General features: G+C 32.9%; 2 protein-coding genes across 2 annotated transcripts; both read right to left on the bottom strand.

Moving 5' to 3' along the window:
* Positions 1-19,760: 19,760 nt before the first annotated feature.
* LOC145102171 (cyprosin-like) lies at positions 19,761-71,350 on the bottom strand. The gene is made up of 13 exons (XM_079039547.1): positions 70,973-71,350; positions 70,810-70,870; positions 39,289-39,383; positions 32,152-32,264; positions 25,186-25,354; positions 25,012-25,051; positions 24,869-24,933; positions 21,892-22,005; positions 21,745-21,809; positions 21,424-21,580; positions 21,221-21,340; positions 20,078-20,166; positions 19,761-19,980 (listed from the first exon to the last, which is right to left on the bottom strand). The coding sequence occupies exons 1-13, from the start codon at positions 71,348-71,350 to the stop codon at positions 19,896-19,898; spliced, it is 1,551 nt and encodes a 516-aa protein (XP_078895673.1). The 3' UTR covers positions 19,761-19,895.
* An 11,399-nt stretch (positions 71,351-82,749) lies between these two features.
* Positions 82,750-116,726, bottom strand: LOC145102170 (cyprosin-like). Its single transcript, XM_079039546.1, has 14 exons — positions 116,675-116,726; positions 115,805-116,158; positions 112,664-112,724; positions 99,685-99,779; positions 99,481-99,593; positions 86,572-86,740; positions 84,614-84,653; positions 84,462-84,526; positions 84,061-84,174; positions 83,907-83,974; positions 83,632-83,785; positions 83,361-83,477; positions 83,121-83,209; positions 82,750-83,014 (listed from the first exon to the last, which is right to left on the bottom strand). Exons 1-14 carry the CDS (start codon positions 116,711-116,713, stop codon positions 82,930-82,932), a joined length of 1,563 nt encoding a protein of 520 aa, XP_078895672.1. The 5' UTR covers positions 116,714-116,726; the 3' UTR covers positions 82,750-82,929.
* Positions 116,727-144,179: the final 27,453 nt, after the last annotated feature.

Raw genomic sequence — 144,179 nt, forward strand, 5'->3', positions numbered from 1 at the left:
ATTTAACAATCTCCACCTTGACTTGAGCATCCTATGAACTACACCTCGAACAAGAACTTCCCCTCCCTTCCTTCCATCAAGCCCCGAAGGGGCTTACCTCCTGCTAACATCCACCAAGTCCAAGAAAAGCTTGAACTCCTCTCTCGTCAACGACCTTGTCATAACTTTTTCCGGATTATCCTTAGCACTAAACCTTTGAATGCATAACCTGTTATAGAACATGATAGGTTTCTCCACCTTCAAAAGAAGACTCTAAACAAGACCAACCGCTAATGATCTTCTTATCTCCATATCACTTTCATGGTCCAAGTCTATCAATCCAATTAAGTTTGTATTTCGTGCATTAGCACCATACACCAGACAAACATCAAGCATTCCCTTTAAGTGTCGTAAGATCCACTTGACCACTTCTTACTGAGCTTTTCCCCGATTTCCTCGAACTGCCAAAGAAGTACCAATAAGATTGGACTGATCACAATAGAACGACCATAGAACTTTCTCAAAGTAATGAGAAATGTATAACCATCCTGCTCTTTTATAACTCCGAATCTCCATCCTTGTTATCTGATTTTCATCTCCTAAATCGTTCATCACAAAACGCGTTCTCCAAAACCTTCTTCAATTTTTCTTTCTCGGTATCAGCATCACCAAACACTTCTTATTTGGGTTGAACAAGGGATTACTCACTTCTATGTTGTTTCATGCCACCCTGTTGTTCTCCATTTATCACAAAACTATGTGGGGTTTCTATTTCAAACTCCACCTTCTTGCTAGCATCCTGATCGTTCCCCGCAACACTTGTACCGCCTCCTCTCTGGCTACACACAACAGATTCAAAGGTCAAATCTCTGGTAATAACAAATATTGGAGTTTGTTCTTCTGTACACCACAAATGATGGCCTTTCCCCTCCAAATGTATATCCTAGAAATATTCACTTCATTTCCTTCCACTCCAGTTTAGCATCATTCACACAAGCATTAGTAGAGCATCCAAATATTCATAAACCAGTGTTCTTAGAGGGTTTCTAAGACCACACCTCTTGAGGAGTCTTACGATCAGTTGCATTTGATGGAGATCTATTCTCCAGATAGTAAGCAGTGTTAACTACTTCCCCTAGAATTGCTCAGATAAAACAGGAGATAATCGCATGCACTGAGCATATGTATATGGAATTCTAGTGTAACCACTGTAATGTTAAGAATTTTTAGAGCAAATCACTACTCCATGGGAACGTTGATCATGGTTTATATCGGGTCCCAAACACCACCAATAAGTGCTCTTCCTCCATGGCTCTCTTGGGTGTTTGAACTTCTGTTCATGGCTGGCACCAAAGACTTACTCATGAATACAAGCTTCTCATGTGCAAACTTTTCTCTTCTTTTCATCTTCCTATCTCTTCAACTAAATTCTCCACTATTTGTGACACCTATCAAATGGGAAAGAGCTGTCGTTTACATCTACCTGTTTTTAACATAAAATCATTATCTCCCTTTGATTTAGTGTATTCAGATGTTTGAGGTCCTGGATCATTATCTTCACTTAATGGAAATCATTATTTCTTGCCTTTTGTTGATGATTACATAAAGTATTCTTGGATTTATTTCATGTCCTACAAATCATAGGTTTTGTCCATATTTTTCCAATTCAAACAAATGATTAAGACCCAGTTTAACTATGACATTAAAGCCTTAAATCCAACTGATGGGAGAATATTGTAATGCCTCCAACTTCCTACAAACTCATGGCATTGACCATCAAGTCTCTTATCCACATACCCAAGAACATAACAGTGCAGTCGAAAGATGAAATCACATAATTATTGAAAATAGCCTCACTCTTTTGGATGAATCCTCCCTACATCAACTCTTCTAGGAACGTACATTTAAAACTACTACATACGTCTATAATCACACCATCACCCCTTTCTCAATTTACATTCACCTTATCAAAAAATATACAACAAACCTCCCGACTATACCTTTCTTAAAACCTTCGGATGCCTATATTATCCTTTTTTACACCATACAATTCTCACAAGATTGAAATCTGCTCCCTCCCATGTATTTTTCTTGGGTATAGTACTACTAATAAAGGCTACCTCTGTTTTCAGCAACCATCATCTTGTCTTTACGTCTCTCGCCATGTTGTTTTTAATGAAAGTGTTTTTCCTTTTCTACCCTCAGTCTCTACTCCCACTTCCTCTTCTTCACCTTCTTCTCCTCATGCTACCTCTAATTTACTTACGTAAGCAACCTCCCTCTCACCTCAAACTCCATCTCCTAATTTGTCCCCATCCTTGTCTACTACTTCCACTTTTGATACTTCTCTGATCCCCACCCCACCTCCCTCTACTATATCTCCTATACACTCTACTATCACATCTCCTGCACCGCACAGTCAGCCTTCCATATCCTATTATCGACTTGCACCTACCAACACTCATCCAATGACCACTAGAGACCACCCCAACTCTTTAAAACCCAAAGTTTTCCACACATCTATTTCTGACTTATCTAATTATGAACCTCGTCTTTTCTCCCAAGCTATTAAACATCCTTGTTGACAGCAAGCTATGCAACATGAATATGATGCTCTCATGAGAAATAACACATGGTTTATTGTTTCTTGTCCTACTAATATCAATGTTATTGGTTGTAAGTGGATTTTTAGGATTAAATGAAGATGTGATGGCATAATTGAACGACACAAAACGCCTTTGGTGGTTTAAGGTTTCACTCAAGAGACTAATGTTGCTTACTTTGAAACTTTTATCCCTATCATTAAACCAAAAACCATTCGACTTGTCCTATCCATAACTCTCTCTGAAGGCTGGTCAATTCGACAACTTAACATCAACAATGTGTTCCTAAATGGTGATCTAAATGAAGTACTATACATGAAACAACCACGAGGATTTAAAGACCCAAATAGACCCCAACACGTGTATCGACTTAACAAAGCCCTCTATGGACTCAAACACGATTCAAGAGCCTGGTTCAACAAGCTCAAAACCTCTATTTTTGATTAAGGGTGTAAATCTTGTCAATCTAATACTTCACTCTTTGTCCACGTTAGTTCAACAACCATCATTTGCATCTTGGTCTATGTTGATGATGTGATTATCATAGGTACGGATGCAATCAAAATTCAACGCTTCATTCATCAACTTCATATGGTATTTACTCTCAAATATCTTGGCCAGTTACATCATTTCTTGGGTCTACAAATGACTTGTACTACTGGTCTTGATCTCTCACAACAATGTTATATCCAAGAAATCATTCGTCGTAGCAAATTGACTAATGCCTCACCACTTTCAACACCCAGTCGGGCTCTCGTTTATCCCCAAATGGTGAACCATTTCACGTTCCCATACTATTTCATCAATTTGTGGGTTCCCTTCTACATGCTACAATAACACGTCACAACATTGCATATGCCGTAAATCTAGTATGTCAATTCATGCGCTCTCTAACTATTCACCAATGGAATGCTACAAAATGCATCCTTCGTTACTTAAAAAGGCACATTGCATCATTGGCTCCATTTTCACCAACCAAAGTTGATTCTCTTATTGCCTACTTGGATGCCAATTGGATTTCAAGCCAAGAGGACAACCGATCTAAATAGTAATATGGATATGCAATCCTTCATGGTTCCTATATTATCAGTTGGACGTCCAGAAAACAACGAGTTGTAGCATGATCAAGCACATAACATACATAGCAACTGAGTTATTATGGCTCAAACAATTAATTACATAACTTCAAAATCCTATTCTAAAGCAACTATAGATCCTTTACGACAACGTTGGCGCTATATTCATGAGCAAAAATCTCGTCATTAGTACTTGATCCAAACATATTGCTATAGACTTTCACTTTATTCGGGAACAAATTGAAACCGGAGCTCTCAAAATTTGCTATATCTCATCCATTGATCAGTTGGCTATCATATTCCAAACCGTTGTTAAGGGATTGAAATATTAAACCATTAAACGAGTAAGAGATCCTGAAGGTGCACATGAATTTATGAACGATATTAATAGCTATAAGTTGGTGAAAATATAGATGATCATGTAAAATAGAGGTGTGAAAAAACGACGTTTGGTGCCCGAAAAATCGAAAATAAGAAAAATCTGTAGATAATCTTTAGCTAATTAGCTACGGATTTTTCTTATTTTCAAATTCTCAGGCACCAACCGTCGTTTTTTTCGGTTTGTTTTTTTTCACACCTCTATTTTACATGATCATATATATTCTAACCAACTTATAGCTATTAATATCGTTCATAAAGTCGTTTGCACCTTCGGAATCAAGTACTCGTTTCACAGTTTAATATTGTAATGTTTATACTTTTCACCAACTTGTGATGACTTTATCTTTGTATATGTATACTTATATACATGAATGAGTTGTGGTATATGTGTACGTGTATATGTATATGTATACGTGTTTGTGAGTATTTGTATGTAAATATATTAATAAGCATTATAGTGTTAAACCATTAAACGAGTAATGGATCCCGTATGTGCACATGACTTTATGAACGATATTAATAACTATAATTTGGTGAAAATATAAATAATCGTTTATAATAGAGGTGTGAAAAAAATTAAATGTAAAAAACGACGTTTGGTGCCCGAAAAATTAAAAAAAAAATATGTAGCTAATTAGCTACGGATTATTCGTATTTTCGATTTTTCGGGCACCAAACGTCGTATTTTGCGCTTCGTTTTTTTCACACCTCTATTATACATTATTATCTATATTTTCACTAACGTATAGCTATTAGTAACATTCATAAAGTCGTGTACACCTTCGGGATCAAGTACTCGTTTCACGGTTTAACATTGTAATGTCTATACTTTTCACCAACTTATGATGAGTTTATGTTTGTATATGTATATTTATAGACATGAATGATTTGTGGTACATGTGTACATGTATATGTGTATGTATACGTGTTTGTGAGTATTTGTATGTGAATGTATTAATAAATATTATATTGTTAAACCATTAAACGAGTAATGGATCCCGAAGGTGCACACGACTTTATGAACGATATTAATAGCTATAAGTTGGTGAAAATATTGACAATCATGTATAATAGAGGTGTGATAAAAACGAACCGTAAAAGACGACGTTTAGTGCCCGAAACATCGAAAATAAAAAATTTCGTAACTAATTAGCTACGGTTTAGCTGCAGATTTTTTTTATTTGTGATTTTTCGGCACCAAACATCGTTTTTTCAACTTCGTTTTTTTTCACACCTCTATTATACATGATCATCTATATCTTCACAAACTTATAGTTATTAATATCGATAATAAATCCGTGTGCACCTTCGGGATCAAGTACTCGTTTCACGGTTTAACATTGTACTGTTTATACTTTTCATCAACCTGTGATGAGTTTATGTTTGTATATGTATATTTATATACATGTATGAGTTGTGGTATATGTGTACGTTTATGTTTGTATGTATACGTGTTTGTGAGTATTTGTATGTGAATATATTAATAAGCATTATAGTGTTAAATCATTAAACGAGTAATGGATCTTGAAGGTGCACATGATTTTATGAACGATATTAATAGCTATAAGTTGGTGAAAGTATAGATAATGATGTATAACAGAGGTGTGAAAAAAACGAATCGAAAAAAACGACGTTTGGTGCCCAAAAAATCGAAAATAAGAAAAAATTGTAGCTAATTAGCTACGGATTAGCTACGTAATTTAAACGGAATACATATTTTGAAACTAATCCGTAGGTAATTACTTACAAATTAGCTAGTGGTGGTGGTGGTGAAATGAGTAATGGATCCCGAAGGAAATCCATAGGTATGAAAAATTCGTGTCATGTCGTAAATTGTCATCGTGATTCACATATAATAATAATAATAATAATAATAATAATAATAATAATAATAAAGAAGTGTATAAATTTTATAAGAGACCTGATAGACATGGATGTGGTATTCCTTGCCTATTGGTAACTCGTTTGGTCAATTTTGTTGGTGTTGTGAGATCGAATCCTGTTGACAACATTTTTTTGTCCATCATCCTCACGAAATCAGTTTTTGTGTGGATCCCAACGAAAAATTCCAATCCCCCTCCAATACACCTCACGAAAATGTTTAATCCCCCCCTCCCCCACGAGACCCTGATTTTACATTCTGAAATCCTTTTTTTATGGCTAAAGTCGATGACGAGACCCCCATCATCTGGCGCACACCTCCGACATCGTTCCCAGAGACTTTCCACCACCTTTCGCGCTCCGTTCGTCATCATCTCCAGCTTTCCTGTCTTCGACTGTCGCACGCAAAAGTAAGTTTAAAATATGAAATCGTTTATTCTAAAGGCTGGAGTCAACGAATGCTCTCAAACACTATGCCCTAATAGTTTAACTCACTCCATAGAAACCGCGCATCTACTCCACATCGTAGCACACCCATGACCTCCCATCTTTGGGGCTCCCGTTCGTCACCATCTCCGATTGTCATTGATGATGTTCATGCAATTTCAGGGTTGTGGAGGCTGGGAAAACATGAAGCAACGTCCCAATCATTCTGATTTTTTAGCATGTGGACACAAGATGTGAACGTAATTTCTATAAGTCCTGCTTGTTTTCCCAATTTGCACAAATAGAAACTGCATCAGTAAGTATTGCTTGTTTCCCAATTTGCACAAATATTTAACATGTTATGATACACTTCTCTCTTGTGTTTGTTGCTTCAGTTTTAAAAAGTTACACACCATTCAATTGATTACTCTTATCTGCACTGGCTGTTGATGATGGCCAACCATCTTACGAAAAATGATGTTGCTGGTCATAGACCTGTTACTCATTCTAGCCTGTTTAATTCACATCATGTAATCTAAATTTCTGAACAAAATTGTAGTTTTTTTTTGTGAAACTTTATGTATAAGCTAGATAAACCGTGGAAAAACATTATTTCACCATGCTTGCTGTAAAAGCAAGAAGAAGCAGGCCCAGGGAGCAGAAGCTTGCAGTTTCTGAGAATTATCCTATCCTAACACCAATAGATGAGATACACAAAGCTCAAAACAAAGCACATATCTTTGCAGAGCAAGACATTATGGTGAGAAAACAAAAGAAAAAAGAAACACACTCGAGTCTTTTATCTATGAGACTCGTAGCAAGGTAAATGTTTACACTTAATTTAGTAATTCATTAAAGTTAGTTATGTTGTTTAACTTTTGATTATATATATATATATATATATATATATATATATATATATATATATATATATATATATATTGCTTACAATTTGATAGAATATTTGTACTTTAGCGTTTTAGTTCCTATCGGAACATTTCAACAGATTCAGACGTAGAGATCATCTCTAAAAGTCTACAAAAATCCGAAGAGTGGCTATATGTAGATGGCGATGATGAATGTACACAAGTTTATATCGGAAAGCTTGAGCATCTTGAAAAGGTGTTAAAAGTATATGAAAATTTTAAACTAACATTTTCCTTCCGAAATAGCTTGCTTACATCTAATTATGTATTCTTGTGTAGTTTTTAGATCCAACCGAAAATAGATACATGGATGAAAAGGTTAGAAAAGAAGCAACGAGAGCTCTGCAAACTTGTATATAAAAAAGTCATTTGACTGCAGATTTACTACCTCCTAATAACAAAGAAGAGGTATTATGTTAGCTCTGTTGATCATACCCTACTACTTAGGCTTCATTTTGTAACACCCGTGTTTCTAGGCTAGTCATTAATATTGATATAATGGTCTAGGTTAACCTTTGTAAATCATTTAGAAGAAATGAAAAGGAATTATGTGAATTTTAAGTGAATTATCTGTCTTAATTATTAGGATTTAATTAGTTAAGAATAAAAATGAGCATCAAAAATAAATAATATATAAAGCCGATATCTTTACATAAAGTTGTAGTGGTTGAAACAAGGATTTCGGGGATATAAAGAATACCAAAATCCGAGTTATAACGAAGAAGTTATGACCTGTCGAAGTTTCACATTAAACCGGCACGATGCCGAATGTCGTAAAAAGTGAGTTTTTGATAAAAAAAAAAGTTTTTAGCCTTATTAATCTGAATAAAAGTCATACTATTCGTTAAACCGAGAAGTTCGATAAAAAGAACGCCCAAATCTGACTTCGTATGAGGAAGTTATGATTTTTCGAAGTTTCAGCTTAGCAGTAGACAGCTAATAACTCGAATTTTAGATCGAGCGATTTTTAGCCGACACAAACTAAACGAGAATCGAAGGTCTCGTCATTAGTAGCACAACGGTAAAAATTCTGACGAAAACGGACGTCAGATGAAGAAGTTATGAATTTTTAACGGATTTCCTGTCCCGGTCTGTTAAAAATAATAATAAAAAAATTGAAGTCAAAATTAGCCGACGAAATCTAAGCGGAAGTTGTAGAGCGTAATTTTAGCTACACGTGCATCTAAAGAACGTCAAAAACGTAACTCGAATGCGAAAGTTATTGATTTTAGAAGTTTTGGCGCGAAAATCGAGAAAATTCGCATACTCACGAGTTGTCACGTCACCCTCGCTGAAAAAAGTGCCACGTGTCCGAAATTTGGATGAGTCATCTGAGCTGCTGAGTCATCCGAAGGGGTCCAGTGAGGATCCGATGCGTGTTGCCTTCCCTCGCATGAACAGTAGCTACGTGGCGGATTCTGATTCGACCGAAGGGAGGTCCAATCCGAAGCTCGCAGCTGGACCGAGCCTCGCACCGCCTAGCCTCCGAACCTCGCTTGTGGACCAGTAGACTGTGGTCCAATCAGAGGCCGACACCGAGGCCTTCGCACGTGCAGCCACCTGCGGACCTTCGCCTGTGGACCCCACCACTGGAGCCGACTTCGGACCCCTATAAATACAAGGGGTATGCGAGTCTTCTCGGTTACTTTTGGATTTTTGCCATATTTAGCCCCTTTCTTCATATTTTCTTCATTTTAACATCCCTCGAAGCCCCGGTACTTATTCCAAAGCCCGGAATACTCCACGAAGTGCCCGAGAAGCCCGAAAAATTTATCTTTTCGGTTTCGAAGCCCGACCTTTGCAGAGCCTGGTTTCTCAATAAAACTCCTGGTTTTATTAGAAACAATCGTTTTAGGAAACGAATTGTTGCCCGGTTTTCATTAAATCAAGTGAGTGTGTAGTTACTTACACCTTACATATAGATATGAAGTATTTTACATAAAATACGTGTTGTGTTAATATATATTGTTTGTTTATTTGAGATGAGTGCTGAAGGAATGATTTATACATGTTTTTAAATAATTTAAAATATATATGTATTTTTATCTACGAAAAATGTTGGGTAAAACATGGGTAGATGTAATAGTGGGTATGATGAAAGGTGAGTTGGATAAAGGAGATGATCAATAATATGGGTGAGCATGGTGCGGTTTTCAGACCGAACTGAACCGCAAACCGCATGGTGTGGTTTTCGCATACTTAAAACCGTTGGGTGCAGTTTTGCAATGGTTCGGTTTTTCGGTTTTTAAATGCGGTTTCGGTAGGTATCGCTGCGGTTTCGGTTTTTAAACCGTGTTAAGAATTTGGTGCAGTTTTTTTTATGTTTTTTGGTACAGTTTTTTAAAACTGTAAGAACTGAAAACCATGTGCATATAAGCTTGTATTGTGCTGTTTTTTTTAATACATTCATTTTTAGCTCAAAACAAAATTACATAATCAAAAATTGTAAGTCACTTAACATACAACTTGTGACCACTCTCACAAACTAATTAATAATTGAAGGTTGGTTGATTTTGACTTAATTTGTTACAAGCTTATTACATGTAATCGATTAGTACGTTTGGCTAACAATAGAACATTTCTTTTGCACATTATATAGTCTTATACCAACACAAAATAAAAATATAATAAATATATTATCGTTTATAACTATTTTAAATAGCATGTATATAATATACATTGATTGATTTATTACTATACACGCTTGCGGTGCGGTTCGGTTTTGGTGGACCGGTTTTTAGGATATAAAACGCACCGCACCGTTGACCTTCGGTTTTTGCAAAAGTTAAATCCACACCATTGGTTTTTGCATCGGTTTCGGTTTTTCGGTTGCGGTTAATTGCGGTTTTGTCGGTTTTTCTTTAATCGGTTCGATTTTTGCTCACCCTTAATCAATAATATTGATCATGAGTTGAGGGTGAGTGGTGAAATTGGAGAGAATCACTTACCCAAAATGTTGGCCCCCGTCATTCAGCAGAGTATGGATGACAACCATGGATTATTCTAGACTGTCTATGGAACACTAGCAGGCCCGCAACCTGTAGGTGTAATGAACTATATGTTCATTTGTTGTACTCTAAAAACCCATTGACATGTATTGCAGGAGAGAATACCTGTAAATAATACTGTCGATAAATGAGAGCTATGGACTTAACACATGTTGAATAAACCTTGGCAGCTATGGAATTAGTGCCCGTTGTATAAACCCCGATCACGAGGTGACTTTGTGTCTATTCCTTAGGATGAATCCTTAGGAAGGAGTGATAGTTGATTCTTAGGGTAAACCCTTAAGAAATAAATAAAATAATGGGGTTCGGGGTAATTCGGTTGATTGATTGATGTTTAAACATAATAAATTTATGTAATGTGGGTTGAAAACCCTATATGCTCACCAGGCTTCCAAGCCTGACCCACTAAGCTATTTATATTACAGGTAAAGGACCCCGAGCATAGTCAGATGATGATGATGAGTGATTTTGGATTATAGGCCAGTAGTTACAAATAACTGTTGTAAGGCTTATAATGTCTTGTTTATGCTTTTGATATGTATCGGAACATGACATCCCGAGGTTTTGATATAAAAGGAAATGATATATTTCTTAAAGAAAGGTTTTGACAAACTTTTATCATATTTTGTTTTGGGGACCAATTCCGCAACATCTTTTATAAAGATTTCTCTGATTTGATTTTAAAAAGCATAAATTAAATCGGTCTTTTCTGGCCGAGAAATTAGGGGATGTCACAGTTGGTATTAGAGCATTAGTTTAAGCGAACTAAGAAATTGTAGGATTTCTAGATTTAAACTTAGAATGCTAAGTGATGATTGTGACATGAGCGTCTACCATAATCTAGACACGAGCACTAGTTTATTTTAGGAAGGATGCCTAAAATGCTTTGTGTTATAGCTATAATGATGCTATTATTTGTTCGGATCTATGGTCTGTTGCCGACCGGATCTGGAAACCTTATGTGTGTAGGATTCTAAACGTATGACTACGATATTGGAACTAACATATAAATGTTTCGAAGACTTAACGTCTAACGAAAATGAAGATCTAAATTCACCTATGATTGGTGTATAGATCATAATGGCGAGTACTCAAAGTGGGTTCGAAAGTGATAATCCACAGCCTGAGCCAATCACGATGACTGGAGTACAGGCAATGGTGCGTACGATGTTAGGTGAACAGATGGAAGAAAAAAAACGTCTACTTCAACAAAGTAAGGATAAACTTATTGTGCCAGTACGTCAAACATCTGTTCTTGAAGCAACTATTAGGGTTGCTAAGTCTATTGAAGAAATGATCAATGACAGAACTGCCAAAAAAGTTGAAGTTGGCAAGAAGAGGAAATTTGAGGGGTCTTCAACGCCCAACAAGAGCAACATATCCTCAAAGTCTATCAAAAGAGGAGGTAAAGGAAAATGGTGCGAAAAGTGCAAAAATAAACACTCTGGGAATTGTGACGGGAAGGTGAAGTGCTTTAAGTGTGGAGAAATAGGACATTACGCCAATAAGTGTACGATTCCCAAGGAGGTGTGCTACGGTTGTAAAGAAGAAGGCCATATTTCTAAGAATTGTCCGAAGAACAATGAAGTAACAAGGCCAAGTGCACCATCAACGCCAAAGGAATTTCAGGATATCCTTGACGAAGCGATTAATAACACTAGGAAGTAGAAGTAAAGACTTGATACCCGAAGATCAAGTTACGAAGTAGTATTGTGAATAGTAACAAATGGTTTAGCCTATGAGAGGCATAGTATATGGTAAACTTGAACCTTTGTGTAATCGTTTCAAGGAAATAAAATAAACCCTGGTTTTGTCGTCTGATGAATAGAATGGTTGGTGTAATTTTTGAAGTTGTCCCAATCATCTGGAATTTCCATCACCAACCAAGTTGAAGTAGAGTTGATCAATGAAGATACGCGTGAAAGAAGTCCTAGTAGAGTCTAGGAAAATTTTATGATTAATTGGACACATTTGTATGTGTTAAACTGTTTTGTGATTTTAGGACTTGGGGACTGCAAGACAGTACTTGGGACGAGTATAAGAAGGTGTGAATAGTAGTAGAGATCTATACTACTAGAAGCACAGGACTCACACTTGAATCAGGGAAAGTCACAAGGTTACCAAGAAGCTATTATCTGATTCCATCTTGTTCTAGTCTGTCGTTACAATCGTTTCGGTAATGACTAAGAAGATGATTATTATTCCAACCTTAGAGGTCATATCAAATTGAGTCCAACTACGATCAAGTTTGATTTAACATTTGACTTAAGCCAGAAGATTGAAGTGAAAGATGATCGAAGCAATTAATAGAAGTATCGCACTCATTGTTAAAGAAGTTGGTAGTTAGAAATGATACATGTTGAACTGTGATTGTATCACATTAGAACATGAAGGAAGGTATAATTTGTTCTGAAATTTGTCCCTAGGAGATCTGAGTCTAAGTAGTGCAGTATACAATGAGAGATCATTAGAACATGACCCATCGGTCTGTTACAATAAATGAAGGAAAATACTTATTCCAAGAAGAAGAAGGAGTCCTCAATAAGGATTTATTTTGTAACTCAAAGGTTACGATTGAAGGTCCTATGAAGATCTGAAGCTTTTTAGAATTAGCTGGATATTATCGTTGATTTATCCAAGGCTTTTCTTCAATCGCGACTCCATTGATAGCTTTGACCCACAAAAGAGCTGTCTATATTTGGAATGAGAAGCATAGGAAGCTTTGAGAAGTTAAAGAAGACGTTGTGTGAAGCACCGACTCTTTCGTCACCTGACAGAGTTGATGACTTCACAGTTTAAAGTGATGCCTCTGGAGTTGGGTTAGGTTGTGTTCTGACCCAAAGGGATAAAGTGATAGTGTGGGCATTGAGGAAATTGAAGGAGCATGAAAAGAACTACCCCACTCATGATCTGGAGTTGGCAGCGGTAGTATTCGCCCTAAAGATAGGGAGGCACTATCTTTATGGTACTAAATGAAAATTTTTTACAGATTATAAGAGTCTTCAATATCTCTTTAATCAGAAGGAATTGAACATGAGGCAACGACGTTGGCTAGAGTTACTCAAGAACTACGACCGTAAGATACGTTACCACCCTGGTAAAGCAAATGTTGTTGCCAATGCTCTCAGTCAGAAGGTAAGTCTTGAAAAGAAAAGAGCCAAGAGCGTTGAGAATTAAAGTTTTCTTGACAATTGTGAAAAGTATAAAGAAAGCTCAAGAGGAAGCTTTAGAGAAAAATGACCGAAAGAAAGAACGTTTGGGATAAAATGTTGGTGTTTGATACAAACGGTCAAGGGCTGAAGGTATTCAAAGATAGGATTTGGGTACCTAAGATGGGAGGAGTAAGAGGTCTTCTGATGGAAGAAGCTCACAAGACCATGTACTCGATTCATCCCGGAAATACGAAAATGTATAGGGATCTAAAACCCTATTACTGGTAGCTGACGATGAAGCTCGAAGTTGCTAAAGTATGTGGCTGAGTGTGGAACTTATGCTAGGGTTAAGGCACAACATCAGAAACCGTATGGGAGTTTAGAACATTTGCTTATACCCATGGGCAAATGAGAAGACATCACTATAGATTCTGTGACTAAACTGCCCAGAACAAGGAACGGTCACGACATGATTTGGGTGGTCGTTGATCGCTTCACTAAGAGTGCGCATTTCATAGAAGCCAACGAGAAATGGTCTATGGATAAACTTGCGAATTCTTATATGAAGGAAAGTGTGAGGCTTCACGGTGTTTCGGTAACGATTATATCCAATCGTGACAGCCATTTTACCTCAAGGTTTTGGAGGAGTCTATAAGAGGAATTGGGTACCAAGTTGTGTTTGAATACAGCTTACCATCCGCAAACCGATGGTCAGAGAGAATGAATGATTCAAACATTGGAGGATATGCTGAGAGCATGTACCCGAGAATTTCAAGGTAACTGGGATGAACACTTACCTCTAGCAGAATTCACCTATAATAATAGTTTCCACTCAAGCGTTAAGATGACACCTTATCACGCTTTGTATGGGGAGAAGTGTCGGATGCCATCATGCTGGCTGGAAGCTGAGGTAAAGCAGTTTGTGGGACTTGAAATAGTCCATTAGATTGCTGAAAAGTTGTAAGTGATTAGGGAAAAGGATGTTAGCTGCTCAAAAGAGCTATGCTGACAAGAAAAGACAACCGATATCATTCGAAGTTGGAGATTCGGTTTCACGTAAAGTCTCGTCATGGAAGGGACTTATAAGATTTGGTAGAAGGGGAAAGTTGAGTCCAAGGTTTACTGGACCATTTAAAGTTCTTTAAAGGATCGGGAATCAAGCTTACAAGCTAGAATTACCGGAAGAACTAGATAGTATTCATAACACCTTTCATGTGTGTTATTTGGGAAAGTTCACGGGAGATGTGCCCGGCATAATTCCAATTTCTGAGTTAAGGTTGGATGAAAACAAAAGGTTGATTGAAGAACCTGAGGCAATCGTTGAACGTAAGACTAAGAAGTTGTAACGTAAGATAGTCGATTTAGTGCTTGTACGTTGGAAACATATAAATGGGCCAAATCCCACCTGGGAAACGGAGAGTGACATAGTGAGTCGCTACCCGTAGTTGTTTGTCGTTGTGTGATTCCGGGGACGAAATCATCCTAAGGGGGAGAGAGTTGTAACGTCCGTGTTTCTAGGCTAGGCATTAATATTGATATAATGGTCTACGTTAACCTTTGTAACTCATTTAGAAGAAATGAAAATGAATTATGTGAATTTTAAGTGAATTATCTGTTTTAGGCTTAATTATTAGGATTTAATTAATTAAGAATAAAAATGAGCATCAAAAATAAATAATATATAAAGTCGATATCTTTACATAAAGTTGTAGTGGTTGAAACAAGGATTTCGGGGATATAAAGAATACCAAAATCCGAGTTATAATGAAGAAGTTATGACCTGTCGAAGTTTCACAATAAACCGGCACGATGCCGAATGTCGTAAAAAGTGAGTTTTTGATAAAAAAAAAAAACTTTTTAGCCTTAGTAATCTAAACGAAATTCGTAGTATTCGTTAAACCGAGAAGTTCGATAAAAAGAACGCCCAAATCTGACTTCGTATGAGGAAGTTATGATTTTTCGAAGTTTCAGCTTAGCAATAGACAGCTAATAACTCGAATTTTAGATTGAGCGATTTTTAGCCGACACAACCTAAACAAGAATCGAAGGTCTCGTCATTAGTAGCACAACGGTAAAAAGTCTGATGAAAACGGACGTCAGATGAAGAAGTTATGAATTTTTAACGGATTTCCTGTCACGGTCTGTTAAAAATAATAATAAAAAAACTGAATCAAAATTAGCCGACGAAGTCTAAGCGGAAGTTGTAGAGCGTAATTTTAGCTACGCGTGCATATAAATAACGTCAAAAACAGAACTCGTATGCGAAAGTTATGTATTTTAGAAGTTTTGGCACGAAAATCGAGAAAATTCGCATAGTCACGAGTTGCCACGTCACCCTCGCTTAAAAGGTGCCACGTGTCCGAAATTTGGATGAGTCATCCGAGCTGCTGAGTCATTCGAAGGGGTCCAGTGAGGATCCGACGCGTGTTTCCTTCCCTCGCATGAACAGTAGCTACGTGGCGGATTCTGATTCGACCGAAGGCAGGCCCAATATGAAGCTCGCAGGTGGACCGAGCCTCACACCGCCTAGCCTCCGAACCTCGCATGTGGACCAGTAGACCGCGGTCCAATCAGAGGCCGACACTGAGGCCTTCGCACGTGCAGCCACCTGCGGACCCCACCACCGGAGCCGACTTCGGACCCCCTATAAATACAAGGGGTATGCGAGCCTTCTCGGTTACTTTTGGAGTTTTGCCATATTTAGCCCCTTTCTTCATATTTTCTTCATTTTAACATCCCTCGAAGCCCCGGTACTTATTCCAAAGCCCGGAATACTCCACAAAGTGCCCGAGAAGCCCGGAAAATTTATCTTTTCGGTTTCGAAGCCCGACCTTTGCAGAGCCTGGTTTCTCAATAAAACTCCTGGTTTTATTAGAAACGATCGTTTTAGGAAACAAATTGCTACCCGGTTTTCATTAAATCAAGTGAGTGTGTAGTTACTTTCACCTTACACATAGATATGAAGTATTTTTCATACAATACGTGTTGTGTGAATATATATTGTTTGTTTATTTGAGATGGGTGCTGAAGGAATGATTTATACATGTTTTTAAATAATTTAAAATATATATGTATTTTTATTTACGAATAATGTTGGGTAAAACATGGGTAGATGTAATAGTGGGTATGATGAAAGGTGAGTTGGATAAAGGAGATGATCAATAATATTGATCATGAGTTGAGGGTGAGTGGTGAAATTGGAGAGAATCACTTACCCAAAATGTTGGCCCCCGTCATTCAGCAGAGTATGGATGACAACCATGGACTATTCTAGACAGTCTATGGAACACTAGCAGGCCCGCAACCTATAGGTGTAATGAACTATATGTTCATTTGTTGTACTCTAAAAACCCATTGACATGTATTGCAGGAGAGAATACCTATAAATAATATTGTCGACAAATGAGAGCTATGGACTTAGCACATGTTGAATAAACCTTGACAGCTATATTAGTGCCCGTTGTATAAACCCCGATCACGAGGTGACTTTGTGTCTATTCCTTAGGATGAATCCTTAGGAAGGAGTGATAGTTGATTCTTAGGGTAAACCCTTAAGAAATAAATAAAATAATGGGGTTCGGGGTAATTCGGTTGATTGATTGATGTTTAAACATAATAAATTTATGTAATGTGGGTTGAAAACCCTATATGCTCACCAGGCTTCCAAGCCTGACCCACTAAGCTATTTATATTACAGGTAAAGGACCCCGAGCATAGTCAGATGATGATGATGAGTGATTTTGGATTATAGGCCAGTAGTTACAAATAACTGTTGTAAGGCTTATAATGTCTTGTTTATGCTTTTGATATGTATCGGAACATGACATCCCGAGGTTTTGATATAAAAGGAAATGATATATTTCTTAAAGAAAGGTTTTGACAAACTTTTATCATATTTTGTTTTGGGGACCAATTCCGCAACATCTTTTATAAAGATTTCTCTGATTTGATTTTAAAAAGCATAAAATAAATCGGTCTTTTCTGGCCGAGAAATTAGGGGATGTCACACATTTGCTCTAATAAAAGATTGAGAGAATGTCTTAGGCCCACTCTATTTTGTTGAGTTTTAATTTCCTTGGGTATTATTATACTTATATATTTTTTTTTCTTTTCACAACATTGGTCCACAGATAAGTGGAGAAAGAATTCAAAAATTGCTCTACCCTATGCTCCCTTCGATAATCCACCTGAGGACAATTGATAAGTATTTTGGAACAATTAAATTGTAAACATTTAGTATTGTTTGTTTTGTTAATTAGTGTTTACTTTTGTATGATATTTTGGACAATGGAATAGAATGAGTCAAACTTGGTATTAGGGACGTTTTTTTGGTGTATTTTATATGGTATTTGGGACAAATGTGAACTGAATGTGATATTTGAAAAAAAAATTGAAAATTTTAATTTTTTTTAAATAAAACGAAGCTTGCTACGGAATAGCTACGGATTTCCGTAGCTATTTAGTTCCATAGATATTTATTTATGTATCTATCCACTTCTGTAGCTATTCTGTAGATGTTTAGTTCCGTAGCTATTCATTTTCATAGCTATTCTGTAGGAAATCCGTAACTGTTTATTTCAGTAGCTATGGTAGCTACGGAATATTTCGTAGTTGTAGCTAATCCGTAGCTATAATTTAGCCACGGGCCATTATGCTAGAGACATTTTTCCGTACCAATTCCGTAGCTATCCGCTTATAGCTACGGAATAACTACAGATTGTGCTGAAGCTAGTGCACCAGTTCTCTAGTAGTGATAATTTGTTTTCGGTTAAACTTGCTTACATCCTAAAAATTTGAGATTTTGCCTTTTGAATTTATGTCTGTAACACGTTATGGTGTAAAAAAGTTTCAAATTTAAGATTTTAGAGTTTTTTATTGTAGTTTTTAATCATCAACCATGCAAAATTGATCCACATTCAAAGGTTTTCAGTTAGGGTTTGGCTATTTGTGAATGAAGATGTCACCATTACATAGGCTGCATCTATTGAGCTTTTGGTTGGTTTTCATTATAGTTGAAGGGTTGAAAGAGAGATAAATGTGAAAGTTTTGTTTAATTACTCAAATTACAATGGATTCAAGAATTAACAACATACAAGTTAGGTTAAGTATTACTTATTGGGATAATGACTCTTGAGGGTAATTAACTTTTGCGTTTGTACTCATTTGGTCCTTTTCCTTTTTTGTATTCAATATACCATCGAACTTGTTGTTGATGTCCACCATAACCCTTTTGACCTGATTTTGACCTGTGATAGCCGGTCAAAGGGTTATGGTGAACACAAACAACAAGTTTGATGGTATATTAAGTACAAAAAAAAAGGAAAGGGACCAAATGAGAACAAACTCAACAGTTGGTTACCCTCCTGAGTCATTTTCCCTTTACTCATTTACATCAAATCTCACGTCATCTCCTATTGATATTAATGACTTTATGAGATTCATTCTTGCTTCTCTTCAAAACATAACCCATGAAATAACACTATTCATACATGTACAACTTTGTAATGCACTTGAATATTTATTAGGGGAATCTTGACTAAGCAGACGCATTTCATGAATACATTTACATTTCCAATTGAATTATCATGATATGATATGACAAGTCTACAAACGAGTGGAATTACAAGTGCTGTGATTTTTGAGTTTACTTAGCTTTAAGATCGAATTCATGTGATGAGATACAACATCAATATGTACAATATCATGCTGCTTTTACAGACACATCACCATAATATACCTTGAAGTAGACATTTATGCTGATAAATATACCTCTCATACACAATCATATCCTTTTGAAGGGAGGTGTTGACAGCTAACCACAGTAAGCATAGCATAGACCATGTTTTAACGAAGTTACCCCTCTGAAACGCTCTTCATATACGTTATAGCCAAAGAAGGTTGTAGTCTTTGATAATTTTGCAACTTTAATTTCATTTGACTTTTCGGGGAAAACGACTCAGGAGGGTAACCAACTGTTGAATTTGTTCTCATTTGGTCTCTTTCCTTTTTTGTACTCAATATACCACCGAACTTGTTGTTTATGTTCACCATAACCCTTTGATCGGCTATCACAGGTCAAAAGCCGGTCAAAAGGGTTATGGTGAACACAAACAACAAGTTCAATGGTATATTGAATACAAAAAAAAGGAAAGGGACCAAATGACTACAAACGCAAAAGTTAATTACCCTCAAGAGTCATTTTCCCTTACTTATTTGCATCATTGCTGAGTAATTGAAGGTAATAATTTTATAAACAATTTTGTTATTTTTGTGATTGCTGATTTTGTAATAGTTAAGTCTCTACTCATATTGTGATAACCTCGCCATTGGTTCATCTGATAAACATAATTGCCTAATGATCAATCTCTTGCTTCCATTTACATAATTCTTCCAAAAGAAGATCATTGATATATAGACTATTTTTAAAAGAAAAAAAACTGTCAGGCTCATGTAAATGTCTTCTTTATGCGGCTTCTGCAAATCCAACTCTGAGATTGCCATAATCAAATATAGTGTGGTAACGACGCATAAACAAATCTCCCAATATCCTGTATCACATGATACAAGAAAAGTCTGTCAAAATTAAGTGTGAAAAATATCACATAAATTGGACGTAACATCTAAAACCATAAATACAACACGTACCATAGTGGGCCACCGGAAGGAGGAATATCCAAAGCCACGAATCCACTAATGCACTGCTCCTTATCACCCTCGTCCGTTTTAATTATGTACTGCATGTAAAACAGAAATAAAAAAAAAGTTACTTTTTTTTAAGGAGATGATAAATATACATAAACATATACTCCCTCCGTCCCAAAATTATAGTCCATCTTTCCTTTTTGGTTTGTCCCAAAATAATAGTTCATGTCTAAAAATAAATAACATTTTTACCAAAATACCCCCTCATTATTACTTAACCAAATTTAATGGAACATTAAATGCAAAGTAAGGACAAAACTGTCATTTTATTAAATAAAGTTAATGGTAATTAATGCTTTTCTTAATCTGTGTGTTTTTTGTCTGTAGACAATAATATTGGGACGGAGAGAGTATAATATTAATACAAACGTATACATAAAAGTCCTTAACTTAATTTTTACACCTGTCTTTAGGAAAAGACCTAACATTTTTTTTGGTTGGTAATGGATCAGTTTCATATTACATAAGCATATATAACATGGTTAAATTTGTCATCTCACGTCGCCACAGTCACCTGCAACTTCAAAATCAACCCCCTAAAACGCCACTAAGCCACAAATTGAGGCCTCCACTGTGTTCGCCCCACCCTTGCAACCACAACCCAGTCAATCTTGCCATCTCTAGCTCCACCGAAGAGCTTTGCTGCCGAAAACCCAACCTCACTGGAAAACGGGTGTTACAGCCTCCACCACCCCTCCATTCTCCAAATCGCTATCACCATTTTACTAATCTCCCCATCGCAGACAAACCCATGCTCTCAATTACAACCTCTTATCGTTGAAAAAAGTCTCGCCGGAAAATCATATTCTCGCCCGAAAATCTCAAAATCAGTCCTAAACTACAATCCTTGTTGTGTAAGTTGAAAACTTTGTGGATATGTGGTGTAATTTTTTGCAAACTATAGAGACAAAATTTGGATTTTAAACCCAATTTTAAGACTGTTTTTGCAAAAAAGATAACATAGTTAACTATGAAACTGGTTAACTAAGCTAGAGTGTTAACTCGCATAAAAATTGTGGCTATAGCCAACCAAAAAAAATGTTAGGGTTTTTCCCAATTACATGAGTAAAACTTGACTATTAATACCTCATAAGGCGAAAGTTGGAATTCTTTTCCACCAATGGTAAACGAAATGGTAGGTAGAGATGAAAGTCTAGCACAGTCAATTGTAGACTCTCCTACTGGGTTTGGCACGAGGGCACATAGCTGCAAATTCAGACTCCTCATTTTAGACGCAACAACAAATTATGCGACGAATGATACTAAAAATCACGAGTAAAGACACTCACATTGCCAGCAAGCTTTATAATAGTTTCTTGCGTCAAGTTGCCCGCAATCGCTTTATGCATAAAGTTCACTATTGTTTTACAAATAACGCAATTTGGGGTGGTTGCGGATACAGCTGATACACCATCACTCCTATCTACGACACTCTTAATGCCAATACTTCACATGATCATATGAGATTGCGGCAACCAACATAAGGATATAAATACCATGTAAGACAAATTAGTTATGGTTTCCTTAAAGAGTGAAGATAAAGGTATGTAACAGCTCGATATTAAGTCTTGTAGATTCAAAATGACAAATGGATATACAAGAAGGCTAACCTAACATCGCGTTTTCCATCACTAAAACAGAATGCAATGATGGGGCATATTATCTTTGGATCAATCTGCTTAGAGGTATATTCATACTTACAATAAGAAACCGAAACTTCTAATAAAATTTGAATATGGGAACAGGAACTTGTTTACCGCTGCTGATAACAACCCAAATATATTGTGTCCAAATGTATTAACAAGCATGCTGCATTGCTCCTTAATCAATCCTTGAGCCCCGATGGCACTATTAATCTGCGCGATCACATTCTGAAATGCAACGAGAAAAAAGAACACTATAAAGAACTGGAAAACCCAATTAATGACAATAAGACTACCTTAGTTCGAAGCATTTTAAGTACAAAACTCATGAATAATAAACCAACATTTCAATCATAATTAAATTCTACGCTACGTTGTTATTGATAAATTCTAAAAATCACGCATTATATACCAGACATACAAAAGTTATACGAAAGATATAAATAATTACGTTGCTAAAACTAGACAATATTAAAATTTACACAAAAAATTACATACAACAACCAACAAAATAATTATTATCACATTTTTACAAAAAAGTATGTAATTTATAGTGGAATATGGATATTATCATTTAAATCTAAATTCTCTTATATATATATATATATATATATATATATATATATATATATATATATATATATATATATATATAGAGAGAGAGAGAGAGAGGGAGAGCTAGGTTCAAACGTGGATTAACATCTATTGTGCGAACGTGTGGACAGTACTATTCTGTGAGAATAACAAAGAAAATATGTTGTTTGATATTATGAATACGTTTAATCTTAAATAACTATTGTCATTATCACATATTCCCACTAATTAAATCGTCTATAAGATTATTATACACTTTATTATTATTCTCATTGTATCAGAATGTTGTCGGTATGTTTGTTGAGTCGTATTCTGTAAGAATGAAAATAAGTGAAAAACGATGTTTGAAAATAAATATGAATAAGAATTATTGAGAATTGATTCAAATGACGATATTTAACTGATGTTGAACGTATTCGTAGTAATAAACATCTTATTTTTCTTAGTGATTCTCATAGAATAGTATTGTCCACACGTCCACACAATAGTTGTCCATCCACAATATAACCTAGCCCTATATATATATATATATATATATATATATATATATATATATATATATATATATATATATATATATATATATATATAGGTTTAGGTTCTATAAAAAATAAAAAATCTAAAAGAATCTCCGATAATCATAAAATGCATAAAAAAAATATTTAGAGATCACAAATCTTTTTTTTTTTTTGACTTTATATTATTAAAAATCGCAATCTTTTATATAATTTTGTTTCAATTTTTTTGAAAAAAAAAACAAAAAAGAAAAGATTTTTTTCTTTTTGTGAATTTAGTAAAAAAAAAAGTTGTGATTTTTAATAATATAAAGTCAAATTAAAGATTTGTGATCTCTAATTATTATTTTTCTATATTTTTATAAATTTTAGGGTTTTTTTTTCACATAATATATATATATATATATATATATATATATATATATATATATATAAACCATAAACAAATAAAAAAGGAAATTTTGATAGGAAGGTGAAATAAGTTTTACAGACACGTTTTTATAACAAACAAATAAAATGAATCATAACATGATTCAAAAGTAAGATAATTAACAAGAAAAAATTTACAAAAAAAGACCTTCATGATTCATTTTTAAGTAAATAAGAAAAAAACATTCACTTTTGTTACAACTTTAATGAATATCAACAAAATCATCGTAAAAATTAATAATGAAATTGTGTTTTCGGGATTTTTTTTAATGAATCGTTTTATTATTGAATTATCTAGTGCTTCATTTGATTTGTTCGTAAAAAAATTATTCAGAAAAAAATCTAATAGGATTATATATATATATATATATATATATATATATATATATATATATATATATATATATATATATATATATATATATATATATAATCCTATTAGATTTTTTTTATGCATAATTTTTTTACGAACAAATCAAATGATTGATTGTGTATCAATCATTTTAGTTATTGTAAGAAAAGTAATTAATGTATATTAACTATTGAGGATATAATAAGTACTAATTAAATATTCAGTATTTATTATGTATTAATTATTTTCTTAAAATAGCTAAAATGATTGGTACAGAATGAAACCTACATGCATATAATAGATAGTAGAAAATTTGAACCAAGTTATATATATATATATATATATATATATATATATATATATATATATATATATATATATATATATATATATATATATTGTTGAAAATAAAAAAATTAATAAGATCATGAGAACTAAAATATATAATTTTAGACATCTAATAATTTTTTTTTACTTTACCAAATATTAAGTCGTATATTAAGCACTTAACTACTATAAAAATGTGAGTTTTTTGTGAGCATGTGTGCATATTTTTATATATTCATATTAGAAAATGTGTATACATGCGATAAATTTTTTTTTAGCTCTTTTTCTTATTTGTTTCGGCGAAGTAAGTCTTTAATATGCCACTCAATTGGAAGTAAAGCAATAAAAAATGGTTTAAGTTATTTTTGGTTATTTAACTTTTGATTTTGTGTTTATTTGCTAACTTAATTCTTTTTAAGTTTTAAAAGGTCGTCAAACTTTTAGCTTTGTGCTCATTTAATCATTTAACTTTTGGTTTGGTCACATTTAGTCACCTAACTTTTAAAATTGTGTGCTTATTTAGTCACTAAACTTTTAAATTTTTTCAAAAATTTAGTGACTAAATGAGTATAATTTTAAAAGTTAGGTGACTAAATGAGCACAAATCTAAAAGCTAAATGACCAAACCAAAAGTTAAGTGACTAAATGAGCACAAAGTCAAAAATTTTATGAACTTCTAAAATGACTTAAACCCTAAAAAAAATTCTAATGTCTTTAAATGATCTTTTATATATATATATATATATATATATATATATATATATATATATATATATATATATATATATATATATATATATATATATATATATATATATATATATATATATATGTGTGTGTGTATGTGTGTGTGAGCAAAAACAATAGTACGAACTCTTGGACCAGCTAGAAAGGATATTCCAGAATCAACAATAGCCGAACATCCGTCCTTACAAAACCCTGTAAAAAGAACATAATGCATCATGCATTATCCAATATCTACATACAAGTTAATAACAATCATTTTCATTTTCATACCAGTCGGTTTCCCTTTAATAAGGACATCTCCCATATCGATCTTGCAAAATGTTAAACAGTAATCAGATATATATATATATATATATATATATATATATATATATATATATATATATATATATATATATATGTGTGTGTGTTTTCTAACAAATGGTACAAAATAGACAAACAAACCTGCCAATACCCTTTTTGAGTAACTGGAACGTATGTATGCATACCCTGGTAGTGATTTGGATCAACCCCACCAAAGATAATTTCGCCTCCTTCACCCCCTTTATTGTGTTGGTTCAACCAAAATGAAAAGACGGGCTCCTTAAGTAGATGTTGATTGATCATGTTGTCCCTATATAACATATACGTATCTGGATGAAAAGAAAGAATATCGTTTGTATAGGTGATATATCTTTCTAATGAAGCGACTTTTATTTGGAGTTAACCACAACAAGTCAAAATCTAATGGCTCCTATTGTTTATAATATGGTTCGCATTATACACATAAAATATTAATGTTAACCAACCAAAGATTACTATGATATATATCTTATATTATATATATTATAAAGCATATTAGTTATACATCTTGAATTTTAAGAGGTATAAATTACAAAGCCGTTTGTACAAATATATTATGCATAAATAATTCATTAATAATTGCTAAAAGTTTCAAGACTTGAATTAAGGAAAATATGTAAGTTCAATTTGGAGCAAAATGAAAATTTTAAAATAGTAAATTCATGTATATAATTTTTTTGTATATTTCTTAAACTAGACATCAATATTAATTAATTTACATCAATAATATAAACAAACAATATAAATATAAGGTATAAACATAGATATTTTATTTAAAAGTGGTAATTTTTTATCACATAATGACAAATAATAAAATTTAATAATTATTTCCCCATAAAAAACTATTCGTCAAAAAAACTATCTATAGCCGCCGCTTTATATGGGCAAACATCTAGTGTGTGAATATATATATATATATATATATATATATATATATATATATATATATATATATATATATATATATATATATATATATATATATATATATATATATATGCCTTAGGTCTTGTTTTCATTTTAATTTTTTAGACCAACTTACACAAACAACCACCACTAGAGTTTTAAATCTACACATTTCGTCCCGAGACTTCAACCTTCAATCTTCAGCTCGGGACACATATTCATCTACTCTTGATACCGCTAGGCCAAAATGCATTTTGGTGTTTACGCCTTATTAAATAAATACTCCTTTTAATTTGATAATTAACTTTGAATTAAATTAAAAAAGGATATTGAAATTGTGCGCTGCAAATAAAGAATTTGGTAGTATTAAGCCAATTTATACAATTAAGGTATGTAAAAAAAAAATTAATTGCATTTGATATTTTTATTCTTTATTTGATATGTATTTTTGAAGGATTGTTTTGATTTCTTAATCTAAATATGAATAAACGTGCAAATAGCCGCTAGTTCTTATAGCAAATACGACATTAAAATATGTCATGGGCTATATTTGTCAGATTTTTCGAGCTAAGCCCTACTAAATATTTTTAGATCACATTTCTAATAAAAATAGAGTAGATTACATTAATGATCCTTATAGGTTAAGGTAATTTGTACGTTTGGTTCTTAACTTATTTTTTTAATTGATAAGGTCTCTACTATTTGTTTTTATTGTGTGCTTGGTCCATATCTTAGATAAAAATACCATTTTGCCCTTCATTTTTTAATTTATTGAAATAAACACACCAACCCCACTTCCACCTCAAATTACGTTACCTTACCTTATTTAAATAAATTAAAAAATTAAGGGCAAATTAGTTTTTTTAGGTAAGACAGGACCAAACGCACAACAAAAACAAACTATGAGGACCTCCAAGTTAAAAAAGTAAATTAAAAACCAAACATACAAATTACCCCAAACTATAAAGACCATTCGTGTACTTTACACATAAAAATATAACCCTTGAATTCTTGTAACTATAATGTAATAAGCATTCGAGAAAAATAATTAAAACTCTATCTCGTGTTTTCCCATAGAATTAGCCGATCACTTTGATCGTGTGGACCATACAAATCGATTGTGTTCTTAATTTTCGTTTTGCATTCTCATACTATATGAAATGGTAGATGGTTTGTGAAAGTGTCTAAACCCAAACAACAATCTTAATTGGACTAAATTCAATTTTCCACCGTAATAAATCAAGATACTTTCTGCCATATATCAATCCTTTATAAATTTTGACGCTTATCATTTTATAGTATTTTTGAAATAAAGAATATTCAAATCTCAATTTATGGTTTTTTCCATTTTTTTAAATTAAAAAGCCATTATATATATATATATATATATATATATATATATATATATATATACACACACACACACACACACACACACTAGTGTTGTAAAAATCCTGATTAGGTCCAGATTAATCTCCGATTAAGTCTTAGGCGCTACTCGACCAATTAGAGGGCACCTAACGATTAATCGTTGCATATACAATGAGTGAAACAGTACAAAATGATAAAATGTTAACACTTTGAAGAAGTTTTATTTTAATAGAAACTATCTGAGGAATGATTAGGGTTTTATTAATCATATTAACCTACTTTGTTATGTTATTAGTGGTATTTACGAACTTTGTTAAGATATTAGTCATACTTAATTATTTAAATTCAACAAATTAACAACTAATGGTCCCCGATTAATCTTCGTCTAGCCGTTTAATCCCTTAACCCTAGTCCACCGACTAGCTAACGTTTAGCGTTTTTTACAATCTTTATATATATATATATATATATATATATATATATATATATATATATATATATATCAAGGTTGTCAAGATCGAGATCTTACTTAAAATCGTTTTGCGTTTTATAAAATCGTGATCTTCAAATCGGATCAGGATCAAAAGATCTAGCAAAATGAACTCATATTCAAATTTTTCTCGCAAGATAGTGGGTGTGGAGTGTACATTATAACTTGATGTTCATTAAGATGTCGATAGTGGAGTCAAATTTAACATTTTAAGGATAAACCATAATATTTCTTGTTACAAACCGTAAAAATTAAGAACAAAATAACTTACCTAAAAAAATCATTTTGATCGTGTACAGCTAAAGACATAAGATCACAAATGGATAAGATCACAAATGGATTATTATAAGTATGCTCTTCTTATTTCAAGATGAATTGATTAAATGATGATGCTTTACTAGACTTCTTATAACTTGTAGTGCTCGATTTCAAATTGAATAGAAGAAATTTTGATACTCGACTATATCATAAAACTAAAGAGGTGAAATCGGGATCGTAGTGTGATGATAATCGTTTTTCACTTGTAGAATCTTAAAATCGTAAGACCTTTGTATCAATATATATATATATATATATATATATATATATATATATATATATATATATATATATATATTGATATAAAGATCTTATGATTTTAAGATTCTACAAGTGAAAAACGATTATCATCACACTACGATCCCGATTTCACCTCTTTAGTTTATATATATAGAAAACCACATGGTTCACTAATTTTTCTATATATTTTTTATGTACAAATTCAAAAAGATTTATTGCTAAGATAGGTCCTATATTTTTTTTAAAGAAGATCCCTAAAAATTTTATATAGTAATTTTAGATAAATTAAAAAAAATTAGATGGGTCTTAGGACCCACCTTCCTTATACCTAGCCTTGCTAGTATATATATATATATATATATATATATATATATATATATATATATATATATATATATATATATATATATATATATATATATATATATATATTATATTCTAGTAAATTTTCGAATTTGTCCTTCTAGTTTTAAAATCAACGTTTAGTTTATTTGAATATCAAGAACTAATTTCCATCCTTTTCTCCGAACTTCTTGCACTCTCTAAAGTTAGTATAATCGATAAAATTTCACACGCCATAGAGTTATTTATTACAATTTGTAGAATTTGTAGATGTTGAGTAGTTACGATGACCAAGAATATAACATTTGTTAGGTTTGATTTCTTGGTTTTTTCTCTTTGATTTTGTTTAGTTTTGTTTCTTATATTTATACTTTGTATTTTACAAGACTAATTTTTAGGTTTTTTTCTTTTATTTTTTTAATTCGTAACTATGGTTTGAATCCCATGTAATGCGATTTGATTCCTAGTTTTGTTGTTGATTTCTAAACCCCACATACCGCTTCGTTAGAGGTATGTTTATAAGGTTTACATGTTTTTAGTTCACCATTTTCTAATCATTTTTTGTAGGTATCGTGTTTATTGTTGTTAGGTTGTATACAATAGATGTTTTAAAAATAACTGCAACCCCTTCTGTTCGCTTCTTTGGTATGATTAGCATTTTCATCACTACACACCAAATGTTTGATAAAATGCCTCATTGAATCAATATCATGTCTTCCCTTTGTTTTTTTGTCTCTACAGTACGGAAACACACATACATACATGGCCATTTCTTTTTCTTTATTTCTAGAGCAAGGATTTCGTACTAACAGTGCATGAGCATGATTTATTGGAAGTTTTCATCAGGTCAGTATCAAGATGTTCACATTGATTAAAAGATTTATGCTTAGCTCCACCTCAACACTAGGTATGGTGTTTATGTTCTACAAGTTAGGTTTTGGAAAAATTCTTTCGTAGACTAACAACTCTAGGTTTTGACAGAATGCTTTCCTTATGATCTTAATTGAACAATGATTGACTTCAGGTTTTTACAATGTTGATGTTTTATTTAAAGGGAGGTCAAAATTACAAAGATAAGGGGGGGGGGGGGGGGACAAGTCTACAGTCCATAGCTCTTTCACACTTATCTCACTTAGCGTGTGTCCTGCAACATTTAGAAGACAAATGGAAATCCTCCAAATAAGGTTTTTGATTTTCTTTTACATCCACGTTTGTTACTTCTAACAAGTTGATTGACTAATCTATTTCAATCAAACCAGGGACTTTAGGACACTTATTTAACATGTTGTAGAAATCTGATGGTGGCAATTCAAAAGAATCTACAACAATTTTCAGAAGTTCTATTCCATCTTTTAGAAGGAATTCGATATAAGAATCCAAGGAAGCGTAACATTTAAGCATGAAAGAAGATGTTTTACTTTTTAGTCATACAAATTTTATGTATTGATCAGGTATGGAACTATTGAGGAATTGAAGGCTCCCAAGAATAAATTACATGAAGTTCGTATCAGAGATTTAGGTGATGTTATAAACCATCATTGTGCAAATTGATGATTTTTATTATGTTGTTGTCATTTTATATATATATATATATATATATATATATATATATATATATATATATATATATATATGTATGTATGTATAATATGAAGTACAAAAATTTTAAATCTTAATAATAATTTAAATGTCGTATAAATATTTTACCCATAGTTTCTACGAGTTATAACTTTATATATATATATATATATATATATATATATATATATATATATATATTATATGTATATATATTATATGTATGTATGTATGTATGTATGTATGTATGTATGTATGTATGTATGTATGTACGTATGTATGTATGTATGTGTGTAAGATATTAAATGTAATAAATGTGATATTAATTGTAATGGACATATTTCTTCTTTCCTTATTAAAAATCCTAATCTTAAAAAAAATTACTAAGACTGGAGGGAGTGGTGTCAAGTTTGCCTCCATCCACGTAGGCGCTATCTAGGATTTATCACACCGCTTCAAATTTTTTCTATTTATATGGTGTGGGTTGCCACACTTGCCATGCTAATTCTTTTTATATTGATTAATATAAAAAATAATCAGATACCAAGTTTTGTAGGTTTAACAAATGAAATAACAAAACAAAATTTATTATATAGATGTACAGGGGTTCAATTAATAATAATAATAATAATAATAATAATAACAATAATAAAAATAATAAAAAAAGTAGATTTATTTAATATAAATAGGTTTTATAAGTTCATGGAGGGTATTGTGTAATTTCCTGAAGTCAGTTTTGAAGATATATTTCATTTTTAGGGTATGATCTACACGAAACTGAAGGGACCGAATGTGCCAAATTTGTAAATTTAGTTGTCTTTTTCCTTCAGAAGCACACACAACGACTCGAATGGTTGATTTCACCGGTTTAACCTGGAAACTTGATTCCTGTAAAGAACAAGTGATCCTAACCCTAAATAATACCTAAACCCCATACTCTCTGTCATCAGCAATTTTCCACCGAGTTACAGAAGCTGAGCTCAGCATGCCGAGTCCTCGACCCGGTGTTTGTCGAGGTTACTAAGTAGGTTGTCGAGCCTACTCCCACTAGCCTAATATTTTCCAATTTTCAACTCATAACACACATTCATTGACTATGGAATAAGAAATTAACATCTACTCCTCTATCCTTCTAAAAACTCTTAGTGTTTTTTGCATCGATTTAAAATATGTCAATAATATTTTTTATTAGTAAAGATTGAGCTACTTACTTATTAATCATTTCGATTATATTTATTTACAAATTTTACTTTAAATAATGCTTAGTATTTACACATTCGTATTAATATTTTTAATTAACATATATAATACATAGGCCTCACACTTAGTATGTGTGTGTGCGTGTGTGTGTATACACACACACACACACACACATATATATATATATATATATATATATCCGGTAAGAAGAAAATTTTTGTTAGGAAAGCAAGAAATTTATAATTTGCATATTTCTAGTGAAAAAAAAACTTACATTAATACAAAAATAACATGATTCACAAAAAAATTCTTGAGAAAACATCTCGATGATTTATTTTTACGATGAGTTTTATATTATTTCACTAAAATTGTCTAAAAAGTAAATTTTTGTTTGAATTCCTAAAAAATGATTCACGAATGTGTTTCTTTTTGGGATTTTTTGTGAATCATGTATTTATTTATTAATCTAATGATTTGTTAAAAAATTTGCACATAAAAAAGTTCTTACCTTAATACCAAAAATTTCTTTTTTATTTGATCAAGATTATATATATATATATATATATATATATATATATATATATATATATATATATATATCAAATACTAGTAATATAACTTACCATACTGGGATAGAATTATCAATTGAGTTCTCTTTGAATCCAAGCCCAAGGATACCATCAAATTTTCCTCCTAAAAATGTAATTCCTGGCTCCCTTGTTACCTCAATGAACTCCTAGTTTGAACATAAATTTAAAATATTGTCAAATGTATATCTATATTTATAATCTATAATCTATAGTTTATACATATCTATCTATATATCTATATATCAATATCAATATCTATATCATATCATTATACTATATCACACTCATTTGAAACTCTAATGCACTTTTCCTTTTACCACATTCATTTGAAACTCCCATGACTTTTCAATTTCTTTCTAATAATGATTATAAGTTGGTTAATAAGATTAAATAAATATCAAACCTAAAGTGTAATCATATATAAACTAAATTTCAATATTAAAAGAATATATTTACTTCTACTTATAAATTTATGTTTTTTTTTAACTTATCACATATTATACTTAATTTATTAGTTTGAATATATTGTCGGATGTAAACCATTATCATTTTAAAGCTACAACTTTTGAACAATTTGTATAAAATATTTAAATTATAAATTTAAATATAACATTACAGGACCAACTTAAATATAAGTTTTAGTTTAACTTAAACAACCCAAATAATATTTTGTAAATAGTTAAAAGTGATAAATTGTAGTGTCTTTCTAATAATGATTATAATTTGGATAATATGGTTAAATAAATATTAAACCTAAAGTGTAATCATAAATAAACTAAATTTCAATATTAAAATAATATATTTACTTCTACTTATAAAGTTATGTCTTTAACTTTTAACATAATATACTTAATTTATTAGATTTAATATGTTGTTGTATGTAAACCATTATCAATTTAAAACTAAGACTTTTGAACAGTTTTGACAAAATACTCAAACTGTTAATTTAAATATAACATTATAGTGTCAACTTAAATATAAATTTCAGTTCCACTAAAAAACCTAGTGAATATTTTGTGAATAGCTAAAAGTGATAAATTGTAGTGCTAAATGCAAAAACTAAATTATAATATCAATTTAACAAAAATATTTCTTAAAGATATTTGTATAATCGTTAAAAGTTTTCAAATATGTAGCTTAAAATAACTTATAATAACAATAGTTAAAAATAACTCTATATAAATGATTATATTGTTAACTTTAAAATAAAAAAAAAACAATGTCTGATGTTTTAAATAACTATAATGATAGAAATTAAACGTTAAGAAAATAAATTTTAAAAAATTAATTAACAATAACAAAAACTATAACTAACATTGAACCATATATTATATTTAATTTTATTCACGAGTAACTCGCGGGTAGAAGTCATTCAAACGTTTGAGATTATACAATTATAATAGATGTATATATATTATCATATAATTCAAACTAATCAATAGATTATATCAATTTAGTATACGAATTATTATATCAAATTTAACAACAACGTTATTTTTATATTTAAAAAAATCATATATTTGTAAATATTTTAACTATATAGATGTTTCTGCACAACGCACGAGATTTCGCCTAATATATCTTCTAAAGCTATCATTTTTCCTTTCACTACATTTATTTGAAACTCTCATGCATTTTTCCTTTCACAACATTCATTTGAAACTCTCATGACTTTTCAATTTCTTCCTAAAAATGGTTATAATTTGGTTAATAAGATTAAATAAATATCAAACATAAAGTGTAATCATATACAAACTAAATTTCAATATGAAAAGAATATCTTTACTTCTACTTATAAAACTATGTTTTTTAACTTTTAACATATTATACTTAATTTATTAGTTTCATTATATTGTTGGGTGTAAACCATTATCATTTTAAAGTTATAACTTTTGAACAATTTGTATAAAACACTTAAATTATAAATTTAAATCTAACATTAGAGGATCAAATTAAATATAAATTTTAGTTTAACTTAAATAGCCCAAATAATATTTTGTAAATAGTTAAAAATGATAAATTGTAGTGTCTTTCTAATAATGATTATAAGTTGGTTAATAAGGTTAAATAAATATCAAACCTAAAATGTAATCATAAATAAACTAAATTTCAATATTAAAATACTATCTTTACATCTACATATAAAGTTATGTATTTAATTGTTAACAAATTATACTTAACTTATTAGATTCAGATGTTGTTGTATCTAAATCATTATCAATTTAAAGCTATAACTTTTAAACAGTTTGGACAAAATACTTAAATTGTTAATTTAAATATAACATTACAATATCAACTTAAATATAAATTTCAGTTCCACTTAAACACTCAATGAATATTTTGTGAATAGTTAAAAATGATAAATTGTAGTGTTAAATGCAAAAACTGAATTATAATCTCAATTCAACTAAAATACTTCGTAAACATATTTGTATAATGGTTAAAAGTTTTCAAACAAGTAGCTTAAAATAACTTACAATAACAATAGTTAAATGTAACTCTATATAAATGATTATATTGTTACCTTTAAAATAAAAAAAAACAAATTTTGATGTTTTAAATAATTATAATGATAGAAATGAAAATGTTAAACAAATAAGTTTAAAAACTATATTTAACAATAACAACAACTATAAATAACATTAAACCGTATATTATATTTAATTTTATTCATAAGTAACTCGTGAGTAGAAGTCATTCAAACAGTTAAGATTATACAATTATAATAGATGTATATATTATCATATAATTCAAAATAATCAATATATTATATTAATTTAGTATACAAATTATTATATCAAATTTAACAACAACGTTATTGTTATATTAAAAAAAACATATATTTGTAAAGATTTCAACTATATATGTGTTTCTGCGCAACGCGCGGGCATTCACCTACTATACTTATAAATGAAACATTTTTCCTTTCACCACATTCATTTGAAACTCCCATGACTTACCAATTTCTTTCTAATAATAATTATAAGTTGGATAATAAGCTTAAATAAATATCAAACATAAAGTGTAATCATATATAAACTAAATTTCAATATTAAAATAATATCTTTACTTCTACTTATAAAGTTATGTTTTTTTAAATTTTTTTAACATATTATACTTAATTTATTAGTTTTAATATATTGTTGGATGTAAACAATTATCATTTTCAAGATACAATTCTGGAAAAATTTGTATAAAATATTTAATTTATTAATTTAAATATAACATTACATGTTTAACTTAAATATAAATTTTAGTTTAACTTAAAAAACCCAAAAAATATTTTGTAAATATTTAAAAGTGAGAAATTCTAGTGTCTTTCTAATAATGATTATATGAAACCTAGAGTTTAATCATAAATAAACTAGTTTTCAGTTTTAAAATAATATCTTTAATTCTACTTATAAAGTTATGTCTTTAATTTTTAACATATTATACTTAATTTATTAGATTTAAAATGTAATTGTATATAAACCATTATCAGTTTAAAGCTATAATTTTTGAATAGTTTGGATAAAATACTTAAATTGTTAATTTAAATATAACATTACAATGTCAACTTAAATATAAATTTCAGTTCCACTTTAAAACTGCACAAATGGTCCATGTGGTTAGCTCAAATTTGTCCCTTTGGTCCAAAAAAGTTTGGACTAGCACCAAATGTCCAAACTTTTCATTTTGTTGCGAGTTTGATCAAATTTCTTTTGAAATTTTTTATAATGACCATTTTGCCCTTATTTTTATTTTTTATTTTTATTTATTTATTTAAATATTTTTATATGCTTAAAAGAAAAACAAATTACCCTTCTTTCTCTCTCTCTCTCTCTCGTCATCATCATCATCATCATCTTCCTTTGTGTACCTAGAACTAAAAAAACCACACATAATTTCCTTATAGACCTGCAACTAAAAAATAAACAAAAAAAACCACATATATTTCCCTGTGTTCCATCTACTTCTTTATTTTCTCTCATATTTTTTGAAGCTCTCTCACTAAAAGTATGATTTTTTGAATTTTTGGTGGAAATAAATGAAACTCATATTTCTTGAAGTGGAATCTGATATGAAGAAGTGAAATTTGATCTGAAGAAGGTACCCGTCGTGAAGCTCGAGGTCGCCGGAACCACATCAAACCCTAGGGTCACCGCCAAAAATCACCACCATTCTCCAATTAAGAAAAATGAATTTTAGAAGTGAGGAAAAAAACCCACCTTCCTTTACCTTCGAATTCCACCATGTTTTACTCAAACAAAACCATCTTCATCATCAATTCCCAAATCTAGAACACCCTTAATCTCAATTTTTTGTCGAATCTGTCCTTCCTCATAGACCAATTTCTCATTAGGGGTTTTCAGGTCACCAATAGTAGAACATGATGAATTTGGAGGTTGAATACGAAGTTTGAAAAGTACATTCATCCACTGAAGAATAGCCAATCTCTTTCTCGAACAGATCTGATGACGACCGGAGAAGATGAATGGTGGCTGCGACGTTCCAGATCGACAACAACACTCTAGATCGTTTTCTGAAAACCGAAGACAACGATGCCGATCTAGATCTGAAGCGGAGGAGCGTTTACAGATCACCAGAAAATTGAGAGTTCGTTTTTCTTTAACGGAAATCGATGCGTTTTGGTGGTGGCGTCCATTTTTTCCGGTGGTGGTGGCGACGTTCATCTTTTCCGGTGGAGGTGGCGGTGACGGCGTTCATCTTTTTTGACGGTGATGTTCAGATTTCTGGTGGTTATATTACGTGTGTGAGAGAGAGAGAGAAGGAGGGTGGGAAAGGGAGTAAGGGTGGGGTCTGGTTTCTATTTGTTTGTTTCTTTAATTAAAAAAATGTAACAGTAAAATAAAAATTGAAAAGATAAAATACAGAGGGTCAAATCGTCATTATAAAAAAAATTCAAAGGAAACTGGACCAAACTCGCAATAAAATAAAAAGTTTGGACCTGTGGTGCTAGTCCAAACTTTTTTGGACCAAAGTGACAATTTTGAGCTAACTACAGTGACCATTTGTGCAGTTTTGTCTGTTTTGTAAATAGTTAAAAGTGATAAATTGTAGTGTCTTTCTAATAATGATTATAAGTTGGTTAATAAGGTTAAATAAATATCAAATCTAAAGTGTAATCATAAATAAACTATATTTCAATATTAAAATAATATTTTTAGTTCTAGTTATAAATTTATGTCTTTAACTTTTAACATATTATACTTAATTTATTAGATTTACTATGTTATTGTATGTAGACCATTATAAGTTTAAAACTACAACTTTTGAACAGTTTGGACAAAATACTTAAATTGTTAATTTAAATATACCATTACAGGGTCAACTTCAATACAAATTTCAGCTCCACTTAAAAAACCCAAAGAATATTTTGTGAATAGTTAAAAGTGATGAATTGTAGTGCTAAATGCAAAAACTAAATTGTAATATCAATTTAACTAAAATATTTCCTAAAGATATTTTTATAATCGTTAAAAGTTTTCGAATAATTAGCTTAAAATAACTTACAATAACAATAGTTATAAAAAACTCTATATAAATGATTATATTGTTACCTTTAAAATCAAAAAAATTGTTTGATGTTTTAAATAATTATAATGATAGAAATTAAAACGTTAACCAAAAAATTTTAAAAAAATTAATTAACAATAACTACAACTATAAATAACATTAAACCATATATTATATTTAATTTTATTCATAAGTATCCGCGGGTAGAGGTCATTCAAACGATTGAGATTATGTAGTTTTAATAGATCTATATATTATGATATAATTTAAAATAGAGTAAATTTCATGAATGGTCCATAGTTTAAAGTAATTTGCGTGTTTGGTCATTGACTTATTTTTTTAACTTGGAAGGTCCCTACTATTTGTTTTTGTTACGCACTTGGTCCTTGTCTTACCTAAAAAGACTAGTTTTTCTTTTATTTTTTAATTTATTTAAATAAACACACTCCAACCTCACTCCTCACCTTACGTTACCTACTTCACCATTTTTCTCTATTTAAATAATAGTCTTTTTAGATAAGACATGGACCAAATGCGTAAAAAAACAAACAGTAGGGACCAAGCGCGTAACAAAAACAAATAGTAAGGATTTTTCGAGTTAAAAAAAATAAATTAGGGACCAAGCATGCAAATCACCCCAAACCATAGTGACCATTCGGGTAATTTACTCTTTAAAATAATCAATATATTATATCTCCTGAGTATACAAATTATTATATCAAATTTAACAACAATTTGTAAAAATTTCAGCTATATAGATGCTTCTGCGCAACGCACGTGCATTCGCCTAGTATACTATAAAAGAAATATTTTTTATTTTCACCACATCCATTTGAAACCTCCAAACTCTTCATATTTCATTCTAATATATACATACATACATATATATATATATATATATATATATATATATATATATATATATATAATTTACATGTGTTATTAAATGTGAAATATTGTCATATTAATGGTAGTTTTTTTTTTTTGAATTATCAAGATAAATATTTAATATATTAATTTAAATATAATGTTAAATCTAAAATATAAATCAAAATATCTAATAAACATAAAAGTGCTCAAAGATTATCTTTTTTAAAATACTTTAAAACAATTAAATATTTTATATATATAACTAAATCGACATGTCAAATTAACTAAAAATATCTAAAACTAATTTTTTATAATATTTGAATTTTGTTCAAATAAATGGTTTTTAAATCATAACCATTAACAATAACAGTAATTAAAAATAATATAACCTTATAAATTATAGTGCGTTACCTTACAAAAAATTATATCGATTAAGTAGTTTATAAATTAGTTAATTATAAGTTTAAAAGTAATAATATACCGATAACTATATGTAGTTTTATTGATACGTTAGCTGGGAGCAGCAACCATTAAATGATATGATTTTAATGTATGTTATAACATAGTTCAAAAGTAGTACAATTTTACATAATAAATTAGTGTAAGAAACTATTGTTTCATGATTAGTTTTAATAACATTATTACTTTTAATATTTATTTTACTAAATTTAACTATATAATTTTATTTTGTACAATACACGAATATTCGTTTAGTTTATAATTTAAACCAAACCAAGTCTAAATTCAAAATTTCATATAGGAAAAAGTTGTCATATTGACCTGATCCTCGATAACAATATTTCCGATTTTGATGTTGTCTTCACTAAAATATCCTGATATTGATTCACCTCCATATTCAATAATAGCATGTTTTCCTGTAATAATCGCTATTAGTATTTGAAGAAAACTCAAAGATGATAAAAACATGGTAAGTTAAATCATGATAACAAAAATATGAACAAATTTTTATTATCCTAGTTCATCTTTGTAGTACATGGGACTAAAACGAGAGAAATCTGAAAATGGTAGTTTGAAATGTAAGAAAATATGACGATATAAAATGCTTGTTATCACTTGACAATCTTATTTTTATTTACGCTCATATTAATTCGTAATAAGTTAATTTTAGATTAAATTACTGAAATCGTCCCTATGGTTTGGTCAAAATTGCATGTTTGGTCCCTATTTTTTTTTACACTCGGATCGTCTCTGTGGTTTGATTTTGTTGCGTTTTTAGTTCCTTACATACATAAAGGTAGGGACTAAACGTGCAATTTTGACCAAACCATAGGGACAAAAAATGCAACAAAATCAAACCATAAGGACGATCTGAGTACAAAAAAAATGTTAGAGACCAAACATACAATTTTGGCAAACCATAGGGACGATTTCAGTAATTTACTCTTAATTTTATACTATAAGATAAATCTTGCTTTAAGTTATCCACTTAGAAGTTTGACATTATAATTCAAGATATTTTTTTATGAAGATCTATTTAGACCATCTCCAATCCATCTCTATTTTTTTCCCCATAAATGATGTAAAAAATGGAGTAAATAGTGTTTTATCTCCAACTTTATTCCATTTTCTACCCCATTTTTTACCCCAAAAAGTTTATTTCTAGAATATTTCATTTTTATAACTTATATATATTGTCAAATACACCCCTCTACTAATTAAACTCTATATTTATGATTAATTAATATAAATTAGTATATAACATGATATTATAAATATTAAAATATTGCATTTAAATTATAATTAGTAGATAAAATAAACTAGAAATGTATAAAATAAAAATGAGAGAGACTAAAATTGACAACCAAACTTCACCTCTATTTTTGGAGATATGAATAGTATTCCCCCATATATGGGGGAATACTATTCATATCTCCAAAAATGGAGGTGAAAATGGGGTAGGGTTGGAGAAGAATGGGAAAAAAATGGGGGAAGAAATGGAGTTTGGGGGTGGGTTGGAGATGCTCTTAGAATATGCCTGAGAATGTGTGCTAAAGTCGCATGCGTGGATTTGGGTGCTGCATAGGTTAAAGAAGAATTCAAAAGAATCAACTTACTTGAGGGTGATCGTTAAATATACAAGTTTGATAATTTTTTTTAGTAAGCTGTTGATTTATTTTAATGGAGAACTATTCTAAAAATTACACAATTTAATATAAATACAAAATTAGAGAAATTGGAAATGTCATATGTAAATACCTTTTTAAAATAAAAATGATTGGTAAGAGTGTTCGGCAAAATTAGGAGCTAGCAGAGGTACCTAATATCGTTTTGTTAAATGCTATGTGAGATAACTTTTAAATTTGGAGCGATTTGTTTAAACAAAACGCTAAAAGTCTATAGTACGAAACAAAGTTTTTTGTTCAAAATGGAGTGTTTTGTCAAACACAAAGGAGTTAGAAGCTCTCAAATGCTTCATGCCAAATACGTCATAAAAGTCAATTTTAATTTCAATAATTCTTAGCACTATAATTGTGTTTCTAAGGAATTAATTTAACTAGCCACCATTAAAATATTTTTTATAGACCCAATGAAAACGTGGTGTTTGTAGGTCGAAATAGAGTGTTCCTTGAGAGATAACTTATATCTGAAGAAGTCAGTTATAGTCAAATTGACCTCGAAGAGATTCAAGAGTCAACCAACAATGAACCTATAATTAACACTAGATCTCAACCAATGGTTGAGAAACCTGTTGAGCCTAATGCAATATCATTACCTCTTCGCAGATCCGATAGAGTTAGCAATCCTCCCCAGTTTTATGGTTACCATAGAACCACGGAAGGAAATATGTTGATTAATGATAAAACATTAGTTAATCTGGATGAGCCAATTATCTATAAAGAAGCGATGAAAAACCCTAACATTGCCCAATGGAAGAAGAAATGGACAATGAAATTCAGTCCATGATAGATTACCAAGTTTGGAATTTGGTTGATCCAACACCTGCTCTTAAGACAGTAGATTGTCAATGGATCTTCAAGAAAAAAACTGACCCCTATGGAAAAGTACACACATTCAAATCTAGGTTGGTGGCAAAAAGGTTTCACACATACTTAGGGAATTGATTACGAGGAAACGTTCTCACCAATAGCTAAGATAAAGTCTATTAGGAGACTTCTTGTCATAGCTGCCTTTTATGACTATGAGGTATGACAATGGCTTTCCTTAACGGGAAACTTTGAGAGGATATGTACATGAAACAACTTGAAGGGTTTAAACATGCCAAATATTGAATAGAGTGTTTAAGCTTGAGAGGTCCATCTATGGACTTAAACAAGGATCGTGAAGCTAGAATCTATGCTTCCATGTGAAAGTCAAATGATAATAGTTTTTTGAGAAGTCCAAATGAGTCTTCCATGTATGTCAAAGCTAGTGGGAGTGTATTTTTCTTCGTAGTGTTCTATGTTGATGACATATTACTCATATGAAACATTGTTCCTGAGTTGCAAATTGTAAAGGATTAGCTCAAGAAGTGTTTTTCTGTGAAGTACTTTGGGGGAGCGGTATATATACTTAGTATAAGAATCTATAGGGATAGATCGAAGTGTTTATCGTATATGATATGTCATGTACTTTTCCTAATGTATCATATGCTTTAAGCATGGCGAGTCGATATCAGGAAAATTGGGGACTAAGTCATTGTACGACTGTCAAGAACATTCTGAAGTATTTGAGAAATACCAAAGGCATGTTGCTTGTGTATGGTGGTGAACAAGAACTTGTTGTGAAGAGATATAACATTGCAAGTTTCCAAACATATTGATATGATTCAAAGTCACAGTCTGGATAGGTTTTCGTTTTGAATGGTGGTGCGGTGACATGGAAAAGTCCAAAGCAGGAGTATGTGGCGGACTCTACATGTGAATGTTAATATATTTTTGGAAGTGAAGCGTCCAAGGAAGCTACTTGGATTAGAAAATTCATAGGCAACATTAGAGTTGTTCTGAGCCATTAAGATCTATTAGACATATTTTGTGATAAAGAATGTGCATGCGCTCTGGCTAAAGAGCCTAGGGATCACATAAGGTTAAGTCATATAATGAGGAAATACCATTACACTCGAGATAAAGTTGAAGATGGAGATCTAGTTGTGAAGAGAGTATCATTAGATAAAAATTCAGCTGACCCATTCACAAAAGGGATGACCAATGAAAGACATAGTGTGCATGCTAGGAGTATAGGCATGAGAGACGATGTAAAGTTTAGCAGTTAGTTGATTATTTTGAAACATTTAGAACAATGAATAAATTTTTTAATTGTTATAACGATTATATAATGGAGATTTATTTAAATTCAAGTATGATATCATTTACAGTTAATTTATTATTGTGTTTCGTTTTTTCATGTTTAGAGCTCCAATTCTCGAGTGTTAATTTAGTCAAACTCCATAATCGCTCATACTATTGAGAATGAGTGTTGAATTACGGTTATCGTGAAGTGTTCATATATTGTCTATAGTGATTACACATAGCCTGAAGATTGCTACTAATGTTCATGAGTGGTTAATAGAGATTTAAGTATTAGAGAAACCCGCACTCAGATATATCACTTCATGGATTCAATCACGAGTAATGCTGAGATAATAATATATTTTATTATTAAAATGGAGAGACATTGAGTTCTTTGCATGCAATTTGGTTATGTATTAGTCTTACTCTAACTTTATCCTTAATTGGTGGTCATAAATGGTAAGTCTATGCATGATTTGATGAGTAGACAAAAACAGTGTATTCGAAGTTTATTTGTTCCTTTTCGCCTCAACGGGAAAAGCTATATCGTGGGCTTCTCGTTGATTTGACGATGATATTCATGTGCTTGGATAAGCCCGAACTAAATTGATATGCTCAATTAGTAGTCTAATTTAATCATCATAAATCAGAAATCGAGAAATATCATGATGATCTGTTTGGTTAATTCATTATCCATAACTCATTTCAAAATGATATCTTGTAGAAACAAAGGAATAATTGATCACTTATATAAGAGATGATTATTAATAAGATTAGAGTTCGACAATTGCTAAGACACGCTTTGTTGGTTATTCGAAGATTATTCGACCAGTAGTAGTTTATGAATTGTCCAAGTGGGAGATTGTTGGAAATAGGTTTTGAATGTCATAACTAATTGGTATAACTATAGGAATGATAAAAAAGCCCTTTTTGTGTTGCCCTCGTGTTGGGTCAAAATATGGTTTATACTTTGCTTTTCTAGGCAAATGTATTTTTTTGTAATATTTTATGAATTTACGGTCGTGTTTATGGCCATAAACAGGTTTATGGCCGTAAAAATATGGTTTATACTTTGCTTTTCTGGGCAATTATGTTTTTATGTAATATTTTATGAGCTTACAGTCTAGTTTATGGCCAGATAGGGTTTACGGTTGAATTTACGGCCGTAAACCCATTTACCGCCCATGTCCACCAAGCCCATGTTCCCCTTCTTTAAATATAGGTGTTAGGGTGTGAGGAACTGATTGAAAAACGAGAGAAGAGAGAAACTAGAGAGCATTTTGTGTGTGTGAATCTTTTGTATCTGGAACTTTAATTCTAATAAATTCATATAGAGATTCATATTATTCTTCTTCTCCTTCACTTCTATTTGATCTGACATCATCTGTTTGATTGAGATTCCGCACCATCAAACGGATCTGATTGATACACAAGCAAATTAGGGATTTACAATTGGTATCAAAGCTTGGTTGTATCAGTCAATTTTGTCAGATTTGGAGCATTATTTGATCTTATTTTCGAAATTTTCTTGCGTTTTTGGATAGATCTCTGGAAAATAAGGGGGGTTTGTTCTTCGTGTTTTTCATAAAAAAGGGTTTTTGATCGAGTTTTGGAGCAAAAAAGGGCAAACATCACTATTTTTGGTCGTAACCTGCGAGGGGGTGGCGGCCAGCAGCTAGGGTTTCCGAGGAGTTCACGGCCCGAGGTTTGTGGCTTGGAGTTTGCGGACTCGGCTCGAAATATATGGCTCAGCAGTTTGCGGCTCGGTCTCGCACGTTTCCGGCTTCTGAGTTCTTGGCCTCGCAAGCAACAGCCTCGCAAGAACCAGCCTTGCTTCGCATTTAAAAAACACAGGACGCGACTTTGGAGGTGTTGGGGATCGAACCCGCGACCTCCAGCTCACATTCCTTCAGCACCTTACCAACTCCTCTAGGCCACAAGTTGATACATTCCTTCCCCATTTAATTCATAACCCGTCTTTTTCGCTTCAAGTTTCACATTTTTTACACTTTCAGCCCAAAATTTAATTCCTTTTAATTCTAAATTCTTTTTTCATCCAAAATAAAAAAATAAAAATAATAATAATAAACAAATAAAAAATAAATTAAATTAAAATTAATAAATAAAATTATATTTTAATTTTTGACTTTTATTTTTTAACTTTTGACCTTAAATTTTGACTTTGACTTTCAGGTTTGACCTTTGATTTTAAACTTTGACTTTTTCGTTTAACTTTAAACTTTCAAATTTAGCTTTTCGATTTGACTTTTAAGTTTGACTTTTGAGTTTAACCTTTTAAATTTGACTTTTGAGTTTAACTTTTTAAATTTGACTTTTAAGTTTGACTTTTCAATTTTGACTTTTGAGTTTAACTTTTTAAATTTGACTTTTAAGGTTGACTTTTATAATCAAAGGGTTTGACTTTTAAGTTTGATTTTGGCTTCTAGTTATGCTTTTTAATTGATTTTAAGGTCTATGAGGGAGTTGAAACATGAAAGAGAGTCGTCCGGATATGTTAAGACAAAATTTCAACATTTTCGATTATATCCCTGGAGAAACCCTCGAAACTCAGTTGCAGCGATTTACTACACTTACTAATGAGATGAATATAGCTGGGATCTTCTTGTCTAAGTTTTAGATAAACAAAAAATTACTGAATTCACTTCCGAAATCGTGGGATATGAACGTGGCTATCATCAAGAAGACAAAAGATCTCAACCATCTTAGTCTTGCTGATGTAATTGTAGAACTCGATGCTTTGAAGTGTAGAAAAACAATGAGTTCTGAAGACATTCCGGTCACTGAAGTTACATGTACTCCAGCTTGTGAAATTACGATCAAATTTCTTCAGGAACAAATTGATTTATTAAAAAGAGAAGTTGAGGACCTGATATATGAAGGATATCAACTCAGGAAAGGACAGAAACCCTGAAGGCTGAATTAGAAGCAAAAACCAAGGACTTTAGGAAACTTCAGGAAGAGTATAACAACAAGTGTGAAAATTATGACTATATTAAGAGACAACATGCTGCTGTAACTGAAGAACTTGACTCTTTGAAAATTAAGTGTGGAAAAACAGACGTTAGTTTCAAAAATTATACTGCGTTAAGTCAGACAGTCGAGTCATTATTTGAAACCCAATTAAAATTCAAAGACAATCAAATCAAGGGTCTAGGGTATGATAGTGTTCCTCCACCTTTCAATCATAACTACACATCCATCCCTATGACTCAGGAAGAAATTGACAGGAAGGCACATCTTCGATATGGCAAACCAGTTGGGTTTGTGTTAGGAGGTATTCAGGTAGAAAATACTAATGTTTCTACTTCATGTGTAGGTAAAGTAGCAGAAGATGAGAACAAGGAGAGCACTAGTGAACAAACCAATGATTCTTTGAACTCAGAATCTATTGCTTCAAATTCTGTTACTCCTAACAAACCTGCCGTTGAGAAATACAGGCCTCCAATTCCAGCGCAACAGAGTGCCTGTTGCAATTGTGCATGTGGGAACAACAAGAGACAAGGCAAGGATACGCCACCAGGGATAGGAAGAAACAACTTCACAGTGAATAAAAAGACTTGTTTTCATTGTGGAACACCTGGACACATTGCCAGAAGTTGTCCTAATCGCACATACGTTCCTTACTATGCACAAGGCTGGCAGAACGCGCCAAGAAGGAGATACTCCAAAAGAAACCCCTTTAGATCACGATCAGACATTGACGACTAAAATGCCAAGAAGGCCAAGAATTCAATTCCAAAGACTAAGAATCTGAATCCCAAGGTCAAGAAGGATATGCCGGCCAAGAAGCCAAATCCAAGAGATGCTCCAATGAAGTCAAAATCAAAGTCATCTCAATTGCCGACATCAAGATCAAAAGCAAGTACTGAGCCACCCATCAGATCGAAAAAGAAATAGGTTAAACCCAACTAAAAATGGGTTCCAAAGGCTCAATCTCCTAAATCTTCTAATGATTCTAATATTTCTACATCTTCTATTTGTGATAAACATGACATGTCATGGGAGAAAGTACCTTGCGTTGATGACAAAGGTCGACCCAGTTTCAAAATGGACTAGGTTCCAAAGACCAACTGATCCCGCTCTGTGCTGGAGCAGCTATGGAGGCATATCATCAGACTTCGGTTTGTTGGTAGTGGTTGCTCCTAGCATATGATTGGGGACATCTCTCAACTATACAACATTCAGACCTTTGTTGAGAGTATGTGTCCTTTTGCGGGAAAGGAAGAAAGGAAGAGATCACAAATGGGGTTAGTGCTTAATGATATGAAGAATTTTCGGATCTATTCTGAGATTATGCTTGTTGTTCTCAGACCTTCTGAATGCAGATTCAATCGGTGAATTACAGTTTGCGTTTTCTTCTCTATACTCTTGAGTTTTTCTTAAGCTGATTCGTTTTAAAACTAATTTTTGTTTTAGGATAGTTTAAATTTACACATTTACTTTCATTTCTCTCCTATGCACAAATTTAGGGGGAGAAATAAAAACAAAACAAAAATTAGAAAATCAAAAAAATCAAAAATATGGTGTTAATGGGATGTGCTTGCAAGAGATGTTTTGGGAAATGAAATTAGCAAGTGATAACGGGCAATCTGAAGTGGCGTAACGTACCTAAGTTGAATCGTCTACTCTTTGTTTTCGATGCGCTGGTAGGCACGAAAGATTTTAAATGGACTTGACTAGGGAAAGTTGAACCTAATGAATTTAAGGACTTGACAAACTTTGACCTAGTTAGATCTGTTTAACCTGACTTCACGACGCTCGGATAGGTTGAGCAGGGAGATATACATGGGAATCTACCGGTCACATTAAATAACCCATATCTAGAACTGTGGTTTCACTTTTCCTCGATGTGCGGATTCTGTCCTTAATTCCGGTTGGATGGGGCGACTGGTAAATTCCGATAAATTAGGTCTATTGAAAATCGTTTTCTTTCTTTCTGTCTGTTAGTCATATGTTGTCTCCTTTGCGTGACTTCCAATCCGACCTGGTACACGACATATGCAACTCTATTTCTCTGCAGGCTATATATATGAAATTCCTCTCATCTGTTAGCCATATGTTGTCTCCTTTGCGTGACTTCCAATCCGAACTGGTACACAACATATGCAACCTTCTACTTCTCAACCCCTCTGAAACAATAAGCAATAGAATTCTGAATCTATCCTCTCTCTGAATGATTGTCTGCTCACCCGGTGTAAGGAGTACTCTGGAAGTTCTTGATGGCTGGGGCATATCTGGAAGCAGGAAACACGTTCTAGTACACTTAAAATTGAACACATACAAATTGTCTGTAGATCTCGCTGCTCGATTTAGGTGGACAACAATATCCCTGGTTGTAGTCAGTTAAATGGTCATAAGAAAAATTTATTTAATAATTAGGGCCAATCATGATAATAAAGTTACAATTAGATATATGCATGTATCATGTCATTGGTAAAATTGTCCAAAATTGTCACAAATTTTTCGTGTTTAAGTGGACCACAATAGTGGCGATCGATCAGACAAAGATGTGAAGATAAGGGTACCGACAAGTGGAATAAGGCTGTCCAACAACTTTGATCCCAAATCACTCTTAAAGTTAGATATCATTTTTTTGTTAAGTTTGTTCATAGTGTTCTTCTAATTTAAATATTAGGGGAGAATTAAAAATTTTAAAAACCAAACAAAAATTAGAAAATTAAAAAAAGGTTTTATTTCTTGTTCAGAAAAATCAAAAAAAAAATCCAAAAATACTTTTGTTTCTGTTTTAATTTGTTCTAAGTTTTCGTTTAGTTTTGTTTTGTCTTGAAAAGTGATTTCAGGTGAAGATGACATTCATGGAGTTTGTGTCGAAGATTTCTGAGCCAAAAGCTTCGTCCGTGAGCATCGAAGAATTCTCATTCAAAGGAGCAAGAAATGAAGATTATTCTTTCAAATTCAATCTTTCAACCCCAGAAGCAAGGTGAAGCTGAAATTGAAGATTATGTGACGGATTGCATTGAAGCCTCCTCAATCAGTCTGCTGCTATCTTAAACCTGCTGAAGTGATCCAAAAGATTTGTTCTCTCTGATGTTCTCTCTGAAGATTTTCAAGCTGAAAGCGCTATCTTTCAAGAATCAGTACGTCAAGCCTCCTCACCCAATGTGCGTTCAGAGTCAAATCTTGAAGAAAAGTTCAAGTGCTCAAGATGAAGTTATTCATTGAAGATTCATCAAGTTCATCTTGAAGTTGTGAAGAATTTGAAGATAAATGTTGAAGCCAATCTCCCAATGAAGATTAACAAGAAGACCCAGCTACTTTTTAGGGAGAGCTTGTTGGGTCAATTAAGAAAAGAAAGCTATAAACCAAGGGGGAGATTGTTGGGTCAAAATATGGTTTATACTTTGCTTTTGTGGGCAATTATGTTTTTATGTAATATTTTATGAGCTTACAGTCTAGTTTACGGCCAGGTAGGGTTTACGGTTGAGTTTACGGCCGTAAACCCATTTATGGCCCATGTCCACCAAGCCCATGTTCCCATTGTATAAATATAGGTGTTAGGGTGTGAAGAACTGATTGAAAAACGAGAGAAGGGAGAAACTAGAGAACATTTTGTGTGTGTGAATCTTTTGTATCCGGAACTTTAATTATAATCAATTCATATAGAGATTCATATTATTCTTCTTCTCCTTCACTTCTATTTGATCTGACATTATCCGTTTGATTGAGATTCCGCACCATCAAACGGATCTGATTGATACACAGGCAAATTAGGGACTTTACACCTCGTAAGCTAGAATAGCTAGAAAAGGATTTAAGAGAGTGAGAAAACTAGTTTATTAATTTATTATAGATTAGTAAATTAATTAGAACCAGTTAAAATTAATTAGAATCAATTTTGAATTAATTAGAATTAAATTGGGTTTATTTTAAAGATACATGGACTTAATGTTAATTGTTAAATAGTTGAGAAGTAGGAACATTATCGATCCTTCATAAAGGTGGACAGTTTTGAGGGAGCTTTAGGAGCTTCCTAAATCAATCCTTGTAATAGATAAGGTAACGATTTGAATCATGACTAAATATGGTTATTAAAGTGATTCAAATCAAGGTTTATCTATAGTACCACAACTATATAAATACCCCTCTAGGCCTTCATAAATCCGATTTTACCTTTTGCATGGAGGTGATTTTCAGATCTCACAAGCCTCTCTCCTCTCTCATAAATGTTCTAGGCTTTTAGTCTTTTGGGTGTGAGCTATTAGAGACATTCCTACTTTGGGTGCTAGACCTTCCAAGAGCAACCAAGAGTTCTAGATCTAAAAAGCAATCACAAGTATATACTATTATATTTGAAAGGTTAGTAATAATATCCCTTTTGATAGTTCAAATTCTTAGTTTTGAAAGTATGTTGCAATAATAGTAAAACCTCAATTTAGGATGCATGTACACTTAGGATTATTATTAAATGATTTTCATGCCTAAATTTCTTGTATAAATTCATAGAAAACCCTTCACATACTTGTTGCTAAAGAATACTTGCAAAAATATGTTATAGATAATGAAGAGACCTTTGCCCCGGTGGCATATTTGACGAAAGATTGTCTTATGATAATAGTTTCATCCATTCGTTAGTGGAAGATCTTACAAAGAAATATCAATAACTCATTCTTTAATAATGATCTTCATGAGGAGGACTACATAAATTATTCCCCAAGTATTACTCACCGGCTGGGTAAAGTTTGTTGACATAAAAAGAAGTATATGGTCTTAAACAAGCTCCTTATACTTGGTTTGATAAGTTCTCTATGGTGATTTTTTTTCTTGGTTTCATCCTCAATACTCACGATTTAACATGAATATTTCTCTATATTGATTATTTCTCTTGGTTTTAAAACTTTTATTGGTTTGATAAATTTTCTATAATTATTAGAAATGGATGTTGAAAGTACTTTTCCCAAATAGTATTTGTTATAATCGAAGAAACTTATGCTTCACAGACTCTTGGCTTTAAACTTGTTGAAAACCCTTAACATATTTATCAATTAAGGAAAGCTATTTATGGTTTAAAGCAAGCATCATGCAAATAGCATGACATACTTAAAGTTTTCTTAATTTCTATCAATTCTTTTTATAAGTAAAAAAGATGATACTTTATTTTGTTAAGAATATTGATGTGAATATTAATATTGTTCAAAATCATGTTGATGATATAGTTTTTGAATTCCCATATGATTTTTTTTTTAAATTTTTTTCACGAGAAGGAAATGGGAAGATAGTGTTAGGTTACACTTTCCGAATACATGACCTTAGATATGAGAGAAAGAAATGGGAAGATAATGTCGGGTTAGACTTGAAAGAGTTAACGCTTAACAAAGACATGACATTTGAGAGTATGGAGACTTAGAATCAGAATATCATAGTAGTATTGGCGTAGTATAGGGTCTAGTTCCCTCTCGTTTTTGTACTGGTTGCAATGTGTTTACCACTTTCTCTTGCTTTCATATTGACTTTTAGCTTGTCTAGCATATATTTGCTAAAGATCTATTATGTCTTTTACTTATATGTAGGGATCTTTATGCTGGAAAACTTAGCATGGGCACGATAACAAATTTTTTATTATTTTATATAGTTATTTGTATTTGTTTATTTTGTTTTTGTCAAAGGTCTTCTACCAACACAGTTTTCCAAACCCCACAGTTAGGACTAACAACCATCTTACCTCCTCTAAACCCATTTCTATCCAACTAAGGTAATTTTGTTGTTATTGTTGTATGTGTGTCTTGAAAATGAAAAAAGAATTATAAATGAGCAAGGAAGACGAGGTCAAAACTTTTGCTTTCCTTACAAATAAAATAATAGATGACAAACGTTTTCCATTTTTTAATCAAAACATGTAAAATAGAAGTCGAAGATGTTTATGTTTGACGATGTTAAACCCCTAAATTGTTATATATAAGTAATATTAAATTTTATAATAATGACACATCGTAATGATTCTGTTAAATTTTATAATAATGACACATCGTAATGATTCTGGAGAAAAAATTTATAGGCCCATGATTGGTAGTCTTCTCCATTTTTTGGGATAACGCACTAAAAGTGTAACATAGTTTGGATTGTGTACACATTTATTCACTGTGACAACCCGTAATTTATTCCGTCATTGTAAACCGTTCCCACTAAATAAAACCGTTTGTATTTCAAAAATTTTCCGTTAACTTTTGGGTTAAGTTAATTAAACTGAGACCTTTATTATGATCTCGTGAGTGTCCAAACCCATTTAAAAACACGTTAAAACATCCCATTTTTTTTAATTGGAGAATTTTTAGTTTCGACCACGTCGGGTTACGACAACTAAGTCGAGTACGATCATAAGCCTCGTTTAACGTCAATATCGGGTAGATTTCCATCGGGCCACAAGCTCAAGCCTTATATAAAGGATGAGTGAACTTCAATTTAGCTTTTTACCACCACCTCATAACTTTCTCTCTCTACTCTCTCTCTAAAACTCGAGTTTAATCCAAAACACCCATTTCAAGCTTCAAATTGGTAAGTAATCTATCCTAGCTTGTTACTAAGCTTGTTTATAATGCAAATTCGTGTTTAAACCATCCAAATGCATCAAAAACTTGTGTTTACGGTCCAGGAACACCCCCAAACCGTGAACACCTATAAATGGGGTTTTGAAGCCCCAAAACCCTTCCAAGTCCCTTCTAGTGTTTAGATATGGCTTAAGGACTTGCATGTACGAGATTTGAACACCAAAATCTTACCATTTGAGGAGTAAACATGATTTTACGGCCCAAGAACATGCTTGGACCGTAAACCCTCATTCATGGACCATAAAGACCATTTAAGGGTGTAAAAGTGTCCCTAACACCTTGTATGGCTTAGATTCGGGTCTAGAACTTTGTATGCTTAACCTAGAACCACCAAAACACATGAATCATGGACAAACATGAGTTTACGGCCGTAAACTCATGTGTTTACGGTATTAAACTCACCAAGAACACCTTCATAAACCGTAAACTCCTTTCCAAGGTCAATTCAAGTCCCGATCACTTCCTAAGCCTTTGATTCAACCCTAGAACCTTCCCTTGTGCATTGTAAGACCATTTAGCATCCAAGAACACACCACCCATGATTTTACGGCCTTAAACTCATGGGGATATGGTCAATGGGCCGTAAACTTCTCAAAGAGTTTACTCTTGAAGAGCAAACTCCACATTTAGGCCCTACACGCCCTTAGATGCTACCCGGACCACTCCTAACGCTTGAATTGAAGTGTTTTCACGCCTCAGAGTGTATATTCTTATCTAATTAGTAGTTCAAGGTCTAATTAGATACAACTATGTATCTCTTCATATTACATAGGAACCTCACATGTATTCAAGCCCCGAACTGACACTGAGCTTCCTATCCGGCACATTTCTCGACTGGTGAGTTCATACCCCTACCTTTTTTTTCGTGTTTTTCAATGTTTTCAGGGGGGGGGTATACAAGCAAAAGTACAAGGAAATCTTGTACTCAAACTTATTATTTCGTATGAAATGTTTCATATTCTGTATGCTTTTAACACTGGAAATCGTATTAACCAACCGTTTAACTTGCAGAGTTAGTTGTCATACTAAATGTGAAACTCATTATAAAATGTTATATTTTATATTTCACAAATGATTTTCCACATTATTACTGTTAAAAGCATTAATCTTAGAACTTTGATAAGTCCTTGGTAACACTCTTCGAGATACGAGAGTGAAGGACCAATAACATTAATCTTAGAACTTTGATACGTCCTTGGTAACACTCCCCCTAGATACGAGAGTGAAGGACACGTCCTTGATAACACTCCCCTGGATACGAGAGTGAAGGACTAATAAACAGATATTTCCGTATTATTACTTTTAAAATGTCCTTAGTAACACTCCCCCTAGATACGAGAGTGAAGGACTACTTTTAAAATTCATTAATCTTAAGATTGGAGACACGTCCTTGGTAACACTCCCCCTAGATACGAGAGTGTAGGAATACCCCTATAACCAGAATCTCATGGAGGGAGAACGTGATTTGAGTGTATAGATCTATACGGGATTGATTACCCCGCACCTGACTGCTAGCTACAGTCGGACCGAAAGGTCCAAGGGTGACAAAAGTCATAAAACGATACTGGCCCCGTTCCGAGCCTCATCTAGTCTATTGTATGGTTATGGAACTCGCAATCTAGATTATGAAAAATTTTCTACTTACTTATTAGTTTTATATACGTCTTAAAACTAATGTACTTTTCTAGGATAACCAGGCTTTCAGGAAACTTCATACAAACACTTTAAGTATGGTAAATACTTGTACCCTGCATTCCGAATCGATAACCAATCACAAACTTTTAAGGAAAATAAGGGTTTTTATTGGGATAACTAAAATGCTCTTAACCAGATTGTGTAACAAACGGACAACTAAACTTTGCTTATAAGAAAATATGGGATTTTCTTGGATAATAACTTTTTCAGAGAACCAAAGGAAACTTGTTCATTTTCAGAAACAAACCACTTATGAACTCACCAGCTTTATGCTGATATTTTTCAAAACTGCTTGTATTCTCAGGTCCACATTAGACAGGTACCCCGCAATCTTTTGGAGAAGACGGAGCATTTTAGCAGTCTCGTCTTTACTTTTGTTCATTTTGGATGTATATAACTATAATTATGTATAACTTTACTTACAATCAAATGTAAATACTTCTATGTAATGTAATGGTTGTGTTTACTACGTTTACTATGTACATTGGTTTTGATACTTTACATGACGTCATCTCCGCCCCAGAACGTTTCTGCCTTCGGTTTCGGGGTGTGACAGATTGGTATCAGAGCCCTTGTTTATAGTGAACTAAGTATACCAAACCTTACATGGTATAAGACTATAAACATTAAGGGGCCGAAGTGCTCTGAACTAAAAGTATACTTTAAAATATAAGTATTTTTCAAATGTATACAAGTATATCTAACCGCCAAAAACCGTAACTATGAGTAGAACAAAACATAAGTAATTGGGTGTTGTACGCTACGGTTAAACCTGGGCAGCTATGTAGTCGTGTCTAGGGTCAATATAGCCTGATCAACTATATTCATTCGAGACACGGCCAACATGTGCTTGGGAGTGACTGTGGTATACAACATGCCTAAAACTTACCGAATACCCAAACAATGAGTCGTCGTCGTAGCGAAAACATAAAATACTATGGGAGTATTTTCTAGAGCCAACTTCGTTATAGAAATCCTCATTCAAGTGTTGCTACTCATTCATTCCTTTAGCGATAATTTCTTGCCTTGTTAACTTTCCTATATTATCGTATAGTAGAACACTTTATCTGTCATAATGAGATATCTCTTGTTTCATATCTCTTGATTCAATTCAGAGGACTTACCATCCTCTCTTCCTAATCATTTTAGATCAAGATGCCTCCAAGAAAGAGACCCAGTTCAAAGAACAACAACCCTCCGCCACCACCTCCTCCTCAATTTGATCCTGTGATGTTCCAGGTAGCTGTTACTGCCGCAGTGGTAGCCGCCATGTCTCAAATGAACCCCGGTGGCTTCGATGGTCCAGGAGGTGGTACCCAATCTCAAAACCAGGAAGGTAGTCAGGGACACTGGAAGGAGTGTTCCTACAAAGATTTTATGAATGCGAAACCTACATCTTTTGATGGCACTGGAGGTGTTATCACCCTGACTTGATGGTTCGAGAAAATCGAATCTATTTTCAAAATATGTGCTTGTTCTGAAGTTGACAAAGTGAAGTTCGCTGCCTGCACTTTCACCGATAAAGCCTTGACTTGGTGGAATGGCCGAGTCAAATCGATAACCCTACCTGTAGCCAATGCTATGGGTTGGGATGTCATGAAGGAGCTTCTACTTGCGGAGTACTGCCCTCGGGGCGAAATGCAAAAACTGGAGCATGAAATTTGGAACCTAAAGATGAAGGGTTCCGATATCGCCGCTTACACTTCCAGATTCGATGACTTGGCGCTACTCTGTCCGGGAATGGTTACCCCGGAGAGTAAAAAGATTGAGAGATTTATATGGGGGCTGACCCAGCCAACCAAGGGAAACGTTTTAGCTGCGAAGCCAGATACCTACGACAACACCAAATGCTTAGCGCAAACCTTGATTGACCATAGTGATGACCTTGAGGAAGCAGCTACCACTCCTCAACCGACAAAGAGGAGTGGTGAGAAAAGAAAATTTTAGAAGAAGAAGAAGAGTCGGCCTTCTCAGGAGTCCTCTAAGAAGCAGCAAACGGTGGCAATCCACGCTGCTACTATCCCTGCTGCTGTTTCTGCCGTCGGATCCACAGCTCAAACACCTACCAGTAGGTATGCTGGTACCTTCCCTATGTGAAACAAGTGCAACTATCATCACCTCACTTCCAACCCATTTCGGGAGATGCTTTGCAACAACTGTGGCAAAAAGGGCCACACTGCGAAAAACTACAAAACACCAACCCAATCAACAAATCAATCTTCCAGAGCGGGTGTCAGATAGGCCTGCTACGGTTGTGGTGAAGTCGGGCATTTCAAGAGGAACTGCCCCGAGGCGGAAACTGTTGGTAACACCGGGAGAGTCCTAGCTATGGGACGAGAGGAGGCAGTCGCTGATCCCACCGTTGTCTTGGGTACGTTCCTTCTTGACAACTCTTATGCTAGTATCCTTTTCGATTCTGGTGCTGAAAGAAGTTTTGTTAGCCATTCATTCAAACATCTCCTTAAGCATAATCCCCAACCATTAACCGAAACATTTACCGTCGAGATGGCTAACGGTGAGAAAGAAAGCGCTAGCGATATATTCATAGGCTGTACCCTTACCCTAAATGATCATTCTTTTCCCATCGACCTAATGCCAGTTTCCATTAAGAGCTTTGATGTTATCATTGGCATGGATTGGTTGAGTCCCAATCATGCAGATATCCTTTGTTATGAAAAAGCCATCCGTCTCAATCTCCCATCTGGCCAGACTCTCATGATCTACGACGATAAACTTAGTTCCAATCTTCGCATCATTTCCTGCATCAAAGCTCAAAAGCTTCTGCGAAAGGAGTGTTACGCATTCCTAGCTCATGTAATCAACGAGAAACAGGAGGTTAAAGACCTCGAGAGCATCCCCGAAGTCTGCAACTTTCCTGATGTCTTTCCTGAAGAGCTCCCGGGAATTCCTCCTGAACGTCAAGTCGAGTTTTGCATCGACCTAATTCCTGGAGCTAACCCCGTAGCCAAGTCTCCATATCGCTTAGCTCCAACAGAAATGCAGGAGTTATCCAGTTAGCTTAATGAGCTGCTCGACAAAGGGTTCATCAGACCGAGTTCCTCACCCTGGGGAGCCCCGATATTGTTTGTGAAGAAGAAAGATGGATCCTTTCGGATGTGTTTAGACTACCGTGAGTTAAACAAATTGACCGTCAAGAACCGATATCCTCTTCCACGAATAGACGACCTTTTCGATCAACTTCAGGGAGCCAGTTACTTCTCAAAGATAGACCTTAGATTAGGGTACCATCAGCTTCGAGTTCACGAGAATGATGTTTCCAAAACATCATTCAGGACTCGATATGGACACTACGAGTTCATAGTGATGCCCTTCGGTCTAACCAATGCATCGACTATGTTCATGGACCTGATGAACCGGGTCTATCGCCCCTTTTTAGACAAGTTCGTCATCGTGTTCATTGACGACATTCTTGTTTATTCTAAAAGAGAACAAGATCACAAACAACACTTGAGGTTAGTGTTGGAAACGCTGAGAACGGAGAAGCTATACGCGAAATTCTCTAAGTGCGAATTCTAGATTCGGAAGGTAGCTTTCCTTGGTCACGTGGTAAGCGAGGAGGGTATACATGTGCACCCGTCCAAAATCAAGACGATAGAGAATTGGTCAGCACCGAAGACACCCACAGAAATCTATCAATTCTTGGGTCTCGCTGGCTACTATTGCAGGTTCATCCAGAATTTTTCCAAAATCGCCAAACCCTTAACCACTCTGACACAGAAAGGTGTACCCTTTTGTTGGAGTGAAAAGCAAGACGCTGCCTTCCGAACATTGAAGCGAGCTCTATGCATCGCACCTATCCTGTCCCTGCCCGAAGGAACAGAGGATTTCGTTGTCTATTGCGATGCGTCCAATCAGGGTTTAGGCTGTGTGCTTATGCAGAGAGGAAAATTTATCGTTTATGCCTCGAGACAGCTAAAGGCACACGAAGTTAACTACACGACTCATGATCTAGAGCTAGGAGCAGTGGTCTTCGCACTGAAGATTTGGAGACATTATCTTTACAGAACCAGGTGCACGATCTTTGCTGACCATAAAAGCCTGCAACACATCTTCAATCAGAAAGACTTAAACATGACGCAACGCCGATGGGTAGAGCTACTCAGTGATTATGAATGCGAAATCCGCTACCATCCCGGTAAGGCCAATATGATAGCAGATGCCCTTAGCTGAAATAAGAGTTCAAGCCACAAAGTGAAGACGTTGACGATGACCATCCATTCCCACTTATCCGTACAGATCCGAGAAGCCCAGTTGGAAGCCCTAAAACCAGAGAACGTGTTGAATGAAGCTTTGAGGGGAATGGATAAGAAACTTGAGATCAGAGGTAATGGAGTTTACTGTTACATGGATCGAATCTGGACCCCAAAGTTTGGAGGTTTCAGGGAAGTTTTTATGAACGAAGCTTACAAGACCAAATACTCTATTCACCCAGGTTCGGACAAGATGTACCTGGATCTCAAGAAACAATACTGGTGGCCAAACATGAAAGCCGAAATCGCTACCTTTGTGGGCAAGTGTCTAACTTGCGCCAAAGTAAAGGTCGAGTATCAGAAGCCCTCAGGTCTGCTCCAGCAGCCCGAGATACCTGAATGGAAATGGGAGATGATTACTATGGATTTCATCACCAAATTACCCAGATCTCCGAGTGGGTACGATACCATTTGGGTAATTGTCGACCGTTTGACAAAATCCGCTCACTTCCTTCCGATCAAAGAATCATTCAAGATGGAAAGACTTACGCGAACCTACATCCAAGAGATAGTTCGACTGCACGGTGTGCTTGTGTCCATTATCTCCGATCGAGATAGAAGGTTTACCTCAAGGTTCTGGAAGTCCCTTCAGAAAGCTCTTGGAACCAAGATGGATATGAGTACAATGTATCATCCTCAGACAGACGGACAGAGTGACAGAACTATCCAGATTTTGGAAGACATGCTGAGAGCATGTGTCATCGATTTCGGAAAGTCATGGGACACCCATTTACCCTTGATCGAGTTCTCGTATAACAACAGCTACCATACCAGTATCAAGGCTTCCCCGTTCGAAGCCCTCTACGGTCGCAAGTGCAGACCCCCTCTATGTTGGGCCGAGGTAGGGGACACACAGCTAGCCAAGAGTCGAGTCCCCGACAGTGCTCTCACTGGTCCTGAAATCATCTGCGAAACCACCGAGAAAATTATCCAAATCCGAGATTGACCGAAAGCTTCACGAGACAGACAGAAGAGTTACACCGATAAACGACGGAAACCTTTGGAATTCCAGATTGGAGACTGTGTTCTGTTGAAGGTCTCGCCCTGGAAAGGCATGATACACTTTGGAAATCACGGAAAACTTAACCCGAGGTACATAGGACCTTTTGAGATCCTCGCTAGGATCGGTCCCCTAGCCTATAAACTCTGACTACCTCAAGAACATAGCAACATCCATCCTGTATTCCACGTCTCAAATCTTAAAAAGTGTCTATCCGATGAAACCCTCGTGATTCCTCTTGATGAGATCGAGATCAACGAAAACCTAAACTTTGTGGAAGAACCAATCGAAATCATGGACCGAGAGATCAAACGTATGAAACAAAGCCGTATCCCGATAGTGAAGGTTCGCTGGAATGCCAAGCGGGGACCCGAGTTCACTTGGGAGCGCGAAGACTCGATGAAGCAGAAATATCTGCATCTCTTTCCAAATCCATGATTTGTATCTTAATTTTAAATTTCGGGACGAAATTTTCTCTAACGGGGGGATAATGTGACAACCTGTAATTTATTCCGTCATTGTAAACCGTTCCCGTTAAATAAAACCGTTTGTATTTCAAAAATTTTCCGTTAACTTTTGGGTTAAGTTAATTAAATTGAGACCTTTATTATGATCTCGTGAGTGTCCAAACCCATTTAAAAACACGATAAAACATCCCAATTTTTTTTAATTGGAGAATTTTTAGTTTCGACCACGTCGGGTTACGACAACTAAGTCGAGTACGATCATAAGCCTCGTTTAACGTCAATATCGGGTAGATTTCCATCGGGCCACAAGCTCAAGCCTTATATAAAGGATGAGTGAACTTCAATTTAGCTTTTTACCACCACCTCATAAATTTCTCTCTCTACTCTCTCTCTAAAACTCGAGTTTAATCCAAAACACCCCTTTCAAGCTTCAAATTGGTAAGTAATCTATCCTAGCTTGTTACTAAGCTTGTTTATGATGCAAATTCGTGTTTAAACCATCCAAATGCATCAAAAACTAGTGTTTACGGTCCAGGAACATCCCCAAACCGTGAACACCTATAAATGGGGTTTTGAAGCCCCAAAACCCTTCCAAGTCCCTTCTAGTGCTTAGATATGGCTTAAGGACTTGCATGTACGAGATTTGAACACCAAAATCTTACCATTTGAGGAGTAAACATGAGTTTACGGCCCTAGAACATGCTTGGACCGTAAACCCTCATTCATGGACCATAAACACCATTTAAGGGTGTAAAAGTGTCCCTAACACCTTGTATGGCTTAGATTCGGGTCTAGAACTTTGTATGCTTAACCTAGAACCACCAAAACACATGAATCATGGACAAACATGAGTTTACGGCCGTAAAATCATGTGTTTATGGTAGTAAACTCACCAAGAACACCTTCATAAACCGTAAACTCCTTTCCAAGGTCAATTCAAGTCCCGATCACTTCCTAAGCCTTTGATTCAATCCTAGAACCTTCCCTAGTGCATTGTAAGACCATTTAGGCCCTACACGCCCTTAGATGCTACCCGAACCACTCCTAACGCTTGAATTGAAGTGTTTTCACGCCTCAGAGTGTATATTCTTATCTAATTAGTAGTTCAAGGTCTAATTAGATACAACTATGTATCTCTTCATATTACATAGGAACCTCACGTGTATTTAAGCCCCGAACTGACACTTAGCTTCCTATCCGACACATTTCTCGACTGGTAAGTTCATACCCCTACCCTTTTTCCGTGTTTTTCAATGTTTTCAGGGGGGAATACAAGCAAAAGTACATGGAAATCTTGTACTCAAACTTATTATTTCGTATGAAATGTTTCATATTCCGTATGCTTTTAACACTGGAAATCGTATTAACCAACCGTTTAACTTGCAGAGTTAGTTTTCATACTAATTGTGAAACTCATTATAAAATGTTATATTTTATATTTCACAAATGATTTTCCACATTATTACTGTTAAAAGCATTAATCTTAGAACTTTGATACGTCCTTGGTAACACTCCCCCGAGATACGAGAGTCGACACGTCCTTGATAACACTCCCCTGGATACGAGAGTAAAGGACTAATAAACAGAGTTTCCAGTATTATTACTTTTAAAATGTACTTGGTAACACTCCCCCTAGATACGAGAGTGAAGGACTACTTTTAAAATTCATTAATCTTAAGATTGGAGACACATCCTTGGTAACACTCCCCCTAGATACGAGAGTGTAGGACTACCCCTGTAACCAGAATCTCCTGGAGGGAGAACGTGACTTGAGTGTATAGATCTATACGGGATTGACTACCCCGCACATGGCTGTTAGCTACAGTCGGACCGAAAGGTCCAAGGGTGACAAAAGTCATAAAACGATACTGGCCCCGTTCCGAGCCTTATCTAGTCTATTGTATGGTTATGGAACTCGCAATCTAGATTATGAAAACTTTTCTAATTACTTATTAGTTTTATATACGTGTTAAAACTAATGTACTTTTCTAGGATAACTAGGCTTTCAAGAAACTTCACACAAACACTTTAAGTATGGTAGATACTTGTACCCTGCATTCCGAATCGATAACCAATCACAAACTTTTAAGGAAAATAAGGGTTTTTCTTGGGATAACTAAACTGCTCTTAACCAGATTGTGTAACAAACGGACAACTAAACTTTGCTTATAAGAAAATATGGGATTTTCTTGGATAATAACTTTTTCAGAGAACCAAAGGAAACTTGTTCATTTTCAGAAACAAACCGCTTATGAACTCACCAGCTTTATGATGATATTTTCAAAACTGCTTGTATTCTCAGGTCCGCATTAGACAGGTACCCCGCGATCTTTTGGAGAAGACGGAGCATTTTAGCAGTCTCGTCTTTACTTTTGTTCATTTTGGATGTATATAACTATAATTATGTATAACTTTACTTACAATCAAATGTAAATACTTCTATGTAATGTAATGGTTGTGTTTATTACGTTTACTATGTACATTGGTTGTGATACTTTACATGACGTCACCTCCGCCCCGGAACGTTTCCGCCTTCGGTTTCGGGGTGTGACACTCACTTATGTTTGTTTTTGTACACATTTAGTCATTGATTTTTTTTGTATATATTTATTCACTTATGTTTTTAATTTTGTACACATATGACCATCACGTTTGATGGCTATATGTGTACAAAGGCAAAAACATAAGTGGCTAAACGCATACAAAAAAATATAAATGACTAAATATGTACAAAAATAAACATAAGTGACTAAAATATGTTATCATTTTAGTGCATTATCCTTTTTTTGCAAGTTAGGACAATGTATACATATTATGTGCTTGTGCGCTTGCTTTCACTTAAAGCTTAAGAAAACACTAAGCGTATTCCCTGATCATATTCAATGGACACAAAATCTTGGTTTATATCCTAAGATGTCGGAGACTCGGGTCTAGGTATTTCTCATTATTTCAATTCCAAATGTGGTGGTTCCTTTGTTGATAACATGGAACCTCAAGATTTTTCTCCTTTTCATTGCTTCTCTTATTTCTTGGTGTTTAAAGATACAATAATCATCTCCCTGTCAACACTTATGGAATACATCAATTTTCTATGACAATATAAGTGATATAAGTTTAAGCAAAACTTGTACCTTGCATTCACGCACTAAGAAATTGCAAAACCACTTTCGTTATTTTATTGCTTCAAAGTTAAATATCGTTCTTGAAAAATTAAGTGTGGAAAAAGAAGTTGGTGATATATATTGTATAAGATAACTTCTAAGGAAGCATTTAAGAAATTAAAACCAGGATTGGGTATTATATAACACAATCCTAAAGTTTATGTACTTACATGCTTTTTTTGTTTTTAATTTGGATGTCTAAGAAAGCCTAATTCAACATTAAAAGTTTGTTTTCTTAAATAGTTGATTTTCTTCCACAATTGAAACATTATGATTTTATATGGGATGGTTGCACGTTTACTCATTATATGTGAAGTTGTGAACGTTTGCCAGTCATCAAAATCCATCATTCATTTTTTTCAGATTCTCTTTTTCACTATTCAAAATTATTTCGATATGCTTTTGAGAATACCAAATTACCAGTTTGGAAAAATTATTTTGAAATTGATTTTTTAATAAAACTTTAGAGCGAATTGCAAGAAAGTCACTATATTAACACAAAATTTCGATTTTGACACCAATTTGTTTTCTCAATTATGTCACTGTATTTATAATTTTTTTGCAATATCAACAAGATGACCAATTCTCATTTTTCTCCTAATAACCATTTTTCCTGAATTGCAATAAAGTCACCAAGTTAACCAAAATTTTGATTTTGACACCAAGTTTAAAATGGCAAAAAAGTCACTATATTACCACAAAATTCCGATTTTGACATCGAATTTTTTGCCCAATTACGTCATTAAATTTACAATTTTGTTGCAATATCAACCAATTAACCGATTCAGGAGATGTTATTTGGTTTAGAAGCTCGAGTTGTACAACAAATAAATAAATGACGGTCCAATGGTTCAAGCTCACTTACAAGTAAGCAAAAATGACATAGTACTCACCCTTTCAGGAGATGTTATTGTGGTTTAAAAGACTGATTTGTACAACAAATAAATGAATACCCCTACAAGGTTTATTTAGTGGTTCAAAATCACTAAGCATCTCCTAGATCAAACTTGTTGGGGTCTTTATTTACATGTTTGTACAAATTGAACTTCTAACCCACAATAACATCTCCTGAAAGGGTGAGTACGCTCTTTTCACTAACTTTTAAGTTAGTTTGAACAATTAATTGACATTCAGATGCCATTTATAGAGAAATATTCTAAAGAGAATTAAACATTAAACATTATCATAAAATTGTCTCGTAAAAAAGGTGAGTACGCCCTTTTTTACTAACTTTTAAGTGAGTTTGAACCACTAGATCGACCTAAAAAGATATGTGAAATTGGGTTCGATTCAAACCTTATATTTGAAACTCAATCCTATCACATAAGATCTTACGTGGCTTCCACATAACATTATTTTCATGCCATTTATTTGACGACCTGTTAAATTGATGGTAATCATTCATTTGGTTGACATTGCAACAATTTTGGTTGATATTGCAAATTTTTTTTGATATTATAATGATTTTTTTAGATATTTTAACAATTTTGTTGATATTGTAATGTCAATCAATTGACTGATTACCATCAATTAGCAGGTTACATAATAAATGGCGTGACACTATTGTGATGTGGAAGCCACATCAGATCTTATGTGGTAAGATTCAATTTCAATTATAGGGTTTGCATCGAACCTAATTTAACATATCTTTTTAGATCGATCCAGTGGTTCAAACTCACTTAAAAGTCAGCAAAAATGGCGTACTCACCCTTTTAGGTGACACTTTTTATTATAATGTTTAATATTTAATTTCCGGCAGAGTATTTCTTCACAAATGGAGTGTGAAAGTCAATCTGGTGGTCCAAAGTCACTTAGAAGTCAGTGGTAACACCCGATTTCCAGTTTGAATTTCACTTTTAATTTTGAGATTTATGGGTGGCAACGACATGGTAAAATTATCAGCATAATGTGGCATTGTTACATGAAATGTGTGTTTCATTTAAGACACCATGATGTGGTCATTCAATGGCTACGTTGTGGTTACGATATTATGGAAAACCCTAAATTTTCAGGCCTTGATCCCTATTTAAAGGAAGTGATGGCTAGAGTTTCCTCCAACCTCAGCCTCCATCACTTCCAAAGAGCCCTTGATCAACCCTAGACTCCTTTTGAAGTTCTTGACTCATTTTTGGTGATTTTGTGGTGCTCCAAGGAAAAAAAAGGAACTTTTTTGCATAGATGAAACAAGCAACTCATCTAAGTTTTGTAGCATATTTGTCTCATAAGTGAGGTTTGAATGGTTAGATAAGATAAAGTTTTCAACTTTATGGCTCATCTTAGTCCCTTGGTCACTATATCTTCGAGATCCAGAAGTTGAATGAGTTTTTGGAAGCCATACATGAGCTTTAAGTCATTTATACCCTTTTTGACCTAGTCGAGTGAAGGACGTGCATGGGTCATACATGTCCAGAAAGTTTGGATTTTTATAGACCATTAGGATCCCAAGAAGACTACTAGAAAGTATGAGTAAGGCGTTTCACAAATTAAGGAATCAATCTATTAAGTTTTCCAAGTGTAGTAGCCAGGACTGGGAAGATAGGTGCCACGACGTGGCGAAGGATGCATCATGATTGTTTTGTTTGGACTCTGCCACGACGTGGTGGCATGCTTGCTACAATGTGGTAGCAGATTTTTGTTGCGATTGAGATTGGATAACGTGATGTGCCCATGGGTTGGCCACGACATAGAGACCGCTGACCGTTAACTTTTTGACCTGGTTGGCTTTTGGTCAAATTGCGAGTTTTGGCATGTAGACTATGGTTTGCCCTTGGGTATTTTGATAGATAGGTTGTAGCACCGGTTCCTCGACTTTCAATCTATGGTTTTTTCATCTTTAAGTATGTGGTGAGTTTTGTCATTGTACCTTGTAGGATGCTAGATTATCTTTGTGACTCTTGCATGTATGTTAGGCGGGACCCGTCATTTGGGCAGGGGTCGTTATGTAAGTGGGACCCAGTACGAGGGCGAGGCCCATTGTGAGGGCAATGCCCGTTAGCTATGTGGGCGAGGCCCGATGCTATGTATGCTATGTGGTATTTCAGGGAACTCAGTAAGCTTTGTGCTTACGGTTTATGTTTAAATGTTTCAAGTACGTATAGTTCCAAAGGTAAGGGCCTTGCCTGATCATATTGCATCCCATGTAGTTGATTTCCGCATTATCTATTTTGTTTACTCTGATGATTGAGAAATACATTATACATTGGTTGGCTTTTGGACAAATTATTGTATGGTTTTTGGTGGTTTAAAATAAATTTATTACTATTGTTATTGGGACATTACAAGTCGGTGAAAAGGGCATACTCACCTTTCAGGAGATGCTATTGTGGTTTTAGAAGCTCGATCTATACAACAAGTAAATGAAGACCCCTACAAGGTCGGTCTAGGTGATGTTTAGTGACTTTGAACTACTAAATCAATCTTGTAGGGGTCTTCATTTATTTGTTGTACAAATCCAGCTTCTAAACTATCATAACACTCCCCTAAAAGGGTGACTATGCCCTTTTTCACTGACTTGTAAGTGAATTTGAACCATTGGACTAACCTTCATTTATTTGTTGTACAAGTTGAGAATTGGTAAATTGGTTGACATTGCAAAAAAACTTGTAAATGTAATGACGTAATTGTGAAGAAGAAAAACTTGGTGTGAAAATCAAATTTTGGTAATAATATAGCGACTTTTTGTAATTTGAAACTTGGTAAAATTTTGGTAAACTTAGTGGCAATACTTTCGTTTTCGTTAAAAAATGGTCGATTGCAGCAATCACACGCCTCAACGACAGTGTGCAGTAATCATCGATTCATCATTCATCGAATCATTGACTCGTCCATCCTCCGATACAACGGATTCTACTATTCTAGGTGAGGGTCGATCACTTATTTGATTTATCAAAGATTATTCTTCTTCATTCTTGATTCTACTAGGCTGCTAATGTAATAGATTATGAGAAATTAAGGAATCAGGAATAAGGAATTAGGGATTATGAGTTTGTAAATTATAATTGTCAATTTAATTGCATACTTGAATCAGTTGAATGTTTGAATGAATTATTGATTAAATAGATTATAGATTTTTCAGATTCATGGTATGTTTACTTGTGTAATTGTTTAATTGTTTATCTTTTAACTATTTAGTTTTTTAGATTCTTGAATGTTATTCATGAATGTTTAACTGTTTATCACTATGTTGTATTGTCATTATGTCATATTATCATATTGAAATCTGATTGAATGATTCACAATGTTGAAAGAAATCAATAATGATTTTGAAATAGATTATTAGAAACATAAATTAAATTATGAGATTATGTTTATTGTATTATTGTTTATCAGAAATTTGGAATTCAGAAACCATAGTGTTTAAAAAATCAATTATGTTTATTGTTTGTAAAATTGTAGAGATGAAGGCTAAACAACCATCCGATAGTCAAAAACGTAAAAAAGAAAACTAGATGAAGAAAAGAGAAAGATTGACGTCGGTGCTCTAGATAAGTTTATCCATAGACAACCTATTGAAGAGCATATTGAAGAGCACATTGAAGAGCACATTAAAGATCACATTAAAAAGCATGTTGAAGAGCAAGAGCATATAGAAGTAGAAGAGCAAGAGCCCGTTAAAGAGCTTGTTGATATATATGATCCAAGAAAGTGGAAAAAACTTAATTCTGAGGAAATTAAACTTTTGGTCCATAAAGGTCCTAAAAGAGATAATAGTATTATGTATGGTCCCCATAATAAATTTGGTAGACGGCTTTCTGCAGCTTTATATACAAGAACTTTACCAAATTTGGAGAAGTGTGATAGAGAATGACTAGTATATTCGAAAGAGCTAGACAGGGTATTTTGTTTCTGTTGTAAAGTGTTTAGAAAAGGGATTTCAAAAGGTAAATTGGATGGTAAAGGCTATTAAACTTCAACTTGTGGATGTACGGGAAGCTTTACTTCAAGTTGGAGAAAAAGATAATGATGCTACAATTGCAAGTGAAGCAACTTAACTAGCAGAAAAAGAACTTGACGACTTTGAATTTTTGGTATCAACTGTTATTTGGTATGAAGTACTAAACTATGTGAATATTGTGAGTAAAAAGTTACAATCAAAGGATATGCATCTTAATAATGCTATAACAGAAATAAACAATTTGATTGGGTACTTCAAGGAGTATAGAGAAACTAGTTTTTCAAAAGAGATTGTTGAAGCTAAGGAGATTGCTATTGAAATGGGTATTGATCCAATGTTTACACAAAAGCGTTTGATTGAAAGGAAAAAAAGTTTGATGAAAGTTCAACTACCAAAGTTTCACTTACACCTAAAGAGAATTTTAGAGTCAATTATTTCTTATTCATTGTTGATTAACCTATTTCTTCTCTTGAGACAAGATTTGAACAATTCAAAGAGTATGAAAAAGGTATTTGGTTTTTTATTTCCACATAATTTAAGGGGAATTGAAGATAAAGATCTTAAGTCGTATTGTCATCGTCTTGAAAAAGCACTCAAGTTTAAAGAAAGATCGGATATTGATGCCGAGAAACTTTATACGGAGTTGAAATTATTTGAGACAATGAAAACCGATGATTTTAGCAACCTTATAGATGTTTTGAAGTTTTTGAAAGAACTTGATTATTTCCCAAATGCAAGTATTGCATATAGAATATTGTTGACTATTCCAGTAACGGTTGCATCTGTAGAAAAGAGTTTTTCGAAATTGAAGTTTGTGAAATCTTACTTACGCTTCATAATGACACAAGAAAGACTTAACGGTTTGGCAATGATATCTATCGAGAAAGAAATCTTAGAGAGTATAGACTATGAATAGTTGATCAACCAATTTGCAATCAGGAATGCTAGGAGAGTTTCACAGATCGTCGGTTAGCTGTTAGGATATGTAATTACTTATTAAAATAGTACGGTTTTGCTTTGTTTATTGCTATAAAGTTTATCGTCATTTGAATAAAAAAATTAGTTTATATAATTTAATTCATTACACGTTACGGCCTAAGGGCCTTTTTTATCCATCTCGTCTTGCGCATTTGAATCCTCAGAACCGACCCTATTAACTGTATACATTCAGTCCTTATGACCGACTATTCCAAGTAAACCGGAAAAATTGACTTAATAGGGTAATATATTTCTCACTTTGTACACATTTAATCATTAATATTTTTTTGCACATTTAATCATTAATATATATTTTTTTGTTACAAAATAAATCTTTGTTATTTTGTACACATTCAATACTTATGACCGGTTTCTTAATGTTTTTCTCACGACATCCTACGCAGGACAATCATTAATGATGTGTTCGAGGTTGTTTATGTTTATGGTCACCGCGACCTCAGTTGCTTAGGTCATGTGTTTCGCTTAGGTCTTGTGTTCTGAACGTCATAACTTCTTCATACAATCTCATATTCTAACGACCATTTTATCCACGCGTTCGTATTTAAGTCTATTATATTTTTCGTTTAAATTACTCCTGTTAAAAGTAATATATATATATAGTTTTACTTATGATATTTATATACATGCGTTTTTTATGAATATATGTATGACCATTAATTTATAAAATCATAAGTAAAAATATATTATTTTTTAATGGGAGTAATCCAAACGAAATTGTATTACACTCAAATAAACACATGGATATAAAGATCGTTAAAATCCGAGATCGTATGAAAAATTTACAACGTTCAGAGCACAAAACTTAAGCACCAAGGAATAGAGGCAACGTTGACTATAAACATAAGCAACGACAGACACCTCATTAATGATTGTCCCATATATGATGAAATTAGAAAAACATAAATAAATCATTTATAAGTATTGAATGTGTACAATAACAACGATCACTTGTTTTTACAACAAAAAATTTAAGGACTAAATGAGCAAAAAAAAAACATTACTAAATGCGTATAAAGTAAGAAATATATTACCATATTAAGTATTTTTTTTTGTTTACTCGGTGATAATGACTGAATGTGTACAGATAAACAAGTTAAAAGACAAATATAAATGAAAAAAAGAACTCAATAACCAAATTTGGATAAATCGAAAAATATATGACTTTTTAAATCATTATTTTTTCATAATACAAAATTGCCTGTTTGAAAATTTATTTTGAAATTGATTGGAAAAGTTTGACATTTAATCTCGCATTTTAAAATATTTCTTACAGCCATAATCGTGCTTTTTAGGAACCGATTTCACCACCCACCATTGGGTTTCTCATATGGATATTTTAACTTCTAAAACCATTGATTAATGGTTTATTCGTTGACCTATCTATCAGTCATTCGGCCTGAGATACGAAATGAGGATTGTGCTTTCAATGGTTCTCAATAGTAACACGTGGCTAAAAGGTTGGATCCATCTCCCGATTTCTCTCAGTCGGTCACCCAGAATGTAAAAGGACAATTTTATATAAGTATATAACCACTTTTACTGTTCATATAAAAACAAAACTTTGGTAGAAATTTTTGTATCTTATCTTTTTATATTGTGAATAACCAAACCTAAACAAATTCTATGAGAAAATTCATATATAGTGACTTAAACCCACTTCTATATTTTAAAAGTTTATATTTGTTGGAATTTTTTCCAACACTATTTCTTTTTAAGTGTGAGAGTTGTACGAGTATAAGAGTATCAATTTAGAGTAGTTTTAGAGATCCACTATGAGTATGAACCTAGTACTGTTTAAGTTATACCGTAAAGATCCCGATTATAGAGTGTCACATCCAATAATTAATTTACTTCCTTTTGGCTTCTTATCGGCTTACAAAAGAATGGATGCTAACAATTACGTGGAATCTGGTTATTTACTCTATAGCCTCTAGGTATGTTCAAAATGTTTATAGTAGAACAAAATAAAAGTAACTCACTAACCATTCTTTATGTAGGTGCTTGACAGACTTGACTGGTATTTTGTGTGGAAATAGCAAGACACCTGTACATGTAGCATATATAATATATATAACCTTAGTGAACGTTAACTTTCTCTTCATCGTACTCATTGATGTTTTATTAAAATAATGTAAGACATGCTTACCGAATATGAACATTCAGACGATGGAACCCACAAGTTAGAACTACCCGTGTCAAATACGACTTTGAACTTCTGAGGTGGGGTACCAATGCCTATTTCACCAAAATATTGAGCATCCATATAGTTCTTTAATGCTACAATATCAGAGTCTTCGGAATCACCAAGATTTTTTGAACTTTGTCTATACTTCCTTATAAACGTCTTTAAGTTGAAATCACCATTATTCAAAGCAAGGAGGGAAGCTATATCATCTGTTCGTTCGGTTTTTACTTTTTTCAGTCCAATCCTAACAAGCCCATCAGTTGATGTGGAAAATACCGGAGTGTAGAAAAGGGTTGACAAGAGCATTGAAATTGCTAGGATTTCTAGTTTACTCCCCATGTTAACCTGCAATGCGTCCACCATTAAGATTATTTAGCACATGTCACCAAGTATATATACAACAAAAACTCAAAACTTAATTGATATATCAAAGATAAGTTTCTGTTTATAAACGATAAACCAAATAGGTTACCACTTTTTTTAATAATTCCACATTTGAGACAAACTACGAAGTAGTGATATATTAAGAAAACGAATAACATATAGATATCACCTACTGGTTAATATTTCTTCTTTCTTTCGGAAAAATAAAACCAAATGCAACCTCAAATCCCGTTAAACTTTAGTTGAAAAAACCACGAATATTAATAAAATACAGACTGAACTAATTCCGCTATTCCGCAAGGAATTTAGGGTTCATATAGAGTGAATGAATATATAGCTAACGCAACGCCGAATATCTCTCAGTTCTAACTGTCCAGTTACTCGGTTACGTGATCTCATTCGTATATTGTAGATACAACCGTGTCGCTCTAATAAGATGTGATTTTTGTGGTTTGACAAAACACACCTTATACTTTGGAGTTAAGATCATTTAGCTCCTAATGGTTTTGGCCTCAATTCTAGTTTGGTAGCTCATGCACTTTTGATCTTCAAACATTGATAAAGTTAAACAATTATGACGTGGGTAAAATCGTCTTGTAAACCTTACAAATGGTCTATGTAAGCATGTTATTTTCTTTCGATCAGGTCTCTTAATTAACTCTTTTTTTTTGGAAATACTTCAAAGAAAACCCAACTTATCATCCTTCAAAGCATGAAAAGAGAAATTAAATTGTCTCATATCTTTTATGCTTATAAATATTCCTACCTACTAAAATTATGATATTTGTCACCATTTCATATTTATTTAACCGTCTCATTAAGATTATATTAGAAATATATCAAATAAAATTAAATTGAATGATGAAATATATTTATATATCAAATAAAATTAAATTAAATGGTGAGATGACACATGTTATAATGTTAGTGGGTAGAAATATTTATAGGTATAAAAAGTAGGGGTGAGCAAAAGCCGAACCACAAACCAAAAAAACCGAAAAAACCGCATAAACCGAAACTGAAATCAAAACCGATGGTGCGGTTTTTAGTTTTGCAAAAACCGAAAATACTCGGTGCGGTGCGGTTTCTAGTCTTGCAAAAACCGCAAAAAACCGAACCGCACCGCATATATATATATATATATATATATATATATATATATATATATATATATATATATAATGTTGATATTCGTAAAAACCAAGAACTTATGACAATTAAAATTTCTATAAATATAAATATCTATCTTATCTATCAGAGGATGATTGTATATTTTTAAGCATACATTCAGTGGTATTTACAATAACAAATAATGTTTATGACATTTTTTAACATTTAAATATGAAAAGTACTAGTGATATAGTATCATTTTTATGAATACATTAACTGATATTCTTATATGTATTTGTGAAACAAATAATATATTAAATTCGTATTGTATTCAAACATTATAAACATGTTGGATGAGTGGTTATATAATTTAATTTCAAACCAAGAGGTGGTGGTATCGATTTATCTTCAATAAATGATTAGCACTCCTCATCTAAGTCAAAGTAACTCGCTGAGTTACTTGAGTTTTAGTAAAAAGGCAAAACAAAAACAAAAAAAAAACTAACAAAAAACCGCAAAAAAACCAAACCGCAATAAAAAAACCGCAAAAACCGAACCACATAAAACCGAACGGTGCGGTTTCTAAATTTCAAAAAACCGAAGTTGCGATTTTCGGTTCGGTTTTGGTCAAAAACTGCACCAAACCGCACCATGCTCACCCCTAATAAAAAGTAGGAGACAATTTAATTTTTCTTTCTACGATTGGAATACATTTAGCCTAACAAGTTAACTATAGGGTGCTGCTAATAAGACTCCTAACCAGTGGCGGACGCGGAACATTTTCGTAGGGGTGACACTAAAAAATATTTTCAAATAAATCTATGTTAGTAGTGTCACTCGTGTTTTAAGCCGGTGCACCCAATAGAAAAAACATTAAAAAAATAAATTTACACTACGTGCCAGCGTCGGAGCAATAAGCCGGGATCCCTGGGGCACCACTAAGGTCCGCCACTGCTCCTGACTATAATAGAGCTCTAATAATTAATAGCATTTGAAATTCACCCGGGGGAAGTCAAGAGTAAGGTTGCGCATTGGGGTTGGGCTTTCAGGCCGAACTTGGTTCAACCCGGTCCATGGGTCAGGAATGCGAGCTTTGTACAGTCTAATAACCAAGCTAAACAATGATACAAGGTCGAATGGGGCAAAAACCTAGAGATATAAGCGGGCCTATGTGAGGATATTATGCGTCCAAATTACAGAAGATTCGTAAACTCAAGAGAGTTATGTGAAGCAAAGCTAATAAGGAAATTTTGATTAGAGGTACAGTGATTGGATAAAAAGCAATCCAATAAGCAAATTTAAAATTTTCATATTTTTAAAAGACCTGTTATACTTTAAAGTTATATAAGATTTATCAAATCCTAAAATAAAAAGAATTTTAAAATACAAGCCAACATATAAAGTGAAATTTCACTCATTTAATTTACGACAAAAGGTTTGTTAATATATTTTTATAAGGCTAAAAGAAATGTGTTATTTTCTTACGTGTATGGTGACATGGAAGCTAAGGCCATAAGGTATACTTACCACGAGGTTGTTCGTGGTTGAGCTGGCCACGAACAACGGTCGTGCATACCGCCCCGTTGGTTCGTGGTAGCTCGTGTTCGTGGTCTTTCGTGTTCCACATAACGGACGTAAACGGCCAATGAAATCGAAGCCCCCATTTGACCATTTTTTGTACCTGTTCAACGGTTACTTTGGTTTAAAAAAAAATTACCCACTTTATTTACCTATAAATACAACACCTTAACTTCTTAATTTTTACAACATTCTTTTCTTTCTCTATACACAAACTACACACTACATCTTCACAACCAAAAACAGTGGATCCCAACCAAAACACCCCTCCAAACTATAGAAATCGCAAACCCGATAACTCTTTTGCGTTAGATACAACACCTTGCCAATTCCCGGCTATGGAGTCACCTCAAGACGGTTTTATCAATCTACTTCAAAGTGGTTCCCCTATCCAACAAACACCACTTTTCCAACAACAATATCAACCTTTTCCGGCTTTCCAACAACAACAAATGCAACAACAATTTCAACAATTCCAACAACTACAACAACTCCAACAACAATCGTCACAACAACAACAACCACCAATTTCACAACCACCAGCTCACAACCACCACTTTCACCGGATTTTGTTGCGGAAACTCAACCTTCACCACCACCTCAACCAAAAAAGAAAAAAGGAAAAAAAACCTCCCGACCCACTACTACCCAAGAAAGTGTCCCATGGACAAAAGAAGAAGAAGAAAAGTTAGCAGAGGCATGGGTGACGGCTTCCGAAGATCCAATTGTAGGAGATAGTCAGCCTTACGGAAGTTTTTGGGAAAAAGTCTGAGTCATTTTTTACGAGTTAATGGAAATTGAAACTCGAAATGCCGATCAAATTATGTCGAAATGGCAAGATATTCGACTAAAATGCACTGAGTTTGGAGGAATCTACAAAAACCTCCTAAACATACGCAAAAGCGGCTCGAACGATTTTGATGTTTTCAAGGCGGCCATGGACCAATTTGAAAAAACAACGCCAACACGCAAAGCTTTTCCGTATATGAAACCGTGGCTAAACTTGAAAGACGCCCCAAAATAGAAAGAGCAAACGGAAGGAACTTTCCAATCTTCCGGTTCAAAGCGTTCGAGTAACCCCAATGGAACTTCTCAACAATCGGACGGCCGAACACACATCGAAATCAACGACGATCCGATAGATCTTGAAAACGACCAACCTCTTCATCGACCCGTTGGAAGAAATAAAGCAAAAAAAGCGGCATCAACATCTTCGAATTCTAGTGTTATGGATATGTTTGGCAATAAATTTGATTGATATGTGCAACTTCAAGAAACGAAGTCCGAGGTGATGACTCGGATGGAACAAAAAAATGATCGAAGCACAATCATCATTTCAAGAGGCACAAGAGACACTCTAAACAAAAACCGATATGGAAATCTTGAAAATGAAAGCGGACGACCTTGAGGGCGAAGACTTGGAACTTTTCCAAGCGATGAAAGAGTCGGTTCGAGTCCGACGTAGGCGTAGGGGGTAGTTTATTTTATTTATGGTTGGAATTTTTAGTTTTTTTTAATGTTTTTTTAATTTCTTTTTTTTTTTAAATTTAACTAATGTAATTTTTTTATTGTTATTTTTATTTTTTAAAATTTCAATTAATGTAGTTTTTATTTAATGTAATTTGGTATTTTAATTTAATGGAAAAACTAGTATTAAAAAATAATTTTAATGTATTTTTGAATTAAATTTAAATAAAACAAATGAGATGGAGTGGTGTGTTTAGTGGTAAGTATCCCATAGTTAGTGGTAGAGAATGTGGTGCTAATGTGGCACCCGCCACATATGTGGTATGTGGTGGGTATAACGGATGGTCTAACTTACACGTGAGTTGGAGGGGAGGGGTTACACCACCACTTCGTTGTGACTTTTCTGATGTTATGTTTCTACACAAATCAGAGACACTTCTCTCTATTTCTCTTCTTCTCGCTCTTTTTCTCTTTACTCACTACAAACTTACTAGTGGAACAATATTTCCTAACCCTGCGAATAATGTGGAAAGGTATTTGGCTCTTGTAGTCATCTCCTTTGCGAAACAATATCCCCTTGCATTCCGTATAGCCTAAACAATATGTACATGATAAAAAAACAGATACTACCACCGAAGAGTGGCATAATTCACCAGCTTAATTATCGGCAGTGACGAGTTTATGTGCAATTTTGGTGGGTCACTTGACCCATCTTTTTTTTTTTTTGTATAACAAGTTATACAAAATAAAAAAATTATGACCCATCTAAAAAATGCAAATGAACCACCATAATATCTTTTACATTAAAAAAATGTATAAATTAGATTTTTGAAGTCCATAAATTTTAATAGTCTAATATCATTTAATGTATAATCCAATATGCATAGCCAAATACAATTTACAATAAAAAAATAAAAAAATTGAATCACAAATCAATCGTTTCACAATACGTTAACCTTCAATAATCTTCAGTTCTTCATAATCATCAATCTAATTTGCAACCACCGGTAAATACATTCTACTTTGTTAACTTTGTAAAAATTGATTAAACTATGAGAAAATTCTATTTCCATTTTGAGTATTCCATGAGCATTAAAAGGTCGAAAAAAGTTATTATTTTAATTCGTGAATTGAATATTCATAAATTAGTTGTAGGTTTAATTTTATTCATTAATGGGTTTCTATTCTTTTCCTTTTCTAATTCTTTCTTGTTAATATTTATTCCATCAGTTTTCCATTTTTTATTGTTCCATGAGTTCACACTAGGTTTTTTTTATTGTTTCAAAATTACAATGTGAATTGATTATTTGATTGTTGTCTATTTCAGAAATCAAAATCAAAAATGTCTTTCAAAATCAAGAATGTCTTTACTAGATGCGTAGCCCGTGCAAAGTGGTGCAATGAACAATTTTTTTAGCGAATAATTTTTTACGAAGAAATAATTATTATGTTTTATTATTAGTTATTATGTATAAAAAAACTATCACTTTTAAATAAAATATTTATGTTTAGACTTTATATTTATATTGTCTATTTATACATTAGATGTAAATTAATTAACATCGGTGTCTAGTTAAAGAAATATAAACTAATTTATATACAATAATTTAAAATTTTAAAATTATCATTTTGCTCAAAATTAAATTTCTTAATAACCTTCCTTAAAGCATCTTCAATGGTTAAGCTATGTTATGACTTAAAGTTATTGTCACCTCATCATACTATTAATTTTGACATATAAATAAATGATATCTCCAATGGTTAAAGTCATCTATCTAAAATGTTTTATAAAAGCTCTTATTTAATTGATCATTTTTTTAAGAACAAATTATATCTTAATATGAAAATATAAAATACAACTATAACATATTTTTATTTATATACAAAAAGTATGAAAATTGTTATATTTTACGTATAAAAATAAAATAAAAACATTGAAAATATTATATAATACTTAAAGTATATTGACTGCTCAATATATATTGAATAGTCAAAATAAAAAAACAAAAAGTTGTTTACTTCAATGGTGTTGAGTGGTTGATAATAAAAAGCTAATATTAAGCTTTAAAAAATATCCCATTGTAGATGTTCTTAATTCAAGGCTTCAAATTTTTGACAACTATTAATGATTTATTTATGTATAATTGATTTGTACAAAAAACTTTAATTTATACCTCTTAAAATTTAAGATATAACTAACATGCTTTGTAATATATATATATATATATATATATATATATATATATATATATATATATATATATATATATCGGTTTCATTTAAATAGTGAACCATGTGATTTTACGTTCTAGACTCGCCACTGATTATCGGCCCAAAAAAATGTATTCATCACTAAACCCTTAAAAGGAATTTGAGTTTTATCAATGGCATGTGAACAGTTAGAATTTGACTTATAATTTTTACGTATGATAATAAAACGACATCAATAAAGACCCAGTTGGTCTATCATGCACACACAATGATATAGACAATACAATGAGAAGACTCACTGTGCAAATAACAGACAAACACACATCTCTTAGACAGTGAAAAATGGCATTACGAGTCACATATCATTAATATAGGCATACCCTCTCAGTCTACACCTTAAAACCCTTAAGTTGACAAAAAGTTAACTTGTTGAAAAAGTCAACAGTTAGAGTCAGCTCCAACTGACTCCCACGTCGTGGCAGCTTCATGACATAAAAGTCGTGATGATGCCAGCCTCTATCTCGTGCCAAACAACTCTCCATGTCATCAGGACTGGATTTTTCAACTTACTAGATTAAGCTCTTAACCCTTAACCACTAGACCTCTAAAGCTTGGATCTGACCCTTCTTATGGCCTTAATGGATAAAATTTATCTATTAAGACATCATAATAAGCCATGATCAATAATCCTAAGTTCTTAATGGCTTTACCAATTGCATGGACACCTAACTAAGTCATAAAAGTCCTTTTCTAGCAACCATAATGGTCTAGTAACCAAGTAAGGCACTCAAAGGTTCTTAAGATCATCCAAACTTTGGAATGTCCCGAAAATTACAAATATATTTTTCTTTTTTAAAAGATATTAATCAATTAAAATCATTTACTTAAAAGCAATAAATGACATTCATTTGTGAAAAACCACAATATTATCAGGGTTGGGTTACAAAAATGAATAAATAAAATATTTGATGCGTGTGCATACTCTTGCCAAGCTCTTCTCACAAACAACATACAAAATATTTAATCCACAACTATAAGAATAAAGCTTAGTGAGTTCACTAGTGTACCACGTATTTCACCATACATATAATGCGTACAAGCAAAGACCTTGGCTCCAGCGCCTAACAGCCAAATCTCTAATCAACATACATATATCATACATAACAGACCCAACCCACGAGTGTAACGGACCTTGCCCAAACTAACATAACATGCCCCACCGAATCATACATAACATCCCCCGCCCACATATATAACAGGCTACGCCCATATAATAGGCCCCGCCTACATACGGGCCCCACCCAAAGAGTATTGAAAGATCAATATGCCCAAAAGTCATCGCAAAATGAAATTGTTAAATAATATATGACCCTCAAGGGTCACACTAACAACAACTTGATACCATTTATTATTTATTAGAAATTGATTTTAATAAATGTTTAATAAACTCATAATTTATTGGAAATTATTTATTTCTTGGAAATAATAATTTTCATTAGCAAGTAACATAATACATATATATATATATATATATATATATATATATATATATATATATATATATATATATATAGTATGATTATTAAGTCATGTTCATTATTTTGGACTAGAAAGACTTGTTTTTAGCCAAAAGACAAACTTTAATACTTATAAAAGAGATTCTGAGTTTTTATAAAAGTTTGACTTCTTTTCTATCTTGAAAACCGTAGGCATGCATGCCTTATGCATGGATGGCCTTTTGATTATTTTATGTAAAAGAAATAATAGATTAACGGGCATGGGAGAAAAGTAAGAGTAGGGGACATAATTTTCTTAAAGTGTTAAGGACTTACGATCCAATACTGTTTATGAGGCTTACACTCTTGCTTTGTGTGTTAGTGTGAAAAACGTAAGCCCTCTTTCATCATGCATTCTCTCTAGTTTTTTTTTTTTTTTTTTTTTTTTTTTTTTTTTTTTTTTTTTCCTTTAAGGACCTAAAAAACACTTAAATTTTACTTTCTTGAAGTTGATACTTTGGTTATGAACTTTAAGCTTAAGAGTGCAAGAGTTTAAGGACTAGCATCTTCTTTAAGTTGGCTTCTTGTTGGTGTCCACAAAGGAAAATATTTTATTCACACTCTTCTACAACTTCCAAGCCTCTCCTTGAGGATTTAAAGTCTAAAATGTTTTTCTTATTCTTCTTCCTTTTTTGTTGTTGTTTTCTTTCCAAACTTTGCAAGAAGATCTGTGGTGGGTATAAACTAGTTTTATGTTTAGTCAATTTTTAAAATCTTCCATTGCAAAAATCTTATGTTTCTTGAAACTATTTTTAAATAAAAACCCAACAGTCGGTATCGGATCCATCTGTGTAAGTTTGGTTAGATTTTATGATTTTTGGAAATTTTAGTTTTTCGTCAATATGGATAACTTGTTTTTGTAAGAAAATGAGTTCATACGTATTTTTTATGACAACTTTATAATTGTTATTTTATGTGACAAAAGCTTACATGCATATTTTGTCATTTAAACTTGTCTTAAAAAACAAAAGTTATTTTATGTATATGTGTATTTTGGAGCCTAAATGGAGTTGGAACTGAAGAAGGATGCTAAGGAGTAACTTAGAGTGATTAAACTAAAGAATCATGTCTGAATCGAGCCGAAAACCCAAATCTGCGATCGCATTTGTTGGTCAGAATTTTGCAAGGTCGAAAAAAGTCATCTGAAAGCCATCTTGAGAAAATTTTGAAAATCTGCAATCATATATATGCTTTTTGCAATTAGATTTTTGTGACGCAACTCCCGAAACTTCAGAAATAGCATCGTACTTCATTAAAGGGAAAATTAGAAAAAATAGCAATTTCTGCGATCGCATATATGCTTTTTGCGATCGCATTTTCTGATAACTTCTTCCAGAAGGTTCTTGCTGATCACATCTAAGTAAGACCCACCTGATTAGATTCAGAGTGAGATGATTCGAAACAACAAAAAACCCTTATGAAGGCGATTTCTGACACTTTTTTGTACTTTCTGAAGATCTGAAGGCTATGAATCATCTCATACACTTAGTGTAGAAGATTAATTAGTTAATGTTTATTTTTATTAGTTTAGACTTGTTTTTAGCCATGCCTGGCTAAAACGCTAGTTTCAGTTCTTCATTAGACTAGTACTTTTCATGTGATCCATTATCAAATTTGATTTTTTGATTTGTGTTTCAATCTAGATTTTTCAGTTTTGAGCTTATTGAATGTTTGATTTTTAATTCGTGTTAGTTTGATCACCTAGCTAGGATTTTTTTCATTCCATTTAATCAGGTAATAGAATCCGTAATTGTTTGGTCAACTGGTGATAAGTAACAAGTATCATATTGGTTCCATGTTATGGATTTTACTCTGATGCAAACTGAAATTTCATACCTTTACACTACTGAGCTGATAAGTAGTATTGGGTATTTGTGGGAATTTTACACACAACTTAATGCAACTTTTCTATCTTAATTAAGAGCTTATTCAATTAGACAGTAAAAAGTTAGGGTTAACTGAAGAGCTTGTTTTGATTAATTTCACTAGGTAAAAGAGATTATACTAGAGTTTGTTAATTTTTCTTAGTACCAACTCAGATAGAACACATTTTGGATAACCAGATCTGGGTCGATGCATGATTACGAAAGTCGCAACATAACCAAAATCGTTTTCATTATATATATATATATATATATATATATATATATATATATATATATATATATATATATATAACCGTGAGAATCACAGTTATAAAATTAATTAAACTTTCATATTAAAAAATTAAAATTATTAATCAATTATTTTAATAAATTATCATTTAAGAGATATTTTTTTAGTTATATAAAATTATAATCGTTGATTTAAATAAATACATGAAGTTATACCACATTATAATTTGTATTAGTTTTATTTTATTTGTTAATCTAATGTTATTAATTTAATACAATTAAAGTGAAAATTTTTAAATTTTGAAATTAAAATTTAATGTAATTAGGTTGGGGAAATTTAAAATTTGAAATGGATAATTAATATGTTGACAAGTGGCATTATATGAGACATATAATATTAATGAAGACTTCTAATATAACGATACTTTAAAGAAGAGAATAAACATATTTATTTATTATAATATATATATATATATATATATATATATATATATATATATATATATATATATATATATATATATATAAAATTGAGCTTTTAAGGTACACATATGTGATTCCTTTGAAAAGGATGAACCATTTTTTTCATATGAAAAAACATGTAAATTACTTTTGGTATTTGAATTTGTGTAGGTATATATGCAAGTAAAATATCTTACATAAATGCATATAACTAATTTATTGTATCTATTTTGAAGGAATGGAATTTCCGGGTGCTAAAAATCAATTTCTAATACTTGCAAAGTTTTATAAGAAACCATAAAAAGTGTTCCACTTATATGTTAAGGAACAAAAGAAAAAGTGTTGCATCTATAGGTAAAGTATTGTTTTATTTTGAGATTAAATGAAAACCATGTTGCAATTAATGTGAAAAGTTGAATTTTAAATGTTGTATGGAGGGAAGTGATTCTTAGAAAATACCTAAGCAAACCATTTGCTATTATTTCAACAAAGAAAACACATGCCATTTTCAATTTTTTTTATTTGTCTTGGTAGTTGGTCCCAATTCAACACTAAAGAAGTAAAAACTAACCGAATAAATTATCAATTTCAAAAGTGTTGTATAATTTAAATGTGGTGCTTAATTTAAACCAAAGGGAAGGATCGCGGAGACCTAAGGTTGCACTTGCTGAAGTGTCGCATTTGGCATGCTATAAACTTTCAAGACTTAATACTACAATTTACGACCAAACCTTATTTTTTGTATTGTCAAAAAGTGGAACCATTCGATAAGTACAAGATTTGATATATGTATTATAAACCATGATGCCAAATGAGGGCTTTACACAAAGCAAGACAAGTACGTTTATAGGCTCTATTTAAAATATTAAACATTACATTTTCCAACAATATGAAGAACAGTATATATTAATAAATCTTTTGCAAGCACATGAGGCATCATGTTACTAGTATTAAATGTAACACTTTATATTACTAGATACAAGCAAAGAAAATACGTTAACCAGATGTAATAGCACCTTTGGTTAATATCTCTTATTTATGCGGCTTCTGCAAATCCAATTCTGAGATTACCATGATCAAATATAGTGTGGTAACGACGCATAAATGCATCACCCAGTATCCTGCGTCACATGAATCAAGAAAAGACAGTCAAACTCGAGTTTGAATATCTATTATCAGAATTAAAGAACTCTAGTCCGATTATCTTTATTACGAGATAACACGTACCAAAGTGGGCCAACGTCAGGAGGATTATCCAGAGGAACGAAGGTACTTACGCACTGAGCACTAGCACCCTCGCCAATCTTAGTTATGTACTACAAAACAATTACAAAAAATTATATATATATATATATATATATATATATATATATATATATATATATATATATATATATATATATATATATATATATATATATATATATAATGCTTGACTAATAGTTCAAAAATGACTTAAAACAATACCTCATTAGGAGAAAGTTCAAATTCTTTGCCCCCAATGGTAAATGAAATAGTAGGCATAAAAGGAAGTCTTGCACAGTCTACAGTTGACTCTCCCGCTAAACCCGTCACAGCACATAGCTGCAATGGAGGAGGAGTCATACAAAATTAAACACCAATCTACTGTCTATGTATCACTTTTATGTTTTAATGAAATTATAAGAGATAGTTATATAATAAAATCGTATGTCAAAATCAAAAATAATAAATAAATAAACAAATAAAGAGAACTCACTTGGGTGCCTAATTTTAAGACGGCACCTCGTGACAGGTTGTTTGTGAGCACTTTATGCCAGAAGTCTACTACAATCTCACATGCTTTACATATTGGGACTTGTGGAGGTCCAGTTAAACCATCACTCATATCCACCACACTCCTAATGTCACTACTGTGCATCAAATTGTCACCACACAAAAGAAATTAATGATTCCATCTTTGTAGATAAATGCTTACAAAAAAGTAAGGAAAGAGGAAAGTTCGCTATTAGAATATAGTCAATATACACTAACCCGTCAGTAGCTTTATCACCAGGAACACAGATTGTGATACGGGAGCATAACTTCCCAGGTTCTTTAAACTGTTAAATAAAAGAAAATGATATAGGAACCCAGAACATGTATTTAAGTTCCAACGTTAGAAAAAACGAAGTGTTTATATTATTACCATTGCGGAAAACATATCAAAGACTAGGTTTCCCACATTCCCAATAGCTTTCTGACATTGGTCATTAATAATTCCCATAGCCCCGATGGCAAGATTTATCTCTGTGATGGCATTCTGAAAGCCACAAACCACAAAATACGAAGATCAAACCTACTTAATTACAAGAATTTGAAATTAAAAGGGCTTTACTTCTTTAGGTATCAGGAATTGGAATACTGCCATTTAACCAAAAGGTTGACGGTAGTTTAGAGTAGATTAAAGCATTTTAGAAGACAAAAAAAACTTACAAGCACTTAAAATACAAAATTATAAGCTTATGAAAAACACTGCAATAAAAAAAATAATAGGAAAAGAGGCGCTTATCAACACCACTAGATATCAAGAAGCAGAATGATACATACCGTTGGACCTGCTATCATTGAAGTTCCTGAATCTACAATTGCGGAACATCCATCCTTACAAAAGCCTGAAACAAACAAAAGACATCATGGCCAATCCAAGCTAGATCCAACATCCAACATAAATATAATAATAATCTTCCTCAATTGCATACCAGTAGGTTTCCCACCAATAAGGACATCACCCATTTCGAACTACAAAAAAAAAGTGCAAAACATTATATATATATATATATATATATATATATATATATATATATATATATATATATATATATATATATATAACATAATCGTTACGAATCAATATTTTCTCCCGAACTTTTTCATGTGATTTTTTTACTATAAAAAGTGACTTAATACATTATCTAATCGGTCTCAAACACACACACGAGTGCGCGCGCGCGCGCACACACACACACACACTATATATATATATATATATATATATATATATATATATATATATATATATATATATATATATATATATATATATATATATATATAACAACAACATCAACAAAATTATGATCTCGTTATAAACATATGAAATATCATTCAAAAAAATATTCTTTATACATGTGCACATGTGCATATGAACATATACATATATCCTGTAGAATATGATTCATTAATTTCTAAAATCAAAAACGCTTTTTCAAGTATTACAAAAATGGTATCATACATACTTATAAAGTTAGCATTTTTTCTTGAACCTCATGCATTTGAAACCCCCATTAAAATTTGCAAACACTTCATACATTTGAAACCTCCTATTTTAATGAATACCACTCAAAAATCTATTAATAATGATTAACAATTCATAGGTTTTATAAGTTATATAATATATTTAATAAACAATTAATGGGTACTCTACTATAAAAATGTCAATCTTTTTGAGTAGACACACAAATACAAATCACATACATACTTCACAAAGAAAACAAGTTTAAAGTTTTTTGTGTTGGTTTGAGGGCTTTGAACAATTTTTCGAACCATGTTATTATGTTGAAAATTTTAATTTGTAAGTTTGTTATATACTAATTCTTTTTTGTATTTTCTTGATTTAAGTATTTTTTTTAAGAATATCATTGTATGTTGTGGTTGGAATTTTAATGTAAATTAGATTAGATTCATGTTATCGATTATATGTTATGGAAGATGATATATATAATATTTAATTAATTATATTTAATTCTATTAATGAGTAATGTAGGTTGATGTCAATGAATGTTATTATTCTAAATAATATATATATATATATACACACACACACACACACACACACACACATATATATATATATATATATATATATATATATATATATATATATATTAGTGTATAAATATTATCTCAACGTTAATGTCAATAACATAACCATTTTAAACATATATTTTTCAATATTTTAACAATATATTTTTAATCATCGATGCGCAACGCACGAGAATTCGACTAGTATATTTTATGTTTTATGCAAAAATTATATCTTTTAACCGAATCAGCTTCTATAGGAGCATCTAAGCATATCAAAATGTTTTTTTGGTTAAATATCGAGAACAAATTCATAAATGTACACATGCACATATGCATAATTCTATTTATACATATAACAACAACAGTAATAACATGAACAAAAATATTCTTTATATATATATATATATATATATATATATATATATATATATATATATATATATCTAACTAATTTATGAGAAACATCCTAAAAATAGTTTTTGGTTTCGCCCGCTACACACATGCACACAACATATATGTACATAAGTGTGCATATGCAAAATGTCTTTGTATGTTCAAATTTTGCTATAGAAGATGATTTGTTAATTAAAAAAAAACATTTATTCGAATAGTGTGCATATGGTGTATATTTTACATTACATTCAACAAATATTGATATGGTAAGAAGTTAAAAATGATGAAATTAGATTGTTTTGGTTATTTTATATTTAAAAACAAGTATTGAAAAAAATGATCCTAACATCTTAAAAAAGTTGGTGATCTCAATGGATCTCCTCTTTATATATATATATATATATATATATATATATATATATATATATATATATATATAGTTGTATACTTATGGACAAACCTGCCAATAACCCTTTTGTGTCACTGGAACGTATGTATGTGTACCCTTATAGTGCTTCGGATCAACACCACCAAAAACGATTTCACCCCCTTCACCTTCCTCGGATTGTTGGTTCAACCAAAATGAGAATAGATTTTCCTTAACTAGGTGTTGATCGACCATGTTGTCCCTATAAACCACATATTATAAATAGTATTAGACTAGGCATTTAACCATGCCCATATAATCCCCTTTTATATATATATATATATATATATATATATATATATATATATATATATATATATAGATCGGATTGACACAAATACCTTATCATTTTGTATTAACATGGATTTTGCATACGTATATATACAAGTTAAATTGTTGTAACCCTTGTGAAACATCATTAGAACAAAACTAGCTACTGGTTCTTAACAATAACTTACTAGAAGTGCTAATACAAAGGTCTATTTTATTACTTAAATACACCACCTTAAGTTGGACATTTACTGGTTCTTAACAATAACTTACTATAAGAGATAATACAAAGGTCTATTTTATTACTTTCGTATACCACCTTAAGTTGGACATCCATAAATCCCAATCTTTCTTGTAGGTGATTGAAACTTATGACTTGAAAGGGTTCAGTGAACTAGTCTACAATTTGATCTTTGGTGCAGAGGGATGCAACTTCAATAGAACCATTTGACACTGTCTTTCGAATGAAATGGACGTTAACATGAATATTTTTGCTCTTATAGTGAAAAAACGAGACAAATGGACCTTAACTTGAATATGCTTGCTTTCATAGTGAAATAGGAGTTTTGATATGACTCTTGGAGAGTTGGAGTGTCTGTTGCGGGTTTCTATCACCAATGAATTATACAGGTTTTCTGCATCGGACATTTATCGGGGTTGTCTCTTGGAGATTTTCAGGGTGCCTTATCCTATTGACCTAATCCTTATTCCCATGGGGGATGTATGCGTGATTGTTGGGATGGACTGACTAAGTAAGTACAGTGCATTGATTGACTGCGGGAGGTAGCGGATGGTAGTTCGAACCCTAAGTGGGGGAGAACTGGTTATTTGTGGAGAGGGTACTAGGATTGGATCAACCTTTTGTTCCACTGTTAGGGCTCGTCAGTATCTACAACATGGGTGTATGGGTTATCTCGCATATGTGGTTGACACTCGGGTCAGGAAGGAGGCTTCACTTTCGGATGTGCCTATAGTTAGGGTGTTACCTAATGTATTTACGGAGGAATTACCCTGTGTGCCTCCTAAGAGGCAGGTGGTGTTCAGGATCGATTTGGTCCTCGGTGTAGGCCCGATTGCTAAGGTGTCGTAACTTTTGGCACTACTAGAGATGCGAGAGCTGTCCTCTCAGCTTTAGGAGCTGTTGGGCAAGCATTTTAGTAGAACAAGTAGTTCATTGTCGGGAATAATAAGGATGGGTCTCATCGCATGTGTATTGATTATCGTGAGTTGAACAATTTAACGATGAAGAATCGTTATCCACTTTCGCGGATTGATGACCTCTTTGATCTGCTGCATGGTGCATATTGGTTTTCCAAGATTGATTTAAGGTTAGGGTATCATCATATGAGGGTTAGAGAGGAGGATGTGGAGAAGACCACGTTTCGGACTCGTTATGGCCATTACGAGTTCGTGGTGATGTTGTTTGGGCTCACCAATGCGCCGACAACATTCATGGATTTGATAAATCGAGTGTGCAGGCCGATGCTCGATCGTTCAGTCACTATTTTCATTGATGATATTCTGGTCTATTCCAAGACAAGTGAGCAGAATGAGGAGCACCTTCGAGAGCTTATGGTGTTTTAAAGCGGGAACGACTATCTGCCAAGTTCTCGAAGTGTTAGTGTTGGTTATGGAAGGTCCAGTTATTAGGACACCTCATTAACCAGAACAGGATTTTCGTCGACCCGACCAAGATCGAAGTCTCCCTCAGAGATCAGATGTTTTTTGGGATTAGCCTCGTATTATTGGAGATTTATTTAGAATTTCTCCAAGATTGTTGTACCCCTCACTCATCTAACAAGGAAGGGGATGGATTTCCTCTGGGGCCCTGAGCAGTAGGCTACATTCGAGACTTTGAGGCAAAAGTTATGTGAGGCCTCAGCTTTGACCTTCCCTGAGGGTGTTGAGGATTTTGTGGTATTTTATGATGCATCCATCACCGCCCTGGAGGTACTTCTTATGCAGTGAGGGAGGGTTATTAATTATGCTTCTTGGCTTTTAAAGCCACATGAGGTCAGTTATTCGCCTCATGATTTGGAGTTTGGAGTAGTGGTGTTTGCTCTTAAGATTTGGTGGCATTATTTGTATGGGATCCAGTGTTCTATCTACACAGATCATACGTAACAACCCGAAATTTTCCATCGCCGAAAAACCCGTTCTACCCGTAAAACTCACCGTTTATCAGTTCGTTCCGATTTCGTTTTGGGTTAAATTATTTAAACTTATATGTTTATTTGATACTAATGAGTGTCTAAACCCCTTAGGAACTCATGAAATTAGCCCAAAATGTTTACTTCAGAAATTTTAGAAACGTCCTCGTCGGGTAACGACAACTTAATCGGGTGCGACCAAAAGCCCCGTTTAATGCAGATATCGGGTAGAATTCCACCGTGTCCAAGTTTTGGGACCTATTTAAGCATGTTTAAACATTCATTTGAAGCTTTTGCTTCCTCTCTTTACTCTCTCTCTAACCTCTCTCCTAAATCCAAGTTTAAGGGTCTAAATCTCAAATTTAAGGTTTCTAATCACCAAGGTACCTTCCCTAACTTGTTATGCAACCCCTATAGCCTTCAAATTCGAGTTCAAATCATGGAATAGGACCAAATTCACGAGTTTACGGCCCTGGAACAGTCCTAGGCCGTGAATTCATATAAAATGGGTTTTGGAGCCCAAAAACCCTTCCAATCGACCTTTGGAGCTTAGATATGGCTTAATGGCTTAATGGACTGGACTTAGAATGCCTTTAACATGGATTTTGAAGAGTAAACATGAGTTTACTGCCCAAGAACATGCTTGGGCCGTAAACTCATATAAATGGGGTTTTTAAGCCCTTAAACCCTTCCAAAACACCAATATGGCTTAGATACGACTTGTAGAATTATGGAATTGGCCTTGGAACACATTGAACATCAATTTAGAGGAGTAAACTTGAGTTTACTGCCCAAGAACATGCTTGGGCCGTAAACTCATTAATATGGGGAGTAAACTCCTCTAAATGTGTTAAAATGCCACTTTAACACACCTAAAGCCTTGGGATAAATTCTAGAAGTGTTTACAAACAAGTATTGGACCTTAAAACATATAAAATCACCCTTTCATAAGAGTTCACGGCCATGAGGGTGTTCATGGGCTGTAAACTCCTAAAAGCATGCCAAAAGTCCCCCAAAAATTGATACAAGGCTTAGGAAAAATCATTAGAATCACATGTGATTGATTTAGGACCAAAACATCAAGGATCTTGTGTGTGGGGGAGTTTACGGCCGTAAAATCCATGTTTACTGCTGTAAACTCCAATAAATGGTCCCTTTGTGAGTTTTAATCCATTCCAAAGCCAAAAATCCAAGTCTAGCAATTATTCCTTATTGTTATGAAGCCATTTTGCACCAAAAATCACCCTCCATGAGTTCACGGCCGTGAACTCATATGGATGAGGTGTTTAGGGCAGTAAAATCCTTAAAGAGTTTACTCTTGAAGAGTAAACTCCATCCCCTAGTCATACAAGTCCTTAAACGCCACCCGGGTCCTTCCAAACACTCAAAATGGGGTGTTTCCGCAACTAGGAGTGTATGTGCCTAACAAATAAATTAATCAAGTCCTAATTAGATACAAATGTGTATCATTTGATAATCCATAGGAATCTTGTGCGTTCGCAAACCCAGATCTGACGTTTAGGATCCAAACTGACGCGTTTCTCAACCGGTGAGTTCATACCCCTACCCTTTTTCAAATGTTTTTCAATGGTTTTCAAATGTTTTCAGGGGGGAATACAAGCAAAAGTACAAGGAAATATTGTACTTAAACGTATTTTCAGTCCAAATGTTTTATTTCATATATGTTTCTAATATAAAAAATCGTGATAACTAATGATTCGAATTGCAGGGTATACTGTCAGACTAAAGTGAGATTTCTATAAAAATTGTTTTGAATTATATTACATTTTTGCAAAAGAAATCATATTTAACATAAACTAAGATTAGTACGAATACGAATACGAATGCGAATACGAATATAACCAATAGAATAGTATGAATACGAATACGAATACGAATACGAACTAGAATACGAATACGAATACGAATATAACCAATAGTATAGTACGAATACGAATACGAATACGAATACGAATACGAATATAACTATTAGGTTAGTACGAATATGAATGCGAACACGAATATAACTAATAGGTTAGAACGAATACGAATATGAATAGAAATAGGACTACGAATGCGAAATAACGCCTTTGGATGACACCAAGACTTCGAATATACAGTTAGTGTACGCCTTGAATGTCACCAGAGTTTCGAATTTAATACGAAAGTACGCCTCTGGACCTCTACTGAGTTTCGAATACATCTGCCTTAGAATGTCGCCAGAGATACGAAAATACAACTACTGTACTCTTTTGGAAATCATCAGAATAATCGAAAATACTGTAATGTACGTTTCTGGTGAATCCAAATATTCGAAAATACAACTAAGTTATTAGATGATAGACATTCGAATGTAGAATAACTAAGAGTTTAGAATACTTAACTAATACTACGAATATGGTAATCATTAGTACTTCGAAATTAAACTTAAGAACCAACCTTAACACATAGGAAAATATGGGATTTTCCTGAAGTAACATAACAACTAGTAACGAAATTAGAAACGAATAAAGTAACAAACGAATAACTAAACTATTAGGAAAATATGGGATTTTCCTGGAATGACATAACAAACCATTTTCGAATTTGTAACAAAAGATAACTAAACTGTTTTCATAAGAAAATATGGGATTTTCTTGAACATCAACTTTTTCAGAAAGCAAAGGAAATTCGTTCTTTTCAAAACTAAACTGCTTATGAACTCACCAGCTTTATGTTGATTTTCAAACCGCTTGTATTCTCGGGTCAGCATTAGACAGGTACACCGCCACCATTTGGAGAAGACGGAGCATCCCGAAGACTCGTCTTTACTTTTGTTTATATGATATATGTATAACACTTGTATAACTTTTCTTTCAAACAGATGTAAACAAAAATTATGTAATGTAATGTTTTGTGTTACTGTTTTATTATGTGCATTGGATTTGATACTCAACGTGGAGTCAACCCCGGAAATGTTTCCGCCTTAGGTTTTCGGGGTGTGACATCATAAGAGTTTGAGATATCTCATTGATCAACCGAATTTGAAAATGAGACAGTGTAGGTGGCTTGATGTGGTCAAGGATTATGACTGCAAGATTCTGTATCACCCGCGAAAAGCAAATGTGGTCACTGATGCTTTGAGCGGCAAGTCGGCCAGTTCCTTTGTTGGAATTTTATATATATGGATTTCTATTTCTTTGCCACTTCTAGATTTGATTAAGGATGCGCAGGCCGAGAGGGTCAAGAAGAAGCATTGGAAACGGGATAGGATCAGAGGAGAGACTGACAGGATTTCCACCGACAGTCATGGATTGTTGACCCGGTGTGGTCGGGTTTGGGTATCGGATTTTTGGTGGGATGAGACAGATTGTGCGGGAGGAGGCACACAACTCCAGATGTTCGATTCACCTTAGAGCCACCAATATATATCGGGATTTGTGACTTAGCTACTAGTGGTCGTGTATGAAGAGGGACATAGTCTGGTATGTTGAGCGGTGCTTGACCTTTCGGATGGTCAAGGCCGAGCACTAGAGGCCACATGGCAAACTTCAAACCTTGGAGGCTCCCATATCGAAATAGGAACATATCGCCATGGATTCAATACAAAGTTACCTCGAATAGCTAAGGGGTTTGATGCGATTTCGGTGATAGTGGACCGTTTGACCAAAAATGCCATCTTCTTAGCTATCTGTAAGAGCTCGTCGGCTGAGAAATTAGCTGACATTTATATGCACGAGATTTTCGCATGGCATGGTGTTCCAATTTCTAATATATCAGATCGGGATGTTCAGTTCACTTCACAGTTTGGCAGAGATTCCACACTGAACTGGGTACGATACTACACTTTAGCACTACTTATCATCCACATACTGACAGTTAGAGTAAGTGCACTATTCACACATGTGAGGACATGTTGTGAGCCTATGTGATTGATTTTGGTGGGAGTTGGGACTCCTAACTTCCGATAGCTGAGTTTTCATACAACAACTATCACTCCAATATCGGTGCACCGCCATTCGAGCTTCTCTATGGGAGGAGGTGTCATACCCCCAATATATTGGGGAGAGGTCAGTCACATGGTTATGGGAAGGACCGAAGTAGTCCTTCAGAAGACAGATCTTATTCGAGAGATCAGACAGAGGTTGCAGACAGCTCAAAGTCGGTAGAAGAGTTATGTCGACAGATGCCAATCGGAGTTGGATTCCCATGTTGACAGTATGGTTCTACTGAAGGTATCATCCTGGAAGGGTGTAATACGCTTCAGGAAGAGGGGAAAATCGGGGCCCTCTTTTTTTAGGCCATTTCGAGTGATTTCCAGGGTTGACAGGGTAGCTTACCGGTTGGATTTGCCTGAGGAGCTTAGTCAGATCCACAACACCTTCCATGTTTCCCAGCATCGGAAGTGTGTGACTGATGATTCATCAGTTTCTCATTTGGATGATATCCAGGCTGATGATCGCCTGAATTATGTTGAGATACCAGTATCAATTTTGGATAAGAAGACAAAGGCCTTACGCAAGAAGGTGGTATCTTTGGTCAAGGTCGAGTGGCAACATCAGAAGGGTTTTGAAAGGACTTTGGAACCCGAAGCAGAGATGCAGGAGAATTACCTTCAGTTGTTCACAGTAGCGAGGACGAAGTCTAATTCAAGTGGGGGTGAATTGTAACAACTCGATTTCTAGGTATTTTACATTTTGACCCTTGGTATGAGTATTGTTTGCACATTTGGTCCCGCATGACATTTTTGTAATTTTTGGGATTTGCTTGTTTATGCTGGGCATACGTGGCTTGGACCTAAAACCCTAATATTTAGGGTTTGTGCACTATTTATTCATCCTTAACTCTCAAGTCTCCCTTCTTTCATCATCCTTCGACCTCATATTTGACCCTTACAAATCCTAATCCATTTTTAGAGAATCTTTGAGCCTTGAGTGTGTATTTTGGTGATATTGAAAGAGGAAGAAGGAAGAGGAAACCATCTTAGAAGAGTGGAGAACCTTGGATCCATAAATATATCATCATTTGGCACAACTTGGAGGTAAAAAGCTATTATGTTGATGAAGTTTTGCTTAGATCTTGTTATACATGGATTTTGTGTTTATTTTGGTCCCATATTTTTGTCCATTTTAGTATTAGCAACTCTAGACCAAGTGAGTTGTCCTTCTAGACGTTTTGGGAGGTCTAGAGTGATCAAAATGGAGTCTTGCTTGTTCTTATCCCTCCATGCATGCCCTTTAGTGGTTTAGACCTTGTATTAAGTTAGGGTTTTGCTATTAAGCACTTAATAGCCATGCAAGATCACAAATTTGGAAACTTTATAATTAAAGACGTCATTTGAGGGCTATAGCTAGATTTTGGATGAATGAGCTTAAGGTATTAAGCACTTATTAGAAATATAGGGTGGTAGACACGTACGATGGGCATACCAGAAGGTACGCTTCATGAACATAGTCAACGCCCTGTTTTTTGGTCAGGACCTTAGTACACCAGGCATACAAGCTCAGTACGATGGGTGTACTCAACTGAGTCGACTCAATTGACTTCATTGACTTTTAACTTTAACCAAGATTTGACCTAAGGGTATTTTCGATATTTTGATTGGTAATTGGGATTGGTCACTATTTGATGTATAGGTGACTAGTAGAGCTAATATTCGGAGAAGTGTCCTATTCAACTATCTGTTCATATTGAGAGGTGAGTAATCCTCACTGCACTTATGGGTCGAAGGCACCAATATTGACGCACTGGATTATCTTATGCTGAGTATATGCTAGATTGGTAGATCTGGATGATTACCTATGTTCAGTGAGTATGCGTTAGACTGGTAGATCTGTATGATTATCTGTGTTGCGGTTATTAAGTGTTATTGTATATGTCGACATTTTGTGGTTTGTTGGGTTGAGGCGGTCCTTCTTAATGCTAAAGGCCAAGACACCTAGGTCGGTTTGTATAGACTGAAGGCCTACGAGGCAGTCTAGTCAAGCCGAAGGCCTGGAGAGCAGTCAAGATAGAATGTAGGTATGGTGCACGAACCATTCATGTTGAAGGCTCCGAGAGCGGTCCAGATAGGCTGTAGGGCCATTGCAGCACTCCATTCAGGCTGAAGGCTCATGTATACATGTTATTATCTGTATGGTTGTGTGTGGTACTTTGGGGGAACTCACTAATCTTTGGCTTACAATTTCATTTTTATGTTTCATGTACTTCAAATGACCGTGGGAAAGTAAAGACGTGATCGTGCATGAAAACAATGATTCCTCTTGATTTAAAACTGAAAAAAAAATCATGATTTTGGGAGTTTAATATATATATATATATATATATATATATATATATATATATAGAGAGAGAGAGAGAGAGAAAGAGAGAGAGAGAGAGAGAGAGAGAGAGTGTGTGAGAGAGAAAGAGAGAGAACCTAAGGAAACCTATTTCATATGACAACTTTTTTTTTCTACACAATATTTTTCGAAAAATCCACACAAAAATACTCCTAACACAACGACTTAGATATTCAAAAAAAGAAACTGGAAAAAGAAAACGATTTTGTTTTCATATGGATATGATGTGTGTACATATACACATACGTTATATGCATATGTCAGAAAACCATTTCTTGCTAAAATTGTTTCAGTGAGATGTTCCCTCGCTGAATATGAAGTGGTAGTGAATAAAGTGGTAGCGACACAGAAAGATAAGGAATACCAAATAAGAGGATAATTATGTCCATTCAGGTCTATAACACCAAAATAACATAGGTTCAACAGTTCAACGTCCAACAAGTATGGATTAGTCAGTAAAGATTACCTTAAATGTTAGATGAAGTTGAGCTGGCAAGACTACTCCATGTCCAAGACAAACATATATTTATAGGCTCGATAGGTTGCATTGATTGCATTTATTGGGAATAGAAAAATTACCTTACCGAGAAACCTTCAAGTAGAGTACGTTAATCTCATTAGACGAACTTGGTATGTTGAAGAATGGATGTAATATCCATTAGTCATATTATGCAGCTTGTTCGAAATTATTGTTTGTTTTCATCGAATGCACAAACAATTGATCTTCTAATTGGCTTCCTCATTCTTTGTGGCTTACACTATATCTTTTTAGTGTAGTCATACAAATATTTGGTACTGGTACTAAGGACGAACAAGGAATGAGAACTTTTTGCGTAATTATATACCCTACAAACTATATTTGGTACACAAATATGACTATTAGTACCATACCAACTATATTTAGTGTCAATTTATCAACCTATTTGACTGCCAACAAGTGTGATTGATTACATATGTGTTTTACAACAAAACATGTTTCCTTAAACTATGCTAATCATTACCTTAATATATATACAAAAATATAGTATTTTTCGTTTTTTTAATTTTTAAGGAGCTATTTTTATAAAAAAAATGATTTTGAATATATCAGAATTTATAATTTTTTATTCTCTATAAATAGACATCCATATTGATATAGTTTTAAGATAAAATAAAATTTTTATTTTTTTATAGTTTCAGCTCACTTTATTCATAAGTGAATAATAATGCATCATAGTTTTAGTACAGTACATTCGTTATTCACTTATGAATAAAAAGTATATTTAATTTTTTTACAATTTGAATATCATTCATATATGAATATAACATATAATAAACTCTTTACATTTATATCCGCTCTCGTCACATGTTATATTCAAATATGAATAAAACATGTATTAGTGTTCCTCACAAGTTATATTTATATATGAAAAACATACTTATCACAATTTTTCTTCCAGTTCATTTGTTATTTATATATGAATAAGCAGTTCAAATTTTCAAAACACTTCGTCTTTTATTAGCATACTACTTATTCATATTCGAATAACAAATGAACTGTAACATATGAATATTTTCAAAATCTGATAAATATTTTATTCATAAGTGAATAACGAATGTACTGTAATAAAAACCTGATCCGTTTTTATTCACTTCTGAATAACGACACCTGGAACTCTAAAAAAAATAATTTTTTTATTTTATCTTAAAAATATATCGATATGGATGTCTATTTATAGAGAACAAAAAATTATGAAATTTGATATATTCAAAATATTTTTTTGATAAAAATAGTTTTCTAAAAATCAAAAGCAAATATATATATATATATATATATATATATATATATATATATATATATATATATATATATATATATGTTTTTGTGTATATTAAGATAATGATTATCATACTTTAAGAAAAATGTTTGGTTGAAAAACACATGTGCATCCGTTATCAATTTCCGCCCATATGACTACGTGTTTTGCGGCAAAACAAATGTGTGGCTGAGAATGATTCCCTCATTCTCAACCTTTTTTTTCTCAATTGAACCCTCCTCTCTCTCTCTCTCTCTCTATATATATATATATATATATATATATATATATATATATATATATATATATATATAGGAGTAGGATCAAATGAGAACACCTAAAAGGTTGAAAACGCAAAAACAAATCTTGACCATTTAAATAATTAAATCTAAGGTTATTATTAAACGAGTGATTTTTGAAAAAGTCTAAAACTACTGGCATTAAAGTGTAACTTTTAAATGGTCAGAAGGGCATAATTGGAATTGCATTTTTACCTATTTCCTATAATTTCTCATCCTTTCACCTTCTTTCCTTTCATATTCGCGAATCGTTATCCCCCTCACTATCTCTCTAGGGTTTCATAATAAAGCCGCCTCCCTCTATGAATTTGGTTCCTCTTTCCTCTCTTCAACATAGTCGCTGCAGAAGATAAACACCACCACCGCAGATAACCAAATCCATCAACAAAATAACCATCGGTATCATCATTCAACCTTGTTCCTGATCTCGTTTCACAGGTCACCGCCACCGCGACACTTTCCTGATCTGATTTCACCGGTTGAACTGCATCTTAGACAACAAGCTAGTGCTCTCTTCACCGGTGCTGTTAATTTGTCTATTGTGTTGCCGGAAAACTATGGTTTAAAATAAAGGTAGTGCTCTCTTCACCGGTGTTGTTAATCTCTCTACTAGTTTATATAGATTCAGTTTTTGTTAATGCTTTAAAATAAAGAGCTAATCGATACTAGAATTTCAACTAATCGATACTAGTTTTTGTGTCTCGATTCCAGAGGAAATGGAAATCGTAAGCCCCCTTCCATTTGTTTCAATTGCTATAGGTTTGAGTATGTTTATTCCGAGTAACATGGGTTGAACAAAAAAAATGAAGAGTAGTCCTCCTCCTCTCTCACGCAGATATGAAAAAAATTAATGATTAACACAACAAAAATAGAGGCTTGCCTATGTGAGTTTCTTATAATGTTTTTTAAATTGGATTTCTTTATTTGCTTCTAAAAATAAGGTGATAAAGATAGCATTTACTATTTTGGTTTTGTTAATAACTGTTTTGATTTGTAATTGATCACCTTCACGCATACTTGAAATCAGATTCATTGGAAAAGGATGTGCACATAAGCTATTTGATGAATTTTGTGAGAGAGATATGGTTCATTCAACTTAATGATATATGTAGTATGGGTTTTTCTGAAGGTCCTTTGGAATTTTTTGAGAAGTTGAAAGGTGAAGAATTTGAGCTTGAGGAGAATGAAAAACTGTATTATATTTTGGTGTATTCATCTATGACAGAATATGTTTTTACATATGACTGTATTCATATGTGAATGAGTGTTTTCATGTGTGAATGTGTATTTATTTATGATTAGATGTATTCATTTTATGAAGAAATATTTAATTTTTACGCTATTTTTATTTTGTATTTTTTTATGAATAGCAACATATTTATTTGTGAATAGCAACATATTTATTTGTGAATAGCAGTCTATTCATATGTGAATGACTGTATTTATTTATGAATAATATTGTATTCATATGTGAATGACTGTATTTATTTATGAATAATATTGTATTCATGTGTGAATAAGTGTATATATTTATGATTAGAGGTACTCATTTTTTTAAGAAGTGATAATTTTTACACTAATTTTATTTTTATTTGATGAAAAAGGCATTGGATTATTTGTAAATTGATGTTTATTCATTTGTGATTGGAGTCGTATTAGGTTTTTTGAATAAAATTTTCATTTTTGAATACAAGTGTATTGATTTGGGATTGGATTTCTATTCATTTTTTGAAAAAAAAATGTGAAATACGAGAAAAAAATTGATTTTTTTAAGAATTTTTTTTTTCAGTTTTAAAATAAATTTTGGTAAAAATGTTTTTTATATTCTATTAATAAGAAAAATAAAAAATTGAATATTTATTTGGTTTTTGATAACTAATCCTAAATTTAAGGGATTTGATTGAATTTTATTTTATTTTAATTTAATTTAAATATACAATTACTAATATACCCTTATATATTGATTGGTCCAGAACTGTTCTCGCATTCTCAATCTTTTAAGTGTTCTCATTTAATCATTTCCCTATATATATATATATATATATATATATATATATATATATATATATATATATATATATATATATATATATATAAAGAAACATACCACAATGGAACAACATTGCCAATAGAGATTTCCTGGAAACCAAGCCCAAGGATACCGTCAAACCTCCCCGCCAAAAATGTGACACCAGACTCCCGTGTTGCCTCAATGAATATCTAATTATGTCATAAAATGATATTTTTTTAAAATTCTGTCTTTTTACTAAGTTGAAGCTAACAAGAATAAGGACGTTGTTGTCAAAATCACCTGATCGTCAACAATTAGATCACCAACTTTAACATTGTCTTGGCTAAAATTTCCAGATATTGAATCTGTACCATAGTGGATAGTAGCAAATTTGCCTACAAGTATGAAAACCAATATGTATAAAAATATTAGTTAGAGTGAAAACATGGAAAGTTCAAATGTTTATTACTAATGTATGCACAAGCGATTGATTGGAATTGATTTCTAGTTAAACGGTACATGATAATGAGATGACATGTATAAACAATTTCAATGCACCTAATATGTATAAACAATGTCAATCTAAAATAAAGCCACATCAAGTGCACAAGTTTTATAAAAAAAAATAAATATTCTCCTGTCTTTTCTTCCTACCTGTTCTTCTATTCATATAAGATTATAATATGTGGATATCAAGAATTACCTCTCTTAATTTTTACATGTGTCTTGATCTAGTGGGTAGGAAGATAAGTAGGAAGAAAAAATATGAGGATATTTGTTTCTCCAACTTTTATGTAGTTATGTAACTATAAACAATGTCTATGTACCTACTGTGCAAACAAGACTGTGGCTTCATATTAATAAAGAATTTCCCAACAAGACTGTAAGTATTTTATTATGATATTTAAAAAAAACATGTGACTATAAGTGTTTTATGATAACAGATAAATTTCATGTGAATGTCTAAAATTTATGACATCTAAAAACATAATACATGTAACTAAAAGTATTTTATAGTCACGTTTTAACATTTATGTGTATATAAATGTAAAAAAATAGTAACAATAAAAGAAAAAAAACATGTAACTAAGGGTTTTATGGTGATAGTGTTGGAAAGTGAAATCGTTATTTGGAGGGAGTTCAATTTTCCCCATTATGTAAAATATTTTAGTTTTCCCTCTTTACTAAAATTTCAACATTTTTTCCCTCTTTAAAAAAATTAAATGCTTTTGATTTCTCTCTTTCGTAAAAAAATACCTAAACCGAATCCCTTTTATCTATTTTTCTCTATTGTAGCCGTCGTCTAGTAGTCGATGGTTCCCCTCTGCTCCACCTCCTCCATTCCTCACCTCCACCATTATATCTTCACCACCACTTCCGACTACAAAAAAGAGAAGAACAATAAGGAGCAACATATGCAAGATTGCGATTACAAACCTATACACCTTCTTCAATCCATTTTTACCACCACATGGAGATTCCGTCTCCAACCTCACCCTTAGATTCTCTGGTAATCGAAAATCGGAGAACTTAATCCAATATTTGTCTCCTTATGCTTCTCCTTATTCATCATCTCCATCTACATGTTCATGCTTCTCCTTGTTCATCATCTCCATCTATAGTTTCTCATTCAGATTCTTTTTTAGGTAAAGATGATTACTTGTCTTTCATGTGATCAAATTACATTTTCTAAAATAAACTAAGTGATTCTGACTACATTTGTAGGTTGTTTTAGCTCAATCATTCAAACGTCGATTGCAAATTTATGAAATGGTTGTGTAAGTCCCGAATACCACCTATCTTTGTGTTTTGTTGTGATTTTTAGTTGATTTAGACGATTATGCTCCAAGTTCCAAGTTCCTAGATTCAAATTCGACTCATATTCTACAAAGAAGGAGAGCTTGGTCAGGGGATGTGGTTCATCAGTCTTGACCTCCAAATCTAGCAGGATACTTAGATGGTCTTTAGTTAAAATCCTCATCTCTTGAAGAGGTTGTTACAGAAACAATATGTCATAACTTCAATGCTCTAAAAATGAAACATATTAGTTAAAATCCATTTAATTGCAGGAAGTTGTTGATAAGTTAGGGTCACGCCCGGGGTTTATACTTCAGCACCTAATATGTGCCTTTGGGAAGTATTAGGTTAGTTCACAGTCTTTCGTTGATTATACTTACAAACAAATTGTTTAACTTTATCTGAAGTTTCATGTTTTTATGGTATGTAGAGGAGGAATATTATAATTGTTTATGATGATATTGGTACTTTAACAGATTTAGTTGGAGGGGAATTGTATCAGGTAATGTATATTAAGGTCGGACAAAAGTTGTAGTATTTTGTCCCACCCGAAAACATGGACAAAGTATATATATATATATATATATATATATATATATATATATATATATATATATATATATATATATATATATATATATATAGGGTGAGGTTCAGTAAAGAACAATAATTAACCAAGTAACTAAGGAACCAATCTTTTTTATAACTTTTATAACTTATTTTTTATAAAAAAAAAACTAAAAATACAGAAATTCATAAATTTTTATCATTTTTCCAATGATATCAAATTCGATTTTTTTTTACGTCAAAGTCACAATGTGAATCTTTGAAAATTCACAACGTGAATGTGGATTCACACGGTGAATCCAAAAAATATTTTTCACATTCACAATGCTAATATATGAATTTAGTTATTTTTAGATATTTTTTTCGATAAAGAATAATCTCTAGAAATTGTAAAAAAGATTTGGTTCCTTGAAGAACCAATAATTATGGTTCTCTATTGAACTTTTCCCTTATATATATATATATATATATATATATATATATATATATATATATATATGTATGTATATATATATATATATATATATATATATATATATATATATATAGAGAGAGAGCTAGGTTCATTTGTTTAAAGCAAGTATTGTGTTATTGTATGCATAAATGTGGGCTAATCAAAATTAAACAAAAAACTAAATAATTAAATAAATAAATAAGGGTAATTTAGTAATTTGTTTAGTAACTTCCAAAATTAATCCCTATAATCATGGTATTGACCTAATCTCTCCAATTTAAATCTCGTTCCCGATCTGCAAAATTAGAATGGACTACAAAATCGATCTTGAGTTCTACAAAAATCGATTGCCATCGCCATCTCCAAATCCAACACGTCGACCGACTATCACCGACGTTTTCTTTCTTTTCTTTCTGGCCCGATCAGCAGCCACACGAATGGGGAAGGCAAAGAATATCGCTGATCTCCAAGGGGGTGTTTTAGGTGGTTTAATCGACTGAATCGGATGGAGAGGAGGGTGAAGCGAGAGCAGCAAGGGTTGATTAGCAACTCTCGGCTTACTCTCTTCTGATTCAAACAGCGAGGGGTGAGACCAGAAGAGGGTCCGACGATAGGTGGGGCTTCGGTGGCATTGGGTCGACGGAAGAATACGCCGTTGAAGCTCTCGACAAACGGCTTTGTCTATTCCGCCTGAAGGATCAGGTTTCTTTATATTCTTCTACTTCTTCAGACATGGTTTGTCTCCCTTTGTTTATAAGTACCTTTTTTTTCCTATTTGATTTTGTTGATTCAAGTTAGTTCAGTCGTAATTATATGATGTTTGTGTTTCGAGATGTCGTTCACGTTTATCTGTATTACATTTATGTCTAATGCACTGCTTTTCGTTGGGGATTCAATTGAATTTCGGGAATTAGGGTTTTCAAAAATTTGGATTGACAGAATTTCTTCTGGAATTAGATAATGTGGATTTGTTAAAGCAATTAGATAAGTACATACTGTCTTTCATTTAGTCCTTCTACACTCGTTATTGAGGATTAGATATGAGGACTATAGTTAGATTAAAATTATGTATAGATCTATCTCAGGTATGCTATTGGATACGTACCTCGAACAAGTACATCTTATGAATGAATTAGAACAAACAATCAAGTAAAATTAAAACCTTTTTGCTTTTGAATGGAATAAAGTGCAGGGAAGGATAGAGGAATAAAGTGAGAGAGAGTTTCTTTCTCCAGAAAAGAGAACGAAAAACAGGGAAGGCTTTGGTTGCTTCATTTGGCAGAAAAGAGAAGGAAGAACAATAGTGATGATCTCTTCTTTGATTGGGTATGTTTCTTTTAAATGGGTTTTACTAGTTAAATAGATAAAAAAATCAATTATCTTGATGATCTTATTGTATAGTTGTGAATTTTGATAGATATTGAGTACATTGTGATCTAAGGGAAAGAAAACATAAACGTGTGGTACAATTCTTGAGATTGACATGAAGAAGATAAAAAGAATCATGAATTACAATTATGTTGGAATGGAATCATGAATTCCAATTCTGTTGGAATGGAATCATGAATTCCAATTTTGTTGGAATCTAAACTACAATTTGGTTTTGTTTTGACAGAAGTTGATGCTTGAAGTACGGACCACGAAATTTGAACGCCTCTTAGCAACATTATTCTTTTAGAATAAATTAGTGTATTTGTTAGATTTTGATGTTTTTTTTCCCGATTTGAAAGTTTTTTGGTTTTATTCTTTAACAATAAATGTAATTCTTAGTAACTGTTACATGTATTCTATAAGAATTAATATAATTTTTGTTTTAATTATTCATTTGCTGGTTCGAGAATTTGTTATTCTACAAGAAAAATACGTTCAAGAATATTTTTATTATTTTATTGTTCAAGAATTTTTTTATTTTTGAATATATTCAAACATATTCTGTCAGAATGTCTGAATTAAAAACCTAATAATTCATAAAAACAGATTTTTAAAATTAATAGAATCTATGATCCCTTAAAATATGCAAACTTCCTTTATTAAATCTATATTAATAGACTAAAATACCCTTCTAGTTAAATTAGATGATATTTTTCGATTATTTATAATTCAATAATATTTATTAATCACTTTCTTAAAATAAGTAAAATGATTGGCCCATCTTTATACATACAATAACACAATAATTAGTTTGAATAAAATAACCTAGGCCTATATATATATATATATATATATATATATATATATATATATATATATATATATATATATATATATATATATATATATATGAGATTTGGTGTAATGTTTTACCTATGATTTATTGTTAGGGAAGTCTTGGAAATATGACTGAGGAGTTACTCATGTCGAGTACAAAAATACATATTATTTCATGATAGGTAGTGTTTGGGGTGGTTCTAACACCATCAAATCTACGTGTTTTTCTATCATATGATAATGGGGACGAAAGAACTCTTCTATCACGAACTTATCTTAAAGTGAGACATTGGAGATTCATAGGGTTGGTATTGCTTCGGCTTGATGATCTTATAGATAATTTATTTGGAGATATGATGTTTTCAAAGATAGATCTTCAAATTTTCTAATTTTTAAGACACAACAAGTTGTGGGACATGAGAAACAACTATATAAACGAAGTTTCGCATATTCTATAAGACAACAAGTTGTATGTCGGCCTAACAAATTGCAATCTCTTTACTAATAGATTTTTATTAGTATTTATTTATTTTGTAAGTTGTGACTTCCACATGGATCAAGTTGATCATGAAAAGTTGGAGACCATCTCGAGTTGGACTGATTAAAAATATCCATCATGTCCGAAGATATCATGGATTGGTGTCATTTTTCCACATATTCCTCTTGTTGCTTGTATAAATGAGTGCTTGAAGCGAAATCTGATTTAGTGGATTGACGAAGCTAAAAAGAGTTTTATCTCATTAAATCAAAGATGTCAGCTGCTTATATTTTTTACTTCCATATTTTAAGAAGATAGTTAAATTATAATATGATGGTTTAGATGTGGGTTTGTTAAAGTCCTTAATCAATGTGGAAATGCGGTTTCATTTTAGAGTGATATTTAAATGAAGCCAAACAAAATATTTCCACTTACGATGAAGAGATTTATACCATCATTTGGGCTCTCGAGCATCCGAATCACAATTTTCTACCTAATGAGTTTTTTTTTTCTTTTTAAAAACACAATACATGCAAGTGTGTAAATGTTAACATAAACTCAATCGTTGTCATCCAAAATGGGTTGGGTTCTCTAAACATATTATTTTCCCTCAAAATAAAGTTGGAAACTGTGTAAAGTTCTTGATGGTTTAAACAGAATGAACGTTTGTTTATGTCTATAGATGATACATTGCTGCGAGTTGATCAAGTAATCAAAGATTATTATGACAAATATTTATAACTTCGGTTTGGCATTAAGAAGTTGTTTAAAGGTTACCACTGGTGATTTCTAACAGCATAAAGGTTTTCTTTTCAAAGATAACCGATTATACATTCCTCGATACACTTTACAAGAAAAAATTATTCGAGAGATATACAAAGGAGTGGTTGCTATTTATTTTGGGATAAATAAGATACTAGAAACCCTTCAATAAAAATATTTTGGTTTAAAATGGGAAAATACATTATGAAACTCATCAAGTGTGGTGTCACGTGTCATGAAGATAAAAGTCATGGTCAAAAGATAGGTCCGTACACCCTCTTCATATTCTAAATTCTCCATGGAAATATGCTAACATGATTTTTGTTCTTAGGTTGCATCGTAGGCAAAGAAACAAAGATTCTATCATGGTGATTGTTGTATGATTCTTTTAATTGGTTCACCTTGTTCCTTGTAATGATATAAACAAACCAAACGTTCATCGAATGAACTGTTCATGAAGCATTCAACTTGAAGTTCATTTATATTTGTTTATTTAATAAATGAACGAACATAAACACAAATTATTGTTCGTTTAGTTAAACGATCGAACATGAACAATGATCACGTTCATCAAATTATGTTTGTGAACGTTCATTTAATTTTCTTTTATGTTCATATATGTTCAAATGTGATTGATTAAATTATTATATTAAATATTAATTTATGATTTTGTATGTTCAACTATGTTTGTTCATCTCTGTTCGTTTATGTTCGTTTGTTTATGTCCGTTTAGCATATTTACGAACATTAACAATATAATTTGTTAAACGAACGAACATGAACAAGAAAACTAGTTTGTTTATATGTTCTTGTTCATTTATTTGTTCAACTAAATTAACTAAAAGAACATGAAGAAGCCCTCGTTCTTGTTCTTTCGGTTCGTTTACTACCTAATTCCTTGTAATAAAAACATGGATACTTCTCATGCTACACATCTTTATTCCACAGAAATTTCAAGGCTTCATGGAGTTCTGAATGCCACTACCACAAATTGTGATTTAAAGTTCACGAGTCACTTTTGGCGAACAATTTGGATAAAAAAAATGACATTTTGTTAGAGTTAAACACTACATTATGTCCATAAATTCATAACTAGGTTGAGGTAATCAATAAGCAATCACAGAAGCTTTTGAGAACTACGATGAATTCGAATATAAAATAGTGACTTGGTTTTGGCACATGTTTAATTTGCTTACCACACACCTAGTTATACCACAAGTTGAATTGATTTTGAAGTTCTATACGATATGAATCCAATCACTGCGATTATCTTAACTCCTTTTAAATCTAACAACCACATGTAACACCCTTTTCCCAAATTGGATCAGTATATAAAGGACTCAATGGCTGGGTTTTTGAGGAAAACCATATGCCACCATGTGACATGAAGGGTGTCACAATGTGCATGACAATTAAAGATCGTGCATCAAGAATGGTAGTCACTGCGTGATGAATGGTCTATCACGACGTGACAGCAGCTGCAGCCTAAGCCCATGATTTCTTAGGGTTTTCTCCATATTTAAGCACCTTAACTTCAAGTTAGGGCAACCTTTTAACCCTATAACTTCTCCATTTCGAAAACCTTAGCCCCTTTGAGTATTCTTGGAATTGTTTGCCATTTGAAGTCTTATTTCTCATATTTTGGTGTGGAGCTTGAAGACCAAGTTCTTGCAGAGTGTTTTGGTGAAGAACTCAAGTGTTGATCTAGCAAAGGGACTTCATTTCTGGTCAATTATGATTAAAAAGATTCCATCTTAATCTTTCGTTTGCTTTATCTTGTAGTTTGATCATATATGTCCATTTTGATCCATGTGAGCTCGTGCTTTGGAGTTGAGTGAACTCCACCACCTTTTGAGCTAATTTTATCCACTAACAATCTTGTTAGACTAGGAAAGTTTGCATCTTGATCATGTTCTTGAAGCCATGCATGTTTTGTAAAGGTTTTATGTTATTAAGGACTTAGGGTTTAGGATCTTTTATTGGAGTGAGTTCCTAATGTATAAAGTTGGAAACTTTATCCATTAAGTCAATGTGAAAGAGTAGATCTGAAGATATTGACCTGAAATTTATGATGACTTATAGCCTAGAGAATTACTGTTATGGCTGATTGAAATCTTGATTGGTAATGTTATATGCAAGTTGTACATTTTAGAGTTGTATACAATTAGGATTGTATAGCCTTAGAATGATTTATTTATCCTTATTCCCTAATCCTTGTATGAATGTGGGCTTAGGGTAGAATCACTTGTTTGACAATCTATTTGATCTTGCATTATGTATAACTTATATGCACAAGGCAACCAACGGTGTTGATAGGGGTTCTAGCAGTGCAGAAGCGAGTGTGGAGAGTCCCAACGAGAGATTCTAGGAAATGTAGAATTATGCATATGGTTTTATGTATGCAAGCATGTGAGGGGGTAGCAGATGGTTGCGAAATGACACGAGAGTCTTCGAATAGTCCTTGGAACGAGTATGGATACGTGTGGAAGGTAGTGTTGGGCCCACACTAGTGAAAGCACAAAATCAATGCTTTAGTCAGAGAATGTTTCAGGATTACCGAGGAACATGTAGGTGGGTATGTATAGTATGGGTTTGCTATGCATTTTTTATGTGCTTTCATTATCTTTTAGATTTGGGATGAAGATCTTCATGTTGGATTAATGTCTAAGTCCATAACTATATTTGGTATGTACTTGAACCGATTGGCATGGTCCATTTGGGTTGCATGACATCATGCATTTGGATAGACTAAAGTGGGAGAAATAACACTTAAGGTTTAATAATATATTATAAGTTCTAATATATTAATAAGATTATTTAATTAGTATTGATCAAGAATTAATTTGGAATTAATTAAGTGATCAAAAGGAGACTAATTAAATATATGGGTTGATTGTGTAAATCATCCATACTTGTATAGTGGGCTAATGCTCCATGGATTATCAAGTTGGGCTAAAACCCATAGGATGCTCCATGGTGTTTTTGTACCCATGGATCATGGAAATGAAAGGCCATGACAATTACGGTTTACATGGTGTAACCCTAATTGTGACAAACTATATAAGCATCTTATTCTTGAGAAAATTGAACAATGAGAGAACTATGTGTGTATGGTGAGGGCTAGCCGATTTCATGAAGTGGTTCATTTCTCTCTAAGTTATTCCAAGTGTATTTGATGTTGTGTGAACCATTTGAGGTGTCACACTTGGGGCACTCGGATCTTAAGCATCAAGGAATCAAGCTACATAAAAAAGGTATGTATTCTAACTTGTTTTATTACCCAAGTATCAAAGATTGTATGCTAGATAGGGTAATACCTTGGAATATTCATATTTGCATGTATAATAGAGAAAACATAGATCCAAGGTATTTAGGGTTTCATGTACACTTAGGAGTGTTAGAATGCTCAAAACCCAACAGTGGTATCAGAGTTTAGGCTTGTTTTCATACTTGATGCAAACTTGTTTTTTCAAAGCTAAAACTGTCCAGACCATAAAACTCGACGAGTTTATGCAAAAAAACTCGACGAGTTCATCATTTTGGGCATGAACTCGACGACTTCCTCAAGGAACTCGACGAATTTTGGGTGCCGACAACTTGTTGTTTGATGTTTTTGGCTGGAATTGGACTAGGAACATTACCCTAAGCTGTTTTTGAACTTGTAAACCTGTTTTGATGTGGTAATGTTCATGCTAATCCAATTTCAAATATAATTGTCAATAGATTCATGTTTTGTATTAGTTTAAGGATTAGGCCAATAATTTCTCTTACAACTAAGTTATATAAGATTTTTGTTGAGTTTTTCAATATTGTTTTGATACACTATTGATATTGTTTTAGCGCATTGCTATGAGTTAGTAATATAAAGTACATAACATGTTAGTTGTGCTTTATTTTAGTTTTTTGAAGTTGTGATTTAATTGAGTTTTGTGTTCAGGTCATGAGTCATTCATTGTTCTACGTCATGAGTAATTCATTGTGAAGTAGATATCGAGACCATGCACCTTAATAGGTTGATTCTTTTCTTCCTATTGTGGGAGTTATTTAAGAAATGTTGGATTTATTCTTTTTATCATGGAAGTTTATCTAAATACCTTTATAAAATGGGATTTTCCTTTATATTTTGGGAGTTGCTACGAGGTGGATCGTAAGTGAATGACCTTATATATAAGCTTTTGAATCCATAATAAAACACTTAGCATTCATAAGACTTCATGCTAAACTATGGTTGTGATGTAGTATTGTACACATTGCAAAATCTTATGGGTTTTGTTTTAACATATTTTGTACACATTATATGTCATGACTTTTATATCAACCATGGTTTTTTAAATGCTTGAAAAATATTAGGGTGTAACAAGAAACAACATTACATGTACCTCCTCAACTAACTTTCTAGTCGACAAAATTTTAATTAATTATTGTACATCTATCGTATGCTATGAGAATGATAAAGAAAATATGTTGTTTGATAATATAAGTACGTTCAATATTACATAACTATTGTCATTAACACACATTCTCACTAATTAAATCGTCTATAAAGTTATTATACACTTATTATTATTATTCTTATTTCTGTCAGAATTTTTATTGGATCGTATTATGTCAGAATGAAAATGAGTGAAAAACGATGTGTGGGAACAAAAATAATAATAATTAACGAGAATGCATGAAAATGACGATATTTTTTGTAAGGTTGAACGTATTCGCATTGCTAAACAACTTATTCTTTTAGTAATTCTCATAGAATATGATAGATACAATAATTAGTTTGAATAGAATAAACTAAGCCTATATATATATATATATATATATATATATATATATATATATATATATATATATATATATATATATATATATATTCTCCTAACATTTTTAACTTTTATGCTTTATATCTTGCAAAATGTTCTTTTCATCCTTTCAAAATGATATTTTCAAATATATATATATATATATATATATATATATATATATATATATATATATATATATATATATATATATTTACTATCTTATAAAACAAATCCCACTATTTCTAAAAATAGATTGAATAAAATAATAATATTTTTTAAGACGTCCAAATCATTAAGCTAATTGTACAACTAATCACTAATAAAATAATATTAAAATTTAAACAAACTCCTATAAATCTTCTTTTCCAAGGTTTTGACCATATCTTTTTTCATCCAAATAAAATACTCAACACCCTATAATTTGATCATTTCATGAATTTTCTTTATTTTTAATATGACATGTTTCCTAAAACAAACTAATGATTGAATTGAAAATAATCATTCTCCATCGAAAAGAAATTAATTGTCGAAACAAACTATTTGTCGCCCGCCGTTTTGCGCGGGTAAACGGCTAGTATATATATATATATATATATATATATATATATATATATATATATATATATATATATATATATATATATATATATATATATATATATATATATATATATATATATATACTTCTAAACTTTCTAAAAGGATTACCTTCGCTCCTTTATTTATACTTTGTAAAATTATGCTTTCTACCTTTACGTTTTATAATGTATCATTTTGCTCCTATCAACGTTGAACATTTTAAAATGACATTTACGTCTTCTTCAATTTCTAAACTTTCGTGTTTACCCGTATATATAATTTGATTTTTGTATCCGCCGCCACTTTCTACCCCTCTACTTTATACAATGGCATTTTCCACCCACTTTACCTTTTTAAATGTAGTTTTTAACCCCCCGGGTAGTAAACAGTTACCAGCGCTCAATTTTATAAAATGTTACTTTGACGCCCTTTGATTTTGAACTTTGTAAAGTTCGTTAACTTAAAAAAACTATTTTATTATGTGCTTATTTTTATGAATGTATTGGTATAAATTCGAGGCGATCAATGTTTCGACGTAAATTTAGGACTTTTGTTTGTTAATTTAAAAAAAAAAAATCATATCAGTAGAAATTTTAGTTTCTTTATGTTTCAACATAATCTTTGTGTACGTTTCTATACTTATTTTTATGTACGTTTGTACGTATAAGTTGGATTATATACGATACATTTTCATTCGACAATATAAAACGAAGTTGTCATATATATCTTTACACTCTTCATCGAATTACTTTTTAATATGTGGCTTTTACGTCCTCCCCTCCCTCTTGACGTTGCTATTTAGTAATTTTGGTCTTTAATTTTGTGAACTCCTTCAAGTTTTGTCTTTTACTTTTTAAAATTACACTTTCACCACTTAATTTTGAACTTTCTAAAATGTCACGTTCATCATTCTTAACTTTGAAGTTTCTAAAATATCATTTTCGCCCCTCCGTTTTCTAAAATTTCATATATACCCCTTGTAGCATACATAATCAGATTCTCCTATGTGTTGGTTTAGATTCGAGATGGTAAACACTTCGACTTATATTTAGAACTTTCATTCGTTAATTTAAAAGTAAAACGTACATGCTTTTTTATGTACGTGTCAGTATCAATTCAAGTTTGTCTACGTTTTGACGTAATTTTTTTGTTTTCACTTTGAGGCTTACTTGGCGTCGGTCCATGACTTTTATGCTTTGCCAACATAAATTATCCTAAATTTCTATGCATGGATTTGGTGTATGACCCTTGTGGTTGGATAACTTACATCCTTATAAATTTCTACTGCTCCTTAAAGAGTTTTCCTTTTTAAGTCAATTATTGTCGCATCAATACAGAACGGACAAAATTCTAGTTAAAACTAAATATCGTTTTTTTTACAAAACAGTAGTGTTGTTTTCAAATTAAATATCTTTAAAATCTTGTAACCTTCATTGGTTATATAGATTGATTATCTACAAGGTAATATAGGAACAAAAGTTTTAAGGATGTGGTAACAAAATATAGAACTATATAAGCATTTTCTACGTATGGATATTTCATAGAGTTGGTAGATATATAAGCTTCAATGCGATAGTTGTACGTGCAACCTTATACCAAAGAAAGTAATTTAGCGGATAAGACGAATTAACTAACCATTTGCTTTGTAAGTGCTTGATTTACTTGACTCGTATTTCATGTGGCTAGAGCAAGATGCCTGCAAGAGTAGCATAAGCCTTGTGCATTAATTTACTGGTCATATCTTGTATGCTTCGTTGAGAAAATAAAAAAAAAAAAAGTGAAAATAAGGGAATCATTCTTAATCAATAATTTTTTTTCATAAAACCCTCAATCGTATCGGCGGAAAGTATTAAATGTGTGTTTTCAAACAAAACATGTATCATTAAACTGTGCGAATAATTACCTTAATATATAAAAGACGTAATATTTTTAGTTTTTTTAAATAGCTATTTTTATCGAAAAATGATTTTAAATATATCAAATTTTATAACTTTTTTATTTTCTCTAAATAGTCATCCATATTGACATAGTTTTAAGATAAAGTATGTTTTTATAGTTTCAGCTCTCGATATTAATAAGTGAATAAAAGTGCATTATGTTTTATTACAATACATTTGTTATTTACTTATGAATAGAAATTATGTTTAACTTTTTTTACAGTTTAAGTATTAGTCATATATGAATACAACATGTAATAAACTTTTTACAGTTTACATCAGCTTTTGTCAAATGTTATATTCATATATGAATAATATGTGTATTACTTCTTTTCACAAGTTGTCAGAATTTTATTATAATTCTTTTGTTATTCATATATGAGTAAACAATTCGAATTTTCAAAACATTTTGTCTTTTATTAAAATACTATTTATTCATATATGAATAACAAACGAACTATAACAAAAATCTGATAAATATTTTATTCGTATATAAATATAAGATTTGACTAGAGTCAGTATATGTTTTATTCATATATGAATATAACATGTAACAAAAGATGATGTAAAATATAGATTTTAAGTATAAAACTTTATTATATGTTATATTCATATATCAGTGACACTTAAACTGTAAAAAAATATTAAACATACATTTTATTAATAAGTGAATAATAAATATAATGTAATAAATTATTGATGTATTTTTATTCATTTATGAATAACGAGAATTGAAACTATAAAAAAAATATTTTATCTTAAAACTATATCAACATAGATGTCTATTTACAGTGAATAAAATACTATGAATATCAAACATATTTAAAATAATTTTTGGATAAAAATAAATTCTTAAAAATTAAAAAAAAATAAAAATAAAATAAAAATAAAAAAACGTTATTTTTTAATATATTAAGGTAATGATTATGATAGTTTAATAAAACATGTTTGGTTTTAAAACACACTTGTATCATTGCCCATTTTTATCGGTACCCCTAAATATTTTGTGGATTCTCTACCTTTTTTTTCAAGTATATATATATATATATATATATATATATATATATATATATATATATATATATATATATAATGAGTATGTTCAAATATGACAAGAATTTTATAGGTAGCCCATCATTTGGGATGTACTATTCTAAAATGCAAAATAACTAAAACTTTTTGAAATTAAAGACTGAAATTGAATGGTTTTTCAACCAAAATATCCAAACCTATATATATATATATATATATATATATATATATATATATATATATATATATATATATATAGGAATGAGTTCTATGGAAAACAAATAACTAGGGTAACATCTACTGGAACCAATAATCAAATGACACGTGTCCATTTCTTTCTTCACAAGTAATGTATTGTGGAAGTTATTGTAGAAGTGATGTGTTGTCATGTTTTCATTGGTTCAAATATGTGTTGCCCTAATGATTCATTTTCCATATAACTCTTCCCTATATATATATATATATATATATATATATATATATATATATATATATATATATATAAAAGGTTAGGTTATATTGTTCTAACTATCTATTGTGTGTATGTAGGATTGATTCTAGACCAATCATTTTAGTTATTTTAAAAAAGTAATTAATGCATATTAGATGTTAAAGATATAATGAACAATAATTAGAACTTCAGCAGTTAATATACATTAATTATTTTTTTAAAATAATTAAAATGATTGGACGAGAATGAATCCTACAAGCACACAATAGATAATAAAAACATTTGAACCTAACACTCTCTTTCTCTCTCTCTCTCTCTCTCTCTCTCTCTCTCTCTCTATATATATATATATATATATATATATATATATATATATATATATATATATATAACATCAATTATAAATTACTGATATAATAACTTGTTAAGATAAAAAAAAAGTCTAAAAACAAAAAATAGGCAACGAATAATTGTCGATATTAGAATTTTTTTTTAATAGTAAACATACGTCATATTTTAATAGTAAATATTTAATAAATATTATCATTAAACAATATTAATTAAATATATACAAATATGACAATACATTGTCTTATATATTGTCTCAAAGAAATAAATTATTATATATAATTGGAAAACAATATATTACAATACGCTATTTAGAAATAAATATGTTTATAAAATATTCTTAAAACTATTTTATATTACCAACATAAACTCAAAAAATAACATCGGTCAACATATATATATATATATATATATATATATATATATATATATATATATATATATATATATATATATATATATATATATATATATATATATATATATAGAGAGAGAGAGAGAGAGAGAACGGTTCACTTGATATTAAAAAAAATTGAGATCTTAAAATTCAACATCGGTCACATATTTACCATTTGTCTCTCTCGCGTTTTCAGTGCACAGACAACAACGGAGTATACCTAATCATAAATAATTATATGGCAGAGAAATATAATCTTATATGATTATGCATGTTATATGTATATACTTAATTATAAATGTTTATACACATGTCTTTGTTCACTAATTGAGTAATCATATATGATTATAACAGTTGATGGCAGTAGAGGTGGTGACGACGGTGGCGATGATATATATAGGACGAAGGTGGCGGTAATGGGGTCGTTTAGTGACATAGGTGGTGGTAGTGTCGGTGACGGTGGCGGTTGTGGTGGCGGGGAAAGTGGCGAAGGTGAAAGGAACGAGTGATGCTACATAATCATTTATGATTATAACTGGCCCACTGAGCCGTTACGATGAAGGTTTAGAGCCACAGATGTGAATTATATATGTATGTATGTGATAACTTACCGAAAATAAGCATTCTGACGAAGGTACCCACAAGTTAGCACTAGCTGTATCGAAGATCACATTAAATTTCTGAGGTGGGGTTCCAATGCCGATCTCACCAAAGTATTGAGCATTCATATAGTTGTTTAGTGCTATGATATCAGATTTCGTGGAATCACGAAGGTTATTTGAACTCTTTGTGTACTTCCTATCAGACGCGTTTAAAGTGACGTCTGAGCTGGTTTCACTAAATTTCACTCTCTTTAGTTTTATCCTAACAAGCTCATCCACTGATGTGGTAGATACCGGAGTATAGACAAGAGTTGACAATGATAGTAAAATTGCTAGAGTTTTCAACTTCCTTCCCATGTTGACCTACATGTTAATTCACCATTAAGATCTAGTTAGTCATATGTCAGCAAGTATATACAAAAGTTATTTAATTATTAGCTACTAAGATACCATGAATCTATATTAGGAAAACTAAACCTTAGGAATATAAGAGCAAATAAACTTGGTCGTTACAAAATCCAGGTGTCATACAACATAAACTTATTAGATATTAACAAATAACGTCAAAATCTGTGTTATCAAATGTGAGATCATTTTTTTGCTTGGATGTTATTTATATTAACCTTAGTTAGGCATATAAGCTCATAAAAATCATTAATAGGAGTCACCTTGTTGGAACTCAAAACACATCTACCCAACATCTATTTCTTGATATTACTCAACTACGTTAACTCTTGAAAGGTTAGAAAAATAGAACAAAAAATAACTAGATTTGTGCCTAATCATGAGAACAATCAAAACCATAAAATACATAATGTTTAGAAAAGCATGTTGAATTGACTAAAGTGAGAAAAAGAAGATTGAATTTTGGAATCTTACTCGGCTCTTGAACATTACTATATTTAAACTCAAATTCATTGCATGCAACCTCAACAACTTTTATCATATATGGAGGAAAACACAAATATTAATAAAGTTTAAAGAGTTAACTAATTCTCAGAAGCTACGAAACTTGAAAACAGCATGAAATTATGGGTTCATACGTATGACATGATTATCGATGGGAAATATATGATAACACATGAAAAATACAAAATGAATGTTTATAAGGTTGACAACACACAATCTCTTTTAATTAGACAATACAACATTTTAAAGCACCAATTGTTTTGAATAGAGAAAAATTGTTGTGTACGGATCAGTTCCCTATAATAATAGAGTAAATTTCACAAATGGGTTGTGGTTTGAGATAATATAAACATGGTCACTACTTGGTTTTTTAGGTAAAATTGTAAAATTGGTACGTATGTTATGCAAAAAATCTAGATAAGGTCCAAAAGGTTTTTAACTTGTATGGAAAGTCCAAAATCAAATATTTTATGTGGTTTTAGTCCTAAAATTAAAAAACTCTCATGGTTTTAGTCCTTAAAAGACTTGAAATGACCATTTTGCCTTTTCCTTTTCTTTTTATTATTTCATATTTTGTTAATTAAATTGAAAAGAAAAACATTAGGCCCATTTATTCCATCTAGGGATGAAAATTTCACCCGACCCGGTGGGGAACCCGGTTGACTTGCCCCAATCGGGGACGGGTATTCCCCACTAAAACGGGTTCGGGTATGGGACCGAGGATCCCCATTATGCTAACACTGGGGATGGGGCCGGGGCTGGGTATAACAATCCCCAACCCGCTCCGCCTCCGTTTTGATGACTATATATATATATATATATATATATATATATATATATATATATATATATATATATATATATATCATTTATTAAATTTTGAATTAAGTCCACTAAAACGAATTGATCTATATTAGACCGTCAGAGAAAGAGTCCGTATATCAAATTATGTTCCCAATTCCAAGAGTTCGTCATTCGTCACTTCGTTCGACGATCTGTATACCAAATCATCACTTTTCGTTTTGGTGCTTGTTAAACTTTTTGATTGATGTAAACATAATCTGATTATGGCATCTAGTTTTGATCGCTTATTAAACTTAGTTTTTTTTGTGTAAGTTAGAGTTTATTATGTTGATAGATTGGGGATGGGCCGAGGATGGGCTTGGGAAAAGCCCAAAATACAAAGGGGAGGGGGATTTGATTCCCCGCATCCGTTGGGGGTGGGGATGACGATGGGGACGATGTTAGACACTCGGGGATGGGGACAGGGATGGTCAATCCCTCCCCAAACCCGCCCCATCCATCCATAATTTCATCCATCGTACCATATCTCTCTCTCTCTCTCTCACACACACACACACAATCTCTCTCTCTCTCTCTGACCTAACCCATATCTCTTTCATAGTCAAGATTTACCCCCCCCCCCCCCAATCCATTGTTAGGATCCCCTACTCTTCTCGGCGATCCAACCCCATTGTCGATCTTATGAGCATAACTCTGATGAAACCTCTTCCCCACCATCGTTTATGACAACCAACACCATTGTACCATTACGTGATTGCCAAACCACCAACATATCATCGTTTATAATCTTGTTATGATTAACAGGAATTGTAAGGTATTACAATAGAAGCTCAAAGATGATTTTGATACTTTCACCACTACGAAATCCACTTCCCTAGTGCAACCTCTGAAGTGCTAGCGATTACTATATCCGATCAATTGATTGGATTTAACACATACACACATCAGACTAAAACACAAATATACATACACACATGATGCCCTTTATTTTTTCTTTCTGATAAGCTTCACTCCATCGATTGTTGCAAATCTGATTGAGAAAGAAAATGAGAGCAGTGTTGCTCGACATGAAGGACAAGGGAGAGAAAGAAAGTCAAAGAGAAAGAAGGGTGTTACTCGACTTGAAGGAGAAAAGAGAGAAAGAGAGTCAAAGAAAAAGAATGAGGTGTCTTTGATTTACTAGCCTGCGTCTAATTATCATTCCTCTCAACCTCAGTCTATTTCTCTCTCTTAGAGGGTCATTATACATCTCGATTTGTTCTGATTCTCATGAACCTAAGCTTTCAAATAAGACTTAGTTGTGAAATCGATATTAAATTTCGGAAAAAGTGAAAAAATCAAACCCATTTGTGTGTCTGTATTTGATTGATATGTTGTATGCGAAAAGGGTGATTCCATCTGGTTGAAAGTATTCATGGGTGGATCTATGTGAGAAAACAAAAGAGGTGTTTAGAGAGTGTGTGTGCGAAAGAGTTTGTGTGTGGGTGTGTCTTGACATGGAGAGAAGAATAGATCAAATAAATGTTGCAAATTATTGATTTTGTTTTGTTCATCGATGATGGAGGGTGTGGGTCGGTGTTAGTGGTAGAGGATCTACAATGGTGGTTTGAGATTGAAGGAAGAACACAGTGGAGAGAGAGAGAGAGCGAGAGAGAGATAGAGAAAGAAAGAAGGGGTAGGGTGGGTGGGCCTAATATTTTTATTTTTATTTTTAATTAATAAAGTGTTAAAAGAAATATAAGAAAAATAAAAAAAAAAGAAATTAAAAGGACAAAATATTCATTTCAAGTAGTCCCTTGAATTTGTTGAAGGATATTGTTAGACATTGGATCCAAGTCTAAATCTTCTCCTAGTAACTCCATAAACCAATCTCTAATTTCTTGGTTACTTCTTTGTGTAAAGCTTTCACTGGAATTCTTGGATTTTATAGCATTTGTTGAAGGATATTGTTTTCCAAAAATCTAGATGTACAAGCTTTAACAAATCTTGTTTGTAAACATTTATGGTCATCATTTATAGTTTTCACCATCCAATCTCCATTCTCACAAGATCGTGAAATCTGCACAACCCAAAGACAAGTTCTTTTTTGTTTTAGCAGGTTTTGACCTGCAAAAACTCAGAGCTAACTGGGAAAATTCCATTATTATGTCATATAACTTTTTAAAGTTTTTTATTTAGTTTTCTATAACAATTTTTCTATTAATGTAGCATGACTAGCAATCATTAAAGGGTATTTGAATTGAAAAGCAATATGGGCGATGTTAAAACATTAGAAGACGTTAATAAGAAGGAAGGACTTATTTCTGTCAACGACCTTAAGATATTCAGTGGAAATACCATATATCAAGCATGCTCATTGCTTATTCATGGGGTGATGTTGCATAATGTTCAATCGTGCGCTGATTTAATAGCAAATGGGGGTTATGGTTATTGGGAAATCTCCAGAAAAGTTTTAAAAATTTACCATAATTTATGAAAAAGTCTCAAACTAAAATTGTTTTACGAAAAAGCATGAATTACCGGTAAAAGTGACGATTTGACCCTTTTTTTCTGGTTTACTGGTTTGTGTGTAGCAAGCAGCAGCAATAGCATTAGCCCAACTCATTGTCATTCGGACTGCTTCACGCAACGAGCTGCTTCACACAACGAGCGGTTTCGCCTTTCAACGACACCATTTGTTGTGGAGTGTAGAGAGCAGAAAATTTGTGATATACTCCCTTTTCAACAAGAAAGTCTTCAAATTCATTGTTTTTGAACTCCAGCTCATTGTCACTTCGAATATTTCTTACCAGCTTTTGTAGTTGAAGCTCTATTTGCTTGACAAAAACCTTGAGCTTTGGTGTAGCCTCTGATTTCCGTTTAAGAAAGAACACCCAGGTGAAACGAGAAAAGTCATCTACTATTACTAGTATATATTTGTTACCACCAATGCTTTCAATAGCCGAAGGTCCACATAAATCTATATGTAGAAGCTCAAGTGGTTCGATGATCTTCGTGTTGACATGTGTTGGATGACTTTTTCTGCTTTGCTTTCCCATTTCACATGCAGCACACATATGTTCTTTATCAAACTTGAGTATTGGAAGTCCTCGCACATGATCACCAACAACTAGCTTATTGATGTCTTTGAATTTGAGGTGTGAGAGCCTTCAGTGCCATAACTAACTTTCGTCTGAGTGTGCTTTCATTAGCAGACACACAGTTAGCTTCCCTCGAATGGGATTGATGTTCAGTGGGTACATTTCACCTTTTCTTTTGGATTTTAATAGAAATGTTTTGGTCTTCTTCTCTACTATTTCAGACCCTTCATCATCGAACGAAACCTTCAGTCCAGTTCCCACCACCAGTTGTGAAACACTGATGAGATTGAGTTGTAAGCCCTCTACTTTTGCTACTTTTCTGATCGAGAATTTGCCATTTGTGATCATTCCATATCCTTTTATTGTGCCAAATGATTTGTTGCCATGATTGACACAACCCCCATTCGTAAGAGCTCGAAACTCCCAAAGCTCTTCCTTTCTCCCTGTCATGTGACGTGAGCAGCCACTATCAATGTACCATTCGTCGTCGAACTGCTCGTCACGCATAACCTGCAAAAATCAAGCAGATTTAGGAACCCAAATTTTCTTGGGTCCTTGTGAGCCTTTTTACAGAACATAGTATAGCAGTAGAAGAATCAACCATGTAAGTTCGTTTATTAGGGTTGTTTCATCTTTTCTTTTGATTGTAAAAACTTTGATTTTATTATCTTTTGACGCTTTAATCTTAGGTTTAGGAATTGGATATTTATTGTTTTCTAACTTTTGGTTTTGTTTCCTTAGGTTAGTATTTATCTTCTTTTCGTCTCCTGAGACGATCTTCCCTTTTCCCTTAACATATTCTTTAGGATTGTGCTTTGAGTGAGAGGAATGTGTTTTAGAAGTGAAACCTTGCTTTCGGGTCCTTTCGCTTGTGGATGAGGAACCGAAACTGTCCCTTCGGTTGTTGAGTTGAGAACCAAAACCACTCTTTCGGTTTCTTTCGCTTCTATTTTGGGGACCGAAACTTCCCTTTTGGTTTGCTTGGCTACATGAATAGCATTGAGTACAAGAAGTAGATTGAATCTTTGACACTCCTTTATCCTTAGCGGTTGAACTCTTGTCTGATCGAACGTAATTTAGGTTTTAGGACTGCCAAAACTGTTTCCTTTCAGTGAGATTCTTCTTGTTTCTCCTGTTACGTTGATATTTCTTTTCAGACACCTGAGTTTTATAGACGTTGACCTTCGGTTTCAATTTTTCATCATGAGTTTCGCTCTTTAACGAGGAGGTTTCGCTTTTCACCTTAACAGAGTCACTTGGAATATTTTTGGTACCACTGGCTGTTGGCATATCAAAACGTGTAGGCTTGTTGAGCGGTTCTGCCACATATTTGCCTTTAACCCTCCATGATGTTTTCTCATATAGACCGATCGTTTCATCAGCATTGTCTATTGGTGCCGACCAGAAATATTCATCACATCCTTTAGCATTATCTTCGTTCACTAATGCTATGAGTTTGGCTGTTTGCTTCTGTGTAACGCCGGTAACTACATAAACTTGTTTTGGCATGGTTTGGACCTTATGATACGCCGGTAATTAATGTTGTAACCCGTCATCTGTGACACTCCGGCTGTCACCATCAAACACTTTCCTTCAGAAACATACTAACCTTCTTTCGCCACGAAAGCCCTGCAATGTGTAGGCTTTCTCACTTCTTCATCCTCTGAGTCAGTAGACCAGACTTCAACACCACCAAATTCATCATCTGCAACATTTTCCAGCACAATAAGAACATTCATAGTGTTATTTGTAGCAGCTTTCTTCTTTTTAATCTCTTCTAGCTTTCGCAGGTAGTATGCTTCATCGTCTTCACTCTCATTCTTCTCTGTCATCTTCCTCAACATACAGTCCTTGGCAAAGTGGTTTTTGCCTCCACAAAAGTGACAATTAAATCCTGAGTCACTTGACATCTTGCTCTCCTTCTTCGGTTCTTCTTGTCGGGGAGTGATCTTCGGTTCCTCCTTTGCCTTTTCTGAACTGTAGTTTCCTTGCTAGTTTCGGTTCTTATTGGTGGGAAACGTTATGTGAATGAACTTCTTTGGGTTTGAAACCATCAAAGCATATTGTTCATTGGTCAGATCAAATTCAGAAAGATCTAAATCTTCTTCTTCTTCAACTGCATTCTTTCTTTTGAAAATTACGGCCAAACAACCCATGCTAGAAACCACATTCGTTTCTTTAGTCACCGCACGTTCATGTGACTTTAGTATCCCCACTAGCTTCGCCAAAGAGTAAGCCTTGGATTGTTCATGGGCCTTTACAGTAGACACTACAGCCATCCATTCGGATCTTAGTCCATTCATGAATGTGACCTTCTGCTCAATAACTTTCCTCTCTATGCCATGCTTTATCATTTTACTAAGAAGATGATTAAAGCGATCAAAGGCTTGGATAAGCTTCTCTTTAGGTTTCTGCTTGAAGTATCCAAACTCTGAAAGCAATAGAGTTTGGATCGAATGCTCAAGATCCTCATCGGTAGAATACAGCTCTTTCAACTTGTCCCAAACCTCTTTCGTCGTCATGCATAAGATAACCAACCGAAAGGTGTCAGACTATAGGGAAAATCTGATCATTCTAAGCGCTTTAATATTGCATACAAACTTATCCTTTTCATCTTGAGGAACATCTTTAACATCAACCATAAGTTGGTTGTACTCCTTTTGAGTCTTTATGATTTGGTTTGTGCCAGAGTGAGTGAACGGACCTACAGTGATTGCTTCCCCGATTAAATACCCATTGTCTTCAGAACCAATCACATAGTCTTCAAAGTGATGCGTCCATACTTCGTAATCCTGAGTATATTGAATGGGAATCCTAGTTGTTGATCCAATGTTGTTGGAGATATTGATAGGGTTTGTGTTGGAATCGTTGTGTGACATGATGATATTGCGAAAAACCTGTTCAAGATCAGAGTTGTAAACAAAGTTAGGGTAAAATTGAAATCCAAGAACTACGTCAACAACAAGATGAAGACTTCTAATAGTGATCAATATTAGCGGAAAACCCTAAAACCTTCTTCGACAGAAGAGATGCATATAGATTACATAGTCTCCTACTCTGATACCACTTGATGAGTTGAAAAACTCTTTAGATCATTTTAGATCTTCAACAAGTTAATAGAAAACGACTAATCAAACAATGTAAACACAATTTGAATCAAAATAGTGCTTAATGATTCCAATATAGTCACACCTCAGCAGAGCTCGATCAAGATTTCATGCACGAAATACAATTAATAAAATCATCTTTCAATACAATTAATAAAATAATAATGAAAGCGTTAATGATAAGATTTCATGCATGCAACTTATATACAAAACCCTAAAACAAAACACACGGTTGGACAGGGCCAAACCGGTGACAAAACTGGACTAATAACCGAGCCCAAGACGCAACACAATAGACCCAACAATCTCCATTAGACATTGAGTCTACTTAGTCATAATTCTTTAGACTTTAATCTTTAATTATCTTCATTTGACATTTGTGTTTATGTCATAAGTCTTTATTCTTTAATCGTCTTCATTAGAGATTTGATTATAATTCATAAGTCTTTATTCTCCTAAAATCATCTTTCAAACATATCGTCAATAATTTTTTTTTGTATTGTATTTTACTATGGATTTTTGTAGATAAATTAAGTCTTTCTCCATCTTAAGTGAATGCACAAATTCATCAAGAAAAGTTTCTTATAAAACTTTCATAGCATTTAGTCATAATAAAATACTTTGTAAAATATTATTTTCATGAATACACGTACATCAAAAAATTAAATTTCACATAGAAAGCAAGGTATGTAATAATTATTACCATATTTTAATTCATAAAATAAAATTAATAAATAAATAAACTTCATTAGGATATATAGGAAAGACATGATCTGGGTAGTTACTCACATCAAAAGTTTACTTACGATTTTTGTAACGTCCGGTTTCCAGGTAAATTTCTTAAATTTATAAGTGTTATTTATTTTTGCATGGTGGCCTAGTATGTTGGGCGTACCTCGATGAATCTTGGACACGGGGTTTTCCCCCCTGGTACGCTGGGTTACACGAGCCAAGGGAAAACACTAAAATTTACGGTTAATTTGGACCCTATTTAAGCACCTTGTAACCTCAAGACCCCTTCTATTTGTTGGATATAGTGTCTAAGTCCATAACTATATTTGGTATGTACTTGACCCGACCCGGCATGGTCCATTTGGGTTGCATGGCATCATGCACTTGGATAGACTAAATGAGAGAAATAAGACACTTATGGTTTATTAATATATTATAAGTTCTAATATATTAATAATAAGAATAATAATATTTAGTTAGTATTGATCAATAATTAATTTAGAATTAATCATGTGATCAAAAGAAGATTAATTAAATATATGGGTTGATTGTGTCAATCATCCATAACTTATATAGTGGGCAAAGGCTACATGGATTATCAAGTTGGGTTAAACCCATAAGATGCTCCATGGATGCTCCATGGGGGTCACATAACCCATGGGTCATGGAAATGAAAGGTCATGAGAATTAGGGTTTACATGGTGTAACCCTAATTGTAACATACTATATAAAGAAGCTATTATTCACCATTTTCGGACACTAGAGTGAATCAAAGAGGGCTAACCGAAAATCTAAGTGATCTTATTCTCTTAGAGTTTATTCCAAGTGTACTTGGTGTTGTGTGAAGCATTTGAGACATCACACTTGAGGTGCTAGGCTCACAAGGTTTCAAAGGGAATCCAAGCTACAAAGAGGTATGTAATTCTTACTAACTATTAGAATAAAAGATCCCCATGTATGCTAGATAGGATTATGAACCTTGGAAAATCATTTTGCATGTATCTTAGTCAAACATAGATCCAAGGTTTCTAGGGTTGCATGTACACTATAGGAGTGTTAAAATGCTCAAAACCCAACACTATTATCATCCTCCTTCGTCCCAAAGCAGCTTCCATGAAACCCTAATCCCTTTTTAGAGAATATTGAGCCTTGTGTTTGTTTTGGTGTGTGTTTGGTGCATCTTGAAGAAAGGAGGACCCTTTTGAGAATCTCTTGTTGATTTGAAGTTTGTGGATCCAAAATCTATTCAACTTCATCATCTTCCAAAAGGTATAAAGTCTCAATCTTGGTGATTCTTTGTTTAGATCTAGGCTAGTGGTTTTCACTACTAGAAACAACCCTTTAATGACGCGCAACCAATGACACGCGCTGATAGAGGAGGCGCATTTGTGCGTGCCCTAAAAAATAATGTCAGCTTTGCAAAATGTGAAGGTAGAGGATGCGCATTTTTGCGTGCCCTAAATTTAATGTCCAAAAAAAACACGGAGGGCACCTACCATAAAAAGTGTGTCGTGTAAAGATGTCGCTTTATATTTTTTTAGGAAGGCGCATTCTCGCTTTTTTTTAATCGGCGATGGTGGGAAATGAAATCCCAAAAAATTAAACACCTGCCTAATGCTTCTCTCCTTCTACAATCCTCTAAGAAAGAACCCTAATTCTAGTGTGAGGCTGTCAATCCTTTTGAAGCAGCCCGTCTTCCTGTACCTTGATCTGCACTCTCTCTCTCCCTTCTGTTTGCAAGCCCTAAGCCACCATCACTAGCATCTAAACCCATCAGTTCTAAGCGGCCATGGATTCTGTAAAGAGTGTTTGTCTCGTATGTTTTTATCAACGCCATCACACACTACTCTTCTCTATCCACTATGTCGCCAAGTCTCCGTATGTTTTCATCAGCGCCATTCGACGAAAAGAACTAGGGCTTTGAACCACATCTCAATAAATTGTTCAGAGGGATCCAACAGCTCCTCTCACTCAAAACACCTTCGATTGAAGGTTATGTGACGCCTTACATCAAAGCCATTCGATTGAAGCTATTTTAGTAGACACTGATCGCCTTCAATCTAAACTCCAATCAGAAATAGCATCTCGCATGTCTTCTCAGCTCTCCACTCCCCCATTTCGCTGGGGGCCCTGGTACCATCAATTTCAAATTGCACTTCATCTGAAGCTTGTTGATTTCTTTTGGATCCGAATTCAGATTTTGTGTTCTTCTTTGGCAATTTGGAGGTGGAATTCAGGTTGTATTACAGGAGAGTAGAGGAAGGGAAACAATATCCAGTACTCTGTAGGAGATTAGCTAGCCTAAACGAAGAGTTCATTTCACATAAAAGTCCAACAGGTGGGTTCGATTTCATCTCCGGGAAGAGGATTGAACAAAAACTCATCGATTACAATCAAGAAGCAGAAAGATTTGGGGGTAATTCCAATTCCAATATCATTTCAACATCTTTCAACGATCTCTAATTCTCTTCAACTTCATTTAATCTATTAACATGACTTGATTTAGGTTATGAATATGAAGAGGTATCAGAAGTCTCACCTGGTCATCGATTCATTGCATACACCATGTATGACAAAGACAACAATTTCTTCAAATTATGTGTGAGAGATTTGAATTTAGGTTCTCTCTGTAGTAAGCCACAAGCTGATTGGGTCTGTAATGAGGCATGGGCTAAAAGGGGTCAAGGCATATCTGTATCATGAGATTTTTTCCTTCATATCAGTTGGCTCTAAAATTAGCTCTAAACCCTATATTTTATTTGTTTGAGAAATTGTGATTTGATTGTTGTTCTAGTCCCAAGCTGCTTGTTTCAAGAAAGAGAGAGATGATCTACACAAGGTCAAAGCACGGGTTTTCTCTCCACAAGTCAAAGTTATTAAGTGTTGGTGGGTCGAGTTGAAAATGGTCAAAATCCATAGAAAAAAACTCAAAAAAAGCTAACGAGGTCTGTACAGTTATTGCTATTTATGTATAACTATATGGATATATGTTTGAACTGTAACTATGGCTACTGATTTGGCTGCTAAAGAAGCTGACATTCGTGAGGAAGATGTGTTGAAGGAGAAAGATGCTTTTGAGGATCTTAAGAAGCTGGCAGCCAAGTCGCTGACTGAGACAGTTAATGAGTTGATTGGCACTGTTAATCAGGTGAGAATCATATCTTTTTTTATTTATAATGCTTTAGAACTTGTTTGAGGGGGTAAAATAGTAATTTTATTTGATTTCACTTTTCAGGTGAAGGAGGTTGAAAAAGCCGAACAGGCGACCCGGCCATCAAGAGTCGCTGATGCGGTCAAACATCGGGCGACCCGGCCAGAACAGATGACGTGAGGCATTGGATTGACTTCTTGAAACAGATAACTTCCCAGAGTTCACGGGCCGGGTTTTCACCGCTCCATGTGAAGGTTCATGTGTGCTGGGTATAATTGAAAACCCAGTCTCCATCAAAAGCATTGAATGCTCAATCATAGACAAAGCCTATGAAGAAGGATGGATGGTGCCCAGACACCCCCCCCCCCCCTCAGTCATAGATAAAGCCATAGTAAATATTCATTATAATTTATATGCTGAGTGGTCTGTGGATAACCAATCGTGTTTTATTAGTTAGCACTTACCTTAAGCTATGGTCTATGTTTTATGCTACACGCAGCTGCAAGAAAGCCTTTAGTAGCAGGTATAGATGGGCCTGCTTTTGGTGGTGGACTAGAGATATCACTGGTAAGAAACATGATTCACCTTCACCTTCCTTTCATTTCAAATGACAACTCTTTTTTTAATGCTTTAGCTTGTTTGTTAGGCATGTCATGCACGCATATCCACACCTACCTCACAACTTGGCTTGACATAACTGCAAATAATAATCTAAAACTACTTCAGAAGCTAAAGTAGAACCAAAATCAGCTGTTAAGGGTTTAGGAAAGGGATTAATGAAGGAAATTAAGAAAAAAAATCTGATGATAAAAGCAACAAAATTGAACAGGAAATTACAGCAAACAATAAATCAAATGATATTGAAGAGATGAAAAAGGTGGATGAAGAAAAGGAAATAATGTGGAGAAAACTGCTTCCTGAAGAAGCCTATTTGCGCCTTAAAGAATCAGATACTGGTCTCCACCTTAAGGTTGGTTTACTTGCTGTTTTTAGGAAAAATAATAATAATTCAAAAGGGTAAATTGGTAAAATGGAGAAACTACATTGTGCTTTTATGTATTTTAGCCTTTTGAAACATGGTAACTAGGAAAAATGGTTTTCTTTTTGGCAATCAAAACAATATAATGTATAATGGTTTTATATTTTGTTATTAAGGTCGAATTATTATACTCCCTCCGTCCCAAAACTATAGTCCATCTTTCCTTTTTGGTTTGTCCAAAATAATAGTCCATTTCTAAAAATAAATAACATTTTTACCAAAATACCCCTCATTATTACTTAACTAACTAAGCATTTAATGGAACATTAAATGCAAAGTAAGGATAAAACTGTCATTTTATTATATAAAGTTAGTGGTAATTAATGATTTTCTTAATCTGTATGTTTTTTGTCTGTGGACAATAATATTGGGACGGAGAGAGTATATATTAAAATAAGAGCTTATGAATATTATAGTTGTATGGTTTTAAACTTTGGCCACAAAAGATTTTTATTTTATAGTTTGGCCACGAAGTATAGTTTTAGGGTTTTACACTTTGGCCACAAAAGTTTGTTATTTTAGACTTAATTTGGCAACAAATGACTTTAAAATTTGGCTTCAAAACTTTCTTATTTCAGACTTTGGCCACAAAAATAGAACCCAAATGTTAGTCGTCCATTAATTTGCATCGATGTCATTAATTTGCACTCATTTCTTCTATTGTTTTGAATGTGATAGATGGATGGATGCTGAAAAAGTTCTGGTAGCACGAAGCAGAGGCCTTGAATGAACTCCGGCAATCTGAAACTTGTAAAAGTTTGGTCCATATATTCTTTGCTTAATATAACACTTCCAAGGTTTGGAGTTTGGTCTGGACACCTTTCTTATACTAACAGTTAATGTTGATGAGATCATGACTTGTTAAAAGCAATTATAGATTTAAGGTATAACTGATATGGGGTTGCAGCCAAGGAAAGTAAATAGAGTTGGTGTTATTGGTCCAGGGTCAATAGCAATAGCAACAACTTTTATCCTTGCTAACTTTCATGTTATATTTAAGGAGGATGATGAGAATTCTCTGGAGGCTGCACTCGGTGAAATCAAAGGTGAGTCATGATATGAGCTTAAAAAGTATGGTCACAACTCACAACTCTTACTTTGTTATCTTCATCTTCAACCAATTTGCACAACCATCTTATGGCGATGAAAATAACCAAGGAGAAGCTTGAAAGAAATGTATCTCTGTTGAAAGGTGTACTCAGTTATGATGGCTTCAAACATGTGGATTTAGTTGTAGAGGTGAGTGTGAGTCCCAACTATATAATTCATCTGTTACAACAAGGGTTTTGGCAGATAAGTCCCTGAAAAAGGTAAAGTTTTTAAATATTATTTTTGCTACTTTTCTTTTAATTACAAAAAAAAAATATTTATTTGTTGTGTTGGCACTTGGCAGGTCCTGTTAACAATATTGTTGTTATGAGATTGGTGAGTTCAAGTTCAAGAGATCTACGAAATGAATGGCATGCACCCAATGACTACTCTATAAATGTTGCCATTGTTGAAGATACTCAGGTATAACCAAGGGTATTTTGGTCTTTTAATAAATAGGTTTTACTAACCTTTTTAATTTCCATAACAAGTGCTATTGGCTACTAGAGGTGGCCATCTGGTTTACCTTAAAATTGGTGATGGTGTTTTAGTAGAAAAAAAGCACATAGAACTGAAATACGATATCTCATGTCTTGACATAAACCCCGTTGGTGAAAATCCAAATTATAGTAATCTTGCTGCAGTTGGGATGTGGACTGTATTAGTGTCAAGATATTTTCACTACCAGATTTAAATCTCATCATTGAAGAACATCTAGGTGGCGAAATAATACCACGTTCTGTTTTTCTTTGTGCCTTTGAAGGGGTATGATTCTCATCTCATCTTCATCTTTATCTTCATCTATGAGGGCAAATTTGTAAAAAAGTGTTTAATGTTTAATTACAGATACCTTAGTTGTTGTGTGCACTTGGGGATGGACATCTTTTGAACTTTTTACTCAACACAAGCATAGAGGAATTAACAGACAGGAAAAAGGTGTCACTTGGGAAAGAACCAAGAATGTTGTCACAGGCTGCAAGAGATGCTGGAGCCCTTAGAGAAGCTAAGGACAAACTGGAGAAGTGAGTTGAAGAGCTGACATGGAGATTAGAGTTTGAAAAGCATTTGAGGGTATATGTTTTTTTATATTTCTTGTATCTAATTATTTTGTAAATTTTTGTTACAACTTCTATTGATTTGTTTTATCTTTCCATGGAATGATTATTTATATGACATTAAATTTTATGCAATGGACTATATTTTTTGTATATGATATTTTATTTTCTATTATGAGACATTAAATACAAATTTAATTTGAAAATAGTAAATCTATAAATAATATTTTTTTAAACATTTAAAATTATGATACGCAAAAATGTGTGTCATCTTCATTTATGACATGACATTTCTTGACAGGGGCTTTAATGATACGCAATGTGAGTCGTAAATGCGCGTCGTAAGGTTACGACATGCAAATGCGTGTCATCTTCCTTTATGACAGGACCTTCCTTGAGACGGAATGCGTGTCGTAAACGCGCGTCGTAATTGCGCGTCGTAAATAGATGACACACAAAAGCGTGTCGTCTCTCGTTATGACAGGGTCTTTCTTGACACGCATTTGCACGACGTCTGAGCGTTTTACGCCACACATTGCGCGTCGTAAAAGGCTGTTTTTCTAGTAGTGTTTAGCACATTTTGGTCTCTTTGAGTTGATTCATGTGAGTATAAGTTACTCTAGAAGCTTAGAATAATAAATATTGATGTTCTTGAGGTCCCTTGTTAATAAAAATGGCATCTTGATGGGTTAAGCTCAAACATGCATGAGTTGATGGTCTTAATATAAAGTTAAAGTGTTAGAAATGCATGTTGGGCCTCTTTGAGACATGCAAAGGCATCAAGTTGATGACTTTATTATTAATATGTTTCCCAAGAACTCGATCTATGATTTGGACGTTTGGACTTAAGGCATTAAAGGCTTAATGGAGATTTGGCAATCCGGGGCGTACGTTGGGTGTACATAGGTGTACGCTTTGCGTAAAGCGTTGCGGTCCCATTTCCTTTGCTGTGAGAACTTGTACGTTGGGTGTAACAAGGTGGTACGTTGGGCGTACTCGCCAGATGGCCTTTTGTGCCTTAGGTCGTATGGGCCATTCTTGGGCCTTAGGTCTTTTGGGGCATTATTGGGCCTAGGTTCATGGCTTGTTGAGCCTAGAGTAGGATGGGTAAAAGGGTCTTTTATCCTTTTTGATAGGGATTATGATTCGCACTTTCATTTATTCCCTTAAATACTTATTAGGGTTGCCTTGGTTGTGTTCAGTGTGAGGATGCATGGTAGCAGCAGCCAGAGAGTGTGATTTGTGCATCTTCAGATTAAGGTGAGTTTCTTCACCGTATTTGTGGGTCAAAAGCACCAATGTCAGCACATTGGATTATGTTGTAGAATGGTAGTGGTCTTCGTAACACTTATTGATACTCATGTATATGCTTGCTAGTATAATAGTGTCTTTGTGACTCTTGCTAGTAGGAATGTATGTTCAGTTGCAGGGGGTGAAATAGATCTATACCGGTTGAAAGATACCGAAGGAGTCGGAAGGGACTCAGCGAGTCGGAAGGGACTCAGGGGTCAGAAGGGACTCAGAGAGTGAGAAGGGACCTGTTGTATGCTATGTATGATATGTATGTATGATGTATGGTATGTGGTACTTGGGGAACTCACTAAGATTTGTACTTACAATTTAAGTTTATGTTTCAGGTACATATGGTTCTAAAGGGAAGAGTTCGACCTGATCGCATTGCATCCATCGATGTTTCCGCAATTTTTTTATGACTTTTGGATTTGCACTCTGATAACTATTTTTACACTGGCATACTTTGATGGTTGTTTGAGATATTTGATGAATTTTGGTTGATTTAAAAAATGACATTTGTACTTATGATTTTTGGGATGTTGCAATTTTCACCTCTTCGAATACTTTTAAACCTATTAATCACCACATCTTTATTATCATAATAAGTTACAAACCGAAAAAAAAATTTACACAAATATTTAAATAATCTTAGATTTTTAACACTAAGATGGCTCTTAATCCATACACGAATTAACACACAAAAGCATTAATGTTTCATAAATTGAAGACATAAACGTTGCCATTATTCTTTCACTTTAAGCCTTAAGTAAATAAAATATGTAAAGTGTTTTAAAACATCTTTATTACGTCCTAATGACTAATAATGATCTTTCAAAATATGATTATACATCATACGAATCTCAATTCTAATTTCATGTCGTGTTTCAATTTATTTTTTTGTGATTGCAAGTACAACTTTAGCATTGCGATGTAAAAAATCCTTTACGGAAGTTAAAAATTCATTTAAATCCATAAACCAACCTTTAATCTTCCAAAACCATTCTAAATTAGTTTCATTTGATTCATTTTCAAGTTCAAATCATTGTTTTGAAGTATGATTATTTTCAAAAGCACCTTATTTCATTCTACTGGTGAATGACCGTTGGAAACACCAATCCTAATAAAAGTTACAAAGTAAATAATGAAATCACAACTATAATCAATTTATGAACTAGTATCTCCTTCAATTAACCAACATTTCAGGAACTAAACTTCACAATCATATCTAGAAGCTAGAGTACAAGTCAACATCATATTAGAGTTCAAAATATCATTAAATATGGAAGAAACTATCCCATGGATAAATAATTATACCTTGATGTTCTAAGATATGTTACATGTAACACCCTTTTTTAGGCCTATTAGTTTCGGCTATTTCATGAAACAAATTTTTATAAGAAATAAAAGAAAATAATAAGGTGAAATAAAATTTTAAATAATTAGATATTAAAGGTATATATGATGATAATAACTAAATTAAAAGTTATTGGAGTCAAATTGAAGAAATATTATTAAAATGGACCTAAACTATTAGAAAATGATAAAGGGCTAAGAGTGTAAATATGTAATGTGTTAGTTAGTTTGTATAGTCAAGTTGTGGTCAAAATGAAAGATCTGAAACTTGAGAGGTTATTATGTAAACTCCCTAAGTATATAACTTAGTTAATCATCCCTCTTTCCTAAGTCATTCAAACGATTTAGGTAAAGAGGGAGAATTAGGAAAAGAGTGAGTTTTCTCATCTCCTTGTTTTGAAGGTAGTTTTCTCTTATAATATCTCTATTTTCATGTTTTGTGGTTTAAGTGTTTGATGTCAAATATGGTTTCATGTTTCTTTATAAAGTTCTATAGAGTGTTTAGTTGTTATTATCTCTAAAACATAATTTCATCATCAACTTCCTCCATAGTTGTTTGATTAAAGTTTGATGGGGATTTTGGGTGTTTCTAACCTTTTCCTTCATCAACTCGAATTTGATAAATCATTTATTCTTATAATGATTTTTTATTCGTGTGCCATAATTAGGACATTTTATCTAGGGAAAAGTTGATCGCATCTTCAGTTATGGAATATGGGAACTTGGAAACCCAAGTTGATGTGGGAGTTCTACCTAATCTTTGTGGATTTTTTTCTAGTGTTATATGGAGTTTTAAACTCCAAACTAGGTTCTATATGAAGTTATATAGTAATTTTTAATTTGTTATTGATCCTTATGATGATTCCATTATCTAATGAGAGCAGTTAGTGATTTCAATGAAGATATACAATTAGAATGGAATAAAATTGTTTTGATCAAAGTTAACCCTAAAGTATTTTGTAAACACTTGAAATGAGTAATGATTATTAAATTTGAAGTAATTTCGGGTGTTAAAGGTGACTAAAATATGTAATCGAGCTCACAAATGTTTTAAAAGAATTAAAGCCTCTTAACTATATAACTGGAATTTGAATCATGTAGTAAAGTTCGAATCTTGAATCAAATGATTTGATTAGAAGCGATTTAACTTTTTAACTCGACTAAAGGAATGTCATAGATGGTATTAAGGTCAATAAATTCATTACATGTATAATGGAATGGATTGGAATTAATTTAAACGTGTTTCGACAACTTTTTTAGAAGAAGAAATTCAACTCTATGTAGGGTTACTTTCTGAATAAAATCATCTACGGCTATTTAAAGATCATCCTAGAACATGGAAAAATAGTCCTATGAAAGATCAAAATCGTCATCCATTGTTTTGATATACGTTTAGATATTTCTTTTCTCATTTTTATCTATTTAATTTCATACCATTCCACTATTCTTCTAAGAACTTAAGGAAGTCAATGAAACAATAAAAATTTACGTTGGAATTAAGAACTTAATAAGTGACTTAATAGACCGTTTATAAGTTTTGAAAGTAATGATATATCATATGTATACGAAAGGAAAAAAGGTATATCTAATGTAAAGCAAATGTAAAATGAGAAAAGATACTTGGATCAGGTAAGCAGTTTACCTTCAGAACACTTCTCCCCATTATATAAGACATTTTTTGTGGTTTTCATGTATACAATAATGTATGTAGCTATTTCTTGACTACTATATATATATATATATATATATATATATATATATATATATATATATATATATATATATATATATATATATATATATATATATATATATATATAATGTGTTTCATACTTTCCATGATGTCATAGTTTATGATATAGAGTCGTCCTTTGTTGATTTGAGGACATGTTTTTATGGATGAATTTTATTAAAAGGGTTTTTCCATCGACATTAAATTGTGGGTTAATTCACCATTTGACTTTGATTATGAGTTCATATATCATTTTGGTTTGCCCTCAAACCTAGTAATAGACTAGAATGTTATTCATAGAGAGAGACTGATTTATTAATTTATTATATGATTAATAAATTAATTAAAAATCAAAATAAATAGTTTGTTAATATGTTTTGAGAAAAATATATTAACTGGAAATTATATTATTCGATTAAGAATTAATCAGAAATTAATTGGAATTAATCGGATTTATTAAAAGTTGAATTATGATGAATTCTAGAACCTCCCTAGGAGAGTGGACGGTGACTTGTGTTGAAAGTTGAATTATGATGGATTCTAGAACCATTTGACTGGTTCAATTTTGGTTTATAAAAATGACATTTTTATATTTGAAGCTTTACCTTGTAATAATATGTGTGAAACGATGACTTTGTTGATAGCTTAGGCAATAGTGTATTTCACATTGATTCGTCTAATTGTTTAGACAATGCATTCTTGTAGCATTGTCGTCTTGGACACATTAACAATAGACTAATTTATTAATTTATTATATGATTAATAAATTAATTAGAAATCAAAATAAACAATTTATTAATATGTATTAAAAAAAATATATTCATTAGAAATTATATTATTTAATGAAGAATTAATTAGAAATTAATAGGAATTAATTTTGGGATTAATTAGATTAATTAAAAGTAGAAGGACTAAAAGTGTCAATGTCCAAAAGTTCAATATTGTTGGATTCTAAAACCTCCCTAGGAGAGTGTACGCCCCTAGATGAATTTTTGGAGCTTTTCTAGGAGTTCTAGGAAGCTTAGGGTTGCTTGGGGGAAAAGAAATGGGTTAGAGTTATCCAAGGAATCCTTAGAGCCAAAAATTATACCTTCTACTCCTCTCTCTTCAATAGCCTCAAACTAATAGGGTTTAGGTGTGAGCCATAAGAGGCATGAGATTTCTGGCGCTTGCTTTCTAAAGTTCTATAAAGAAGGAATACTAGTTTATTTACAAAAGTAAACTAAAAGATATGTTTTCTACTATCCCTTCTCCTAAATAGAAAATAGTAATATACATTAGGGTTCTTAAATTCAAATTGTTGTTTGCGTATCATAGTGAGAACATAGATCCTTTAGGGTGTACGCGAACTTAGGTTTTAGGTTTTCTGCCAAAAATATGATTTTTGTTACCTATAAAACCCATCACATATACCCTATAACTTTTATAAAATTTCCATCATGACTTTAATGGACCTTATCTTGATCTAATGATCCACAATTAGTTTTCAAGAAAAGAAAGGGTTCTCAAAAGTGATGGGTTTTGGCAATAAGAACATCCTATGTGCTCATACAAACCCTAATGCTTGGATCTAGGTTTCTCTATTGTACATGAAAGTTATCCAAGACTATAAACCCTAATTCTAGCATTCAAGTAATCATATTAATATGAGAATAGGTTTAAGATATTACCTTGATTGTTATGTAGCAATAACAATCCCAATTCCTCCTTGTATTGACTTTAGAAAGCTTAGAGTCACAAATGTCACTCCTCTAATGGTTCACAAACACCAAGAGCAAGAGGATGAGGAGAAGAGAGGATGGAGGCTGCCCAAAACGTGTTCTAACCCTAGAAGAGAAGTTCCCCACGTTTTTGAGCCTTAAGGGTTCTATATATAGTGAGGCTATTAGGGTTATCTAACAAGGAAACCCTAATTTGGATGCTTAAGCCCTAAGCAACCCATGGACTCCTTTTCTTAAGGGCCTTGGACGATTTCTAATGGGTTTCCCCATAGATTTAGTCCACTCCTTAATATAAGGCAATCCATAGCCCAAATTGCAATTATCCTATAATTACAATTCCAGTCCCTTAAGTTTAATTAATCTCTTTTAGTCACAAACTTAATTCTTATTAATTCTTGACTAATATTAATTAAACAATATGATTTCTCCTTTAATATATTATTCGCATAATATATTAATAAATCATATTTAATCCTTTCTCTCCATAATTCATCCTATCAAGTTGCTTTGGTGAAGGCAACCCAAAAGGACCATGCACCATCGGGTCAAGTACATAACAAAATAGTTATGGACTTAGACACTAATCCAACAGTCTCCCACTTGGATAAGTCTAATAACTATTATGCGTATGACTTCAGATCCTGATCTGCAATCGTAGCTTTCCAAAGCCGCTGTCAACTCTGATCCTATTAGATACGCGTGTCCTTTAGATAAGGGATCATATATTCCTCCATTCTAGATATCGTATGAGACATGATCTCTAATCATGCTCTATGTACTATTTCTCGACTTCCGATTTATGACGACTGACTAATTGAACAAATCAAATTAGCCCTAGCCCGGCCGAGCATTTACGTTTGTCATCACTAAATCATCGAGGGGCCCAAAGATATCACTTTTATCCTACTTTGGATAAAAGGAACGGATAAACTTTGATACAATGCTCGCTTGCACTCACTCACCGAATCACACACAACAATATGTTTTATAACACCAAGTTACTGGTGTGTTTACATATTATCAATGTGCAACCGATTTGCAAGATACAACTCACACATCTCGGTTTCAAGAATATAAGATGTTATCGTCTCACCAACCACTCGTGACACAATTCATGGAGTGATCCAAGTGAGCGTGGTTTTAATCCAATGCTCAAATCATATTCATAAGCACTCATGAACGTTGCAGCAAACATTTGCTTATGTCTAATGCTCTTTAGACAATCCACACACCAATTCACGACAGTCTTCATTCATACCTACTTCCAACATATGAACGACTGTGGCCCGCTCGAATAATTTGATTGTTCTAAACCAATTAAATTATTTAGGAAGTCAAAACATGCAAAGTGAAACACAAGAATAATACTAATCCCATATGGCCTCAAACTTTTGAGTATAAATAAAACACCTTTTATTTATCACCATATCGATTACTCATTATTTGTTGTTTAGGGTAATCAACTTCTTACTTGAATTATTACACTTGTCCCATGCTCTAAGCATGCACACAATGTTTACCTATGGTTCATACTTTGTGAAATAGATCAAATGAACACATTTCCAATCATACTCATTTCACAACTCCCAATCCTTTTCACAAGTGAAAGAATATCAAATTCTTGCCACTTATTGAATATGCTAGATTCTAACATTTTATGCAACGATCCTTTTGTAATGTCACTACACTAAAGTCACAATGACTATTGCCAATGAAATCACAAAGTCCTCTATCGGAGATTGTTACAATACAATTCCTTAGATGTGATGTCTCTCACTCAAAGTACATTCCTTTGAACATCCTTTTGCATAGAAGTTTCTAATCTAGACATAGATTTTTAATATTCAATTCCCAATATGGAAAACTTTCCATACTTACCATATGACAACTCATTCTCAATAGAATCTTTTCTACTCATAATAATGTCGATAAGGTCCATCCAATACTATACTTCCAACTACTCACAAGCGACCAATCCTCGACGAACTTTGGATTGTCCTTTGATAGTTGTTCAATTATCTTAGTCAAAACCGATTCTCGTCCTTTTTCCCTCTAAATGCGCTAGACATTTGGAAAATTTTAAAATGGTCAAATATTATAGCATTTGCAATCAATCCTATACCCGAAGCGTATGGGACACGATGCATAATGTCTTACATAAAGATTTGATACTTTATCAATCTTCTGTCACAATATTTTATGCGCTACGTTCTCAGAATTCGAACTATGAAGAGGAATGTCGTAATCATAATCGATTTTTAAGAACACACTATGGATCCTTGACTAAATTTATTAACATTCCACAACCTAAGCCTTTAGATTTGAAATGAAGCATAATATTCTCTCCCTTAATTATAGCAAAACAACTATTCAACCTTTACAACTTTGCAAAGTATGACTTTTGTTTTTCTATAATTAATATTGCTAACTTGCAATACTTTCCATAATAATCATGCAATCATAACATTTATGCTCCCAGTATCATGATAAATATTATAAACATAACACTTATGCTCCCACTAGCTTTGACATGTATTTAGAAACCAACTTAACTTCCAGAAAAAAATACTTATTGAATTTCTTAAGTTCATGTTTCTAATACTTAATGCTTTGATAATCCTTTATCTAAGCTCATACACCTTTCCCTTAGATAGCTCATATGTGTGTCTAAACAATTCAAACTAATTGCCAAATCTCACAATTCGAATCATGGAAAGGGATACCGTAACCATAATCATATTCGATAATTCAATTTCACAATCACTATCTTCTTAAAATCTCTCTTAGTGAAAGTATTTCCTCACAGTCATTTTCATGAAGGAGGGAATCTTGCGACACTTCGATTTTAATGGTGTATGTGTTCCTATCCATGTGAATTTGTTAAAACCAAAGTTTACGACAAATTCAAACTCATATGGACCGAACTTTCTTAATCTTGATTTCTTTGCCTTATGGTAGCACAGCTGCCCACCATGTCTTCCAAGTAGTTAAGCAGCTCACCTTTTCCTATCAATGTACTTTTCATTGATCAAGGTCCTTGCCTTTTATGCATTCAAATGAGAACTCATAGAACTCACATGCATAATTAACTTAATTGGAACGGCATAGAAACAAAATAATGTCAACATGATAGGTTGCAAACCTCAACTCGTGTGCTAGTGATGATCGATAAGGTTTATTTTGATTTGTTCTTGAAACCTTTCAAGACCATTAAGACTCCCACTGACTCCTTGACATATAAGATTCTCTTGTCAATAAACATTTATTGACAAACAAATATTCAAGAGTTAGTGTAGTTTTTATCAAAACACTTCATAAATCGGTCCTAGTTGGTCTTTGTCTTATCCGAGACATCACAACTTTCCACATTTGATGAATGTTATAAACCTTCCTAATACTTGTCACTCAATATCACAATCTTAACTCTAAGACTTGTTTTGGAACGAAGTATGATTGACTTTCTGATTTAACCATTTCTTCAATTCTTGATTCCTCTTCTTAGACATTCAATTGCACTAAGACTCACTTAGAGGATCAATTGAGATAGGGTTCTTAATCATTAAGACATATCATAAAGCGTAAAAGGTACTCTCCCTTCTTCTTAGAATAGAGAAACTTTTATCTTTCTGCCTACTTGATTCTTCTTATTCGTTCCGCTTATTGATTTAAACTTTTTCAATCAATTCAGAATTACACTTAATCTTATAAGTATAATCATATTTACTAAACCTTTAGTAAACCATGAAGAATTTCTTTGTTACTCTTATGGTGGACTTTGATCAACACATAACTTTGTGTACTTGATCTCCTAGTCCTTCACTTGACACTTTGTCAATGAATTAGTCTAATTTCCAAATATGAAATTTCTCATTCATCGTGCAACCAAGTCGCGTGATTCCAAGTTTCTGTCCAATTGAAACTTGGGTGATGAGAAACTCTCCCTACTTGGTAAATTCTCGACCTTTCCATAATTATCATAAATAAGAATCATATCCACTCGTTGCAGAAATATGCAAACATCAATTTTCATAATGATTTCATTGCAAGGAAATAAACAAATAAATAAGTAAGTCAAACCAAAATTTATTTTATTTATAAAAGCAGCGGAAAATATTTGTCCTTACAATGCAAAATCCATTGAAATCTTTGTAGTCAAATATTCCTAACAATTCTGTCATAACTATCTAAGCTCAAAATCTAATATTCAAGTCCATGCGATCGAGATCCATTTCTTTGTGATTAGACTCATCTTGCTCTTTCCTCAAGCTTCCTTTCTTTTCACCGATCCTGCAAAACATTCAAATGCAATCTTATCACATCATGTATTAAGAATCAACGAATAGGAACTTAATGGAGTTAGATAGTGGATTTCACCTGAAGCATAGCCATACTCTTTGACTCTCCCATCTTCTGGAATCTTTAGGTTCTTAGGGCAGACTTCTATCCAACGCCCTTTCTCTTGGCAGCAAACGCAGGTCGCTTCTCCTAGAACGTCCTCGAAAGCATGGTTGGTTGACTTTCCCAACAAATACGTTCCATTGCTTCGCCAAATCATTTCTGATTCAGCAGCACTGAGCATGTAAGTTAGGTCAATGAGGTTATGGTCATGATCCATCATATAATACTTTCTTTTGAACTCATTATATGATTCAGGCAGTGACTGCAAAACCCAGTTCACAGCCAACTCATCCAGGAATGACACACCCAACATTATCAACCTATTAATGTGTGATTTCATTCCTAGAATGTGGGCACACATGGGTTTACCATCTTCATGTTTCAATTCCAATAGGGCTTTAGTGATGTTGAACCTTTCAATTCTTTGATCTTGTGGGTTTGGGAGAACAATTCGAGGTGGAGGAGGAAGTGAAGCATGATTTTTTGTTCCTCGATCGAATCATGGAATATCATCTTCATGTGGAATGCTTGTTCCACGGGATTTGGGAAGACCATAGTTGTCGAACTTTGACATCTACAGAACGGGAGAAACAAATTCAAGTTAGTTGATTGATTGAGTCCTTAGTAAATCACCCAAATGAGATACCAAGGCTAGGACCCAACACAATATTCTACAACTCGGGAAAGGGATGTCGTAACCCAAATTGCAGAACATTTGATGGTAAGTGAATGACGATTCACTAATTTCCACCATGAAAAACGAAAAGAAATTTAGGTTTTAAATCTATGAAAACTCTTAGATCCTTTGAGATTCCTTGAACACTTCAATGGCATGTTTAGATCTCGATATGCCCCGCTTGTTTGTGACTGGGATGTCGAGCATTACAAAGCGGGTCTGAATAACCATTCAAACTTACATGGTGACCTCACATGTTTCAGTCACCTATTCGATGTGCCGGTAAACCACACACGCTCCACCGAACTATGAAAAACATTGAGTCACCCTTTTCTACCTTTGCTTAGAACCATTTAGTGTGCCGGTAAACCACACACGCTCCACTAACGTCTTCGCAAGGGCACAAAGTGTAATTTCATGGAATTGCATCAATTCACTTTGCCTAAGTAACTAAGATTGGGAATTTGAAAAACATTTATTTACTTTTATACTTCATTATACTTATGATGGAAGGCTTCGTCCTATCCTACCCGTTCGGCTAACGACCCTCCACTAGTCAAGAGTTCGGTGGGTAAGAGTGGATACCCATTCAATCGCCATTTTATAGGCAATTTCCTTAAACACCCCTTATAGACCAGCTTCGTGAATGAGACCTACTAACGGTAAGACTGACTTTTACTCTTACATATATATATATATATATATATATATATATATATATATATATATATATATAATGTTAGACTTTTAATGTTATATATAGTATAGGGTGTATTTTACACTTTTTAAAATACTAGGTGGTCAAATTTAACAATTATACTTTTAATTCAATTAAATTGTAAACCAAAAATTTTATGGATTTATTAAACAACTTTTAATTATACACCTTAATTAATTAATAAAACCATAAGGGTGTGATTTAAATCTTTTTCAAAACAATACTAGGGTTTTAGAATTTAACATTCCTAAATTAAACTTTTAATCAACTTTTAAATTCCAAAACTTGAGGGCAAGTTTTGAAACATTTCAAAACATTAGGGTTTAGAATTTAAATATACATCAAAATTAAACTATTAATCAAAATTTAAATTCCAAAACTTGAGGGCAAGTTTTGAAACCTTTTTCAAAACATTAGGGTTTCAACTATTTACATTTCAAAACAACAAAACTTTTGAGGTCAAATTTAAACTATAAAACCTAAAGGGGAAAATATGAAACATTTCATAACATAAGGATCAAATAACAAATAATCTAAATTAACATTTAATCATATAATTATCCATATTTGATTTATTTAATGATTTCTTGCAAAACAATTTACCAATTTAATCAAAATAATTAATCAATTATCACATAAGGAAACAAATATTTTATTAATTGATAAATATCTTCAATTAGATCAAGAATATACTCATATATATCATAAAATCGGATTTATATTGATCTAATATGATAAAGGCAAGTATCTCAAAGATAAACAGCAATAAATCCCGAAAATAGCTCCATCTGACGCTCGAACCCGCCGAGTACCCCCATGGACTCGCCGAGTACACAGTGGGACTCGCCGAGTCCATCATGAAGAACCACAAAAATCGAATTTTTTCAACATACATGGCATCAATACAATAGAAACCAATCTTGGCTCTGATACCACTGATGAGTTTTGGCAATAAGAACATCCTATGTGCTCATACAAACCCTAATGCTTGGATCTAGGTTTCTCTACTGTACATGCAAGTTATCCAAGACTATAAACCCTAATTCTAGCATTCAATTAATCATATTAACATGAGAATAGGTTTAAGATACTACCTTGATTGTTATGTAGCAATAACAATCCGAATTCCTCCTTGTATTGACTTTAGAAAGCTTAGAGTCACAAATGTCACTCCTCTAATGGTTCACAAACACCAAGAGCAAGAGGATGAGGAGGAGAGGGGATGGAGGCTGCCCAAAACGTGTTCTAACCCTAGAAGAGAAGTTCCCCACGTTTTTGAGCCTTAAGGGTTCTATATATAGTGAGGCTATTAGGGTTATCTAACAAGGAAACCCTAATTTGGATGCTTAAGCCCTAAGCAACCCATGGACTCCTTTTCTTAAGGGCCTTGGACGATTTCTAATGGGTTTCCCCATAGATTTAGTCCACTCCTTAATATAAGGCAATCCATAGCCCAAATTGCAATTATCCTATAATTACAATTCCAGTCCCTTAAGTTTAATTAATCTCTTTTAGTCACAAACTTAA

This window comes from Lactuca serriola, chromosome 4 (assembly GCF_051521515.1).
Source record: "Lactuca serriola cultivar US96UC23 chromosome 4, Lser_US96UC23_V15, whole genome shotgun sequence".
NCBI classification, from domain to species: domain Eukaryota; kingdom Viridiplantae; phylum Streptophyta; class Magnoliopsida; order Asterales; family Asteraceae; genus Lactuca; species Lactuca serriola.

Coding starts and splice junctions, on each gene's coding strand:
- LOC145102171 (XM_079039547.1), bottom strand. CDS start 71,350: ATGGGGAGTAAACTAGAAATCCTAGCAATTTCAATGCTCTTGTCAACC. Junction 25,355..32,151: donor GATAATTCTATCCCAGTATG/GTAAGTTATATT, acceptor TATGTTATATAG/GGACAACATGATCAATCAAC. Junction 21,341..21,423: donor TTATAAAGCTTGCTGGCAAT/GTGAGTGTCTTT, acceptor CTGAATTTGCAG/CTATGTGCCCTCGTGCCAAA.
- LOC145102170 (XM_079039546.1), bottom strand. CDS start 116,713: ATGAATTTGAGTTTAAATATAGTAATGTTCAAGAGCCGA. Junction 99,594..99,684: donor ATCTAATTGTTGACGATCAG/GTGATTTTGACA, acceptor TGACATAATTAG/ATATTCATTGAGGCAACACG. Junction 84,175..84,461: donor CAATGATAGCAGGTCCAACG/GTATGTATCATT, acceptor TGTGGCTTTCAG/AATGCCATCACAGAGATAAA.